This window comes from Gigantopelta aegis, chromosome 12, assembly GCF_016097555.1.
Source record: "Gigantopelta aegis isolate Gae_Host chromosome 12, Gae_host_genome, whole genome shotgun sequence".
NCBI classification, from domain to species: Eukaryota; Metazoa; Mollusca; class Gastropoda; order Neomphalida; family Peltospiridae; genus Gigantopelta; species Gigantopelta aegis.
Genome location: NC_054710.1, coordinates 32,881,111 through 33,025,289, shown reverse-complemented (window position 1 = coordinate 33,025,289; position 144,179 = coordinate 32,881,111). Strand labels below are relative to the sequence as shown.

General features: G+C 38.2%; 3 protein-coding genes across 7 annotated transcripts in view; all 3 read right to left on the bottom strand.

Moving 5' to 3' along the window:
- Positions 1-27,144: 27,144 nt before the first annotated feature.
- On the bottom strand, positions 27,145-47,669 carry LOC121386539. Of its 3 annotated transcripts, none has more exons than XM_041517476.1 (2): positions 47,378-47,669; positions 27,145-28,561 (listed from the first exon to the last, which is right to left on the bottom strand). In XM_041517476.1, the coding sequence occupies exon 2, from the start codon at positions 28,511-28,513 to the stop codon at positions 27,632-27,634; it is 882 nt and encodes a 293-aa protein (XP_041373410.1). In that variant the 5' UTR covers positions 28,514-28,561; positions 47,378-47,669; the 3' UTR covers positions 27,145-27,631. The 3 variants fall into 3 exon arrangements, with proteins under 3 accessions (XP_041373410.1, XP_041373411.1, XP_041373409.1); XM_041517477.1 differs by lacking the exon at positions 47,378-47,669 and adding an exon at positions 46,241-46,337; XM_041517475.1 differs by lacking the exon at positions 47,378-47,669 and adding an exon at positions 46,010-46,308.
- Positions 47,670-59,257: 11,588 nt separating this feature from the next.
- LOC121386556 lies at positions 59,258-101,614 on the bottom strand. 3 transcript variants are annotated; one of them, XM_041517496.1, is made up of 3 exons: positions 101,481-101,614; positions 75,986-76,088; positions 59,258-61,066 (listed from the first exon to the last, which is right to left on the bottom strand). In XM_041517496.1, exon 3 carries the CDS (start codon positions 61,016-61,018, stop codon positions 60,167-60,169), a length of 852 nt encoding a protein of 283 aa, XP_041373430.1. In that variant the 5' UTR covers positions 61,019-61,066; positions 75,986-76,088; positions 101,481-101,614; the 3' UTR covers positions 59,258-60,166. The 3 variants fall into 3 exon arrangements, 2 of the variants coding, with proteins under 2 accessions (XP_041373430.1, XP_041373432.1); XR_005959672.1 differs by lacking the exon at positions 59,258-61,066 and adding an exon at positions 73,178-73,796; XM_041517498.1 differs by lacking the exons at positions 59,258-61,066; positions 75,986-76,088 and adding an exon at positions 95,301-97,362.
- A 30,983-nt stretch (positions 101,615-132,597) lies between these two features.
- The window catches only part of LOC121385788 (protein amalgam-like), a 15,727-nt gene continuing 4,145 nt past the window's right edge, over positions 132,598-144,179 (bottom strand). The window contains exons 2-5 of the mRNA XM_041516574.1: positions 143,648-144,001; positions 141,720-141,977; positions 135,689-135,794; positions 132,598-132,968 (exon numbers count right to left, since the gene is read on the bottom strand). Coding sequence (XP_041372508.1) covers positions 132,902-132,968; positions 135,689-135,794; positions 141,720-141,977; positions 143,648-144,001 — 785 coding nt within the window. The 3' untranslated portion in view covers positions 132,598-132,901. The remainder of the gene's footprint in view (positions 132,969-135,688; positions 135,795-141,719; positions 141,978-143,647; positions 144,002-144,179) is intronic.

Sequence of the window (144,179 nt, the reverse complement as noted above, 5' to 3'; positions counted from 1 at the left end):
AAATTAAATGCTACCGACACCTCCTCCCTAGATAGGTCGGAGGGGTCGGAATTACCTGATATCTCCCACATAGCTAGGGCCGACCGTATGACTTGGGACCCTCTGGGAGATACCAATATAAATGACCGAAACCACGCGCCGTCGTCGTCAACACCGTCCAAGCGTGCCAGGCGCGACACCCCACTCCCTGATGGTGGCCTCTCCTTCACGGTTGAAAGATACCTGAGGGGGGTGCCTGCCCGGGGGGAGGGGTTATCTGACACCAATAGTGAGAATCTCGCCCGCGAGCTTTCTTTTGACCGGGAGCTGGAGATGAGCAGGATTTCAGAACCGTCTGAAAATTTTCCGTCTGCTCCCAGCCCGTCCCGGTCCGAATTTTGCTATGTTTCTAATAGCTCGGGGGTGACTGAAGAGAGGTTGGAGAATTCAATTAACAATAAAGAATTAGACAACTCAGTTTTTGTTGTTGATAAGGGCGAGGTAAGTGCCCCAACTTCCGACTCGCCGACGCTGTCAGCCGAGCAGCCCTCCACCCCCAGGTCACCAACTCCTCCCCCGGGGTGGGAAGTTGAGGAGCCGAGAAAAAGAAAAGTGCCTGCTGCTCGGCGGGGAGTGGAAACGAACAATCAAGGTGAGAATTTTAATGATAATATCGGTAAAACAACTTATGCCATTCCAACCAGCAACCCCTTCGCCGCTCTCAGTGGGACCCCCACCCCAACTCCTCAGAACCCAATAGATATTCCAAACAACTCTGTAACTTCTAAAACAAAGGGTATTCAAAATGTACCGGGCCTGAGGAGGGTTATGTTTGGCAACTTAGACCCCACCCCCTACGGGCTCGAATTTCTGCAACAAACAGTAAAGGATATGCAGAATAGGGCCCCGCCGGGGATTTTCAAAAAGACAGTCTTCTTTTATTCAAGACTGTCAAACGGGCAGACTTTTATGCAAACAACTGATAATGCCCCCATTCTTATCTGGGATCTGTTATGAGTTTGAGGCCCCACCCTGATTGCGGCGATGAGGTTGCTGTGGTTTTTAAAGAGTGCACTGCCGCACCCACAGATAATGATAATAACAATATCTCTAATAGACTGTCTAGTGACAGTTATATTGAGGCGTTTGGACCCGGCCCTAGCCAGAACTTGGCTCTGGCTGAGTCCATACATCGCCACATCAATAAATCGTTTAGCCCCCGGGCCGGTGCCGCTGTTAATGTTGACAGTTCAAAAGGCATCGAAACGGGGATTCAGATAGTTGAAAAGCCACTGGTGCGGGGCTACGATTGCGTCCGCGCTCCAAGCAGCGAAGCCGTTTTCGATTCCTTTTTGGAAAGAACCGGCAAAACTGCACGTACGCACCGTGCCGGCGAGCCTGAACCAAACAACAAAGCTCTTCGGAGGGTATCACCTTAGCTGATACGGCTTCGGGAGGTGGCGGCCCGAGCCGCGCCGTTCAGGGCTATGCCTTTTGGAATGGTGCAGTAGTCGAGCTTCAGGCCTTGGGCCCCCGGGATGACGGGTTGAAGGAGGTCATCCACAATAAGAGGAAGCGCCGATTCGCGAATTCCCCAGGGTCAAATATAGTAGAGTCTCCCACCGTGGGGGACTTTCTCTTAACAAAAACAGTTTCCCCACCCCCTGCGGCCAAACGAATTAGGGCCAAAAGGCGGGTGGAATTAACTTCAACTAAAGGCAACACAAGCCTTCCAATTAAACTTAACTCAGTCGAAATGGAGGTGGATCAGTTCCCCCCCCCCCCCCGGTCGGATGCCCCACCCCCCGGGAGGGGAGAGTGGGGGAGTTGCCCCATTTTTATAAAAACATTAAACCAACGAAGGAGGGTGGGGGTACGGCCCAAGTTCGACCACCCCCTATTTCTACATCAAATAAAGCCCCTTTCCAAATTGTCATCAGGGTAGAGCCAACCCCCCCCCCCCCCCCCCATCCTCGCTTAGGAGGATTGTTAAAACTGACATGAGGGGAATACAGGGTAGTACACTGCTTCAATCTGTCAGAACAGCCAATTCCAACCTTTCCATAACCAACATCACGGTTTGGAATAACGGCTATATGGATATACTCTTTGCCCGCCCCCCCCCCCCCCCCGGGACTGGGTCCATTCGAGTCAGGGGAGTGGAACATACGCTCCACCCATATCACAATAAACCGATTAAATGCGCCAGGTGTCAGAGGTGGGGACATGCCCAGCGTAAATGCAGGTCCACAAGGGAGCACCCGGTGTGTTTCAGGTGTGGGGCCGCCCACCCCAGGAGAACCCCCGATAGTCCGTGCGCCAGACCAGTCTCGTGCGCGAACTGTAGGGGACAGCACTGTACTCACGACAAGGAGTGCCCCGACTACAAGAGGGCGATCCGCATGATAACCGATGGGGCTCCCTCAGTAAGACCTGCGGGCAGCCAAGCCGGTGGGTCCCACCGTCCCACCGTGGCGGCTGGCGCAGGTAACACTAATAAGACTGAGTCACATAGTGTTAAAACGGTGACTCAGTCTGCTAATGGGAAAACGTACGCCGGCGCTACCTCAGGGGCTGGGAAGGCAGCTTTTGAACAACCGCTAACCGCTCTCAATTTAGTCAGGGTTATATCTGGTATTTTCCTGACGCGAGAGATACCCAAAGCCCCTTATCAACAATTCTCTCTGGGTGACATTGTGGTCGCGTCCAGAGATGCTTGCAATATTCTTAATGATCACCTGGCTATCAAGGTTAATTCCAATGCCATGGAGACTCGTAGTATCTCCTGGTATAAAGCCAGGGATCTAATATCAGAGGAGGTGCGAATCAGTGCTGAGGTGGATTAATTTATAGTTAATGTCACTAACCAGTACTGTCCCGCCCCCCATCATGCCTATACATGATACTAAGTATTATGTGCATAATAATAATGGTAATAATAACATTAATAATAATTTTAATAATAAGAAAGGTGACACGATGGGCCTGGTAATACTCCAGTGGAATGCCAGGGGCTTGCGAACCAACGGACCGGAGCTCAAAAAATATTTGGATTTAAATAAAAAATATTGATGTTATAGCCATTCAAGAGTCCTGGATTGCAAATACTACAGATAAAATTAAACGTATTAAGTTATTTACTGACTATAAAATCCCGGGTTACACTGGACTCTTTTTTACGAATGCCAATAAAAGTAAGGGAGGAGTAGCTACCTTTGTCAAAAATAGTATCTCACATTCGCAAATTAAGGTCGAAGCTGGCCATACAAGTATCGAGGTGGTGGGAGTCACAATTCATGCTAAATCTGGGGATATTAATATATTTAATTATTATGTTCATCCAACTGCTACCGGTATTAAGCTAAATATAAAAAAAAAATTGACACCAATTGGTAACTATTATAAAATTTAATTATTTAAGGAGATTTTAATAGTAAAAATAAATTATGGGGGTCGAAGGTTACCAATCTTCAGGGTCGAATTATCGATTCGTTTATCGAAAAGTTGGACCTGGTATGTTAAATGATGGTAGCAGTACTTTTTTATCTTATGCATTCCACACCTGGTCTTGTCTGGATATCACTCTGGTATCCAGTAACATGGCGGCGGGTTGTGGGTGGGAGGTCCTTGATGACTTGGGTAGTGATCACCTCTCAATTAAAACTTCTTTTAATATTCCTGATCTTTGGATCAATAATACTAAATATAAACCTAAATGGAATTTTCCCAGAGCCGATTGGTCCCAGTTTGGGCGCATGTGTGCTAGACTGGATCATGAACGGATTAAAAACGATAATATAGATATATTTAATAAAAACTTAACTACAGCTATTATAGATATTGCTAAACGATCCATTCCCTTTCATACTAATAAAAGTAACTATAACTCAGTCCCCTGGTGGAATGATGAACTGTCTAATCTTAAGAGACAGAGAAATAAAGCCAGAATTTTTTTTAAAAATAATAATACTGAGGATAATATTAGAAATTTTATAGATATCAAATACAAACTAAAACTCAGTATTAATAAAACTAAAAATACCTCATGGACTCAGTTTTGTGTCTCCCTTAACAAGGACTCAAAGGTTAGAGAGGTGTGGTCAAGGATCAAAAGGGTGAAAGGGAAATCCTCTAACATTAAAGTGTTACTTAAAAACAATACTAAATGTAAAACTAATCAAGATAAAGCAGATATGCTGGGAGCCACTTTTAAAAATAACTCTGCTACAAATAATTATAGTAAAGATTTCCAAACTAGGAAAATTAAAATTGAAATTTTTAGTCCTATCCCTGATGAACCCTGCTCTCCGAAAGATGACCTTCCGTATAATGCACCTTTTAAATTGCAGGAACTGTGTAACGCCTTTGGTGGCCGAAAGGCCACGGCCCCTGGCCCTGATAATTTCAGTTATATGTTTTTTACAAATATGCCCACCAAGACGTTAGAACTCTTCCTGGAATTATTTAATAGTATATGGAGGGAGGGGTACCTCCCATTGGAGTGGAAACACGCAGAGGTGTTTGCGCTCCCTAAAATGGGAAAAGACCTTTCCCTCCCTACTAACTACCGACCAATTTCATTGACATCCAGCGTCTGCAAGATCATGGAATGCATGGTTAACAATCGCCTTATCCACTATCTGGAGGTAAATAGTTTGTTGTCTACCTTCCAGAGTGGTTTTAGAAAACATCACTCCACCACCGACCATATTGTTCGCCTTCAAACCGAGGTTAAGGATGCCATGCGGAATGGGCACAAAGTTGGTGGGGTTTTTGTAGATATTGAAAAGGCGTATGACATGGTCTGGCGACGTGGATTGTTAATGAAAGTATATAAGATGGGGGTTAAAGGTGCAATGTTCACTTTTATATCAATTTTTTTAATGCAGAGAACATTTGCAGTCAACGTTAGCGGTTCGTTCTCCCCCATCTTAACACTTGAAAATGGTATCCCACAAGGCTCAGTAATAGCACCTACCCTTTTTGCAATTTTTATTAATGATTTGGCAGAGGTGTTAATTACTAAAAATGAAAGTATTAAATCTAAAGTAAGTGTTGGTCTTTTTGCAGACGATACAGAATTCTGGAGAATCGCTAACAATTATGAGGACCTTCAAAAAGATCTCCAGGTGGATGTAAATAATCTAGCCCTTTGGTCCAGAGTTTGGGGTGTTACCATTTCAAAGGCAAAAACTAAAAGTATAATTTTTCATAAAAAAGACAGTTTAAATCAATTAGTGAATTAAATTTAAAACTTGATGAACTAATTATTAATCAAGTGCAATCGGTCAAATTCCTGGGAGTAATCTTTGACCACAATCTTAGTTTTGGGGAGCACATTACTGAGGTTGCTGGTAATTGCACAATTTACCTCAATTTATTGAGGGTTTTATCAGGAACTCCATGGGGTGCAGATCGTAAGACTCTGCTCATGATCTTTGAGGCATTCATTGTGTCCAGATTGCAATATGGTGCTCAGGCCTTTGGCTGTGCTAGTCAGACTCAGCTTAGAAAACTTGATGGCATATATGGTAGGGCCCTCAAAATTATTGGGGGGGGGGGGGGCGGCACTATCTGTACGCCATATGACAGTGTCTTAGTTGAGTTGGGGGTTATGCCTTTGGCCCTAAGGAGAATCAGGCAAGGGTTAAAATATATTAATAAAATCCGTAGTCTGGTGCCTGATTCTCCAGTCAACCAGTTAAAACCCATAGCTGTAAATGTTAATAGAGATAGGGACATCTCTGTTGTTTCATATTTGAATAAATTCGCAAATGACTTTGGGATTGTGGGTCTGCCGCTGGCTAGGATGGATATAGATCCTACCCTCCCATGGCTGACCACAACCCCACTTGTCCAATACCACATCAGAGAAGAAATTATTAAAACACTTTAAGAAAATTGTCTTTCAAATAGTGTTGGGGGAATTCTACCCGGGTGTAATACAGATTTACACAGATGGGTCGAAGGACCCTGACACTGGAAAAACAGGAATGGCCTTTATAATCAAAAATAATAACTATAAAAGTCCGACTGCCATTAGGGCTAGGCTTTCGGATAATATCTCAGTTTATACATCCGAACTGATGGCCATACTGTATTCTCTGAAGTGGGTTGAGCGTTATCATAAAGTTAATAGCCCTACCAGATATGTCCTTCTCTCTGATAGCCTTAGTGCTCTGCAGGTTATCGGAGGCGCCCACAGTATCAGGCCAGAGATAATTTCCAAAATTGTTAAAATTTACAATAAAATTGTGAGTGAAGGAGTTGAGCTCGTCATGGAGTGGGTCCCGGCACACATCGGGATAGCTGGCAATGAACTGGCCGATGTGTGCGCTAAAAGGAGCTTGCTGGACCCCGTGGTCGGCGTGCCGGTGGCCCATAATCACAATGAAATTAATTCTATAGCCGAGCCACACTTTGGTAAACTGTGGCAGAACCAGAGTGTGGCATTCGTTTATTAAGCCAAGGGCGGCCCCTCCCGGCCCGGTATCGTTTAATGTTAAAGCCACAAAAATCTTAGCAAGATTGCGGATGGGTGTCTCATCCGCATTAAATGATACTAAATTTAAAATTAAAGCCAAAAAATCACCCAATTGTTTGGTATGCCATACTATAGATAATGTGAACCATTTTTTGATTGAGTGTACCAAACATTCCAAAATTACACTAAAATTAATTAATTATTTAAATAAAAATAAATTACAGTTTACAGCTTATAACTTATTAAATCCGGCTAAAGAACATAAAGCGATGGTGGACAGGTTGGTAGTCGCCTTTGTATACCAGTCAGGTACTAATATTTAAATAAACTAACTAATTGGTCCCCGGGACGAACACCATTAGGCATTGTTAGATAGGTGCGAAGGTGAACGCCCTGGAGGTCACTGTTTACTGGTTCCGGGATGGCCTGGGGGGGGGGGGGGGGGGGGCGCCGGCGTTGGCTGGGAGACCATATGGTCCTCGGAGGGGGCCGGCCCCCCCCCCCCCCGGGATACTGCACTGGGACGTGGGATAAGCCTCTCGGAGGGTTAACTGTATCGTAGGTTAGGGGGGAGATGGGGTTAGGTGGGGGTTGGGACCGCCTCCACAGTTGTGTACTATCCTCTTGATGGTAGGTAGTTCCAGCATATGGGGATTAAGGGGGGGGGGAGATATAGTTAAGAGGGGGGGGTAATCCGAGACGGCTGTTGTTCCCCCTCCAGCGGTGTGGTGTTGGCCTCTCGGGATCACTTTAATCTTCGGTGGGTGCGGCAATATTACTATATGTAATGCCTCTTCTCCCTATGGAGTTGGAAGGACATTGCTCGCCCCACTCTCCACCTCTCTTAACACTTGCCGTGATCAAGTCGCGCCTGGCGTGCTGCGGTGTTGCCTTGGCAATTTTAAAATTGTACCGGACTTTTTAATTTATATATGTATAATATGTTATATGTATTAAATATATTTTTAACTGTATTTTGTGGTATGAATGGTGTGTGAATGTATATTTACTCCCGGCTGATGATGGGGGGTATGCTATCTGGCAGTAACGCCCCTCCCTTCACGCCGACCAAATGTATTGTATAAACTTTCTTAATTCTTAATTTGGTATTTTTTAAAAATTGTTAGGTTACTGGCATGCTCTTTTTATATTGTTTTAATTTATTTTATACTTGTTTTTAAATTTCTTTGTTAATAAAAAGAAGTAGGAACTTAATAGGGCGGGAGACTGCTCCTATACTAGTAGTTGGAGCCTGGTAATATACCAGATGTCCTTCCGCTAGTCTTCTAGAGCAAAGGGTCACAGCGTCTGGTGAATGATATAACCTTTTGTTTCTCCTGATTACAGAGAGGCGCCTCTGGACTTCGGGATCATCCGAATACGTTTTGCTCTGCCAGGCTAACCGGACGCAACCCTTGTGCTACCCTTTAGGGGGTCACTCTCCTAGTGACCCTCTTCTTTCAACCATGGAACACCGAAAATGGAGGGCACGACGGCTGGGTCGGCTGAGGGCGGGATGCCGGGGGGGGGGGGGGGGGGGGCATACCACCAGAAATAAGTTAAGCGGTAGGCGTAGGCGGTTTTGGCCGTAGGGGGAGTTAGGTGTGTCTGGGGGCCTGTCCACCACCCCCGGGTGGCCTTCCCCCGGCTTCGGCCACGCTGAAGTTCCCGATATGATCGGTGTATCTTCCAAACTTCCCTGCCAATGGGCAAATTTCCTGTGGCCTAGGCCCAACCTCCTAGACACCTACATCAAATTAAGGGTTAATGAGCACTGTAATCGTTTATTTTTTGGAAAACCCGTTCTAAAATGGCGTCCAAAAGTTTATTATATGATCTTATAAGCACATTTATATGTTCGAAAAGACGCAATCAAAATTAATTATATTAAGTCCCCCCTTTGATTGGCTGTAAAATCAAAATTGTCCCAAATAACTTATCACCCCGGACTGGGTCACTGGCATCCAGTGATCGAGCCCGGGGGGGTCATGCTTGAAACCTTCGTGGTATAGGAGCATGTAAAAAATTTAATGAATGAATGTTAACCGTAGGGGCGGAAGTCGTTAATCAGATGGCAAGATGGGTTTAATCGTGTTGACGTGTGTGTCAACCAGATGTGAGTCAACGGGGAGTGGGAAATTCCAAGGCGTTTGAAACGTGCCCATATATGGTCATGGTGTGGGAACACCATGAGTCATCCCAGAACGTGTCCAGACACGTCTTGACCTCGAGATAGCGTGGGGACGCTACCGTGGGGCCTATAAAAAAAACAGATTCAGGGCGTTTGCCATTCGTTCAGCGACACTGCTAGAGAGAAGACGTATACCGTTGACGAATGATACTTACGACATATAATATAATATATAAAATGGCATCGAGATATAACAAAAACACTACAGAGGGCCTTGTCAAAAACGAAGAAAACGAAACGACATGCAAACTAGACCTTGGCGGTAACGTCTACGTCGTGTCTAAACTGTGGAAAGGGGACATTGCCATTGACGTTCGTCAGTTCCACGAGGACCATGGAAAACATTTTCCTACCAAGAAAGGCGTTTCTCTAACGACGAAACAGTGGTTGGAACTGGCCACCTTCAAACGGGAAACATCACAACATCTCGTTAATCATTCAGGTTAGGTCCGAAAGGATCCTACCGTTTTCGATTATTAGTTTTGTAAAATAATATTCCCTGCCATTTTAACCAATATTTTCATTAAAAAGATCAAATAGAAGTTCATTTAGCAGTCACGTAATTTTTTTAAAAATTAATAACGTATTAAGTAGGAGAATACACAGTTAACTGTCAATTCTTGAAAAATAACCCTACGGAGCTCGTGGGTTATTTTTAAAGAATCGACAGTTAACCATGTATTCTCCACTAATGAGGTTTTCTTGACCGAATCATTCAGGTTATGTCCCAAAGAGTCCTACCGTTTTGGGTTATACTTTTTAAAAAAATTTTGTGCTATTTTAAACAATATTTTCATTAAAAAAGATCAAATATAAGTTAATTTAGGACTGATGAAATCTTTTTTTAATGAATAATGGATTATGTTGGATTGTTTTGGCATCTATTTATAGTACGACATTAGGACAGTGACACGAGTAATTAACAATATTATCTTAGGTGGTACATGCATTGTGAGCTTGGGATGTGAGTAGTTTTGATGAATAAAAGCAGTGTACTCTGATGGGTTAATCACTGTGACAATAATTTTTGGAAGTGTGTTTCAAGCTGGTACAAGAGCGTGAGTAGATGAATTTATTTTATTTGGAATGTTAAATAATTTAATATAATTGTGTTGTATGAAGATATGTTACAATTAATTTGGATTTGTTTAATTTTATATGTGTACCCTCTGTAAATAAAGAAATTAACCCAAGTAGAAACTGAATTGGAGAAAGTTTTACATATAGATGAAAGGAATGTATTAGTTGGACACGTAAGCATTTTAAATGTATGAATGTAGAATATATGTGCATATGGAAGGTTCATATACAGATGATATGAATGTGTGATGTTTAAATCTTTATTGTAGTTTTAATCCACATGGGATAGGAGATGTAGTCGGGTTTCTCCTCGGATGTTTCAACTGAGAAGTATTCTTAGTGCCGTAAGAGGAACTGATGTGGATTGCTGGTTGGAACGGGACAAGTGGTGTCTCAACAAAGCGATTACTAGATGGCGGTAGTAAACTCCATGGTTGAAGAAATTCATCCAAGATGGTGATGGTTCGTGGTATGTGTATCCAATAGATGAGTGGTGACTGGTAACAAGGAACATTGGCAACATTGGCTTAGTCTATGTGGTTGTTCAAACTACTATGTGGATAAATCTGAACGTTTAGTTTAACTCTGTGTTCTTTCTTGAACTGTAGAAACGAGGTGTAATATTACGTGGACGATGAAAACTTGGAGGTTTTAAGAATGAATAAACGAACTATATTGTAGGGTATAACAGTACATTGTTTATTGTTATTTGATATATATATATATATATATATATATATATATATATATATATATATGTGTGTGTGTGTGTGTGTGTGTGTGTGTGTGTGTGTATGTATGTGTAAATGGTGTGTTGAAATAACTGGAATGCATTGAATGGTGTGATGAAAGATGGCGTGGAAGGGTATGGTATGGAAATGGGCATATATATTTAATACTGTTTACTTTTACTTTTATTAAATTTATTGTTTCAATATTGTGCCTTTTTGTACATCCTAGTTACTATATATATATATATATACATATATGTGTGTGTGTGTGTGTGTATAAAATGAGTGTATATATATATATATATATGTGTGTGTGTGTGTGTGTGTGTGTGTGTGTGTGTGTGTTTATATATAAATGTGTGTGTGTGTGTGTGTGTGTGTATATATATTTATATATATCAATCATAGGTGAGTAAATTAACCCACTGTGCTGAACAGAGAGTACACATAGCCGAGGCCAGCGTGATTTGATTTTAATTGTACACAAACACGAAAATAACTGTGGATGAAATGAAACGGCTGTTTTCTATCATCTCGATTCATATGTACTGTTGGTGATAACCAGAGAAATTATTTCCGAGCACCCCGTCGCGTCAAAAAAACAACAAAAAACAAACAAACAAAAAACTACGAACATGTCAAAGATCACAAAGTTCGAAATTCAACTTGGTGTTCATTTGCATGTGCGTGCGAGCGCATGCGTGTGTATTCATTAGCTTTGTAATGAGATACGTAGTATAGCTATAACGACATACTTGATTTGTATCCGGCGAGGAGATACGATCCGAGAGCTGAACAGACTTCAAGCCGGCGATCACATTTATAGAGTGATGTATAGTGTGCGTGATGTATTGTCATGAAGGTCGCGGGAGTTGTCGCCCTGGAATTTCCGGTAGAAAAATAGTTTCCCTTGTTATTGTAAGAAAGAAATGTTTTATTTAACGACGCACTCAACACATTGTATGTACGGTTATATGGCGTCAGACATGGTTAAGGACCACACAGATATTGAGAGAGGAAACCCGCTGTCGCCACTTCATGGGCTACTCTTTTTTATTAGCAGCAAGGAATCTTTTATATGCACCATCCGAAGGACACGGTAATACGTACCACGGCCTTTGATATACCGGTCGTGCACTGGCGGCTCAATGGGTAGGTGTAAACCACTTGCACCGACCAGTGGTCCATAACTGGTTCAACAAAGGCCATGGTTTGTGCTATCCTGCCTGTGGGAAGCGCAAACAAAAGATCCCTTGCTGCTAATCGGAAGAGTAGCCCATGTAGTGGCGACAGCGGGTTTCCTATCAAAATCTGTGTGGTCCTTAACCATATGTCTGACGCCATATAACCGTAAAATAATGTGTTGAGTGCGTCGTTAAATAAAACATTTCTTTCTTTTATTTCTTTGGTGCACTGGCTGTATCAACAGTCGTCAAACAAATATAAAATAAGACAGAGAAAGAAAGAAATGTTATTTAAAGCATCAGTGTAATATGTTTTGTTGAAACTCGTTCTGTTACACCCTTTTTGAAAAAAGTAATTTATCTTTGATTTATTTCCACTGCATTCTGATAGCTATTAAATTAATACACAACACGCAAAAGGTTGCAGGTTGGAAATCATTATACATTAACAAAAGGGTCAGTTTGCCAATGTGTAATGGCTGAACAAACATGGTTTTATTTCATTAGCTTCATAGAAGTATCATTTACTTGATTTGCCAACACATATGCCTTTCCTTTTTTAAAAAGAAATAAAATATATTGTTGCCATATACTTGTTAAATGAGTCCTGGTACAAACTTCTGGAATAAACGATAAACACTTACTCAAACATGAACATTTGGATGTGTATGTTATTAAAATATCTTTATCATTGTATTAACAGCTTCTTTTCCTAGGAGGTCGAGTTCCAGAGTTGGATTCTGAAAATATTGATGTCAACAGTGTTGACGCACAACTAGAACCTTTGGGTAAACTGAAATGTTTTTTGTTGTTTTTTAAAACATTGCTTATCCAATATAAGTTAATTTGGATTGTTCTGTCTTTTGAATGAAACAAACTTAAATATATACAAATGTAGCTTTTCTAAATATGTATGGTCATTGTATTCATATTAAATGGGTATTAGTACATATGGGTGTATAAACATTAAAGCACTTATATAAAGGAGAGCTTTTGGCTATGCAAATTCATTCTGCATAAGCTTGTTATTGAGATATTGTCATCATATCTAGTGTGCTATGACTTTTACATCAATGCCTGTAGTGTTTACTGTTCTGATTGTGGGAAAGTGGTAGAAATATCCTATCTTTGTGGTGGACGAGTGTTTGACTGTGGTAGATACCTAAAGAAAAAGATGCCGATGAGTCTTTTAGCAATTGTTTTTCTTTCCTTTCATTTCCGTTTGTTGATTATTATTTATCTGTTTCTAGGAGTTCAAGTCATCACAAAGATTGTAGAGCAGACACCCAATGACAGTAAGAGTTGTTTCTTTATACTACTTTCACTGTTGTGCAAATAAGTAAATAATTCCCATTGCTGTACTAACCATATTTAATATGTAACACATTTGTATGGACTCACTTTCACTACTCTTCAGGTTCTAGTATATACTGTACCATAACATGATCTTATTTCTTTAAATACGGTACTTAAATTAAAATTATATTGATTTGCAATACCAACCTCACTCTTTTATCAGCCAACTCCATTCAACTGAACCACAAAGGCGGGAATTCCATGTTAACTCTAGCAGAAATTTTCATGTGCATAAGAAGATCCATTAAATAGGCCAATGATCTGGTATGGTACATATATGCATTAACATTTATGTTATACATTTCAGTGTCACCAAAATCCGTGCCTAGACACAAACGAGTAGCTTGGTCTTCTGCTGAAACAGAAGCTGTGCTCAGACAGTTCGCTACTAATATAGCAATGAAGGTATTACCAGGAAAGAGACAAATCGAAGAAGTATTGTTTTCAGAACCAGTTTTAGCACATCGTTCTTGGAAAAATGTAAAGGGTTTTATTCGAAACCGCATGGTCAGCAAAAATAAACTGTAGTTTACAAGGGGACATTTATAGTTACTAAATATTGGATTAGGTTTTCACTTCACCGTATTACTTAGCTTTTTTTCAAATCCAGTTTTAATACAGTTTTCATGGACGGATATAAAAGTATTAAAAAATCGCATAGTGAACAAACAATTTACAATTGTAACTATTAGTATTATGTCAAATAAATGCAATGTGTTGACTGCGTCGTTAAATAAAACATTTTCTTCCTTCTTTTTTAATTTTATTAATGACTTTTGAAACATTAAAACTTGTTTTTGTCAAAACCCATACTTTTTTCATAGCCAGCGTGATTGTTGTGCCTCGAACTGAAAAGCAGACATATCAAATATGGTTGGTTATACTTATTCTCGTGCTTACATCCAATTAAGGTTCAAGCACGCTGTCGTGGGCACATCACGCAGCTTCCTGAGCCGTCTGTCCAGGACAGATGTTAATATTAGTAGAAGAGACGAAACCCGCTATCACCATACTAGTGTAGCTACTATTTCCTATAAGCAGCAAGGGATCTTTTATATGCACTTTCCCGTAGACAGGCCTTTGTTAATCCAGTTATGGAACCACTGGTAAGTGGTTACACTTTCCCATTGAGCCTTGCGGAGCACTCTCATTGGGTTGGACTCAATATCAATATTAAAAATCCAATGCCTCGACTGAGTTTCGATCTCAATAGCTACCAGCCTCATGTTCGATCGCTTAACCACTGTGCCACCGAGGCCGGTGTATCAGATATGAAAGCCATCCATTAACGAATGCAGAACTAAATGTAGTGGCGACAGCGGGTTTCCTCTCAAAATCTGTGTGGTCCTTAACCATATGACTGACGCCATATAACCGTAAATAAAATGAAAGAAAGAACGAAATGTTTTATTTAACGACGGACTCGACACATTTTATTTACGGTTTTATGGCGTCAGACATATGGTTAAGGACCACACAGATTTTGAGAGGAAACCCGCTGTCGCCACTACATGGGCTACTCTTTCCGATTAGCAGCAAGGGATCTTTTATTTGCGCTTCCCACAGGCAGGATAGCACAAACCATGGTCTTTGTTGAACCAGTTATAGATCACTGGTCGGTGCAAGTGGTTTACACCTACTCATAGAGCCTTGCGGAGCACTCACTTAGGGTTTGGAGTAAATAAAATGTGTTGAGTGCGTCGTTAAATAAAACATTTCTTTCTTCTTTTTTTATTGTTAATATATTGCCTTACAGTGTAATAAAATGCATGTTTGTCTGTTCATAATTAAAACAAAAATGTTACAGCATTTGGACGATTTACATGTGTAGGTACTCACATTTTAAGCCTGTCGTTACTGCATTTAGACTTATCTGAAATGATGATGAGCTGTCGTTTGAAGAAGAATCCTTTGTTATCTTTAATGAGACATACACATATACGCACACATTAGGCCCGTAGGAACCGGGAACCCCCCTTGACGAAAATTTACGTGTGTTCCCTACTCGTTATAAATACAGATACAAATGTGGATTCTGACCCCCCTCCACCCCATCGCCTCAATAGAGACCGTGTCTCCTTCGCTAGAGATTGTGCTCCCCCACTCCAGATATCATTCCTACAGGTCTGCGCACGAACGCACATACACATACATAGGCTACATACATACATACGTACTTACATACATACATACATACATACATACATACATACGTAAGTACGTGCGTATATACATGCATACGTACATACATACATACATACATACACACATATATACACACACATACACAACACACACACACATACACACACACATGCACACATACACATATACACACACGCACGCACACGTGTGGCCAGAAAGGATTTAATTATTCCTTGCGCCAGTGCGTTAATATATAATAGTCAAACCCGACATACATAAAAAATATATATATTGATACATACAATATATAGATATTCAAACATACAATGTATAGATATTCATTCATACAATGTATATACAGTCATGCATACAATATATAGACAGTCATACATACAATATATAGTTTTCATACATACAATATGTAGACAGTCATACATACAATATATAGACAGTCATACATACAATATATAGACAGTCATACATACAATATATAGACAGTCACATGTACAATATATAGATATTCATACATACAATATATAGACAGTCATACATAAAATATATATATATATATTCATACTTACAATATATAGATATTCATACATACAATATATAGATATTCATACATACAATGTATAAATATTCATACATACAATGTATAGATATTCATACATACAATGTATAGACATTCATACATACAATATATATACATTCATGCATACAATATATAGACATTCATAGTATAGATATTCATACATACAATATATAGACATTCATGCATACAATATATAGACATTCATACATACAATATATAGACAGTCATACATACAATATATAGTGTTCATACATACAATATATAGACAGTCATACATACAATATATACAATATATAGACAGTCATACATACAATATATAGACAGTCATACGTACAATATATAGACAGTCATACATACAATATATAGATATTCATACATACAATATATAGATATTCATACATACAATATATATATATTCATACATGCAATATATAGACAGTCACACGTACAATATATAGATATTCATACATACAATATATAGATATTCATACATACAATATATAGATATTCATACATCAACTAAATGTCCTGAAGCGCAATTTCCTGCATTTTATAAGTAAAATAATTCATCTCTGCCTTAAGATTTATTCCTCTCTATGTTAAAACCAATATTAAGGTTCTAATAGACCAAATCAATTCCTATTGCCGATAATGTTAACGTTTACTAATAAGACTGATATAAGCAGCGTATCAACACGCCCAGGAAATACAGCAACAAAAAGTGTGGCACCTCACATCTAATCTACCTGCAAGAAAATGGGGGTGTCACATACCATTTAAAGGGACATACCCTAGTTTTTAAACACTACGTTATATTTTTTACTATTATAACCGTTTTTCATAACTGAAATCATACTCTACTTAAGATTTTATGGTCTAGATTATCAATGTCCGTACATTCGAAGTGTCTTTGGTCATCCTGTTTTTTTAATATCATAAAATGCATATCTCATATTTTTAAAAACGCATGTGCGTCTGAGAAGTAACAGTTATGGAGTCGAGTGTTAGTCCGTTTTCAGAGGGTATTTAACCATTTCCAAGTCACAGACTCATGTTTCACTCAGTTGTAATTTGTTTCAGGTTTGTAGATTAACTAAACTTAGTGTTAATTTTCACGGGTTGAAACTAGGGCGTTTAAGAGATTTAATTAATGCTTTAAATGGCAACCGCCATGCAGTTCCATTTTGGGGGGTACCCTGCATTAGTTTAGTTTCAACCTCTGGTGTATACTGCATAACAACTGTATAACAAATAAAAATGTATTTATTTATTGTCAATGGATAATAGTATTTGCACCAATAAACAATGTCACATACCACTACCAATCACACCCACAGCTGCTTTTACTCCGTAAACTTTGACACGGAACTCTCTTCTTTGGTACTATACAACCTATAAGCTGGCTGCTATCTCAGTTGTTTGTTTTACAAGGTAATAGAAACATAGCGACAAACGTCGATGTGGTATGATGGCGGTTGGCGGTAACATACACAACCGACGATGTGTTTATAATTTGTAGTAATGCCAGTATCAGGACACAGAGCCAAATCATAACACAGCACTAACAGTGCCAACTTCCAATAAATATGCATTGATTAACACAAAACGCCAACACTATGGCGAACTGGAACTACGCGGTACCGGAAACGGAAATACATCACTATGGAGTAACAACTGATATACTATGGTGAGGCGAGCGTGTATCTTTAATGTATATTCAATTAGTATTTGTTGGTTGACAGAATGTATATGTTCCGCAACACATACCAGTGTATTATGAAATTAAGCGAATGTGTTTTTTTCATATTTGTTTTGTTTGATTTAAGTGGGGTTTTTTGTTGTTGTTTTTTTTTTTTTGGGGGGGGGGGGGGGGGGGGGGGGTGGGGGTAGTGGAGCCTTACTGTTGCCCCATATGTTCATTGACATGAACGGTAGAAGTGAAGAATAGACAATAAAGAAACAAAGCGGATGAGATTGTTTTTGTTAAATGTGTTCGTTGACAACATGACGCCAGACAAAATGAATGTAGGCGCACGTATAATACTAATATATATCAGCGATGAGAATTACTAGGTACAAACCTATTCCTCTTTGGATAATCCATACTGCTGTGTAGTAACTACGGTATGGCTTGTCCAGGGAATACATTAGCTTGTGTAGAAAATACATGAACTTTTATAGAAAATACCTTGACTTGCCTAGATACATTATCTTTTATAGAAAATACGTTAGCTTTTATAGAAAATACCTTGACTTGCCTAGAGGATACATTAGCTTGTATAAAAAATACATTAGCTTTTATAGAAAATACCTTGACTTGCCTAGAGGATACATTAGTTTTTATAGAAAATACGTTAGCTTTTATAGAAAATACCTCGACTTGCCTAGAAGATACATTATCTTTTATAGAAAATACGTTAGCTTTTACAGAAAATACCTTGACTTGCCTAGAGGATACATTAGCTTGTATAGAAAATACCTTGACTTGCCTAGAGGATACATTAGCTTGTATAGAGAATACCTTGACTTGCCTAGAGGATACATTAGCTTGTATAGAAAATACATTAGCTTTTATAGAAAATACCTTGACTTGTCTAGAGGATACATTAGCTTGTATAGAAAATACCTTGACTTGCCTCGAGGATACATTAGCTTGTATGGAAAATACCTTGACTTGTCTAGAGGATACGATAGCTTGTATAGAAAATACCTTGACTTGTCTAGAGGATACATTATCTTGTATAGAAAATACCTTGACTTGCCTCGAGGATACATTAGCTTGTATAGAGAATAATTTGACTTGCCTAGAGGATACATTAGCTTGTATAGAAAATACATTAGCTTTTATTGAAAATACCTTGACTTGTCTAGAGGATACATTAGCTTGTATAGAAAATACCTTGACTTGCCTAGAGGATACATTAGCTTGTATAGAGAATACCTTGACTTGCCTAGAGGATACATTAGCTTGTATAGAAAATACATTAGCTTTTATAGAAAATACCTTGACTTGTCTAGAGGATACATTAGCTTGTATAGAAAATACCTTGACTTGCCTCGAGGATACATTAGCTTGTATAGAAAATACCTTGACTTGTTTAGAGGATACGTTACCTTGTACAGAGAATACCTTGACTTGTCTAGAGGATATATTAGCGTGTATAGAAAATACCTTGACTTGTTTAGAGGATACGATAGCTTGTATAGAAAATACCTTGACTTGTCTAGAGGATACATTAGCTTGTATAGAAAATACCTTGACTTGCCTCGAGGATACATTAGCTTGTATAGAGAATACTTTGACTTGCCTAGATACATTATCTTTTATAGAAAATACGTTAGCTTTTATAGAAAATACCTTGACTTGCCTAGAGGATACATTAGCTTGTATAAAAAATACATTAGCTTTTATAGAAAATACCTTGACTTGCCTAGAGGATACATTAGCTTTTATAGAAAATACGTTAGCTTTTATAGAAAATACCTTGACTTGCCTAGAAGATACATTATCTTTTATAGAAAATACGTTAGCTTTTACAGAAAATACCTTGACTTGCCTAGAGGATACATTAGCTTTTATAGAAAATACCTTGACTTTCCTAGAGGATACATTAGCTTGTATAGAGAATACCTTGACTTGCCTAGAGGATACATTAGCTTGTATAGAAAATACATTAGCTTTTATAGAAAATACCTTGACTTGTCTAGAGGATACATTAGCTTGTATAGAAAATACCTTGACTTGCCTCGAGGATATATTAGCTTGTATAGAAAATACCTTGACTTGTCTAGAGAATACGATAGCTTGTATAGAAAATACCTTGACTTGTCTAGAGGATACATTAGCTTATATAGAAAATACCTTGTCTTGCCTCGAGGATACATTAGCTTGTATAGAGAATACTTTGACTTGCCTAGAGGATACATTAGCTTGTATAGAAAATACATTAGCTTTTATTGAAAATACCTTGACTTGTCTAGAGGATACATTAGCTTGTATAGAAAATACCTTGACTTGCCTCGAGGATACATTAGCTTGTATAGAAAATACCTTGACTTGCCTCGAGGATACATTAGCTTGTATAGAAAATAACTTGACTTGTATAGAGGATACATTAACTTGTATAGAAAATAACTTGACTTGTCTAGAGGATATATTAGCGTGTATAGAAAATACATTGACTTGCCTAGAGGATACATTAGCTTGTATAGAAAATACCTTGACTTGTATAGAGGATACATTAGCTTGTCTAGCTAATAGTACTTTGATCTGCCACGTTATAGCTATAATTTGTAAATTTGAATGACACAACTTTGAAAATAAACTAATAAAGTCCAACAAACTGTAGGAACCATCTAAGTAAATTAAACATACAAATTCATCTATGTTCGAAAGACATAAGCATTTGACCGCCTCCGGTGGTTCGTGGTTAGGCCACCGGGCATAAGGCTGGTAGGTACTAAGTTCGCAGCCCTGTACCGACTCCCACCCAGAGCGAGCTGTAACGACCCAATTGGTAGGCGTAAGACCACTACATCAACTTCTCTCTCACTAATCACTAACCATCTCTCCTGACAGAAAGTCCAGATAGGTGAGGCGAGTGCCCAGTACAGCGTGCTGGAACCGTATATGAATATAAGCAAGGAAACAATTAAAAATGAAATTTAAAAAAATAAGCATTTTAAAATAATACAATAATTACTCCTATTAAACTACACCCAATAGCCGATGTGTATTTTTGTGCTGGGCTGTCGTTAAACATTCATTCCTATTAAACTTATTTGCTTCTCATTGCTACTAGTTAAGTGTTCATACCCTGACATTAATCTTAATGTCATCTTAAACTATTGTCACAGTGCTATATTTACAAATATATTCAAATGAAATTTATATAGTTAGCTGTTCGTGTACGATTCAATTAATTGTTATTCTGTCACCTGCCGTTTATATAATAACCTGATCTTTAGTTAATTAGTGTAAAACTAAAGTACAGCACGCAATGACACTATGGATTTTAATTGTTACCCTGACTTAACAGCTAAGGATTATATTATAAACCATGACAAATACATGTATCTTATAAATATTCGTTTTTCTTTACATGAAAGAGACCTACGAATGACAGCTGTGCTGTTCGTACCCTTGAGGTTCTCAGTCGCAACGTCCACTATATCGGGAGACCTGTGTGTCATTCACCCAAGAGCTGAGATTTATATATATACACTTCAAAAAAGGTAGGGGAACCTGAACTATTAATGTTAATATCAACTATTAGACCGAGCATACGTTTTAACCATAGATGTCCTAGTAAAGAACGTTCAGGGGCCTTATTCACAAAGGTCTCTTAGGCTCTGCTAGACAACAAAACATCCTCTGTGTAAGTCTTTTAGCATTGCACTGCGAGGTCACAAAGTTGCGAGAGTTTAGTGAATTGGGCCCCAGGTCTGCTTATCAACACACCGAAACTGATTCCATAGTTTGCACATACATCACGCAGTTGTCCCGTACACGTGCGTGGGGTGTAATTCTCGAGTTTGACAATTTCCAGAAAGGTCCATTAATCACTGTGGAACATTATTTCTGTCAATTCTTTTTATTCTGTTGATCATACAGTTGTTATTGTTTTGGTTTTAGTCATTTTTATTGTTTGAATTTGCGATGTACTGATAAAAAACATCAACTTTCAAGTTTCACTTCTGACCCCAATCGCCCTTCAGGATCTTTGGTGGTCATAAAACCTACTGTAATACTGAACTACCGGTTGTAATGTTTGTCCAATTGATTCACTATTATCATATAACCATTCCCCACAGCTAATATACCTTACAATTGTTGCAATTGTAAATTCTTATTAGAGTTCCCCTACTTTTTTGAAGAGTATAGTATGTGTATTAGAGGGACATACCCTAGTTTTTTAACATTAAGGCATATCTTTTACTATTAGAGCCGTTTTTGATAAATGAAATCATACTTTACTTATATTTTATTTTTTAGATTATCAATTTCCGTACATTTGAAGTGTTTTTGGTCATCCTGGTATTTTTAATATCGCAAAATGCATTTCTCATATTTTTAAAAACGCACGTGCGTCTAAGAAGTAATAGTCATGCAGTCGAGTTTTGGTCTAGTTTTAGAGGCTAATTCACCATTTCAAAGTCACAGACTCATGTTTCACTCAACTGTAACTTTATCCAAATGTGTTACAGGTTTGTAGATGAACTAAAGTTTGTGTTAATTTTCACGGGTTAAAACTAGGGTATGTCCCTTTAACACGTTGTTAATAAGGTTTAATGCTGGAAAGGAAATTAAGCACCTTCAACCCAAATCTGTGACTTCTGTGATTCTTCTATTATTCCAGTAAAATAACACGCGGAAAACTACACTGTGTTACAATTAACTATATTACCCAATTACATTGCTTTTAAAGGCATACTATCACGGATTTAAGGACCTTATTTCTCTAAAAATGGATAATAAATAAAATTTACATTAATTGTTGGAAACTAAATCTAGCTATCGCATCACCTTAACTGAACCATGATGGAGTGAAATCCATGTCATCCCTCTCGGCAATTTTAGTTTTTGAATTATGGACCATTGCCATAATTCAATTATTTTTTACAAAATGTCATTAATAAATGGAATATGGTGGTTAAGAAGATGGTTGAATAAAGTATATTTAGGAACAAATCAAATTATTTTTGTTCAGGTAATACTTTGTTAGACCTTTAAATAGGTCAGTGGTCTGTGACAATATGTCTTTAATCCAATCAGGTACACCAGAAAGCCTTGTTCCTTCAAAATATTCCTGCAAGAGTTGTTCCCCTTTATTGCACTTTTACTACCGTTGTCCTCAATACTTCACTATGCTTCACTATTGTCAAATTATTACCACCATCTGTCTATGAGTCGTTAACAGTTTATAGTTCGTTTTGTTTAACTTCATCACTAGAGTACATTGTTAATTAATAATCGGCTATCGGATGTCAATCATTTGGTAATTCTAACTCGTAGTTAGTGGAAACCAGTTACATTTTTCCTAATGCAGCAGACAGGAAAGCACATACCACGGCCTTTGACCAGCTGTTGAATTGATCCTCTGCGGTGGTTCGATCATGCGACGCAAGCATCTCAAGCAAGCGCTCAACCGACTAAGCTAAATCTCATCCCGATAAAGTCCCAAATTCAGGTTTTTACTTTTAAAAATAAAAAAGTCACTATTTTTGTTTCAATTATTGGATGACATGATAGAATGAACACCAGGGGATTATAAGTCAGTATTAGCAGCGCACTTTTAATTTTTTTTTTTTTTTTATAAAAATGACCCAGTCGAAACTAGATCACCCGCACATTTTGCCAGTACCGTAACATGATTGTAAATTAATCACACCTAAATAACAAAAGATACATAATCAAAATGTTTCATTCCCAGCTAAATTTCCCACCAGTTAACTTCTTTTTTGTGTTTCTAAAGTCTTTAGACAATAAATAATGAATGGAAAGTGACACTTGCAAATTGAATACTTTTAAAAGAGAAATCGTGAGATATTTTTAAAGGGACATACCCTGGTTTTTAAACACTAACGCATATTTTTGACTATTATAACTTAAATCATACTTTACTTAGATTTTATTGTTTAGATTATCAATTTCCGTACATTCGAAGTGTTTTTGGTCATCCTGGTGTTTTTAATATCACAAAATGCATTTCTCATATTTTTAAAAACGCACGTGCGTCTGAGAAGTAACAGTTATGGAGTTTTAATCTATTTTTAAAGGGTATTTAACCATTTCAAAGTCACAGACTCATGTTTCACTCAGTTGTAACTTTATCCAAATGTGTTACATGTTCGTAGATTAACTAAACTTAGTGTTAATTTTCACAGGTTGAAACTGGGGTATGTCCCTTTAATGCAGTCGAAAATTTGTTACAGTTGATAAAAGTATTTGTTTTGAAACATGATGTTGTATCTATACTTTATGAAATAAACTAAACTTTGGAGCACACACGAATGATGCTATTCCCTGTTACGGTACGGACTTACACGTTACGGTACTGACCTCCGTTCCGGTACTGACAAGAAGAAAAGAAAAAATGAAGTACAATACTACACAAATTAATTCCTGAATCAAACAACTAAATAAGTAACCTAAAATTTTGATTAAGCATTTTCTATTTGTGTTAAAGTTTATTTTTAACACTCTACAACTCGCAAACATGCCTACCCGTACAATGCGGGTCTCGTATAGGGCGATCCGTGAAATTATTTACCTCAGATATGCATTGAAAGTTACTAGGTGGCGGGACGTAGCCCAGTGGTAAAGAACTGGCGTCATACGCGGTCGGCCTATGATCGCTACTCGTCAGTGGGCCCATTTGGTTATTTCTTGTTCCAGTGCTGGTATAACAAAGGCCGTAGTATGTACAGTACTATGCCTGTGAGATGCTACATATAAAGGATCACTAGTCAATCTTTAGTTTGTGTTGTGCTGACATGCCGTTAAACATCCATCCATCCATCCATGCATGCATTCATTCATTCATTCATTCATTCATTCATTCATTCATGCCTCTTTAAATAAAACATTCCTTCCTTCAAATTTAACTAAGTCATAAACGTATGAGACAGGGGGCTGGGGGGGGGGGGGGGGGGGTTCCCCCCCACACACACACACCCTCCACACCCTCCAGCCCCCCCCCCCCCACCACCACCCAACCCCCACTACCACCGCCGCCCCCCTAGTGCTGGAGCAAAACTTCAAATGCGGGCAAAAATAACAGATATTCGGGCGAAATGTGTTAACCGTAAACCTGTTCACCATGTATTTCCATCATTCTACTATCACAATTAGTTGTATTCCATGTAAAAATACGTAGAGATTCGTTTTCAACTCTATATAGCTGTTGGTAGTAATGCTAATATCGATAAATGTTGTTATCCAGATTCGGGCATTCTCGTTACAAAATTGAGAGCCGTGCGCCTATGAACTAAGTTAATGTAATTTACTTGTAGACAACTTTTGTGCTTCATAGATACCAAAAGGAGAGGTTTAACTCCACAGTGTACAGGCCAACGTGAATAGTCCATACTTACTGATGCCCTATTTTGCCATCCAGTCTATATCCGGTGACCCAGTGGCACATGCCTGTGTGAGGCTGGGTGCCTCGTGGCGTGAGGTTAATGGAGGACGAGCCTCGTCACGGTCATCAGAAGACCGTCTAATTTGCCGAACATACTGTTCGGATTCGTTCGGAAAACGCCCTGCTCGTTGCTTGTCACTATGGGAGTCCACGCAATGTTGTTAGATCTACTGGTAGACTAGTGGAGCTAATGTTAATCTCGTTGCTTATCACTATCGGCCAGTTTTTGCTCAAACAGAGCTAGCTTCGCATTGACCGTTTCCACAATCTCTGAAAATTGTTCATCCATTATCTGGATGCACGTCCTCGCTCGCGCCCCTGCGCGTGCTGTAACCTCACCGTGGTGCAGTGGTGTAACATTATCTTTGAGAATGGCCAATACAGCACAATTTGACATTTTGAGTAAAAGTCAGTATCTGTCTGTGATATTTTATTTTTGCACAGTTCTTTACACTGTTTTTATTTAAATCTTGAATTTTTATATTGATGTTGATCATCACCTTATTTGTTTTGCATTTACCATAGTTTGACACCCACTAGCCGATGTATTTTTCGTGCTGGGGTGTCGTTAAACATCCATTCATTCATTCACTCATTCATTCAGTCATTCAGTCCTCGCTCGCGGGGTGAACAAGCCGAGAACGAAATAAAGCGATACGTCATAAGTACGTCAGTTGTTCACGTAACGTCTATCGATCTAAGAGGTAATGCACTTAAATTGATGGAGTTCTTGCGTGTTAGTCTCGACTGTCCCATTTCCATTCTATCTACTATCTTCCATTTATTACTGTATATTAATAAATATTAATTACGTTAAATACTTTATGCCATTGGACATTATGTTATTATGTTTTATATACGATTATGAATATTGATTATTGTAAAATACCTGTAAGAAACCAAACATTTTGATTGGCCATTGAGTGGTTCATTTTACGATATACCACCTCCGAAAGTCAATGTACCTGCTGTAACGTTGTTTACGTGTATTCATACGCGGTGAAGTGGCATTGTTTGTAAATATGGATGACGTACACATAGAAGACGCCGAGACGTTTAATTTGGGTGTGTTGGAAGACATACTCGGACCAGAAAATGACGCTGAAGAATACTCGCCAGACGATATAGCAACGTTTGCTGCATCGGCCTCTTCAAGCAGAATTTCAACTAACAATCGTCCTGTTGAGCGAAATCAGCTGATCGAGAATGTACAGTCACTGACAGCAGACAACACTGATAACTCACGCTTTGCCAACAAAAACGCAAATATTCAAAACTTCTACAACAAATTGATGAAAATATTGATCCCTTAAGTGCACCTAGCAGTGAAAAATGATCGTGTAAAACCCAAATTAAAAACGCGACAAGTGACCCCGTTTATCCGATCATGGCCACTCAAAGTTTTCAAACAAACTTGCAAAACACGCACTCCTACTCGAGCTGTGCTACAAAGTATCGCGTTGAACACAATGGGAGCACGGCTGTTGTCTCCCTTTATTATGGTGACAATAGACAGAAGAGATCGGGAAGTAGGAGGAGACGGCGGTTCGGGGGGGGGGGGGGGGGGGGGGGGGGACAAAATCGGGTGGCTCAACCACCAGGGGCGGTCCCTCCGGCTTCACAGAAGAAGATGAGACAGGCAGGGGCCGTTCAGGGGGGATCAAACCCGGCAGCCCAACTGCCGGCGGCGGTCCCTTCTGCGTCACCGCCCCCCACTGCTCGGAAAGTCATAATCAGCGAACCTGAAAAACAATATCTTGGGTAGAATGATGACTATATATTGTAAGTTACTATTTAGGTATAAATACTTTTCTAACAATAAAACTAAAAAATATTTTATTTTGAATTATATTTGGGTTGTCAAACAATAACGCTCAATAAGAGAAAATATCAATATAAAGTGACGTCATCAGATATGACAATGTGTCACAATAACCATTAACCATATAACCATCATTCAACCATTTCGGGGTCGCCAAGAAGCATTATCCTTTACTCAGTTCTTTGGAAACATCCTGATCTGGAAGTTATTTGGTTTAGTACTACCTATTTAGCCACATATGTTACTATTATCGTCTGTGGGACTTGATTTGTTAGTATACACCCTGTAGCATTAATTGCACTAAAACGGAACTATGTACACCCAGCCAGCACAGGGGTGGATCCAGAATTGTGTTGTAAGAGAACTAACTGGCAAAGAACACATCGATCAACTCGTCAAAGGGCGTGCTCATGAAACACAAAAGGGGAACTTGGATATTTTTATTTTTTATTTTTTTTTTATTCCCATTTTTACAGATGCATACAGTACATATGATAAAAAGATCCACATGAAAAAAACAACGAAGTAGTCAAGGAGATATTTAGCTAAGATCAAATATATGTGACTAATAATCAGACATACATTTATGAAAAATTCAAAAGGAGATTAAGGACATAATAAGTATCAAAAATGAAGAGAAGAAACACAGTCTAGGTTTTAAATATATTGTGACAAATTGACCAACATTTGGTGAATTTATCATAGTTGCACGCGGAAAAAGCCGCTGCTTTTGTAACATAATAGTACTCAGTCAACTCTTTTTGGATCCATTTCAAACTGGGTACATATGCATTAAAATGACTTAAATATTACGTGTTTTGTAACGAGTACAATGGCATTAATGGGATCATTATTTCTGGTTTATTTTAGAGGCAGCGCTGATTATCACATCTCACACTAATTCCTAACATCTAACCCCGTTCATCATTCGGCCACTTTAAGATCGCCAACAGGCCTTATTTTTGCTTTGATCTTTAAAAAAAAACCTGATCCAGAGGAACTGCATGGTAAAGGGTTTGTGTGCACCAGTTGTAGACATACATTGACCCCGCACTGCACGATAATTGTCAAAGATGTTACAATACCAATTGCATGTCCCGATAGTCCAGGAAACATGTAATCAGCTACTATGACTGTTGCATATATCGGGTATGTAACGAAAGACACCATGGCTATGGAAATGAGATATGTGGTGAATTGTCTGTCAGCTTTAAAGTCATTGTCCAGGACGCTCTGAGTGATGAGATAGCCTGAAGTCGCCTGCACCATCTTCTTTAGAAACCGACGAATGCTGATAACCAAGTACGCCATCCCAGCTAAGGGTACGACGAGCAGTAGCAGGATTTCAAGAATCTTTAGCAGCAGTCGCCATTCGCTGCCTAGCTCCAGACTCTGTGAGACGTACACAAGAAGGACGACTGGGGAAAGTGCACACACTGTGATAAACAATGGCATCCATTTGCCAGGAATCTTTCCAACACGTGGCTCACTGACTGTCCTGTCAACTGATGACTGGAGCAGCAACCTTTCCATGATCAAAGCGGCCATTTTGCACACGCTGGACTGGTCTGACGATATCACCATCAGTGTGCACAGCTCGCGTGTTGGTGGAAACTGGTTCTGCAGTCGTAAAAACAGCTTTACGAGGATCACGCAATCCAGTATTGAAAGAAGTATGATACATGCAGCTGATGGAAGTTGTCTCTTACGTAGCAACAGAGAAACCGCCAAGCAGTTGCCAAAGACGCCAACCCAGACGACGATCTTAAGAAGAGGAACACATTCTTGTTGCAGATTCGGATGCATTCTGAGAATCTCTGACTCAAAGCTGTCCACAGCTTGCCTTAGTTTTATCTACAAAATAAAATTGTATAAGAAACGCCTTTGTTAAAAAGACCCGTTCACATTGAACTTCACACACACACACACACACACACACACACACGCACACGCACACGCACACACACACACACACACACACACACACACACACACACATTGTATATGCAATGGAGTCTGTCTAAACCGGATTTTTGTGTAAACCAGCACGGGTTCAAAGTTTTAAATAATTAAAACCATTAACCACTTGGATTATATTGTTATTGTAAGTCCACATGTCGTTAGTAGTAATTTCCCACTGTTTTTATATAACAGTTATATTTTTATATTTACATTAATATTCCAGTATTGTTTTATGTGCACTATCTCATAGATAGGATAGCAAATGCCACGGTATATACCAGCCTTGATGCACTGGCTGCAACGAGAAATAGTCCAAAGGGCCCACCGACGAGGGTCGATCCCAAACCGACCGCACATTAGGCTACGTGCCTACCCGGGAAAGATCTGAAATTCTTTGATTGGATTTACACCCGTTTCAACCAGTGTACCATGACTGATACATCAAAGGCCGTGGTATGTGCTGTCCAGTTTGTGGAATAGAGTATATATAAGACCTCTTGGTGCTAATGGAAAAATATAGCGGGTTTCTACTGGAGGCCACATGTCAGAATGACCAAATATTTGACATGCTAAAGTCGATGATTAATTAATGATTATTATCTACATGGTTCAACCTAACATAGTTAATAAAAGCCACACGTGAAATAACAAGTGTAAACACGTAATTTTAGGAAGCTCTCGCTCGGTCAATACAAAAAACCTGACAATCGTTCCGTAAAATCAGTACGACACACACGCTCGTGTAATAATATCTATATAATAATGTCGTTAAAGAAAACAAACTTTAACTTTATAAACGATATCTTGCTGCTTACGAAGGCTACGTGTCACAATTTGCAAATGTTTGACGTGTCCCCCACTTTTCAGATATGTTGCTTTATATTTGCTTTATAATAGTGTAAAAGTGTAAATATAAAAATGCATTCAGGGTGTATATACCGGCCTCGGTGGCGTCGTGGTTAGGCCATCGGTCTACAGGCTGGTAGGTAGTGGGTTCGGATCCCAGTCGAGGCATTGTATTTTAATCAAGATATCGACTCCAAACCCTGAGTGAGTGCTCCGCAAGGCTCAATGGGTAGGTGTAAACCACTTCCACCGACCAGTGATCCATAACTGGTCCAACAAAGGCCATGGTTTGTGCTATCCTGCCTGTGGAAAACGCAAATAAAAGATAACTTACTGCTAATCGGAAAGAGTAGCCCATGAAGTGGCGACAGCGGGTTTTCTCTCAAAATCTGTGTGGTCCTTAACCATATGTCTGACGCCATATAACAGTAAATAAAATGTTGAGTGTGTCGTTAAATAAAACATTTCTTTCTTTCTTTCGGGGTGTATATCACCAAATCTAATCCCATACACGGCAATTGTTATACATGTGGCTAAAACGCCTAACACCCCTGACCCATAAAGCGAATCAGAAAAAAAATGGGGGTGAAGCTGCTCATTTCAGGAATAAAAGGAAGCGTCTATGACTACCCTAGTCCCATTCAAAATTTTAGTACTTTTTGTTTTTACACAGGTACCCCATTTCAAGCTCAATGCTACTGGACACAATGGTACTAGATGAAATATAATAGCATACATTGTTTGCCCAGATGAAACTATTCTTTTACAACCAATACACTCGCATTTATAACCAATCATAGGGCTTGTGGTATTAACTGCTCTATCAAAAGTTGGGTGTACCTCGAACTTTGACCCAGCCGGAAGATATTTGGTTCAGTACTACTGATAACATATTTTTTCAAAAAGTGTCCAGTCATGTGTTTTTAGGATCTAGTGTATTGCGACATGTCATATTTAAAATAATAATAATAATAATAATAATAATAACCCTGAAGATATTTACTGTCAGTTGTGTGTGTGCTCAGGTATATATGTAGAGACAACTCGGATATTCAGAGTACCTCAATTCTTTTAAATAATTCCGTTGAAACACACATACTTGACTGATCCCTAGATTATGAAGACCTTAACAGGCACATCAAATAAATATCACTATTAAAAAAAATACAATGTCTGAGGAAGGAAAAATCAACATGGCGGCACCTATATGAAATAATGACTTAATATTCTGGGCCCGTATTTTCGAAGCCATCTTAGCTACGACATATCGTAGCTAGTTACGAGCAAAATACGAGCAAGAGATGAAAATTAGCAGAATTTTGAAAATAGCTATTAGTGAAAAAGTTAATAGAATTAAAAAGAAAAATAATAATAATTGACTGCTCGGCCGAATATTTATATAATTTGGAGCATTTTGGAAGGACAGTCCAAAAATAAATAAGAGAAAGAAGAGAGGATCGGACTATTTAATAACATTTAAAAAAAACAAAAAACAAGATGGTAATTTTCACATAAAATTTTGAACGGAATTTAAAGTCCGATCTATATGGTCCAGGCCGACGGGCGGTGAGCTTAAGGTGGGCGGAATTTGGAATACGAATTTAGTAGTTATGTTAAAGACGTAAAGCCAAATTGTGCCCAAAATTTAAGTCCAAAGAATAAAATTAGAGTGCTCGACGAAAGGGTTTTAAATTGATTTGAGCAATTTGGATGGGCTGCTAAAATAAAGTGCGTTGGACTGTTTACAAAAAAAAAAAAAAAAAAAAAAAAAAAAAAAAAAAAAAAAAGCCCTTGGAACGATTGGCGACTACGGGGACGAGAAGAAGTGCTTGGCGTTGAACTGTGGCACCAGTTTCCTCCAACGGTGGGCTAGCAAGGTCTTGGCTAGATCGACGTAATGGGCGCCGGCGATGATCTTCAGTACTCTGTGGACGGTGTAGTTGTTCATGTCTTCGAAGAGTATTCCCTGTCTGTAGAGATCATCCCGGCGCGACGTCACCACAAGTCCAAACCTCCCGTCTCGTAGTTCCATGGCGTGGATGGCACACTCAACTCCGTGAGGAAACTTCTTAAAGTTGCCCTCAAGAATGCTTCCCGCTAGTAAGCTGGTATCCAAGGTGTCCCCGACCAAGTATCGAGCGTACTGGCCCTTGATCTTGGACATGGCGAGGCTCCAGGCGGCGTCCCTGCCCCGGGCGGTCGCGGAAGGCCGGGACTTGGCTGGCTGGTCACTACTCGGTGGGGTGACGGCCTTCCGCTTCGCAGCAGCACCATCCATAGGGGTCTTGGCGGAGCCCCCCGGGGGTGGGGGACTCGACTTCCCATAGGCAGGATTGCACAAACCATGGCCTTTATTGAACCAGTTATGGATCACTGGTCGGTGCAAGTGGTTTACACCTACCCATTGAGCCTTGCGAATTCCTCATCGAAGGCATAGCTCGGAGTGGATATTATGCAAGCGTCCGAACTACCGACAAAGAGGCCCGTTAAGGGAAACTTGGGTTCCACAAAATTGGAAATTTTAATTTCGGATGTGGGGAAGACGTCCAGCGTTATTTTCTCTTCTTTTGGCTGGTTAACAGTGATTAGGCTACATCAGACCCAGAACAGAAAGTACTATACATATAATTCAACTTTTAAAATTATTTCATCATGAATATTTTAGACGAGTAGTAAAGCCCTCGCTTTATGCGCGGTCGGTCTGGGATCGATCCCCGTCGATGGGTCCATTGGGCTATTTCTCGTCCCAGCCAGTGCACCACGACTGGCCGTGGTATGTGTTATCCTGTCTATGGGTGGTGCATATAAAATATCCCTTGCTACTAATGGGAAAATGTAACGGGTTTTCTCATTAAGACTATGTCGAAATTACCAAATGTTTGACATCCAATTGCCGATGATTAATACATCAATGTGCTCTAGTTGTGTCGTTAAAAACAACAAACTTTAATTTTATACTTTGGTAACAAAAAATCACAATCCAAGAAGGAAAATGGATACAGCCTAAGGGTCCGTTCAAATATTTGTGTCAAAATTAGACACCCTCCCTCTCCCTGTGACGGTAAACCATACACCCCGCAATGTTTAAAAATCATTGAAAGCTTGGAGAGATCCCCCCCCCCCCCCCCCCATTTCCAAACATGCTATGGGTGTAATATAATTTCAAGGTGCTGTTTATGTACTTATGAATAAACAGATTGTATTTTATTTGGTTTGTTTTGCGATTTGGGAAAGCGCTGATCAGTGGTCATGCCCCCCCCCCCCCCCCCCCCCCCCACCAATCAAACTTTTTAACTATTACATTTTATAAAATCATACATACATTAATTACTGTTACGTTATTTTGGCAAACTCATGAAAATTCGATACACCGGCAAATTCGATATAACGACAAAGTGACCCAGATACTAACATGGTCGATTTATCGAAGTCTGACTATATACAACTCTTTATTTAGTGCAACGTTACATCTGAAAAGCGGACGATCAGTTTTTATTGTCACTTCGCCGTCTTCGGATTGATTTCCCGACACCGAATACAGCTTAGTCAATATTCACTTGTTCCCGCTAGTTATTGAATGCGTAATCACCGTCACACGTGACTTCGTACGTTTGGCAAATAACAATTACAGGAACATTCCTGAGTTTGCTGTAACTTTTAAGGTATTATTGACTAACAGAGCCTTTTTAACGATTGCAATTACATATCAAATATATTTTTTCTGCATAAAATATTAGTGACTGTATATTAAACGTGTTTCTCATCCTTCTAATATTTTTTGTAGGTTAAATTTCATTTTATTTCCTAAAATATTATTTTTTCGTACGTACGAAATTATTTGTAAACCGAATCCTGTTTGGGCTCCTTACAAATGTTAAGACGTCCAGAAACACAATGAATGGACAGAATTCTAAACAAGAAAACATAGTTAATATATAAGTTTAATCGTAGAAATATTTTATTAGTCGGAAATATCTTACAATGCAGAACACTCAGGAATGTCTCTTTAAGTAAAAGATCTGTTTCACATTCCACTGCGCATCTGCCCCCCCCCCCCTTTTTTTTAAAAGTCTAAGTAGGCCTTAATTGTAAGAAATAATATAATAGTATATTTTATTTTTTAGATCGCCCGATCATTTCTGCGACAAAAATTTAAAATTAAATTTAAAAGAGGTCTGTATTATATTTTTATATTTTTTGGAATGCGCATTAAAAAATTTAAATTCACCAATTTTAGATTAAAATTAAAAATTGTCCGATACATTTATCTGTCCCGAATCAGGCCCCTGGCTATCCAGAGACGGGACTCGGGATAGACATGCTCGAAACCTTTGTGGTATATGAGCATGTTAAAATTGTCAAGTCAAGCATCTGCGCGTAGCGGGGCAACTGGTGGACGCTAGTCGTGAACTGACGAGAGATCTCGTACAAATAGCCCTTTCTACAAATTGGGGGGCACTGACAATGGGAGGCCACATACTAGGAACATGAATTAGCTCTATTATTAATTATTGTATTAATAGAAACCCAAAACTTCTGTAGACATCCAACAAATACTTAATGGAGACATTTGCGTATTATTGCTTATCACGAAAACAAATTATTTTGTTGATAACGCCATCGGTGCTGATTCGTATACAATAACTATTGGATATGAGCTGAAATGATAATGTGTGTGTGCTCGCGCGTGTGTATATGTATGCAGATATTTATGGTATTTAACGTGATTTAAATATTTATAAAGCATCATACGGATAACTACATTCTGGATTTTTGTTGGGATTTCCTTTTAGCCAGTTATTTAAAATTTTGTTCAGTATTTTGAAGAAAAATGAAATGATACGTATGGAATTTGAGCTACTATAAAACATTAGAATCAGGCCCGTAGGAACGATACTGGGGGTGGGTGGGGCACAATCTGTAGTGCAAGGACACAGTCGTGTGTGTGTGTGTGTGTGTGTGTGTGTGTGTGTGTGTGTGTGTGTTTTAAACCAGATTTATATAAAGTAGTTAAAAGTTGGGGTACAGTCCCCAGCCTCGGCCTCTCGGTTGCTTCCGACCCGAGAATGGCCAGAAATGTAACTGCATTGCATATACAGATATTTATATTTAAAACAAGAATATGTAGCCTAAGAAACATGTAAGGGGTATTTATAAGAGATTAAACTAGCGGACAACTTGATAATATGGCTACAAACGCAGGATGGTTCCTTCATTATAAACTCAAGAAGGTTTATTATGCACAGTCAAAAGGTACTTCGTTTGAATGTTAGAAGCAAACATATGAAGTATAATGCCTCGGACGACGGACAAGCCTGAATTTAAACCGAAATAATAAAAATGGTGAAAGAAAAAGAAGAGTTACTTTCAGAATTTGATTTCTGTAAATTAGGGTATTGGTGCTACGTTTATTGACGTACGTACGAAATTATTTGAAGGCAAAATCCAGTTTGGGCTTCTTAAAGATAAAGATAATATTTTAGGAAATAAAATAAATTTAACCTAGTATAAATATTAAAACAATCAAAATCACGTTTAATATACAGCTACTGATATTTTATGCAGAAAAATATCTTTGATATGTAATTACAATCGTTAAAAAGGCTCTGTTAGTCGATAACATATTAAAAGTTGCAGCAACCTCAGGAATGTCCCTTTAATACAACGTATATATATATATATATATATGTGCATGTGTGTGTGTATGTATGTATGTATGTATGTATACATATATACATATACATATATATATGTATGTATACATATATACATATATACATATACATATATACATATAAACATATATATATATATACATATATATATATATACAGATATATATACATATACATATACACATACACATACACATACACATACACATATATACATATACATATACATATACATATACATATACATATACATATACATATACATATACATATACATATACATATACATATACATATACATACACATACACACATATACATATTCGCACAAACATTGCGACCTGTACGAAACAGTATTGTATGTAAATAAACCATGGAAGTCAAAGTATAATATTATTATATGTGTAACCGCTCTACTGTAACAGTATAGAGCACTCTAGCGGCACACCGATAACAAGCTTCATTTGAATTTACGTTTGCTCCTATACTGTCGAGCACTCTATGATATCTATGTGTCAATATGGATCGTATATCCTTTGAGTATTCAACAAAGAACATACCAACGGCACCAAGATCGGCATATCTGAAGAGGTTCATTGAGAAAACTGAACTCTTTATGAAACGAATGAGATGGAAGGCCTTATTTTTCCTCAAATCCAAGGCGTCAGCTCCTAACCAAGAAACATACGGACTTAATACTCCAAAATCTCCACCCGTGATCGAGGAACTAAGGGAATTTGAGGACTGCATGGTATCCCTTATTCAAAACATCGAGTTTGAGAACAAAACCAATGTCTTTCAGGCCAAATTACATCAGGACCTGGAGACTGTGAAACATAACAGTAAGATAACAATTAAGGCCGATAAAACAACAAACTACTACAAGATCGAACAAGAAAAGTACAGCGATCTCGTAAAAATAAACGTCAACAAAACCTACAAAAAGGCGAGTGAGACTCAAGTCCTAGCTATTAACAGGGAGGCAAAGCACATCGCTGAAAAGTTTAAAATCGACGACCGTGTAGATAAACTCGCAGAAAAAGAGGCTTTCATCACTCTGAAAGATCACAAGCCTAATTTCGAGAATAAACCAACATGTAGACTAATCAGCCCAACCAAGTCCGAACTAGGACACGTCAGCAAAGTAATCCTTAGTAGACTGGTGAAATGTGTTGCGGATTCAACTCAAATAAACCTCTGGAAGAGTATACGCGAAGCACTCGAGTGGTACCGCGAGATCCCGAACAAGTGTGAAGGCAGTTTCGTCAATTTTGATATTATTGAATTCTATCCATCCATCACAGAGAAGCTCCTAATCAAAGCAATAGACTTTGCAAAACAACACACCATTGTAACCGAACACGAGAAAGATGTCATCATCCACGCGAAACGCACCATTGTGTTCAGCAATAGAAAACCATGGGAGAAAAAAGAGACCAGTACCGGTTTTCACGTAACAATGGGCAGCTATGATGGGGCTGAATCTTGCGAGCTAGTGGTTTGCTACATGTTATCCCTCTTCAAAACCAAGTACGGCGCGTCTATCGGCCTTTACAGGGATGATGGGCTGGGTTTTTTTAAGGAACCACCGAGAAAAATGGAAAGAATAAAAAAAGATATCTGTAAGATCTTCAAGAAAAACGAGTTGAGCATCACTATCGAAGCCAACAAAAAAGTAATCAACATTTTAGACGTAACACTTGATTTGAACTCGGGACAATACAGGCCATACATGAAACCTAATAACACCTTGCAGTATGTAAACACTGATTCCAACCACCCACCCACCGTTCTAAAAAACATCCCGGAGGGTATCAATAAACGCCTATCGGAAATATCTTCGAATGAGATCGAATTCAATAAGGCCGACCCCGTATACCAGAAAGCATTGGATGAAAGCGGACACAGTTATAAGCTACACTACGTACAAGACCAACCTAGAGCAGTGAAGAGGAACCGAAAGCGAAACATTATATGGTACAATCCACCCTATGACCGAAATGTGAAGACCAATGTTGGCAAAGAGTTCCTAAAAATTATCGACAAGTGTTTCCCCCCATCCAATAAGATGCATAAGATCTTTAGCAGAAATACAGTCAAGCTGGCATATAGCTGCATGCCTAATGTGGCGCGAATTATTGACAGCGACAACAAAAGGAAACTGGGAAACCACAGAAAGACCGAAACAGAAAAAAAGTGCAGCTGCCCTAAAAACACAGTGTGCCCACTTGGGGGCGAATGCCTCACTAAGAGCATTGTGTACCAAGCCATAGTCACCTGTGGGGATAAAATAGAGACCTATGTAGGGTTAACGGCGACCGATTTCAAGGCGAGGTATTCTAACCACAAGGCCTCTTTTAATCACAGCACGAAGCGCAACGACACAGAACTCAGTAAACATATCTGGCACTTGAAAGAGAACAACCTTGAGTACGTAATCAGTTGGAAAATTCTATGCCGTGCCCCATACTATTCGAACGCGTCGAAGCGTTGCGGCCTTTGTATTTGCGAGAAGTACTTTATTATTTGCAATCCTACAACGGCGTCCCTGAATAAGCGAAACGAAGAGTGCAGGTTCGCACAAACATCGCGACCTGTACGAAACAGTATTGTATGTAAATAATCCATGGAAATATAATATATCCAAGTTATTATTATATGTGTAACCGCTCTACTGTAACAGTACAGAGCACTCTAGCGGCACACCGATAACAAGCTTCATTTGAATTTATATATATATATATATATATATATATATATATATATATATATATATATATATATATCATCCATAAAAGGCTTTTGTAGGAGGTATCGCTGGCACTATAATTTGCGATATCTCCTTATAATCTTGATTGGTCAAATTTTAATCACAGGACAATGTTTTGTTACGTCACTGTGTTTGTTTCAGCGCTAAACCTACCATTAGTGACGTCACGCCACTGCCGTTCTGCTAGTTAACGAGTCTACCGCTGACATTCATCCCACGTTAATGACATTGTTTACAACTGTCGTAAATGAAAATAATGATAATGGATGATAAGAATACCCCCTCGTGTCTTGTGATATCATAATTTATCAGGACTCGTTGATAAAAGTATAAAATCCTCGGCAAGCCTCGGATCTCATACTTTTATCAACTCGTGCTGATAAATTATGATATCACAATACACTCGGGGAGTATCCCCCCCTCCCCTCTCTCTCTCTCTCTCTCTCTCTCTCTCTCTCTCTCTCTCTCTCTCTCTCTCTCTCTCTCTCTCTCTCTCTCTCTCTCTCTCTAAATATATCTATCTATCTATCTAATAAAATAAATAAATAAATATATTTAAAACTTCGCAAATACAAAATATTTCAAATAAAGTTGTGTGTCCGATATAAATTATAGTGAAGAGTAAATAAAAGAAAGAAAGAAAGAAAGAAAAAACATAAAAATAAAATAAATAAATAATAATAATAATAATAAAAAAAAATTAAAAAAATAAAATAAAATAAAATAAAAAATAATTTCTAGATAAGACATGTAGTATTGACTGTCGTTTTTTTAATGAAACGATAAGGAGAAAATATAGCTGTGATAAAGGTCTATGTGAGGTACCGGGTAGGGATTTTGTTGGGTTTTTTAGACGGAAGAGGGGGGAATATTTTTTATTAAATTTTAAATACTGATATATGTGGAGAATTAAACATCACTAGGAATCCGCGTGAATATAACTATAATTCTAATTGTTAAAAGTAGCAAATACATTCCAATTAAGTTCATTTTATTGTATAAATATTTTAATTTTGCTTTGTTAAAACCCTTGATAGGCGGCTCCAGAGTCTTCGTCTAAGTTAATGTTTCTCTGCGTTAGGTCTTAAACCATTCCAATGTAAACTTTAGTAGACCGTTTTTCGCTGCAATTATACTATTAGGTACGAAATATGTACGTTAGTCGCTAGAGATTCATAGACCTACGAACCTACTCACAACGTTCATGACAACTGTCGTTCATGCCCCCCCCCCCCCCCCACCTCACCCCCAATTTGTTTTCAGCCTGGATTCCGTCAAATTAGGCAAGGGACGTCACTCTTCGCGCGCATGCGCAATAGCATTGCGAAAGAGGTCTATTAAAGATGGATTCAAGGATTGACAAAACAACATGGAACTTAATCCGCTGTCTTCACATTGTTTAAATGCGACTTTATTTTAAAACCGTTTATTTCGCAAAATAAAGAGTAGGCGAAAGTAATGTTGGCTTTGTGGTGTCCCTATCGATAGGACGTGCAACTAAACGTCGAAGTATTGAACAATCACTCGATGATAAACCTAAAAATCATTAAAGGTTTTAAAAATAATTAAGCACACGTTAAAATATTTTAAAGGTTCTATAGTTCTATATTGGATTATTATCTGTTTGATACAGCTTCAATTCACACACACACACAAACCCCCCTCCCCCCCACGCACACCCCCCCCCACCCCCCACCCCACACACACATAAACATATGTACATACGTATGTACGTATGCATGTATGTACGTATATATGTATGCATGTATGTATGTATCTGATACAACTTCAACACACACACACGTAGGTACACACGCACGCACGTACGTACGTATGGATGGTGTATGTATATAGATATTGCGTTTGAATGATATATTATGTTGGTGCGTAGATCTACAGTCTTCTATATGTATTCTGTTTATATTGGGTTGAAATGATAGATTATGTTGGCACGTAGGTCTACAGTCTTCTATATATATTCTGTTTATATTGGGTTGGAATGATAGATTATGTTGGTACGTAGGTCTACAGTCTTCTATATGTATTCTGTTTATATTGGGTTGGAATGATAGATTATGTTGGTACGTAGATCTACAGTCTTCTATATGTATTCTGTTTATATTGAGTTGGAATGATAGATTATGTTGGTACGTAGATCTACAGTGTTCTATATCTATTCTGTTTATATTGGGTTGGAATGATAGATTATGTTGGTACGTAGATCTAGAGTGTTCTATATCTATTCTGTTTATATTGAGTTGGAATGATAAATTATGTAGGTACGTAGATCTACAGTCTTCTATATGTAGTCTGTTTTTATTGGCTTGGAATGACAGATTATGTTGGTACGTAGATCTACAGTGTTCTATATCTATTCTGTTTATATTGGGTTGGAATGATAGATTATGTTGGTACGTAGATCTACAGTCTTCTAGACGTATTCTGTGTATATTGGGTGGACTGATAGATTATGTTGATACGTAGATCTACAGTTTTCTATATGTTTTCTGTTTATATTGGGTTGGAACGATAAATTATGTTGGTACGTAGCTCTACAGTCTTCTATATCTATTCTGTTTATATTGGGTTGGAATGATAGATTATGTTGGTACGTAGATCTACAGTATTCTATATGTGTTCTGTTTATATTGTGTTGGAATGAGAGATTATGTTGGTACGTAGATCTACAGTCTTCTATATGTATTCTGTTTATATTGGGTTGGAATGATAGATTATGTTGGTACGTAGATCTACAGTCTTCTATATGTAGTCTGTTTATATTGGGTTGGATTGAGAGATTATGTTGGTACGTAGCTCTACAGTCTTCTATATGTAGTCTGTTTATATTGGGTTGGAACGTTAGATTATGTTGGTAGGTAGGTCTATAGTCTTCTAGATGTATTCTGTTTATATTATTTGAGAATACAGCTTGACTGCATCTAATAATAAAAACTGTCAATTTTAAAATTTACAAAAACCAAACGGTTGCTTTGTACTGTGACTAAGATAAACATATATATATTTTTTTTTAATCTGATGCCACAGGAATTCCCGTCATTATTTAAAAGTTCACATTGGCAATAAACTCCATTTCTCTCGCTCTCTCTCGCTCTCTCTCTCTCTCCCTCTCTCCCTCTCCCTCTCCTCTCCCCCCTCCCTCCCTCACCCCTCCCTCCCCCCCACCTCCCTCCCTCTCTCTCTCCCCCCTCTCTCTCTCTCTCTCTCCTCCTCCTCTCTCTCTCTCTCTCTCTCTCTCTCTCTCTCTCCCTTAGTGTGTGTGTTACCATACATAGTAGGGATGTTGTTTTTGTGGGAGCCACTTAGATTTTAGGGCCACTTAGCTTTTTTTTAATATCCAAATTATGAATCAGAAGGTGGCAAATATCCACAAAGTAATGGGTGTTTAATAATACAATTACAGTTGTCAAATATTTACACAATTTAATTAGATTTTTCGAATTATCACTAAACAGTAGTTGCATTAATTTGAATGTTGATGACTTATTACAATAATAAGGTTTAATATATTTATCTGTTATTGTACCGTAGAAAGGACACACTAGAACAAAGTGATATTCGTCTTCTACTACATTCATATTGCAGATAATGCAAATTATATTATTCCTGTCAATATTGTGGTGCCTACCCGTTTCAACAGAGAGTCTCTATTTATATTTCAGGGCAATATGTTTCTGGCAATAATTATTAACAACGAATTTGTATAAGAGACACTTTGATGAATTATTGAACAGAGCAAACATTGGTTATTTAAAAAGATCTGTCATTCTCTGTTTGAATAGTGACATACAAGTTCTGCAATTTTCTATAGAGAGAGGTCTCGTATTTGACTAGCCATCAGAGAGAGCGAGAGAGAGAGAGAGAGAGAGAGAGAGAGAGAGAGAGAGAAGAGAGAGAGAGAGAGAGAGAGCTTTTCTTAGGCATTCGTCATACAGTGCTGTGCTCGCATGCTTGGGTTCGCCGTTACGTGTGACTGGGTTCGGTTGGTAATTCATAATTAAGCCATTAATGATCACCTGACCGTTGTAATATTTAATAACTATTGTACACGTATGCATTGCGTTTATTTGGACCTCTGCTGTTGTACATGTAGTTCAAATATAGGTTTTGGTTATAATAGGTGTTTAATTAAGATATGAATGCGACTAAAGATCCTTCACAAATTGGTTCTTTGCTTCAAATATCAACAAACAACCACGAACCTAATTTACCGTCTTCTTATTCTTGGACCTTATAATCTAGGGGTCAGTCAAGTGCATGTGTTTTAATGGAATTCTTTAATTAGTATTTAATTAGTATTTAATTATCCCCTGCGCCAGTGCGTTAATATCTATGTATGTAACAGTCAACCTCGACATACATACAATATATAGATATTCATACATCAATACATACTAGGCAGTGGCAGGTCTGCCCACTGTTTCATGCATACATACAATATATAGATATTCATACATACAAAATATAGATATTCATACATCAATACATACATACATATACATATATATATATACATTGTTTTTCGGTATCGTCAATATCATATAGTAGGAATAAAAATTATGTTTATTCCTAATATATGATATTGACGATACCAAAATACACGAGGGTAATAATCTCTTTATCATATAAGCTCAAGCTTAATACAACGTGTTTTTGTAAACTGTACACACAACTTTAATTCCAGTCCGCCATTACTAGATATTCAAATGACGTAAGAATATGTAGCGCGGTGTATTTTTGAATGGAAATGACGTCAAACTCGAATGACGTCATTTTGGATGTCCTTACATCAAAATAAAGTTATGCCTAACGTTTTTTTTGTTTTCTGAACGCTGGACAGCTTTCAGTGTCAAATTGCCATTGAAACGTTTTCATTTGATGACTATGAATGCATACATCAATCATGGAGTGTCACCCAAGTACGTTTGCTTAAATGTCAATAAACCTAGTACCGAGACCTCGACTAATTTACATCTAAAGTTATCAAATTCTTAAAGTATGTGATCTGAAAAATATCACATACTTGATTGTACTGAAAATGTAAGATATTAAATATACGTGATCTGAAAAATATCACAAGATATATATACTTTGATTGTACTGAAATGTAAGATATTAATATACGCACACACACACACACACACACACACACACACACACACATATATATATATATATATATATATATATATATATATATATATATATATATATAGACATATAGATATACAAATACATATACAAATACATATACATACATATACATATACATATATATACATATATATATATATATATATATATATATATATATATATATATATACATAGACAATTCAATATTCAGTAGGGATGTTGTTTTTGTGGGAGCCACTTAGATTTTAGGGTCACTTAGCGGTTTTTTTAATATACAAATTATGCATCTGAAGGTGAGAGAGAGAGAGAGAGAGAGAGAGAGAGAGAGAGAGAGAGAGAGAGAGAGAGAGAGAGAGAGAGAACCTAATTTACCGTCTTCTTATTCTTGGAACTTATAATCTAGGGGTTAGTCAAGTGCATGTGTTTTAATGGAATTCTTTAACGGGGTAGAGGCACTCTGACTATCTTTGTTGTCTCTACATATATACCTGTGTAAACACACCCAACTGACAGTAAATATCTTCAGGAGTTTTACTTTAAAACATTTTGTTGTTTAATATGACATATTTCATTTAATTATTTTCGTGCTTATATCCAATTAAGGTTCAAGCACGCTGTCCTGGGCACACACCTCAGCTATCTGGGCTGTCTGTCCAGGACAGTGGGTTAGTTGTTAGTTGGTTAGTCATTAGTGAGAGAGAAGAGGGTGTAGTGGCCTTACACCTACCCATTGAGCCCTTAAGAACTCGCTCTGGGTTGGAGCCGGTACTGGGCTGCGAACCCTGTACGTACCAGCTTGTAGTCCGATGGCTTAACCACTGCGCCACCGAGGCCGGTATATGACATATTGAATTTGTTCAAAACTGTATGCAATATATATGCCTTATGAGGGGTACATTATATTAGATTGCACTGTACAAAGAAAAGTTTCAGTGAGGTTGTCAGTTTATGTCAGAATACACCAGATCCTGGTTGTCATAAAAACACATAGCTGGACACTTTTTGAAAAATGTATGTAATGAGTATAGATAGTACTAAACCAAATAACGTCCGGCTGGGTAAAAGTTCGAGGTGCACCCAACTTTTGATAGAGAAATGAACACCACAAGTTCTGTGATTTGTGATAAATGTTAGTGTGTTGGGTGTAAAAGAATATAGTTTCATCTGGGTAAAAAAAAAAAATGCAGTTTTATTTCATCTAGTACTACCGAGTCAAGTAGCCTTGTGCTTGAAACATGTATGGGGTACCTGTAAAAAAGTACTCGAATTTTTTGTGGAACTAGAGTAGTCATAGACGCTACCCGTTATCTCAGAATTGAGCAGCTTGACCCCCAATGTTTTCTGATTCACTTTAAGGGTGAGGGGTGGTAGTATTTTTATCCGTGGCGTTTATGTCGATTGATACGCTACATGTAAGAGTTTTAGCCACATAAAATTATGTTACTATTGTCGTCTATGGGATTTGATTTGGTAGTATACACCCTTTAGCATTGTCTGCCTTAATGAATGGCAAGTCCAGTGCCTTTTTGACAAAAACAGTGGCAATGATGTCCACATTACCATACCTTTCTTCAAATTCATACAACAGCGATATAAATAAGCACAATGTTTCATTTGTCCACCGGACAAGTACATCGAGAAATCTACTTGTCCAGGAATATTTTCACTTTTTTTTATTATTCAAGTACAAGGACCGTGTTTTTGATTGCTCAAAATTTGAACATTTTTACATGTTCAGTGGACAACCATTGAGGTACGTTTTTCTTGTCAGAGCAAATGTTCCCTTGTCAGTACTATTTCAAACACTGTACAGTATAGCTTGATACACTCTATCGCCCTCCAAGTAATAGTACCCAGATACTATTTGATTTGCCTCACCGGTTGTAAAGTGATGTAAATAGCTCACAAGCTCATCACTGTCATCACAATTTGCAACACTCTGGTTGTTGAACTGCCTTATGAAGTGTTTGTATTCTAGAAGATTTCCACTGAATTTTATCATTTCTACCACAAGTATGAATCTGTCTCAGAAGAGAAAACGGTCTTGTCATGGGATCTAGTGGTACATATATGTTTTTTGTCATCAACTGGTTCTACTCTTAACTGCCAATTATTCCCAGAATGTACACAAGCCCTTCAGGAGTACAATTACGTGTGGTTTTGGTTACAGACCTAACGTTTTAGTATTGCTTTCCGGATACTGTAAATGTAGGAGGCCCTTACGACTGCTTAGAGTTAGAAGCCTCAGATTGCAACACTTGTGTTGTAGGAAAACAAACACACTTTATGAACAACCCGTTGCTGTGTGTGTGTGTGTGTGTGTGTGTGTGTGTGTATGTGTGTGTGTGTGTATGTGTGTGTGTCTGTGTGTGTCTGTGTATTTGTGTGTGTGTGTGTGTCTCTCTGTGTGTGTGTGTGTGTGTGTGTGTCTGTGTCTTTATGTGTGTGTGTCTGTGTCTTTATGTGTGTGTGTCTGTGTATATGTGTGAGTGTGTATGTGTGTGTCTGTGTATGTGTTTGTGTCTGTGTGTGTGTCTGTGTATTTGTGTGTGTCTCTGTGTGTGTGTGCGTCTGTGTGTGTGTGTGTGTGTCTGTCTTTATGTGTGTGTGTCTGTGTATGTGTGTGTGTGTGTGTATGTGTATGTGTATGTGTATATGTGTGTGTGTGTCCGTGTCTGTGTGTGTGTGTCTGTGTGTGTGTGTGTCTGTGTGTGTGTGTCTGTGTGTGTGAGAATATGTTTGTCTGTGTGTGTGTGTGTGTGTGTGTGTGTGTGTGTGTGTGTGTGTGTGTTCTTCATGTTAGTAATACAAAAGGTTTGACATCCAACAGCCGATGATTAGTTAATTACTAAATGCTTTTTAGTGGTGTCGTTAAACTAAATAAACTTCTACTTACTTTATTAACGATGTAGCGGGCTTCCTTTGAAGTCTACGTTGCAATTACCAAAGGTTTGATATCCAATGGTCGATGACGAGTTAATTACTAAATGGTTTCAAGTGATTCGTTAAACAAAATAAACGTTTCCTTTATAAACAATGTAGCGGGTTTCCTTTGAAGCCTACGTCACAATTACGAAAAGGTTTGACATCCAATAGACGATGATTAATATACAATACAAACATTTACCTGGAAATATTTTCATGTACCACTAATTCTTTCTGCCTTACTACAGCTGCAATTAATGCTAGTAAATAAGCTCTGTTTGTCACCGTGTGGTGACCCGAGATTAAATGTCTCTGTTTATCCTAGCTGCCGAATCTTACCCGTTGTTCGCTGTCCACGTGACGTCACAGATTGATTGTGGTTTCGGAACTCGAGGTGTATAGTATCTCTCATTTTATCTAATGTCACAGAGACCTACCCGTCTCTCTAGCCACGTTTGCAAATGTGTAAATACCGAAACATAACGTCCAACACTGTCGGAGATTGGCTGGGTACCGAGCCGCTGTTCTCCAATACGGTCCATTGGGTTGTAGACAAATAAACTAAACGGTCTCTTGGTACACATATTATATATTTCAAACAGCAGTAGAGACTTTTTTTCTTTGTTTTATAGTACAGAGTAATCATTATTTTGTATTTTAATTGTACAAACTTATTTAACTAAACTACACACACAGGCACACACACACACACACACACGCACACACACACACACACACACACACACACACACACACTGTAGAATACACAGTAGAATCTCGTTAGGCCAAACTTGCAAGGGTCGAATACACCATAACGCTCGAACCAAAAACCAAAAAAAAAAGAAGAAACAAATGTTTTATTTAACGACGCACTCATCAGATTTTATTTACGGTTATATGGCGTCAGACATATGGTTAAGGACCACACAGATATTGGGAGAGGACCCCGCAATCGCCACTTCATGGGCTACTCTTTTCGATTAGCAGCAAGGGGTCTTTTATATGCACCACCCCACATACAGGGTAGTACATACCACGGCCTTTGATATACCAGTCGTAGTGCACTGTTTGGAACGAGAAATAGTCCAATGGACCCACTGACGTGTGTGTGTGTGTCTGTGTGCGTGTGTGTCTGTGTGCGTGTGTGTATGTGTGTGTCTATGTGTGTGTTTGTGTGTGTGTGTGTGTGTGTGTCTGTCTGTCTCTGTGTGTGTGTGTGTGTGTGTGTGTGTGTTCTTCATGTTAGTAATACAAAAGGTTTGACATCCAACAGCCGATGATTAGTTAATTACTAAATGCTTTTTAGTGGTGTCGTTAAACTAAATAAACTTCTACTTACTTTATTAACGATGTAGCGGGCTTCCTTTGAAGTCTACGTTGCAATTACCAAAGGTTTGATATCCAATGGTCGATGACGAGTTAATTACTAAATGGTTTCAAGTGATTCGTTAAACAAAATAAACGTTTCCTTTATAAACAATGTAGCGGGTTTCCTTTGAAGCCTACGTCACAATTACGAAAAGGTTTGACATCCAATAGACGATGATTAATATACAATACAAACATTTACCTGGAAATATTTTCATGTACCACTAATTCTTTCTGCCTTACTACAGCTGCAATTAATGCTAGTAAATAAGCTCTGTTTGTCACCGTGTGGTGACCCGAGATTAAATGTCTCTGTTTATCCTAGCTGCCGAATCTTACCCGTTGTTCGCTGTCCACGTGACGTCACAGATTGATTGTGTTTTCGGAACTCGAGGTGTATAGTATCTCTCATTTTATCTAATGTCACAGAGACCTACCCGTCTCTCTAGCCACGTTTGCAAATGTGTAAATACCGAAACATAACGTCCAACACTGTCGGAGATTGGCTGGGTACCGAGCCGCTGTTCTCCAATACGGTCCATTGGGTTGTAGACACATAAACTAAACGGTCTCTTGGTACACATATTATATATTTCAAACAGCAGTAGAGACTTTTTTTCTTTGTTTTATAGTACAGAGTAATCATTATTTTGTATTTTAATTGTACAAACTTATTTAACTAAACTACACACACAGGCACACACACACACACACACACGCACACACACACACACACACACACACACACACACACACACACTGTAGAATACACAGTAGAATCTCGTTAGGCCAAACTTGCAAGGGTCGAATACACCATAACGCTCGAAACAAAAACCAAAAAAAAAAAGAAGAAACAAATGTTTTATTTAACGACGCACTCATCAGATTTTATTTACGGTTATATGGCGTCAGACATATGGTTAAGGACCACACAGATATTGGGAGAGGACCCCGCAATCGCCACTTCATGGGCTACTCTTTTCGATTAGCAGCAAGGGGTCTTTTATATGCACCACCCCACATACAGGGTAGTACATACCACGGCCTTTGATATACCAGTCGTAGTGCACTGTTTGGAACGAGAAATAGTCCAATGGACCCACTGACGTGTGTGTGTGTGTCTGTGTGCGTGTGTGTCTGTGTGCGTGTGTGTATGTGTGTGTCTATGTGTGTGTTTGTGTGTGTGTGTGTGTCTGTCTGTCTCTGTGTGTGTGTGTCTGTCTGTCTGTCTGTCTGTGTGTGTGTGTGTGTGTGTGTGTGTGTGTGTGTGTGTGTATACCATACACGGCCAAGTGGGGGGGGGGGGGGAGGCGGCAAAGTGGCGGCCCCTTCTGCTCAAGTTCCGACGTTGATGAACACCGTAAGTGGGATCATCACAGACTCGCCAGCTAGTCCACCAGCGCCTCCGAGGGTTCTTGTTGCCCCAGCGGCGGTCCAGCGAGAGACCCAGAGGAGGAAAGTGTCAACGGCCACTGTACTGAAGATGTCCAATCGATTGGAGTATCGTCTGCTAGAAGCTGCCAGCAAAGTACCGGGGAGTGATCCAGGTGGACTTCACCAGCAGCTCGCAAATCAACGGTCCTTGGAGTGACGAACATTGGCGCCAGCTTCCAGCCAGCCGAGGGAAGTTCCAGATTCATGGAGCCCTCCATTCGGACAGACGTTATGTGACAGCACAGCGGGACGGGCTGTTCAAACAGGGACTCATGATGCCATCCATGGGTAATACAACCGTCCACCGTATTCTCAAGATAGTATTACAAGGCTACTACCTTGGAGTCACAGACAAGTGCAACGTCTTCCTGACTAAAGGACTCTCCAACTTTAGACGTGAACAGCCCATCAACTCGCCATGAGTCTCGCGACGCAACCTTACCTAGGACAGGCAACCTCCTTTTGGGGACTCGTTGGACTTTAAAATGTGTTTGGCTCGTCATTCAAGATTTTATGTTTATTTTTTTGTAAACAGTCCAACACACTTTAATTTGATAGCCCGTCAAACTTGCTCAAATCACCCTAAAACCTTTTCGGCCGGGCACTCTAATATATGTTTGTGGTTAACTTTTTTGTTCCAGACAAGAGCAGGTTATGTCAGCTACTTTTGGCTTAGGTCTCAGTACCTACTTCTAAATTTTTATTGCAAATTCCGCCCACCTCAATCTCCCCCCCCCCCCCCCCCCTCCCGCCCTGGCCCGGACTTAGTCACTGGCGAAAGTCAGAGATTAAGCCCTTTACAAGCGTGCGTGAAGCTTTCGTGGCATATAGCGCGTAAAAACTTTACCCGACCAGACCCGTTGAGCGAGCCAAAAACAAACGTGTTCAGTTTGCAATATATATCCGTTTAGGTAAGGTTATGTAAAGACAGTCTTTTATACAACATTTATATTGAAGTAAATTATATTTTTCATACAATGTTAGAAAAAAGAAATGATGAATTGGCATGCAAATCTATACTGAATAATAATATTGCACTAAATATTAGTATGTTCGTGAGAGTTTTTTTTTTATATATACACCTTTGCCAGCCTGGAATAAAAACAATCCTAACAATGAGTACCTCACTGGGGTGCGTGCGTATGGCTTTCACATGCTCATGTACCACTTAGGTTTCGAGCACATGTGCCCCAAGGTTCGGTCCCCGCTGGGTCTGGTTTTTCTCTCATGTTACCAGTTTAAACAAATACCCGTAATCTTCCCGACCGAAGTACATCCTGGTTACATTAAAGTGTTGCATGTACAAGGACACGATTTACCACAAAGACGTATCCTGTTACTGCTTGTATGCACCTTATGATCTAGCCGATCAACATCACACTAACAATTCGCACTGCCACTACAAATCAGTCCAGCTTCTGTAAACGTATACACGGAAAACTTTAAAATAATATATAAATGTTTAAAGAGTATTATTTTCAGAGACGTATTTTGAGGTCACTAATATCTTTGCACCATTTCCTTCCCAAACCATAATCATAACACCACAAAGACTGAGGCGGGATTTAACTCTGTCGGTTGAGTGCTCGCTTGAGGTGCTTGCGTCGAAGGATCGAACCACCTCGGTGGATCCATTCAGCTGATTGTTTTGTTTTCTCGTTCCAACCACTGAACCAAAACTAGTCAAAGCCGGCGGTATGTGTTTTCCTGTCTATGGGAAGGTGCATATAACAGATCCTTTGCTGCATTAGGACAAATATAGCGGGTTTCCTCTGATGACTACGAGTCAGATTTACGAAATGTTTGACATCCAACAGCCGATGATTTGACATCCAATAGCCGATGATTAATGAATCAATGTGCTCAAGTGGTGTCGTTAAACAAAACAAACTTTTACAGCCCGGCTCTCTTTCTATAAAATAGAATAGAATAGAATAGAACAGAATAGATGTGTAACGACACCCCAGCACGAACAATCGGCTATTTGGTGTCAAACTATAGCCCCCGTCCAAAGAAAGTTCTCCCCTTCTGTGAAGATCTAATGTTGTGGTGCTAGATTGATTTTACATGTAAATGAACTCCTCAATATTAACTTCCTCTGAGATATTAATTCATTAAAAATAGTTTGGATACATAAATTCTACTACTCTCGTGCAGCATGCCCACCCACACTAAAAAAGAAAAGAAGAAGAAGAAAAAAAGAAAGAAAAAGAAAAAAAAAAAAAAGAATGAAAAGAAACGTAAAATCCCCATCTAACCGGTGAACTTTCTGTTGTAAAGACATCCGACATGAGCAATGAAATATTTTGCTTTCTTCAGTTAATACTTTGGGTGATGGGTTGGAATATACATAATATGGGATTGCATTTGGATATAGCATAACCTACAAGTACCTTAGTTTTTGGTAAGGAAGATCAAGGTTGTTGTGGGGTTTTTTGGGTTTTTTTTAACAACACCACTATAGCACATTAATCATCGGCTGTTGGATGTCATACATTTGGTAATTTTAACATACAGTCTTAGAGAGGAAACCAGCTACATTTTACTATTAGTAGCAAGGGATATTTTATATGCACCATCCCACAGACAGGATACCACATACCACGGCCTTTGATATACCAGTCGTGGTGCACTGGCTAGAACGAGAAATAACCCAATGGACCGCCCACGACGGGGATCGATCTCAAACCGACGGTGCATCAAGTGAGCGATTTAAACGTCCCGCCCCTTTTTTGGTAAGGATGCATCGTAAACACGTGGGCTGGCTGGTTGGTAAATATCACTATTAATAATCAACATATGAAATCTCGTTTGTGTTATCAAACGAAGTGCTTTTAAATAAAACACCCGTTCATCACTCTAGTGTTACTCGGTTACTGCGGGGGTAGACTTTTACCGATTTTTGTACATTCTCCAATTGATATCCAGGGAATATTTATTGTATATATAAAGTAATTTGCATATTTCATTATTTTTCATTTCATTTCAACTTATTTTCGTCTTTATATCCAATTAAAATTTAAGCACGCTGTCCTGGGTACACATCTCAGCTATCTGTTCAGGACAGTGGGTTAGCTGAGTAGGTTAGTTATTAGTGGTTAATGAGAGACAAGAGGGTGTAGTGGTCTTACACCTATCCAATGAGTGGTTAAAACCCGCTCTGAGTGGGAACCGGTACCAGTTTGCGAACCCAGTACCTACCAGCATGTAGTCCGATGGCTTAACCACGACACCACCCGTAGGAACCGGGAACCCTCCTTGAAGAAAATGTACGTTTGTTTCCTACTCTGTATAAATAAAGATACAAATGTGGATTCTGCCTCCACCACCCCACCCCACCCCACCCCACCCTCTCAATAGAGACTGTGCCTCCTTCGCTAGAGATTGTGCTCCCCCACTCCAGATACCGTTCCTACGGGTCTGTGCACGAACGCACATATATATACATAGGCTACATACATATACACATACACACATATATACATACATACATACATACGTACGAACATACATACATACATACATATATACATACATACGTACATACATACACACATACACACACATATACACACACAAACACAACACAAACACACACATACACAACACAAACACACACAAACACACATGCATATATACACACACACGCACACACACGTGTGGCCAGAAAGGATTTAATTATTCCTTGCGCCAGTGTGTTAATATATAGGCTAACAGTCAAACCCGACATACATACAATATATAGATATTCATACATCAACTAAATGTCCTGAAGCGCAATTTCCTGCATTCTACAAGTAAAATAATTCATATCTGCCTTAAGATTTATTCCTCTCTGTGTTAAAACCAATATTAAGGTTCTAATAGACCAAATCAATTCATATTGCCGATAATGTTAACGTTTACTAATAAGACTGATATAAGCTGCGTATGAACACACCCAGGAAATACAGCAACAAAAAGTGTGGCACCTCACATCTAATCTACCTGCAAGAAAATGGGGGCGTCACATACCATTTAAGAAATTTAATTAATGCTTTAAATAGCAACTGCCTTTTTGTTTCTTAAAAAAATTGCAGTTCCATTTTTGGGGGTACCCCGCATTAGTTTCAACCTCTGTTATATACTGCATAACAACTTTATAACAAATAAAAGTGTATCTATTTATTGTCAATGGATAATAGTATTTGCACAAATAATCAATGTCACGTATTACTACCAATCACACCTACAGCTGCTTTTACTCCGTAAATATTTGTGCACCTCGAACTTTGACACGGAACTCTATTCTTTGGTGCTATACAACTTATAAGCTGGCTGCTATTTCAGTTGTTTGTTTTACAAGGTAATAGAAACATGGCGAAATACGTCTATGTGGTATGATAGCGGTTGGCGGTAACATATACAACTGACGATGTGTTTATAATTTGTAGTAATGCCAGTATCAGCACACAGAACCAAATCGTCACACAGCACTAAAAGTTCCAACTTCCAACAGCCTATGTATTGACTAACACAAAACACCAACACTATGGCGAACTGGAACTACGCGGTACCGGAAACGGAAATACATCATTATGGAGTAACAACTGTTATACTATGGTGAGGCGAGCGTGTATCTTTAATTTATCTTCAATTTGTAATTGTTTGTTCACAGAATTTATACGGGTTTTTTTTAATATTTGCTTTGTTTGATTTGGGTTGGGATTTTTTTTTTTCGGGGGGGGGGGGGGGGGGGGGGGTGGGGGTAGCTGTTGCCCCAAATGTTCGGCAGAAGTGAAGAATAGACAATAAAGAAACACTGCGAATGAGATTGTTGTTGTTAAATTTGTTCTTTGACAACATGACGCTAGACAAGATGAATGTAGGCGCATGTATAATACTGATGTACATGTGTATACTCTTCAAAAAAAAAAAAAAAACAAGTAGGGGAACTCTATTAAGAATTTACAATTGCAAAAAAAAATTAAATGTCCAGGAAGGTCCATTAATCACTGTGGAACATTATTTCTGTGAATCTGTTTCATTCTGTTGATCATACAGTTGTTATTGTTTTGTTTTTAGTCATTTTTATTATTTGAATTTGCGATTTACTGATTAAAAAAACATCAACTTTCACATTTCACTTCTCACCCCAATCGTCTTTCAAGAAAACCTACTGTAATACTGAACTACCGGTTCTAATGTTTGCCCAATTAATTCACTATTGTGATATAACCATTCCCCACAGCCAATTTTGGCAACTGTAAATACTTATTAGAGTTCCCTTACTTTATTTTAAGAGTATAGTATGTGTATTAACACGTTGTTAATAATGTTTAATGCTGGCTCACACATTCATTCATCTTTCTCATCTATCACCCTCTGCCTATCTTTCCAATTTCTCCCACGATTTCAATGTTTCGACCCTTTGTGTCAGTTTTCTCCGATTCTGCCTTCTGAGCTATCCACACCATCGCCTACCTATCTCAACTTCCTCCACGGGTGCAGTCTCTCTGTATTTCCCTGCACCCTCCTGGCATCCTCGTCCTCTGCCGCTAATAAAGTTGGTCTGACCCACGGCACTAACTAACGACCGCTGGTAATAGGGGTGTATAGTAGGTGGTTACAAGTGCCTCTTAACAATGCCAGAAGTAACTACTGAACACTCCCCGAAGTGGTCAGACTAAGCACACAGATAAAAGCTGATGGGGAATGGCAGGTGTGTGGCACAGATAGCCACAAGAGGCGAGCACATGTCGCGGTTGGAGAGACAAGGACTGGGATGTAGAGGTGGACAGCGAAAGAAGTTGAAAGATAGAAGGAATTGCCAGATCGGGAAGAAATGAAATGGAATTCAAAGAAGAGAAAGAAAAGGGGACAGAAGAAAAAAGAAAAAAAATGCTGGAAAGGAAATTAAGTCCCTACAACCCAAACCTGTGACTTCTGTTATTCTTCTGTCATTCCGGTAAAATAACACGCAGAAAAATACACTGTGTTACAATTAACTACATTTCCCAATTACTTTGCTTTTAATCCAGTCAGGTATACCAGAAAGCCTTCAAAATATTCCGGCAAGAGTTATTCCCCTTTATTGCACTTTTACTACCGTGGTCCTTAATATTTCACTATGCTTCACTATTGTCAAATTATTACCACAATCTGTCTATGAGTCGTTAACAGTTGATAGTTTGTTTTGTTTAACATCATCACTAGAGTACATTGTTAATTAATGATCGGCTATCGGATGTCGATCATTTGCAATTCTAACACGTAGTTATCAGAGGAAACCCGTTACATTTTTCCTAATGCAGCAGACAGGAAAGCACATACCACGGTCTTTGACCAGCTGTTGAATGGATCCACTGCGATGGTTCGATCCTACGACGCAAGCATCTCAAGCGAGCGCTCAGCCGACTAAACTAAATCTCATCCCGATAAAATCCCAAATTCAGGTTTTTACTTTTAAAAATAAAAAAGTCACTATTTTTGTTTCAATTATTAGATGACACGATAGAATGAACACCAGAGGATTATAAGTCAGTATTAGCAGCGCACTTTTAATTAAAAAATAAATTAATAAATAAATAAATAATGACCAAGTCGAAACTAGGTCACCCGCACATTTTGTCAGTACCGTAACATGATTGTAAATTAATCACACCTAAATAACAAAAGATACATAATCAAAATGTTTCATTCCCAGCTAAATTTCCCACCAGTTTAACTTGTTTTTTGTGTTTCTAAAGTCTTTAAACAATAAATAATGAATGGAAAGTGACACTTGCAAATTGAATACTTTTAAAAGAGATGTCATGAGATATTTTTAAAGGGACATACCCTAGTTTTTAAATACTAACGGATATTTTTGACTATTATAATTTAAATCATACTTTACTTAGATTTTATTGTTTAGATTATCAATTTCCGTACATTCGAAGTGTTTTTGGTCATCCTGGTGTTTTTAATATCACAAAATGCATTTCTCATATTTTTCAAAACGCACGTGCGTCTGAGAAGTAACAGTTATGGAGTTTTAATATATTTTTAAAGGGTATTTAACCATTTTCAAGTCACAGACTCATGTTTCACTCAGTTGTAACTTTATCCAAATGTGTTACATGTTCGTAGATTAACTAAACTTAGTGTTAATTTTCACAGGTTGAAACTAGGGTATGTCCCTTTAATGCAGTCGAAACATTTTACAGTTGATAAAAGTATTTGTTTTGAAACATGATGTTGCATCTATACTTTATGAAATAAACTAAACTTTGGAGCACACACGAATGATGCTATTCCCTTTTGATTAAGCATTTTCTATTTAAAGTTTATTTTTAACACTCTACAACTCGCAAACATGCCTACCCGTACATTGCGGGTCTCGTATAGGGCGATCCGTGAAATTATTTACCTCAGATATGCATTGAAAGTTACTAGGTGGCGGGACGTAGCCCAGTGGTAAAGAACTGGCGTCATACGCGGTCGGCCTATGATCGCTACTCGTCAGTGGGCCCATTTGGTTATTTCTTGTTCCAGTCCTGGAATAACAAAGGCCGTAGTATGTACAGTACTATGCCTGTGAGATGCTACATATAAAGGATCACTAGCCAATCTTTATTTTGTGTTGTGCTGAGATGCCGTTAAACATCCATCCATCCATCCATGCATTCATTCATTCATTCATTCATTCATTCATTCATGCCTCTTTAAATAAAACATTCCTTCCATCAAATTTAACTAAGTCATAAACGTATGAGACAGGGGACTGGGGGGGATCCCCCCCCCCCCACACACACACCCTCCACACACACTCCACACCCTCCAGCCCCCCCCCCCCCACCACCACCACCACCTCACCCCCACTTCCACCCCCGCCCCCCTAGTGCTGGAGCAAAACTTCAAATGCGGGCAAAAATAACAGATATTCGGGCGAAATGTGTTAACCGTAAACCTGTTCACCATGTATTTCCATCATTCTACTATCACAATTAGTTGTATTCCATGTAACAATACGTAGAGATTCGTTTTCAACTCTATATAGCTGTTGGTAGTAATGCTAATATCGATAAATGTTGTTTTCCAGATTCGGGCATTCTCGTTACAAAAATGAGAGCCGTGCGCCTATGAACTAAGTTAATGTAATTTACTTGTAGACCACTTTTGTGCTTCATAGATACTAAAAGGAGAGGTTTAACTCCACAGTGTACAGGCCAACGTGAATAGCCCATACTTACTGATGCCCTATTTTGCCATCCAGTCTATATCCGGTGACCCAGTGGCACATGCCTGTGTGAGGCTGGGTGCCTCGTGGCGTGAGGTTAATGGAGGACGAGCCTCGTCACGGTCATCAGAAGACCGTCTAATTTGCCGAACATACTGTTCGGATTCGTTCGGAAAACGCCCTGCTCGTTGCTTGTCACTATGGGAGTCCACGCAATGTTGTTAGATCTACTGGTAGACTAGTGGAGCTAATGTTAATCTCGTTGCTTATCACTATCGGCCAGTTTTTGCTCAAACAGAGCTAGCTTCGCATTGACCGTTTCCACAATCTCTGAAAATTGTTCATCCATTATCTGGATGCACGTCCTCGCTCGCGCCCCTGCGCGTGCTGTAACCTCACCGTGGTGCAGTGGTGTAACATTATCTTTGAGAATGGCCAATACAGCACAATTTGACATTTTGAGTAAAAGTCAGTATCTATCTGTGATATTTGTATTTTTGCACAGTTCTTTACACTGTTTTTATTTAAATCTTGAATTTTTATATTGATGTTAATCATCACCTTATTTGTTTTGCATTTACCATAGTTAGACACCCACTAGCCGATGTATTTTTCGTGCTGGGGTGTCGTTAAACATCCATTCATTCATTCACTCAGTCATTCAGTCCTCTCTCGCGGGGTGAACACGCCGAGAACGAAATAAAGCGATACGTCATAAGTACGTCAGTTGTTCACGTAACGTCTATCGATCTAAGAGGTAATGCACTTAAATTGATGGAGTTCTTGCGTGTTAGTCTCGACTGTCCCATTTCCATTCTATCTACTATCTTCCATTTATTACTGTATATTAATAAATATTAATTACGTTAAATACTTTATGCCATTGGACATTATGTTATTATGTTTTATATATGATTATGAATATTGATTATTGTAAAATACCTGTAAGAAATCAAACATTTTGATTGGCCATTGAGTGGTTCATTCTACGATATACCACCTCCGAAAGTCAATGTACGTGCTGTAACGTTGTTTACGTGCATTCATACGATGTGAAGTGTCCGTGTTTGTAAATATGGATGACGTACACATAGAAGACGCCGAATCGTTTAATTTGGGTATGTTGGAAGACATACTCGGACCAGAAAATGACCCTGAAGAATACTCTCCAGACGACATTGCAACGCTTGCTGCATCGGCCTCTTCAAGCAGAATTTCAACTTACAATCGTCCTGTTGAGTGAAATCAGCTGATCGAGAATGTACAGTCACTGACAGCAGACGACACCGATAACTCACGACGCTTTGCCAACAAAAACGCAACTATTAAAAAATTCTACAACAAATTGATGAAAATATTGATCCCTTAAGTGCACCTAGCAGTGAAAAATCATCAGGTAAACCCCAAATTAAAAACGCGACAAGTGACCCCGTTTACCCGATCATGGCCACTCAAAGTTTTCAAACAAATTTGCAAAACACGTACTCCTACTCGAGCTGTGCTACAAAGTATCGCGTTGAACACAATGGGAGCACGGCTGTTGTCACCCTTTATTATGGTGACAATAGACAGAAGCGATCGCGAAGTAGGAGGAGACGGCGTCCCACGGCGTTTCGGGGGGGGGGGGGGGACAAAATCGGGTGGCTCAACCGCCAGGGGAGGTCCCTCCGGCTTCACAGAAGAAGACGAGACCGGCAGGGGCGGTTCAGGGGGATCAAACCCGGCAAAACACTCACTCCTACTCGAGCTGTGCTACAATGCAGTTGTGTTTAGCAAACGTCGAAGTTTCTCTACCCCCCCCCCCCACCCCACCCCACCCCACCCTAGGGGCTGTGTTGCGCGAGCTTGGCCGTTTGGCCAAGTATCACATTGAACACAATGGGAGCACGGCTGTTGTCACCCTTTATTATGGTGACAATAGACAGAAGAGATCGGGAAGTAGGAGGAGACGGCGTCCCACGGCAGTTCGGGGGGGGGGGGGGGGGGGGGGGGGGGGGGGGGGGGGGGGCAAAGCGGGCAGCTCAGCTGCCGGCGGCGGTCCCTTCTGCGTCACAGCCCCCCACTACTCGGAAAGTCATAATCAGCGAACCTGAAAAACAATATCTTGGGTAGAAAATGACTATATATTGTAAGTTACCATTTAGGTACAAATACTTTTCTAACAATAAAATTAAAAGTTTATATTTTATTTTGAATTATATTTGGGTTGTTAAACAATAACGCTCAATAAGACAAAATATCAATATAAATGACGTCATCAGATATGACAATGTGTCACAATAACCATTAACCATATAACCATCATTCAACCATTTCGGGATCGCCAAGAAGCATTATCCTTTATTCAGTTCTTTCGAAACATCCTGATCTGGAAGTTATTTGGTTTAGTACTACCTATTTAGCCACATATGTTACTATTGTCGTCTATGGGACTTGATTTGTTATTATACACCCTGTAGCATTAATTGCACTAAAACGGAACTATGTACACCCAGCCAGCACAGGGGTGGATCCAGAATTGTGTTGTAAGAGAACTAACTGGCAAAGAACACATCGATCAACTCGTCAAAGGGCGTGCTCATGAAACACAAAAGGGGAACTTGGATATTTATTTTTTCTTTTATTTTTTTTATTCCCATTTTCACAGATGCATACAGTACATATGATAAAAAGATCCACATGAAAAAAACCTCGAAGTAGTCAAGGAGATATTTTGCTAAGATCAAATATATGTGACTAATAATCAGATATACATGTATGAAAACTTCGAAAGACGATTAAGGACATAATAAGTATCAAAAATGAAGAGAAGAAATACAGTCTAGGTTTTAAATATATTGTGACAAATTGACCAACATTTGGTGAATTATCATAGTTGCACGCGGAAAAAGCATTTGCTTTTGTAACATAATAGTACTCAGTCAACTCTTTTTGGATCCATTTCAAACTGGGTACATATGCATTAAAATGACTTAAATATTACGTGTTTTGTAACGAGTACAACGGTATTAATGGAATCATTATTTCTGGTTTATTTTAGGGGCAGCGCTGATGATCACATCTCACACTAATTCCTAACATCTAACCCCGTTCATCATTCGGTCACTTTAAGATCACCAACAGGCCTTATCTTTTGCTTTGATCTTTACAAAAAACCCTGATCCAGAGGAACTTGCATGGTAAAGGGTTTGTGTGCATCAGTTGCAGACATACATTGACCCCGCACTGCGCGATAATTGCCAAAGATGTTACAATACCAATTGCATGTCCCGTTAGTTCAGGAAACATGTAATCAGCTACTAAGACTGTGGCATATATTGGGTATGTCACAAAAGAGACCATGGCTATGGAAATGAGATAAGTGGTGAATTGTCTGTCAGCTTTAAAGTCATTGTCCAGGACGCTATGATTCATGGGATAGCCTGAAGTCGCCTGCACCGTCTTCTTCAGAAACCGACGAATGCTGAGAACCAAGTACGCCATCCCAGCTAAGGGTACGACGAGCAGTAACAGGATTTGAAGAATCTTTAGCAGCAGACGCCATTCGCCGCCTAGTTCCAGACTCTGTGAGACGTACACAAGAAGGACGACTGGGGAAAGTGCACACACTGTGATAAACAGTGGCATCCATTTACCAGGAATCTTTCCAACACGTGGCTCACTGACTGTCCTGTGAACCGATGACTGGAGCAGCAACCTTTCCATGATCAAAGCGGCCATTTTGCACACGCTGGACTGGTCTGACGATATCACCATCAGTGTGCACAGCTCGCGTGTTGGTGGAAGCTGGTTCTGCAGTCGTAAAAACAGCTTTACGAGGATCACGCAATCCAATATTGAAAGAAGTATGATGCATGCAGCTGATGGAAGTTGTCTCTTTCGTAGCAACAGAGAAACCGCCAAGCAGTTGCCAAAGACGCCAACCCAGACGAGGATCGTAAGAAGAGGAACACATTCTTGTTGCAGATCAGGATGCATTCTGAGAATCTTAGACTCAAAGCTGTCCACAACTTGTCTTAGTTTTATCTACAAAATAAAATTGTATGGGAAACGCCTTTGTTAAAAAGACCTGTTCACACACACACACGCACACACACACACACACCACACACACACACACATATATATACATGTATGTCTGATTACAGGTACCCACCCCACCCACCCCACCCCCACCACCCACACCCACACTTTTCCGATATTTTGCTTTATAATAGTGTAAAAGTGTGCAAATATAAAAGTGTGCCCCCCCCCCCCCCCCACACACACACACTTTTTGGCACCTTCCTACGCCACTGTTGTAGGGGTGTCGTGTGTAATTCGGACGGGTCACATATAATTTGCACTCCCCTGAATTTGCACTCCACGATTATACGTATACTAAGCACTCCCCAGTTCGTATTACACATGTAATATACAATCACCCAGTCTATGGTATATGTATAATATGCACTCCCTGTGACTAATATGCACTACCCCATTAGACGTAGTGTATAATAATGTTTAAGCACTGACATAATTATACTTTTTGACTGTTTAACCAATAATGAATGTGCAGAGTGTAGGTTATGTGTATAATAAAGAAAAGTGTGTAAGTCATGCGCAGTATAGATTTTATGTATTGTTATGAATAAGAAGTGTACGAATATGGTATGTACATTATAATTATGTACATGTATACTAATGCATGTGGAGTGCATATTATAATAATGAATAGTAATGATTGTGGAGTAGCAAGGGATCGTTTATATTCACCATCCCATTGACAGGATAGCACATACCACGACCCCTGATGTACCAGTCGCGGTGCACTGTCTGGAGCACAAAATAGCCCAACGGGCCCACAGACGAGGATCGATCCCAGATCGACCGCGTCTGAAGCGAGCGCTTTGCCACTGGGCTGCTTCCCTCTCCAAATCGTCATGAAAGTCAAACTTGATCTTTAATGGTATATGATAAAGCTCTTTCTTACACACCCATTGGTGAGAACACCATGCGTTATTTTTGATAATACATAGTTGTTTACTCACGTACGTGTGTTAACAATTTCAACACATACGACTAGCTGCTCCTAAATGATGACCAGATCACCACTGATATACATCCAATGAAAAACTACACGTGCGAAATCGAGTACATTGTGACGTATAGTTAACCTGACAATCATGGGTCTGTAACACGCAAGTGCGAAATCGAGTACATTGTGACGTATAGTTAACCTGACAATCATGGGTATGTGACACGCAAGTGCGAAATCGAGTACATTGTGACGTATAGTTAACCTGACAATCATGGGTCTGTGACACGCAAGTGCGAAATCGAGTACATTGTGACGTATAGTTAACCTGACAATCATGGGTCTGTGACACGCAAGTGCGAAATCGAGTACATTGTGACGTATACTTAACCTGACAATCATGGGTCTGTGACGTATAGTTAACCTGACAATCATGGGTCTGTGACGTATAGTTAACCTGACAATCATGGGTCTGTGACGTATAGTTAACCTGACAATCTTGGGACTGTGACGTATAGTTAACCTGACAATCATGGGTCTGTGACACGCAAGTGCAACGGCTGGAAATAACGTGTAGTCGAAAAAGATGTAAGAAATAGAATAATACATTCGTGTCCGTTAGATACCATTTATCTCATAACTTTTTGTTTAAAAACATATCAAACTCGCTTTTGCTCGTTAGATACATTTTAAAACAACTCGTTGTGAGATATATGGTATCTAACGGCCACTCATATATTATTATCTATATACAACATTGCAGCTCAATATCTTCATACATTACAAAACCAAAGTCTGGAAAATTAATTGTCGTATCTCCTAAATTCCTAAATTCAAGGGCCATATGTCTGTCAAAAATAGGTAAACTGGCATGAAAATCAAACTTGATCTGTAATGGTACACTATAAGCTATACGCAAAATTTCATCTCAATATCATGAGGCATTTCCGTATTCCCTAAATTCAAGGGTCATAATTCGGTCAAAATGGTAAATCTTCATGAAAGTCAAAACTTGATATGTAATGGTATATGAAAAGTTATAGTAAAACATTTCAGACAATAGATCAAAAACATCCGGAAGACTATACGTGGGACAGACGGGCAGACAGAAGGACGGAAATGAAACCTATAGTCCAGTCCGGTTCGACCGCTATGGGACTAATGATGAACGTGGATTGTGTTCATTGAATAGCACTTAAATTATTATCAACCCAAAGTTTTTATAAGAGACGATTAATGTATTCAGTATCCAAGCATAGTAGTGAAGAGTGCATATTTTATGTATAATTATAACTAGGAGAGTGCAAATAATTCAAGGGGAGTGCGTATTATACGTATAATAGTAACTGGGGGAGTGCAAATTATACGTATAATAATGACTGGGGAGTGCATGTTCTTGGTGAGTGCAAATTAAATGCTACACTGGATTTCAATAAATAGACCGGTCTCGGTGGCGTCGTGGTTAGGCCATCGATCTACAGGCTTACGATGTTTTGTGAATATGGGTCCAGGACGCAATTTCACTAAACGTCGTAAGCTACGTTTTGCACGTAAACGTAAATCTACGACTGAAGAGCTATTCACGAAACCATGAAAACGTAAGTTACGTGTAAAGTTGGACGTAAATATAAGAGCGCCTCCAGTTACAACTGACGCTGCACGTAAGTCGTGTACATATAATAAATCAAGCACGATCGCCGTTATTTACTACCATTTACGAAAACTCGCAGCATTTCCAATAACTGAAGCAGTTTGCGATGGTGAATGCCCACGGATTTAACATATTTTTGTTGGTGATCGAACGGATGTTTTCGACTCAGCCAATTTCTCCTGAGTTATCTTTTCCTTTTTAAGAAATATCCTCAAGTTCGTACCAAAACGCGGATCCTCACCAATACTAAAATGCCATGGTTCGCCGTTCGCGATGTTATTGTTAGCAGACGACAAACGAAATTGAGGTTTGCGCATTTGTTATTTACCCGGTAGCCATCGTAGCAAACGGGCAATGTTCACTTTTATTGCAAAATGTTTGGAAGATAGAACATTTGCCGTAAATGTAAATGTTTTTTTCTCCCCCATTTTGAATTTGGAAAATAGTATTCCCCAAGACTCAGTGATAGCGCCTACACTTTTCAGTATTTTTATCAATGATTTGGCTTAGTGTCGGCTTATTTGCCGATAACACTGCATTCTGGAGAATTGGTAAAAAACATTATGATGTTAAAGTGATCTCCAGTGTGATTTAAATAATCTGCATAGATGGTCAGCAGCCTGGGGCGTTACCATTTCCAAAGCAAAAACTAACTGTATAGTATTTAAAAAACGTAGACATTTTAAATCAGCAGGTAATCTAGAATTAAAATTTAAAGATGTTGCGATTAAACAGGTGCAATCAGTCAAGTGTCTAGGTGCTATCTTTGACCATGCCTTTAGTTTTGGTGAACACATAACCGAAGTGTCCGGTAATTGTGTTTTTTATTTAAATTTGTTACGGGTATTGTCGGGCACGTCATGGGGCGCAGATAGGAAAACGCTGCTCATGATCTTCGAGGCATTGATTGTGTCCAGACTTCAATATGGACCGACGGCAATTTTGAGTGTGACATATAAACTGCCGTCGGTTGGTGGCGTCACCGATGGCACTTTTGTGCCGTCGGATAAAAATTACTGCCGTCGGCAAAATGTATAAACGTGTATGACAGAGCTGTCAACCTCTGGCAATTCTTAGGCGTGAGAAAATTAAAAAATCAGTGGCCAGGGACTGCAGGCTCTTGGACAGGTCCAGGTCCCAAGCCCTGATCAAGGGATCCAAGGGGCAAATCACCCTGGGTAAAACGGGACTTTTGTTTGTTTGTTGAAGTCCAAAATGAAGATATCTAAAAATCGAGAGAGAGCAGGTTAAACCATATAAGTCGGTCATCGGTAGTTATTGTTGTTACAGAACGGAGGGCAGGCTTCATATGCTGTGGTAGGTAACTAATACAGAGACCCTGCACATAATTCCATTCAGCTCCAAAATACAAACCACTATTATAAAATAGTTATAATTTTTAAAAACGTGAGATTGTAGTAGCGTTGCGTGAGAGCGTGATCTTTCTTATAAATGTGTGAGACTCGCCAAATGCGTGACAGTTGACAGGTATGATATGAATATTATCTGCCAGTATTTAACAGGGATGTTTGGGTGCTGGTTGGAGTTAATGGGCGATGGAACTATATTTAGTCATGCGCATACCATGTGTTGTTGTATAATATACGTTCTCACTGCATTTTGCCTCGTCGCTTTCGTGTTATGCCGCCCCTTTTTTCACGTTTGGCAGCCCAATTTGTTGTTTCTGCGCCACTCTTTATTTTTCGGCATTCTGTTATAAGTTACAGCACCCAGCTCCGATGCACATTTTTTTTTTATCAGACTGAAAAACATCGATCAGTCTGCACACTGGACATCAAAGGAAACAAGCCGCATTGTGTACGTAAGCGCAACTGACGAAAAACGTCAGTAGCTTACGGCAGTTACCGTAACGTAATTTAACACTATTTTTTTTAACAGCCTTGTCTGTTTTGTTCCATACCAGTATCCATTTGTATGTTTGATACCCACAATAAAAGTTATATTTTATTTTAGCAATGAAAACATTTTATTTTTACTGTTTCGGCAATCTCCAACTGACTAAAAATCCACTTATGTGGGAGCTAAATTTTTCACGTGAGCAGAACGGCCATTATGTCTTTTGTGTCGACTAATTCGTGTCTGATATTTTAACCTCAGTTGCATATTTAATTGGTCGTAACTGATGATTTTTACTTACTGCCATTTGTTTACTCAGCAATTCCTTATAAAATATTAGAAACGTTTATTATTATTATTATTATTATTATTATTATTATTATTACTATTATATTTATTTATTTATTTATTATTATTATTTTTTTTTTTTTTTTTTTTTTTTGGGGGGGGGGGGTATCACCGCTTATGAAAACGGAAGTGGTAGTGTTCATTATTAAAACCATTTATCTTGGGTGCCAAATAATATATACACTGCCTTTACAAAAACGAAACTATTTTTTATCCGCTGGCAATATCAATGCGATCGATTCACTCGATGAAGATGGAAATAAAAAGAACAGAAAAATGTTATCCCAAGGTAGGGGATCGCTTAAAAAACTAAATCTTTATTATTTTTCAGATATCTTAAAATCTTTATTAAAATAATAATATTAAAACTTTGATCGGTTTAGCAAAACGAATACCCGTGATGTCAGACCGACACTCCGTTTTAACTGAAAAGATAAGGCAGCTTGTACATCGTAACAACTTTTCAGTAAAAAAAATTGTAAATGGTGGGATGGGGTGGGGGCTGCGCGACCATCCTTTAATTTTCACCCAGCCAGAACACTATATAAAATTTAATGGCATCCATAAAACAATTTCCATGTTATATTCACCGAAAACATGAGCAACTTCGTCTCAGAAACATCAGATTCCGTTAAATGTTAGCTTATACTAATAGTCCATGATTCCATTTATAATAAATTCTTGTTTATTGAAGTTTATTAACATACACTGAACAAATTTGATTACATGTACATACAGAAAAATAACCTTCCAGATAAGTCTATTTGCTGCAAAAGTCAATTAAAAACAATTGCCGTCGGCATACTCAAAATTGCCGTCGGTTTTTTGAATTGCCGTGGGTGATAAATTCTTAAGTTCGAGCCCAGTATTTTAGGAAAGAAAATGAAATTTAACCTAGTACAAATATTAGAACTATCAGAAACACATTTAATATACAGCCACTAATATTTTATGCAGAAAAATATATCTGATATGTAATTATATTCGTTAAAAAGTCTCTGTTAGTCGATAACATCTTGAAGGGACATTCCTGAGTTTGCTGCATTGTAAGATGTTTCCGACCAATAAAATACTTCTACGATTAAACTTATATATTAAATATATTGTTTTGTTTAGAATACCAGTGTCTGTATATATTTTTAGGAAACAAAATGAAAATTAACCTAGTACAAATATTAGAACGTTCAGAAATACGTTTAATATACAACCATTAATATTCTAAACAAGACAATACATTTTATATGTAAATTTATTCGTAGAAACATTTTATTAGTCGATAACATCTTTAACAATTGCAGCAAACTCAGGAATGTCTCTTTAAAGGGACATTCCTGAGTTTGCTTCAAGTTTAAAGATGTTATCGACTAACAGAGACCTTTTAACGATTGTAATTGCATATCAAATATATTTTTCTGCATAAAATAATAGTGGCTGTATATTAAACGTGTTTCTGATCGTTCTAATGTTTGTACTAAGTTAAATTTCATTTTATTTCCTAAAATATATTTTTCGTACGTATGAAATTATTTGAAGATAAAGTCCAGTTTGGGCTTCTTACAAATATTAAAACGACCAGAAACACATTGAATATATAAACATTGATATTTAATCGTAGAACTAATTTATTAGTCGGAAACGTTTTACATTGCAGCAAACTCAGGAATGTCCCTTTAAAAATTGCAGCAAACTCAGGAATGTCCCTTTAACTTAGTGGGAATAGATAATAGTAAAAATAATTATCAGTGTCGCATGTTACTACCAATTAGACCTGTATTTTTATAACAGGAGAATGTCTTTGTCTCTGTGTTACATGTTTGTGGCGGGTTTTCATTTGTCACAAATATAGGAATCTACACAATAGAAATAAACAGAGCTAGGCCTAACACATGTAAAAGGACACACATATTTTGGTAACATAAAATAATGTTTTACTGCCACCACAGGTCCGTAGGCAGGGATAGGTAACCCACCGTATCGTAAATATTACTTTAAAAACACAATAGTTTGCCTCCTGAAATAAGACTAATTCTTGCTATAAAAGGTCTTTTTATTCTTTGTTACTAAAGTGAACAAGGCAAACATTATTGTTAGTAAGAAGTTGGTGAGCATGCACATCATTTATTTGAACTCATTTCATGTTATTATAGCACCGGTAGGCTTACGGGTTTTTTTTCATTATTAAACGAGGATAAAGGGTGTTAACATGATGCAGGAGGGAGATATGGGGCCCCGGATTCGCTTTAACAGGGCCGTAGCTGGCGGGGAGGGGGGCAAGGGAGGTAGTTTCCCCTCCCCCCCCCCTCCGAAAAAAATCCGGATAGCATTATAGAAACTAAAGAACATTCTCTTCTGAACTACTCACCCCCCCCCCCCCCCCGTCCACCCCACACCCACAACTATCCGATCAAAATTCAAGGTAAAGGTTGACTTTCCACTTTGTAATTACAATTTAATAAATAAATTAATTAATAATTTAACATATTAGTTTGTGGAGACTTACCCAGAGGATCCATATACCAAGGTTCAGAATAACCCAATCAAAACTATAGGGAATGTTTTTTGACATCTGGACATACTTTTGTTTAATTCAATAAAAAATCATAAGTTCAAAATTACGAAAATATATCTCACTGGTTTGTGAAAACTTCCCCTGGGAATCGTTGTTCTGGGACAGAAATAGAAATTCAAAACACTAGAGAAAGGTAGTTTGAACGTTTTCAGTGTTAAATGTCTATTTAGTGTGTGTGGTTTTTTTATTTGTTGTTTTTTTCTCTTTTTTTGTAAGTTCAAATCATGAACATTTAGAAAATCTCACTCTCACAATGTGTAACAACAATAATCGTAAACAATTTTAATCTAATCTAGTCTTGTTTATTACATGTCTACATAAAAGGTACAAACACTATTTAGTTAAAAAAACAATGAAAGGTAAAATACTGGACTTAGTCTGGGAGTCAAATGCTGATTTTTATTATTATTATTTTAAATGTGTGTGTGTCTGTGTGTGTGTGTGTGTGTGTGTGTGTGTGTGTAGACCTGGATTTGCCGGATATTTTTGTCTTTTTTGCTTCTTATTGTCTACGGGTAGCTCTTCATGATATCTGGCGTTTGCATCCCTTCGGCAATTCAATATATAACAATGTTTTCCTCTTTTCGTTAAGCAAGGTTACACCAAAATATTTTTAAATGTAAATTGTTCACCATTTCTTCTAGTGCAGTACTGATACTAAAAGCATTAGTTATTTGCATGAGTCAATGTTTGTTCACGGAGTAGGCAATGTTCAGTCCATTTCGATACCAATTTACGATTAATCTCTTCCTGGTAACACTAACATAGCACGTTTGTTAAATTTCTGCACTTGATGGGATATGCAAAAAATTCATAAAACCATTTACGTCAAGTAGGAAGAAATGACAAAACATATAATAAAATGAACCTTTGGCACCTGGACTAAGCCCACACATTGTAACAATAAAAAACGCAAATCATCTAAATTCTGTCTAATGAACACATGTAACCATGAAACATCTAACTATATACATTAAGAAACAGTTGATAAGCCATCAACGTGTAACAATAGACATGTAAACCATTTAAATTCCTGTCTAAAGAATATGTAACCATGAACAATCAAGATATATACATTAGGAGAACTAATATACGTAATGATATTGTTCATTTGTTTGTGCTCATGCAGAATATATATCAAACAGTGGAATGTAACCATTGTTATATATAATTTTTAAAACTGTTTCAAATATCTATATAAAATATACCAACACTAGTGAGTTAAAGAAACAATGAAAGGTAAAATACTCCATTTTCTACATTTCGTATAAATTACTGTAAAGCCCCGGTCACACTATTAGGGATCGTCTGGCCGGATCCACGACGGATAAAAATCTCACGGATGGTCCCGGATAGTGTCTATTCGCGGTCCCCTACGGATGCACCACGGTTTAACTACGTTTGTGACAAATAAACCAAGGATTATTAAGGATAGGCGTTAGTTGACAACGAGGAGCGCTACGGATCTGTACATTTTAGTACGGACCACAACGGATTGTCACGAATGATGCTGAATCGTATCCGTGGCTAACCCGGCGTCCTGATCCTTGACAGTGTGACAGGGGCTTTACTTAAAGCTTTAGTTGTGCTTGTTGCAATGTTTATCCATGAGGTAGATACCGTACAGTCCATTCCTCCGATACCATGTCTTGAACAGTATCCCCTTTCTGGTCACACTAATATAGCAATTTTGTTAACTTTGTTTGCACTTAATTTACGTCAAGTAGGATGGATTGAGAAAAATTAGAAAAAAAACAAACAACGAAATGAACCCTTTGTAAGCCCACAAATTGAAACAATAAGACACGTACACCATATACATAATACAAAACCAAGAAAAATGTAGTCTAATCTTGTTTATTAAAATATCTACACAGACTATACCAACAGTGTTTAGTTAAAGGGACATTCCCGAGTTTGCTGCATTGTAAGATGTTTCCGACTAATAAAATAGTTCTACGATTAAAAATTATCTGTTAGTCGATAACACCTTAAAAGGTGCAGCAAACTCAGGAATGTCCCTTGAAAGGACTGATTAAAGAAACAATGGATGGTAAAATATTGGAGCTAGTCGGGGAGTCAAAGACTGATATTTGGAAGAACATGGATTTGCCTGATAATTACATTTATAATGAACGCTATTAAAACATACAGTTAAGTTTTAGACCCATACCAACTCACACAATTTAATTTATTTTTTGTATATTGTTTTTTTCAAAACAAATTGTAAGTGTAAATAAATAAAGCAACTCTTAACCTACTACAATTAGAGGAACTGTCCTCAGTTTACTGTCTTTATAAGATGTTTCTGACTAACAGAATCGTTTTGGTAACTAAAATTACACGTTCTTGTTTATAATATCAGTGTATGTTTCCTAATGCCAGTACCATCTATATTTTTCATTTTGCTTTGTAATATATATGTCTTTGTACGTACGAACGTATTGTACGGCAAAATCCGGTTTGGGCTATTACAGCCATTAGGACATCTAGCGCCTTGTGTATACAGAAACTAATAATATGCTCTGTCAGTAGAAAACATGTTATAATGGAACCAAAATAAGGATGGTCCCTTTAAAGTCCACCAAGGTAAACGCTTTTGCTTTTAAATATACGGACGAAAACAATTCATGGAACAGCCAAGTTAAAGCATTTACACGTGCAAATCTACCATATTGTTACAATTCAGGTAAACCGCCTACCTTCGCTGTTTGAGCATTTTGCCTTCACCCCGTATTAAAAATGAGATTTAATCTAAATAGGTGATAATTTTTAAGCAACTTTTAAAATATAATTTAGACAGGTTTTTGTTGTTTTGTTTTATTATTATTATTTTTTTTTTAATTATTATTATTATTTTTTTTTTTTTTTTTTGTTGCTTTTTTGTTAAAATGTTATGAGTTTAGAACTAGTGTTTTATATGAGTTTTAACATTATTAATTATACAGTTTAATGCTAATTCATAAGTGAACTATATAAATGAACTATAGTTTGTTTTCACAACTAAATGTAAAATTTGTGAAATACTTTGGTACGGGAATTTTAGTCTAATGTGAGCCACAATTTTATTTCAAGAAAGGAATTAAAAAATAATAATGACAAAAAATTATATGGGTGAAAAAAATAATTAAAAAATGGCTCATTTCACATTGTTGACTAAATAATACTGATCAATTTCGGTTTCTAATGGGGTTTTTGTTTAATGTCTCATCTGTAGATTTAAATTGTGTAACAAAATACTATGATGCAATGCATACATTACAAAAACAGTGAAACATTATTTTGCTAAAAATGGTCAGGGATGACAGCAACTGAAAATGTATTTTCTGATGATTGTTGTGTCGAAATAAGGCACAACACAATTATTTATTTGAGTACTGGTGTTTTTGTGACAACTTCTGTCTGTTCACACCTGTTACAAGATAAATGGATATATTGAAATTGGAAGATTGACAATCAGGTTGTAAAAAAGTTGCCTCCTTCTCTCACGGAACGCGGTACAAAAATCTATCTTGAGAGTTTATGTCATTTAAAGAAAAAAAACCCTGCGTGTGCTGTAACCTCACCGTGGTGCAGGGGTGTAATATTCTCTTTGAGAATGGCCAATACAGCACAAAATTGAAGTTTTGAGTAATATACAGTATCCGTAAAATTCTGTGATATTTGTGTTTTTGCACAGTTCTTTACACTGTTTTTGAATTTTTATATTGATGTTGATCATCACTTTATTTATTTGCATTACCATAGTTTGACACTCAATAGCCGATGTATTTTTCGTGCTGGGGTGTCGTTAAACATTCATTCATTCATTCATTAAAGAAAAAAATGATTGTTTTGATAATACCTTCAAAGCAATGTGCTTATAATGTTTGTGTATACATTGCTGCATATTCATCCTTTGTTTGGGTATTCTTGCCTATTGTGATGTCTGCTTTTTCAAGTGTTTCTCTATTTTACTGAAGTCCGATAGCTTGATATGAAGGGACATCATCCAAGAAACATATTTCTCTTTCATGATTTCATAAATAACGTACATTGTCATGTCATGAGTGTAACATACTCAACATCATTATAGTACACATTTATAAAAGTTTTTAAAATTGCATTATGATATTTTCATGCAAATAATAGCAAATGTAATTAATATTAGCACACTATATTATGTATAATATTAACAAAATTGCACATCAGGATGTTATTACAAATTAAAACAAACTACCGGAAGTCTTATTTAATATTACTGAAGTATAAACTCATAATATTTGGAGCTGAATGTTACTCATGGCATTAACTATCCACAACATAATTACTCGTACATGTAATGAACAAATGGTTTCTTGAATATTTTCATCTTACTGATAAGTGCATTTTGTAGAGATAACAGCTCAGAAGTGAGGTACGTTCTGGTTTCATTGTCTGTTAACGTGCAAAGCGCATGTGTTACTGCAAGTTTGTTAATATTTTAACAAATATTTAATTAAAGAGACATTCCTGAGTTTGCTGCAACTTTTAAGGTGTTATCGACTAACAGAACATTTTTAACGATTATAATTCCATATCAAACATATTTTTCTGCATACAATATTAGTGGCTGTATAATAAACGTGTTTCTGATCGTTCTAATATTTTTACTAGGTAAAATTTCATTCCCCATGATATTCAATATAGTGTTAATGTCCTGTGGCATAGATATGTGTTTGTTTGCGGAAGGTCAGGCTTGTAGCACCACATACGTAATGTTGGTCCGTGTTATAATATGCCTGACAGGAGACATTGAATGCTATTGTTGTTAATTTCTTTGATGTGTGAATGGGAGATCTGTATGAGATGTAATTAAGCAGAACTGCACGGATGTTGTTTGTTTTTAATTTTGATCCATATGTTGTTTACTTTAAAGGCATAAACATAGCTTTTGTATTGAAACAAACAGTACCTTTCTAACAGAAATGAAATACAAACATTCTGGAGTTCATGGATGATGGATGTTTTATCCTTTTTGTATTTTCTTAAATTTGTATATCTCCATAATTGCTGTGGTTTTTCATCATATATAATGTTATGGCATGCCCGATGTGCTATTTGAACCTGTATGAACTTTCAACCTTTTTGTTACACAAAAGATCTATTTTTTATATTCACCCATATAGTTTTAAACAAAACGATAAACACTGTGCACTTCTGGAGATGGTGCCATTTTGTACTCCATAGTCGGTCACTAGTTAAGGACAAAGCCAGCGTTGTCGGCTACATTTTTTTATTTTTTTATGTTGTTTCTGTGTTCTGCCCATCTTCAGTTTCTTTCTTTTTTATTTTTCTGTAAAAAACATATGTATATATCATCTATGCTTCATCCCTAATGCAACATGACATAGCATAACACAATTCGCAAAGATTACTATTGAACAAACCAAAACAAATAGAGGGTAATAAACTATTTATCAGTTATCAAGTGTATGACTTTAACGAACGTCGAATGAACATTATTTCATAAGTGACATATATTTCGCAAGAATTAATATGCAAAAGCATCCCACATATTCTCATTATTGATAAGAGATCCTTTTTAACTGACTTTCAGACATCATTTTAAGAAAACAATGATATTTACTGCGTTGCAGTACTTTCTTCGATACTGGTAGTATAGATTATTCTTGGAGATATTCTGAGTTTCAAAACATTCCCCCAAAAGCTTGATATAAATGCCAGAATAGAAAAAAATAGCAGGAAGCAAAACACAATACCACTAAAAGACCACAAAGACTACTTCAGCACAAAACCGACATGTTGGCTAATTAACCCTGGAAAATGCCAGATAAGAAAAGGTAAGAAAAGTTATGCTAGACTGAATAAACAAAGTTTTAGGACTCCAAATAAAGCAATGGGTTCCTATCGCGCTATACAAGCAGACTCATTGATCACACAATACATTAAGCATTCAGACAGGTTTTTACAGAGATGACGGCATAGTAGTCCTCATAATTTAGAAAGAAAGCAATGCAGACCATGTGATGAAATGTCTTTTAAAAATCCTTGCAGAATTTGGACCCCACCTTTAAGCATCATTCACTAACGATATAATTTCACCTTTATCCCCAAACTGAATGAATGAATGAATGAATGTTTAAGGACACCCCAGCACGAAAAATACATCAGCCATTGGGTGTCAAACTATGGTAATGCAAACAAAGTGATGATCAACATCAATATAAAAATTCAAGAGTTAAACAAAAACACAGTGTAAAGAACTGTGCAAAAATACAAATATCACAGATAGATATTGACTTTTACTCAAAATTTCAATTGTGTGCTGTATTGGCCATTCTCAAAGAGAATGTTACACCCCTGCACCACGGTGAGGCTACAGCACGCGCAGGGGCCCCAAACTGCGTCCACTGACAACAAATCTCTGAAAGCAAGTAACTATGTGGAAACTATTCAATTTATCCAAGCTGTGTACTGCGGAATTTCATCCGAAAATAACAAAAGTAAGAACACAAGAACAGATATCATCTGGTTCAACCCTTCATATAGGAAGGCAGTGAAAACACATTTTTTAAAGGTATTCCTCAAATTACTACCCAAGCGTTTCCAACATTACCATAAATATCACAAACTATTCAACATCAACAACATCAAGATAAGTTACCATTGCATAACACAAAACTCCACTCGATAATAGCAAAGCTAATAACAGTGTTCTACAAAGCGAGTAAAATACTCGCCATGGCGACTAAAAACATTCTCCGGCGTCTAAAAAATAAAATTACATTCGCCAGTTGGCGACTGTCCAATAATTTTACTTTGATCTGTAAACAAAACTGGACATCGGAAAACACTGTGGACCAGTAGCAATTTATCTTCCATAAAACGTGTTTTCTATCGGTAATTTGTTTGAAAAAATTAAGACATATTAATCGGACTATGAATAACGAGTAAACACGGTGACGTTAAGTGGGAGGTAATACTTCGTTATGATGTTATCTCCCTTAAACCCCGTTCTCACTTGAACGATTTTCTACGCGAATTCCGTGCGACCACCAAATCGTACAGGGCGTGCGGGAGTCGCACGGCAGTATGTTGATGATTCGCACACGTTGTAGGGGTGTCGTGTGTATTTCGGACATGTCGCATGCCGGTGCGACATTTTTCAAATGTTTAAAATTTTCGTACGGCTGTCTCTAGGTTCGCACAGTTCGCACTGCCTTCTCCCCTACCCCCTCGAGTTATATATTATTTTTTTACCACCACCTTTTACATTTGTCACAATGCGATAAATAGATATCGCCACTAATATAAAATCATGGTTACACTATTGCCTTTTTTAGAATTTGAGAAACCCACCTCCTCTTTAAAACCGTTCCTGAATCAATTTATGAGATGTTTATTGATGATTATATTTTCACTTTGATACGAAGCTTGTATGTACATTCGGAAATCAGAGAGAGAAAGAAAAAACAAACAAGAAAAACAGTCAAAAAAGCAACATACATATAATTCAATTACCTCTTGTAAATTATCCAAGCCACGGGTATAAGAATAGCCAGTAAGATAGCGGTCGCAATTCCTAATATAGCACCTGCACTTAACACAGTCGTACGCTCTGAAACTAAAAATTATAACATTATAAATTAACACAGCGAAGATATTCACTGCTATATAGTGTAGTAGAGTTAGGGTATAATAGTGCAAAATGTGATACTAACATGCCACTTTGCATGTAGCTAGGCCTTCGTGTGTAGAGTAAAACTATTTTCCTACTATATGCCAAAACTCTACTAAACTAATAACACCTCCTCCTCCTAACCAACCAGACATGAACTGCCAGCTTCAAAAACAACACACACATACAAACACACACACACATTCCAAAAACAATGCGAGTCACTGGTAACTGCCACTCTTCCAGGACTGGCTTGACAGAAAGAAGCTTGTTAGGAACCACACAATTCCAATGATTTTACCAAGATCAAAACACAAATCAAATGTAGACTTCCAAGAATCAGTCTTTCCATTACTCCTAATGACAACATGCCTGGGCACCCAACAAAATACAAAGGTTTTTTGTTTTTATTGGCAATGCATAAAAAGACAGTTTTGTACGATTAGTCCCTTTAATACTACAAGCTTGAAGCTGAAGAAGAACGAAAGTTGTAAGTCTGTTGTGCCTTTTTATGCATGTTAAATAGCTACCGGGGCTATTTTTAACCGTTCTAACCACGTGCTATAACTGGGTCTCAGTATTGCCAGATATTTGGATCCATGTCTCACACGTGTGTTTATTGTCGTATATATAACCGTTGACGCGGCCTTTTTCATGATGTCACGTAACCTTGAAAGTATCGCCAGCGAGATAGCTAATGAAATGTTAAGCCGGTCGTTGTCCATTTCTAATGACATGTCGGAGCTACCGAATGTAAGGCCGGAACAACTCGCTTGGGATTCGTCTGCGGACTTACGCGTGGCCCCGAGGTCGTCAACACCTTCTAAACGTGCCAGGCGCAAAGCTCCACTCCCTGAGGGCGGTCTGTCTCTTTACATTGATAAGTATGTAACAGAGCGATCGTCCCGGGGGAAGGGGCAGTTGTTAGCGACGGACGAGGAGAGTTTAGTTAGGGAGCTCACCTTTAACCTGAGTAACATTTCAAATGCTACCTCCGAAGGTAACTCTAAAACTACTCCCCCCCCCCCCCCCCACACACACACCACCCAGAAGAAGTTTTAGTTGTCAACTGCCCCGGGGGTGAAGAAGATGAGATAGGTAAGCTAGACGAAATAAATAAAATTAATAACCAATCAGTGTCTTCTGTTATTGTTGCATGCGAGGTCAGCGCCCCATCTTCTGACACACGGACCCTCTCGGTCGATCTGGCATCCCCTAGGTCGCCAACACCACCCCCGGAACCACCATTGGGAGAGACGAGAAAGAGGAAAACACCCCCAGCTCGGCCTGAGAGTACAGTACAAGACAAGAGTCAAGCTGAGTTTTCTGACGATAGTTTAGATACTAGAGTTACTTGTCCCATTCCAACCACCAACTCATTTGCTGCTCTCAGTGATTTACCTGCTTCTCCCACCCCTACCCATATCCTCAACCGTACTAAATTAACTAAAAGAAAACCTAAACAAGAAATTCCACAAATTGCAGGGTTGAGGAGGGTTTATTTTGGAAATTTGGATTCCACCCCCTATGGGCTTCAATTTTTGCAACACACTATAGCGGAGTTACAGACAGTTTCTACTTCCAGGGCGTTTAAAAACACTGTTTTCTTTTATTCCCGTCTGCCCAGCGGTCCGACTTTTATTCGGACTCAGAGTGATACCCCCTTTGCCGCCCTGGGACCGGTAATGAAAATCAGGCCCTTCTCTGACAGTGCAGATGAGGTGGTGGTAGTCTTTAAAGGGTGCTGCAAGGAACCCATGGAGGGGGACAACCAAAACATATGTAATAACTTTTGGGTCCGGCCCTAGCCAGTCATTGGCCTTGGCTGGATCAATACATGCAGTTTTGAACAACAACATTAGCCCTCGGCTCAAGGCCACCGTCTCAAAAGGAGTCGAGTCGAGGATCGAAACGGCAAAAACCGATGTAACAGCGGATAGCAATGTCTGCTTCTGTTAGCACGGACGTTTTCGATTCCTTTTGCCAAAACAGTGGTGCAAACACACGTAGGCAATTGATAGAGACTGTAAACAACTCGGAGGATCGGAATGCCACGAAGCAGCCTTCGGTGGTTTCCGGTAGTGTGTCGGACGGAGTTGATAGTGCTCCGGTAGCCAATAAGCTGGGTACCAAACGTAATGGGCCCCCTCCCCCCCCCCCCCCCCCCCCCCCCCCCCCCCATCGGAGGGGATAGGTTTCTGGCAGGACGAAGTGGTAACCTTCCACCGCCTGGACCAGCTCGATGACGGTTTCACTGACGTGATACCTAAAAAGAGGAAACGCCGGTTTGCGAACTCTCCAGACTCTACTATGCAGACTAAGAAAAATCAGGACCCACCCCCGGGACTAAAAGAACTAAGACCAATAGGGGACGGGTTGTTTACCTTCTACTAAAGCCAACACTAGTTTACCGTCTAGACTGAATACATCAGGTATGGAGGTGGACCAGTTTCCACCCCTGGATATTTTATTAGTCGAAAACATCTTACAATGCAGCAAACTCGGTAATTCCCTTTAAGACACATCCGGGAATTCAGGTGTTGGGGGTGGCCATTCATACTAAAACAGATGATATTAATATTTTATAATTATTATGTTCATACAACATACCGGGTAAAACATTAAGCATGGGTACAAATTTAATTGTAGTTGGGTATTTTAATTGTAAGAATATTCTCCGGTTACCAATTTACAAGGCCATATTATTGAAAATTTTATGGATAGTTTAAATATGGCTTGTCTTAATGATGGCAGCCATACTTATTTATCGGACACCCACCACACCTGGTCTTGTTTAGATGTGTCTTTTGTATCTAACAATATGGCAGCCAGATGTGAGTGGGACGTTCTTGAGGAGCTGGGTAGCGACCACCTTCCCATTAAATTTACTTATAACATTTTGGAAAACTGGAATAATATTAATATTAATAAGAAAAAATGGAGTATGAATACAGCTGACTGGCCCAAGTTTAGACACATGTGTGGTTTGTTGGATCATGAGCAGATTAAGAATAAAGTTTAATGATAATTTAGTTAAAGCTATAATAGAAATAGCAGATAAAGTAATACCAGTTTTTAGTAATAATATTAAACGCTCATCGGTACCATGGTGGAACGAAGAGCTTACTAAACTTAAAATTAATAGGAATAAATGTAGAAAAACTTTGAAAAAGAATAGGACAGTAGAAAATATTCAAAAATTTAAAGATAGCAAATATAAACTTAAGTTGAATATTATAAAAATAAGAAACGCCTCATGGCATCAGTTCTGTAGTTCGCTGAACCAGGATTAAAAAATTAAAGAGGTATGGTCTAAGATTAAAAGGATTCAGGGGAGGTCATTCAAAAATAATAATATCCTTAAAAATAGTAAAATTTACCTTAATGACCAACAGAAGGCAAATGCCTTAGGAGAAGTGTTCAAACAAAATTCGGCAACTACTAATTATTCTTTAAATTTTCAAACAAGGAAAATTAAAATGGAAAAAGATAGTCCGGTCCTCCAGGAAGATGATAGCCCGGATCATGATAAACCGTATAATGCACCTTTTAAACTCCAGGAACTGCTCGGGGCGTTTCGTAACCGTAAAGGCTCAGCTCCAGGGCTGGATAGGTTCAGTTATTTATTTATTTTCCGCACAAAATTCGAGTACTTTTTTTTACAGGTACCCCATACATGTTTCAAGCACAAGGCTACTTGACACATTGGTACTAGATGAAATAAAATTGTTTTTGTTTTTTTACCCAGATGAAACTATTATTTTTTACAACCAACACACTAACATTTATAACCAATCACAGGACTTGTGGTGTTCACTTCTCTATCAAAAGTTGGGTGCACCTCGAACTTTTACCCAACCGGAAGTTATTTGGTTTAGTACTACCTATAGGTTAAATCAAAACGTTGTTGACCAACCACTGACCCATAGTACATGTAAAGTAGTACTTCAAATTCTTTTGTAGGGCTAGCATCTCGTCAGTTACGTATTTTTAGTTTCATCAGTTACATTAGAGAATTAAACAGTATTACAAGTAAAAGAGATATTGCTTTCAAAACTGATCTTAATACAGACTCTGTCAAAAGACGTGCCACCGTGGTCCGTAAACGTCGTGTTCTAGCTAGGATGCTGATGGGGCAGGGCGCTAATTTAATTGTAGGGCATTTTTAACGCGAACATTTTATTTTTGAGGCAAGTGCTGGATATGATCCAATTTTTGTACATTCATAAACATCATATATGTAGGAATATCTATGCTGGTTTTAATTTACGAAACGTTTTTGGAGGAAGGAGGACAATCAATTTCTAAACCCAAATTTATTATTCTTAAATTTGGATGTTTGATGACCCAGTACATTCATCGCCGTATGCAATATTATTGTACTAATGTACTAAATATAGACACTATTAAAAACGTCTCGTTCCAGTCAGTGCAACACGACTGGTATGTGCCGTGGTATGTGCTAGCCTGTCTGTGGGATGGTGTATATGAACGATCCCTTGCTACTAATGGCAAAACGTTTTTCTCTAAGACTAAATTTACAAAATTACCAAATGTTTGACATCCAATAGCCGATTATTAATAAATCAATATGGTCTAGTGGTGTTGTTAAACAAAATCAAACTTTAACTATTAAAATGTTTTACAAAAGGTTGGATCACCTAAAAAAAAATCCTATTCTTTTTTTCTATTATATATAGTATTTATACTATTTAATATCATGCCCAAATGTAATTTAAAATAAATAAATGAAATAATTAAAAGAAATCAAGAAATAAAAAAGAAAGAATGATTAGAAATAAATAAAAAGAAATAAAGAAATAAAAGAACAAACAAATTAAAAAATTGGCATAAGGATATATTTGTAAGACGTTGCTCACTGCATTTAAAAACGGCTATTATTGTATGTCAAGGTCTAGATAGATTTCATTAAATAGCTTTTGCAGACATGCTTTTGACAATGGTAGGCCATCGGTCTACAGGCTGGTAGGTACTGGGTTCGGATCCCAGTCGAGGCATGGGATTTTTAATCCAGATACCGACTCCAAACCCTGAGCAAGGCTCAATAGGTAGGTGTAAACCACTTGCACCGACCAGTGATCCATAACTGGTTCCACAAAGGCCATGGTTTGTGCTATCCTGCCTGTGGGAAGCGCAAATAAAAGATCCCTTGCTGCTAATCGGAAGAGTAGCCCATGTAGTGGTGACGGCGGGTTTCCTCTCAAAATCTGTTTGGTCCTTAACCATATGTCTGACGCCATATAACCGTAAAATAATATGTTGAGTGCGTCGTTAAATAAAACATTTCTTTTTTAGCTTTTGACAAAACAGTTATGCCTACATAGACCAAATAATCAGTGTTGCTAGTTTACTCTGTGCTATATATATAAAGATGCAATCAATATGTCATTGATAAGGACTACTAACATTAGTTAAAACTATATGCATCTTGGTCTGGGTATTTTCAAAGGCAAAAATTACTTTAAAAAATTTACTTATCAAAATATATTTCGCATTTGACGTTCTGTCGAAGTTTATCATGCTGGTTTATTTTCAACTAGGTGTTTGCTAGGTGGTGTGTGGTTATGTGCGTGACGGTGTGAGGATTACTTCGCATTCAAGCTTCGTAAGACTGCCTGTCTGCTCGTTTGCAGTCATATCGACTAACAATAGAAAGAAAAAAAACCCACCACGATACTGCTATCGGCTTTCACAACTGTGGCCAAACAATGTTTTTTAGTTGGGAATTCAAACTCGAAACAACACTATACACACTTTGAGTGGAAAGCAAGATTTTGTATTTTTGTTTGACAATGAATTAGGGTAGGCCGGCGATAATCAGGGGTGGTGCGGTAACAAACACGGCAGGGCGGCACCAAACTGGGGAAGGGCGCAGCGCCCCTCTATTTATTGCTAGCTAGAACACTGGTCCGACCGTCCCATAAGTCACAATAGGATTCTAGATGTCTTCGTGACGAGACGAATCAAGTTCCCATAAGCTTTTATTATTTTAGAAAGATAACTACTTCCCCATTAATATGTGATAGACCACACCATTATTTGTTATTTATTTTTTTCAAATTTTCGCGAAAAAACCCGACGCCCCTATGCAAAACGGGGATCGATCCTAGACCGACGGATCATCAGGCGAGCACTTTATCACCGAGCTCCGTCCCGCCCCCAGCCCTTATAAGGACTCGTATATAGCGGCAGTAAAGGGCTTTCATGTCCGGACGGTAAGGTCTGTTCCAAGTGTTGGTCCTTGTTCTGGTCTTTCCTTTGCTTGATAATATCCGTCCTCTTCCATCTTGGGGTGGGAAGTAGCCAGTGGTAAAGCGCTCGCCTGATGCGCGGTCGGCCTAGGATCGATCCCCGACAGTGGACCCATTGGGCTATTTCTCGTTCCAGCCAGTGCACCACGACTGGTATATCAAAGGCCGTGGTATGTCCTGTTCTGTTTGTGAGAAGTGCATATAAAAGATCCCGTGTTGCATTATGACAAAAATGTAGCGGGTTCACTCTGATGACTACGTGTCAGAATTACCAAATGTTTGACATCAATGTGTTCCAGTGGTGTCGTTAAATAAAATAAACTTTCATTTCTTTCAAACTGTCTTTGTTCCATCTTTTCCACCTGTAATACCATGCAAAATAAATTGTCCTGTAGGCAGTTTGAGCCATTAAGAGCGTCGTACCCATAGTACCTTGTGTCAATTAACTATCGAATACACTGAACACGAGACCATGCCGCACCGTGTTACCCCCCCCCCCTCTCTCTCTCTCTCTCTCTCTCTCTCTCTCTCTCTCTCTCTCTCTCTCTCTCTCCATTACAAAACATTTCTTTATTTGCCATCATCCTTGTTCGGCAAGACAAGACTTTATTTACTCTCTGGCCGTTGCACAACGGCGTAGGAGGAATATATACATAATATTTCTATAAACACGTGGCAAGATGAAAGAGAAATACAAAAGTTAAATTAATTCCTATGAACATTTGCATACAACATAAAGCTGTGAATATTCATAAAAAATACAAATATATAAACTGTTTAGCCGTTAGAACTAGTTAAAATTGTTATTGGTAAATTAATGTTCAATATATATATATATATAAAATGTACTTCTGGGGGTTGGGGATGTGAAATATGAAGGATGTTTAAATGCATTCATAATTACTTTTATAAACTTTGCTAAATTCTTTAGTGTACTGATTTCCTGATAAAATCCTTGCCCAGTAACATACCATTCTTCTATAAATTATTAATTCAATAGGAAGTCTCCCTAGCTCTCCAAAGAGCATAAAAAATGGTGTTGCTATCTTAATAGGTAAAATATGTCTATAAAAATGTATTTGTACGGAAATAAATATATCAATTTTCTCATATCCCCAGACTTCACATCCGTATAACAAGATTGGAAGAACTATTGAATCAAACAGTTTTAATTTACATTCGGTTGATAAATGATTATCTTTGGCTTTTGATAATACAAAATACATGGCCTTAGTAGTCTGTTGCCTGAGCTTAGTTTTAGTAATACGGAAGTTATTTAATTTAGTAAAGATAATTCCAAGATATTTATATTCTTTTACATTCTCTAGGACAGTGTTTCCGATCTTGAAAGTATGTTTATAATCTCTAGTGGTTCCATTAAAATTTAATATTTTCGTTTTACTACAGTTTATTTTAAATTTCCATTTTAAAGAATATTGATAAAATATATTTAAGGTGTGTTGTAAGTCGTTTGCGGAGGTTGATAAAAGTGCGGTATCGTCTTCATATAACAAACAAAACATATGTAGTACAATATCTAACGGTGAAGTTTGATTATCGGACATAGGGGCAACTCCTTGGCATCCATGGTTAGTTAAGTAATCTTCTATATCGTTTAAATACATGGAAAATAAAATTGGGGATAAATTTTCACCTTGACGGATACCGATATTGCATGGGAATAAAAAAAAAAAAAAAATGTTTTATTTAACGACGCACTCAACACATTTTATTTACGGTTATATGGCGTCAGACATATGGTTAAGGACCACACAGATTCTAAGAGGAAACCCGCTGTCGCCACTACATGGGCTACTCTTCCGATTAGCAGCAAGGGATCTTTTATTTGCGCTTCCCACAGGCAGGATAGCACAAACCATGGCCTTTGTTGAACCAGTTATGGATCACTGGTCGGTGCAAGTGGTTTACACCTACCCATTGAGCCTTGCGGAGCACTCACTCAGGGTTTGGAGTCGGTATCTGGATTAAAAATCCCATGCCTCGATTGGGATCCGAACCCAGTACCTACCAGCCTGTAGACCGATGGCCTGCCACGACGCCACCGAGGCCGGTTGCATGGGAATAAAGCCGATTGTTTATTATTTATAAGAATAAGTGATTTTAGGCCTTGGTATATGTCGTAGATAATTCGAAAGAATTTACCGTTGATATTATTTTGCAGAAGTTTATGCCAAAGTAGCGTTCTGGGTACCATATCAAATGCCTTCTCAAAATCAACAAAAGCGCAATATAGCATTTTCTTTCGTTTTTTTAAGGATATCTATTAAGTGATGTAATGTAAAAATATCATCCGCAGTTGAATAGCCTTTCCGAAATGCGGTTTGGGCCTCACTAATTATATTGTTTTCTTATATTACCAACACCGCTACAGCACGTCGGTTGATGTGCGTGAAACTGTTGGCAATGTTCACCCCAGCTCGTCCTTGTCGAGCGCTTTACCAACTCGGCTAATGGGTAATCAATGAATGAACAAATCTTTAATGACACCCCAGCACGAAAAATACATCGGCAATCAACTGAGTTCAATTCCACTTCCTCAACCTGAGAATGGTTCCACCGAGAGGATTCGATCCTACGACCCAAGCCCTTCAGGAGAGCGATCTAACAACCGACTTAGATCCACTCTCCTCAACCTGAGAATTGGTCCATCGAGGGGATTCGATCCTACGACCCAATTTCCTTAGGCAAGCCTCTACCGACTGAGCTAGATTACGCCCCTGGGATGACTTAGGAAATTTTTCATATAATATTATTATGATTGTAGCTCATTGCCTGAAAAACAGGAGCAGATCCAATGGGATGCTATCGCTCTCTCAAACTTTGAAATGGCTCGAAAATCCAACATCAAGCCCGTCGGAGCGTTTTGTTTTAAGTGGGGGAGTGGGGGGGGGGGGGGGGGCAAAGGTCAAAGTCTAGAGTGGTCCGACGGTATGCTCCGCCGGAAAATATTTTGAACTGGATGACTTTAAACGCCTTTTCTTGGCACCTGAATAGCAAAATTTGCCATTTTTAAACAACAGTTTTAATACTATTCTTTATTTTTAAATTACTGTCTGAAATTTGACAACATTGAATATATGATATTCAATATCATATCCAATCACAAGAACTTCAACTTATTTTGTTACTGTATTTTCATACATTTTCAGACTACCAACCTGAGTCCCTGTGTCAACCAACCCCGTAATTTTAATATTTTCATCAGCCAAAATCCTATTATTAAATGGAGCTGGGCGAATTTTAACTTTACACTATGACGTTGTGCATGTGTAGTGCCCCGAATTGTAATAAATTACCTGAATTGTAATAGCTGCCTTGAATTGTAATAAAAACTGCCCTGAATTGTAATACTGACTTGAATTGTAATAAACTAGCTGACTTGATTTGTAAGAAAGAATTGCCCTGATTTGTAATAACCAGAGCTACCTTGAATTGTAATAAGATACCGACTTGAATTGTAATAACACAAAAATGGAAAGGAACGTGTGCTTAAACGACACCGCACAGCATTTCTTCAATTTGAGGTTGTTGAGTTTAGTGTATTTAAGACAATCATTACTGCCACATAGGCTTCTCATTTCGACTATCAGCAAATAGGTTTGTTACTCACACTAACAAATAGCGTATACCACAAAGTTTGATACACCAGCTGTGGAACACACAATAGCGGAATGGACCATTTGAGAATAACCGCAGCTGTTTGTTACGTTATATCTAGCTTAGTTGTAGAGCGATCAATCGAGGTGCTTTTGAGTCATGTGATCGATCCTCCTCATTGGGGTTTTCTCGTCCCAACCAGTAACAATGTTTGTTATATATTAAATACCGTGCTAGTTGATATTATGTCTGTGCATATGAAGATTATTTCCTGTTTTCCAGTAGACATATCTAATGTAGTGGGAGCAGATTTCTTCCCTCACTATCTAGACCAAGTGTCACAACCATAATGTTAAGACACCAAACAGCCGTAATTTAGAATGTGCTCAGGTGTTGTTAAACAAACAATTCCAGAATGACAGTTTCTTGTAATTTTAAGAAATCGAAATACATCTCGTTTTGCCATATCTAGACGTCGTCATGATGCTGAAGTCTACTGACCTTGCAGAAAGTCTGGAATATTTGCAATGCCTTTTCCTCTTTTGTAATGGGGTTGGAGAGGGACAATATCAGGGGTTTTAACACAGGATACTGAAGGTAACAAACATTACGTGCGCGTTAAATCTTACCAATTAATATATGTATAGCATGTGTGACATTGTAATTTTGTATAAATCGTGGTAAGGAAACTGCTGTTCAAAATGCATCAAATTCGAAAAATGCAGTGTCTAATTTCAAAATATGTCCAAACCCAATCCCTCTAGTAAGGCAACTTACGGTCTGTATTGTTTTTAGTATGTATCCTCAATTTAGTTTCTTCAAAAAGCCTGAATATCAATGTCGCAGTTGACAAAAACGTAAATATATATGGGGAAAAAAACGTGTAATAAGGAAAATAATAGTGTATTAATGAACAGTTTGACAAAAATCGGATTATTAAAATATATTCATGCGAGGGATTTAAGCTCAGTCGGTAGAGCTCTCACTCTCACCTGAGGTGTTTGGGTCGCAGGATCGAACCTACTCGATGGAGCTGGTTACCACTGGACATTTTGCGTTCCAACCTGTGCCAAATGACTGGTATATACCAAAGACCGTGGTATGTAGTGCCCCGTCTGCGAGTAAGTGCATACAAAATACCACTTATTGCTTATTCAGTAGCAGTAGCCCATAAAATGGCGGCATCAGATTTCTCCTTTCATTATCTTTGTGGTTCTTAACTATATGTAACTATAATAAAATGAGGTGGGTGCATCTTTAAATAAAGCATTTCTTCTTCTTAAAGAATTAACTGATTGAATTTTTGGCATATGTGTATGTATGTATGTGTGTGTGTATGTGTGTATGTGTGATTGTGTGTATGTATATGTGTATGTATGTATGTAATGTATGTATGTATGTATGTATGTATGTATGTATGTATGTATGTATTAATTGATTGTATTTTATTCATGCGTGTGTATGTGTGAGTGTGTGTATGTTTGTGTGAATGTATATATGCATGTATGTACGTATGTATGTATGTATGTATGTATGCATTTTTATATTTTGAATATCTCTATTGTATGTATGTCGGGTTTTGACTTAAACATACATATATTCAATGACGCACTGGCACAGGGGATATTAAAATCCTTTATTGCCTTCACAAATTTCCTCATGCCGTTACCGAGACCCGAACCTGTGGCACCCAATCACCCGCAATTGTTGGGCCGGAACGCTACCAATCAGACCAACTACGTTCCATGTATGTATGTATGTATGTATGTATGTATGTATGTATGTGTGTGTGCATGCTTGTATGTATGCATGTATGTATGTATGTATTGTTGCATGAATATCTATATAGTTTATGTATGTCGAGGTTGACGATTACATACATAGATATTAACGCACTGGTGCAGGGGATAATTAAATCATTTCTGGCTTCACAAATTGTCTCATCCCGTCGCTGGGACTCGAACCTATGGCACCGAATTGCCCGGAAATTGCAGAGCTATTGAGGCATCCATAAAGAGGATGCTATTTAACCCAGCTATATGCATGGGGTCTACAATTTACGCGGTCGATCCCGCTTACGAGCATGAAAGAGTGGCCAGACCTGGCACTGGCTAGTATGTATTGATGTATGAATATCTATATATAGTGTATGTATGTCGAGGTTGACGATTACATACATAGATATCAACGCACTGGTGCAGGGGATAATTAAATCCTTTCTGGCCTCACAAATTGTCCCATGCCGTTGCTGGGACTCGAACCTATGGCACCGAATCGCCCGCAAATTGCAGACTTGCCACGATACCTTCTGAGCTATTGAGGCATCCATAAAAAATTAATGTATGTATATATGTATGTATATATGTATGTAAGTATGCATGTATGTATATGTGGGTCAACAGGCTGGTAGGTATTGGGTTCGGATCCCAGTCGAGGCATGGGATTTTTAATCCAGATACCGACTCCAAACCCTGAGTGAGTGCTCCGCAAGGCTCAATGGGTAGGTGTAAACCACTTGCACCGACCAGTGTTCCATAACTGGTTCAACAAAGGCCATGGTTTGTGCTATCCTGCCTGTGGGAAGCGCAAATAAAAGATCCCTTGCTGCTAAACGGAAAGAGTAGCCCATGTAGTGGCTACAGCGGGTTTCCTCTCAACATTTGTGTGGTCCTTAACCATATAACCGTAAATAAAATGTGTTGAGTGCGTCGTTAAATAAAACAAAACAAAACAAAAGAAGGAAAAAAGTATGTATATGTGTGTGTATGTATGTATGTATTTAAGAATGAATGAACGCACTGGCTCAGGAATTTTTTAAAACTAAAAAATTGGTATTTACTGGTACCTGTGTGGTACATTTGTCTTTATGCACATTTAGTAAATTTTCATACTCCGATTTTTACTTATCTAGAACTACTAGTAGCGATTTAGAAATGGAGCCATTGATTTCCTACCCCAATTTTTCCTATTGTTTAAAAAAAAAAAAAAACCTGATAAAAACACAGGTAAATTGGCTGCCCCATTAAAAGGGGTGGAGGACATTTGTATATCATCCATGGCCACTTGGGGTTCATATCTCATTTGTTGTGGGGGTTTTATGGGTTAGGCAAATCTCATGCTTTTAATCAAACGTGTAAAACATTGTTAGCCGCCCCACTATAAGGGGTGGGACGTGTAGATAACTCCTGGCCTCCAGGATGCGCTGTCGACTCGGGTCCACACATCGTATCTGGTATATAGCCAGTCCTATTTTGACAGCCATCTTGGATCCTCGATGCCATCTTGAATATTTCAATATTTCAAAATATTCAAGGGTACCAAGTTTGTATTCTTGAGATCCTCAGCACCTTTAAAAAACCCACAAAAAACACCACCATTTGTTTGAGGGTTTGACAATCAAAGTACTAGTTTAATTATTCAAAATTTAGTGGGCTTTTTTTCAGAATTTCTTAAACACCATCTTAGTTTGACCTTTGACCTTGACCTGATCTTGACATCTAAATTAGGGTAGTCGCCTCTTAAACATTATGTACATGTTAAGGGTAAATATATGCTCAATGTAGTATTTTGAAACAGATTTTCTGTTTGTTCATCTTCTAATTTCAATATATCCATTTATCTTGTAACAGGTGTGAACAGAAGTTGTCACAAAAACACCAGTACCCAAATTAATCATTGTGTTGTGCCTTATTTCGACACAACAATAATCAGAAAATACACTTTCAGTTGCTATGTCACGTGAAAGTGTTACAGCCCTTGGCCATTTTTAGCAAAAAAATGTTTCACTGTTTTTATAATGTATGCATTGCATCATAGTATTTTGTTACACAAGACCGGCCTCGGTGGCGTCGTGGCAGGCCATCGGTCTACAGGCTGGTAGGTACTGGGTTCGGATCCCAGTCGAGGCATTTTTAATCCAGATACCGACTCCAAACCCTGAGTGAGTGTTCCGCAAGGCTCAATGGGTAGGTGAAAACCACTTGCACCGACCAGTGATCCATAACTGGTTCAACAAAGGCCATGGTTTGTGCTATCCTGCCTGTGGGAAGCGCAAATAAAAGATCCCTTGCTGCTAAACGGAAAGAGTAGCCCATGTAGTGGCTACAGCGGGTTTCCTCTCAACATTTGTGTGGTCCTTAACCATATAACCGTAAATAAAATGTGTTGAGTGCGTCGTTAAATAAAACAAAACAAAAGAAGGAAAAAAGTATGTATATGTGTGTGTATGTATGTATTTAAGAATGAATGAACGCACTGGCTCAGGAATTTTTTAAAACTAAAAAATTGTTATTTTCTAATTTTGCCCCAGGGATTTGAAATTGATTTTAAATTGACCGTTGTGATATACAAAATATAACTGTTTTTCGATCTTGTTTTAAATTTATTTGGCTAGTACTATGTTTTGTTTACAGCCGGATACGATGTATTTGTTTTTAAAAAATTGTTAGGAAAGGGATAACAACAAACCAACCACTGAAAAATGGATTGGCTTAGAGGCTTCAGCGGCGTGTAGTCGGGTGGAGACTAAGATATCCTTGAGATGGATTTTTTCTATATGCAATAACCGGACGTGCTGTAATAGGGTTTTTCGTAACAGTTTGCAGATTTAAAAACTCCTCCTTCATAAGTTTACCAATATCAACGCTACGTCGACTGTAAATTATTGGAAAAATTATTTTATCTCTTTTTACAGCTTTACCAGATTCAACGTATATGTGTGTGTATGTATGTATGTATGTATGTATGTATGTATGTATGTATGTGTGTATGTATGTATGTATGTATGTATGTATGTATGTATGTATGTGTGTATGTATGTATGTATGTATGCATGCATGTATATATGTATGTGTGTATGTGTGTGTATGTGTGTGTATGTATGTATGCATGCATGCGTGCGTGTGTGTGTGTGTGTGTGTGTGTGTACGCATGTATGTAATGCAGAATGTAATATTTTCTGGCACCATTTATCGTGACTAGAATGAATGAATGAATGAATGAATGTTTAACGACACCCCAGCACGAAAAATACATCGGCTATTGGGTGTCAAACTATGGTAATGCAAATAAATAAAGTGATGATCAACATCAATATAAAAATTCAAGGTTTAAACAAAAACAGTGTAAAGAACTGTGCAAAAATACAAATACAAATATCACAGAATTTTACGGACACCGAATTTTACTCTAAACTTCAATTTGTGCTGTATTGGCCATTCTCAAAGAGAATGTTACACCCCTGCACCACGGTGAGGTTACAGCACGCGCAGGGGTTATCGTGACTAGTGTCCTGATTCTGTAAAATCTGTAATATCGGTTGATATTGTCGTAATTAAATCAATAAAACACAAATATAAAATGAGAAAATATTGGTATTGCACTCCTTTTTTTTATATTTATTCGTTTAGACTATATTTTGTAAGGTGTACGATTTAAATAAAGATAGTATTGACCATAGTTTTATTAACTCTCGGTTCCTTCTAAACATTATAATTTTTTTGTAACAAAATAGACAAAATGGCAATTATTACATTAGAATGGGGATAACTATGTTGTATTTGATCGTTTGACGGTCGAAAATATCTACGTTTTACCGTTTCTGCTTCGCGTCGCCGATAAAACAATTTGCGACATTAAAACCAGCAATAGCGTCCGCAGATGGTCAAATACAACATAGTTATTCCCTAATTATTACAATAAGAAAATAAGGTATTGCATTCGACAATATTTTATAAAATTGTGTTTGGACATCATTTACTATTTCTTAAGTATTATATAACTCAAAATGTTGTGAAACTGTTTAAAATTTCAGAAGGGAGTCTAAGTCAAAGTTTGTCTTAGTAAAAAAAGACCCCAAACCAGTGTCTGCAAACAGTAATTCATTTAGTTTATGTTTTATTAAGACAAACTTTTATATGTTTGTGTGTTTGACAGCTGACATTCATAACTCCGGTTAATTGGGCTTCCATTTTTGTAGAAGACCCGGTGGCCGAGTAGTTGTGGTCGCGGGCTGTCAAATGTCATGCGAATCGGCGCAGTAGATTTGAATCCTACCAATTGACACTTTGTGTTTTTCTGTTCTATAATTATAATACTCGAAAGGAACTAGTAGTATTATTATAACCTTAAAACTACCGAAAACTACGTTACTGGGCCCTTCAATATAGAAGTAAGAAGTATCAGACGTTTTAACCACATTCCTCTCTTTTACTTATGTACAGAAACCAATCAATAAACAATAATTGGTTGCTTTCGTATTTAAAGGGACTGTTAACGTAGATTTTGTTTGTTTTAGGTTGTCATGATTCCTTTTGAGGATTATAATTATAGAAAGTATATATAAAGTCAGGAACTTTCTGCTAATTACACAGTCGCAAAGTATAGATAAATCAAAGTTTGTCTTAGTAAAACAATTAAAAAATAAACATTGTCTGCATACAGTAATTCATTTAGTTTATTTTTTAATTGTTTTAGTAAGATAAACTTTTATTTATCTGTACTTTGAAAGTGCGTAATTAGCAGACAGTTCCTAACTTTATATAAACTTTCTACAATTATAAAGTTCGAAAGGAACTATAACACCTATAATCGACCGAAATCCCTTTAACACATTGTTTTCAGCATATACAGAACGTTGTATTTATATCAAATTGTTACCACTGTTGATAGTACTTCTGTCATGCCTTTCTGTAACAGCCAGAAACATACATAAAGTAAACACAATGCATTAAAAAATATTTACTGAAAGAAATTTTATAAAATAATAATAAAAAATAAAACGTATAACCATAAATTATGGAAATGTAGTAACAAAATGGTGGTAAATGGCAATTCTTTTAGTGTGTACATAAAGTTATACAGTAATTTTATACACAACCTACCACTCTCAATACGCACACACTTATGGACATATTGCCCCTTCCCATGTACGTGCATAATTATACGTTGACATAATTGCTCGAATTCAGTGATGTGATAGAAAAGAGCTCAATACGTGGAATGCATCCAATGAAACATACACGTACCACTGTTGTGAACTAAACATTGCTTCAGTTCACTACTGAAGTGATCATTTCAGGGACGCGATATAATCCAATTATTTTATTCAACATGAAATAAGCATATGCATGACCAAGTAAGCAATGGGTTAGGTTTACGTTTACGTGTAAAACTAGTTTTACGATGTTTTGTGAATATGGGTCCAGGATATCACCGCTTATAAAAAGGGAAGTGGTAGTGTTCATTATTAAAATCATTTATCTTGGGTGCCAAATAATATACACACTGCCTTTACAAAAACGAAACTACTTTTTATCAGCTGGCAATATCAATGCGATCGATTCACTTGATGAAGATGGAAATAAAAAGAACAGAAAAATGTTATCCCAAGGTAGGGGATCGCTTAAATTTTTATTTTTATTTTTCAGATATCTTAAAATCTTTATTAAAATAATAACATTAAACTTTGATCGTGTTAGCATGATGTCAGACCGACTCTCCGTTTTAACTGAACTACGTTTAAAATAACAGTGCACAAAAAATAAGGTACATCGTACCAACCAGTACCAGATACCACGGCGAAAAGTAAGGGATAGACATTTCCTCAGCCGACCAACACACAACGATATACAGTAAAGAAACGTTCCTTTTTTGTGGGGGTTTTGTGGGGGGTTTTGTGTGTGTGTGTGTGTGTGTGTGTGTGTTGTTGTTTTTTAAAAAAAAATATTTATTTATTTATATTTTTGTAAATGATGGGGTGGGGCTGCGCGACCATCCTTTAATTTTCTCCCAGCCAGAACATTATATAAAATTTAATGTCATCCATAGAACAATTTTCATGTCATATTCACCGAAAACGTGAGCAACTTCGTCTCAGAAACACCAGATTCCGTTAAATGTTAGCTTATACTAGTAGTCCATGATTCTATTTATAATAAATTATTGTTTATTGAAGTTTATTGACATACATTGATGAAATTTGACTATGTTCATGTACATACACAAAAATAACCTTTCAGATAAGTTTATTTGCTGCAACATTCAATTAAAAAAAAAAATGCCGTCGGCACACTCAAAATTGCCGTCGGTTTTTTTAATTGCCGTGGGTGATAAATTATTACGTTCGAGCCCTGTATTTTAGGAAAGAAAATGAAATTTAACCTAACACAACTATTAGAACTATCAGAAACACATTTAATATAGAGCCACTAATATTTTATGCAGAAAATATATCTGATATGTAATTATAATCGTTAAAAAGTCTCTGTTAGTCGATACCATCTTAAAGGGACATTCCTGAGTTTGCTGCATTGTAAGATGTTTTCGACTAATAAAATACATCTACGATTAAACTTATATATTAAATATATTTTATTTTGTTTAGAATATCAGTGTCTGTATATACGATGTCTTTCTGGTCGTCTTAACATTTGTAAGAAGCTCAGACTGAATTTTGTCTTCAAATAATTTCGTATGTACGAAAATATATTTTTAGGAAACAAAATGAAATTTAACCTAGTACAAATATTAGAACGATCAGAAATACGTTTAATATACAGCCACTAATATTCTAAACAAGACAATATATTTTATATGTAAGTTTATTCGTAGAAACATTTTATTAGTCGATAACATCTTTAAAAATTGCAGCAAACTCGGGAATGTCTCTTTAAAGGGACATTCCTGAGTTTGCTGCAATTTGTAGGAAGCTATTGACTAACAGAGTCCTTTTATCGATTGTAATTACATATCAAATATATTTTTCTGCATAAAATATTAGTGGCTGTATATTAAACGTGTTTCTGATCTAATAAGTTAAATTTCATTTTGTTTCCTAAAATATATTTTTCATACGTATGAAATTATTTGAAGATAAAGTCCAGTTTGGGCTTCTTGCAAATATTAAAACGACCAGAAACACACTGAATATATAAACATTGATATTCTAAACAAGAAATAATATTTAATATGTAAGTTTAATCGTAGAAGTATTTTATTAGTCGGAAACATCTTACAATGCAGTAAACTCAGGAATATCCCTTTGAAAATTGCAGCAAACTCAGGAATGTCCCTTTAACTTAGTGGGAATAGATAATAGTACAAATAATTATCAGTGTCGCATGTTACTACCAATTAGAACTGTATTTTTATAACAGGACAATGTCTTTGTTTCTGTGTTAAATGTTTGTGGCAGGTTTTCTTTTGTCACAAATATAGGAATCTACACAATAGAAATAAACAAACAAACACAAAACAAAACAAAATAGAACACAATACAACCGCAGTTTAGTGTAAAGTGTTTTTTGATTCAATGAAACAGTAAATATTTCATATCATCAAATTCAGTTACATGTTTGTTTTTACTCCAAAGATGTATATTAAATATATTTAGTTGGATAATAAACTAAATTTAATGTCAATGTGTGTGTGTGTGTGTGTGTGTGTGTGTGTTCGTGCGTTTTTGTATAATAGGTATACATCAATGAAGCGTGAATACTATGTAATTTATAACTTCTCTTAAAGATATGCCACTTATAATAAGCATAATATTTGGCTTGATTGGTTTGTTTTTGAAGTGATATTGGCCAATTCGTTTACACCTTTGGAATATTATAACAGCATACAATTACATACAATGTTTTTAAAGCGCTACACGAAGCAACTAACGGGTTATTCGTTATATAAAATGTGCAAACCAATATAACTATCAACAATAAAGTTAAAATACTGTGTGCCTTATTATTACTCAAAATTACAGACCGCAACAAAATATACAGGTCTTGTCATCCACGTAAAATAGGGATGCTTTCAGCGACAACGAACAGCACCAACGTTCGAGAACTATTTGACTGCTTCTCGATACTGTTTAAAATCAAGCTCAATAACTCGTCTGTGATGTTTGTGATTAATTAAGAGATCATGTAAATTGAATAAACTTATTGTTATTAACAACCGGCCTCAGTGGCGCGGCGGTTAAGCCATCGGAATACAGGCTAGTAGGTACAGGATTAGTCGAGGAAGAACATTAATTGGATATAAGCACGAAAATATGTTGAAATGAAATAAATGAATATTATTATGATGTTTATTGCGGTATCGTTTATCCATTATATTGCATTTTCCATATGCACTCAGAATTTAATAAAATCAGCCATATGTGATTTATTTAAAAGCCTCAACACGTACAACAACATATTTTAATAAATTTAAGAATAAAATATTAACTACAATACCTTTGGTAACCTTTTCAGGATTAAATGTTTGAAACCCGCTACATTTTTTCCATTAGTAGCAATAGATCTTTCATATGCACCATCCCACAGGCAGAATAAAACATACCACCACCTTTGATATGCCACTAGATAGAACGAGAATTAGTAATCAAAAGGGAATCCCAATAATCATTATCCATTATTTTGTCCTTTTACAAAATCTTGAACTGGAGGAACTGTACGGCAAAATAGTTTTGTGTGCACCAGTTGTAGACATACATTGACCCCGCACTGCACGATAATTGTCAAATATGTTACAATACCAATTCCATGTCCCGATAGTTCAGGAAACATGTAATCAGCTACTAAGACTGTGGCATATATCGGGTATGTCACGAAAGAAACCATGGCTATGAAAAAGAGATATGTGGTGAATTGTCTGTCAGCTTTAAAGTCATTGTCCAAGACGCCGTGTTTCATGGGATAGTCTGAAGTCGCCTGCACCATCTTCTTCCGAAACCGACGAATGCTGATGACCAAGTACGCCATCCCAGCTAAGGGTAAGACAAGGAGCAGCAGGATTTGAAGAATCTTTAGCAGCAAACGCCATTCGCCGCCTAGTTCCAGACTTTGTGAGACGTACACAAGAAGGACGACTGGGGAAATTGCACACACTGTGATAAACAATGGCATCCATTTGCCAGAAATCTCTCCAACACGTGGCCCACTGACTGTTCTGTCTGATTGGAGCAGCAACCTTTCCGTGATCAAAGCGGCCATTTTGCACATGCTGGACTGGACTGAAGACATCACTATGAGGATGTACAAGTCACGGAGTGGTGGAAGCTCGTTCTGGAGACTTAAGTACAGCTGTACGAGGATCAAGCAATCCAGTGTTGACAGAAGGACGATGTACGCAGATGATGGGATATTTCTCTTCTGTAGCATCAGAGAAACCGCCAAGCAGTTCCCGAAGATGCTAACCCAGATGAGGATCTTGAAAATAGGAATACATTCTTGTTGCAGATCAGGAGACATATTCACAATCTTCTACTTGCTTTCAGCACAGGCTTTGTTTCCCAGGTTAAAAACCGTGTCCACAGATTGTCTTAGTTTTATCTTTAAAATAAATGTTTGAAAAACATCTTTAGTTAAAGGACCCATTCATACTGAAATTCATATATAATATATATTATATTATATTATATTATATTATATTATATTATATTATATTATAGATTATATTAGATTATATTATATATAGATGTGATACATGTAAGGGAATCTTTCTGAGTTTGTGAGTATCGGTATTTGATTTTAGCTAAATTTTATAACTTCCTACTTTATTTTCGGAATATATTTTTATATGTACTTTATGCCATCTCTACTGAAGTGTAATTTGGCAAAAGGAAATTAGTTGGTAGGCTAGTTGTACATAAGTTGTGCTAATTAGTTAATCGGGTACATTATTGCTTGTTGTCCTTTAAATGCATGTTTACCTTTAGTGTATTTGTTTTTGTGGTGGTTCACCGTAACAGGTAGAAAGTATAAATAAATGTTTATGTATACTACTCAAAAGAATTTAAGGGTCAGACGATATTTTCGACATTATTTTCTGAATGTCAATTATATTAGCTAAACCATAATGTCACGCATGGTATTGTTCCATTTTGACGAAAGTGGGTCTAAGCAACCCATAAATGAATTAAAATCCACTGTCATTGACAATGTCGACTAGTTCTAATGGCGAAAACATGCTTACATTTGCACGTAAATTAGGGTGAAAGCGAAAGGTCTACTAAGTGCCCATAACTTGCTTTTTCACAAAGCGCTTCATTTGCACGCTTTGCACGTGTATTCCATGTTCCCAATGCTGAATTTCCGTATAATTGGAGCTTGCGTTTGTGTACGGTGCACACTCCAAATTCGACAATGGTACGACTTCAACTGACTATCGAAGATCGAGGAAGGGCTATTGCTTGGCTTCAGGGTGGCAATACGCAAAGAAATGTTGCTCTGAGACTTGGTGTCGTTGGCCGACTGTGGCAACGGTACCAAGCAACGAATTCTGTTCGAAATCGTCCACGTTCGGGAAGAACCCGAAGCACTACAAATAGAGAGGACCGCTACATCACCAATATGGCTCTACGTCAACGCACAACCACTGCACGCCGATTACGTGACAATCTGCGGACTGCGACTGGAACTCGAGTGTCTGATCAAACCATACGCAATCGTCTGAGAGTCAATAATCTACGCTGCCGTCGCCAGGCTGTTCGACCACCACTCCTACCACGTCACAGAACGGCCAGACGTCACTGGTGCACGCTTCATCTGCGGTGGCAACGTGTTCAGTGGGGTCGAGTGATGTTCACTGATGAGTCCAGGTTTAGTCTTCAGTTCAACGACGGTCGGGTTCGTGTCTACAGATGTCCTGGGGAGCGCTTCGCTGACGTTAACGTTCGACAACGTCACCGGTTCGGTGGTGGCAGCGTCATGGTGTGGGGCGGCATCTCTATCCACCACAGGACCCCCTCTATGTGGTGGATGGCAATCTGAATGGAATCCGCTATCTGAATGAGATTATCCGGCCGTTGGTTCTCCCAGGCCTTCAGCAGATTGGCGGCGGGGCAGTTCTACAGGATGACAATGCCAGACCCCATCGCGTCAGGGTGGTAACGGACTTTCTCAGACAACAAGGTATCGCCAGGATGGATTGGCCAGCATATTCGCCTGACTTGGCCCCAATAGAGAACGCCTGGGACGAATTAGGCAGGAGAGTTTGGGATAACCATGCCCCTCCGGCCAACCTTCATGATCTGGGTCAACTTCTTATGGCAGAGTGGCAGGCCATTCCGCAAGAGTTCTTCAGACGTCTGATCAACAGCATGAGGCAGCGATGTGTCGAGTGTATTCGCGCCAGGGGTGTATTCACACACTATTAAACGAATGTTCTAATGTGTAAAATCCATGTTTGACAACCTTCAACTTTGACAGCATGTCATGTGACTTTCTTGTATACAGTGACGTTTATTTGTGGTTTTTTGTAAATATGGAACAATAAATCATCAATCTAATACACTCTGAAACTTATTTGGTTATACATTTTTGACCCTTAAATTCTTTTGAGTAGTATATGTACGAATGCACGTTATCTTAACACCAGTGTAAAGTTTTAGTGTACTTAGAATTCCTGTAGAGGTGTACTGCGATTTCTAGATACAACATTTATAAAGTGTACAGAGATTTCCTGTTATAAACGTTTTCCAAAGCACAGTGACGTATTTGATTTATATTTATCACGTCTCCAACAACATGGCGCCAGCCTCGGTGGCGTCGTGGTTAGGCCATTGGTCTACAGGCTGTTAGGTACTGGGTTCGGATCCCAGTCCAGGCATGGCATTTTTAAACCAGATACCGACTCCAAACCCTGAGTGAGTGTTCCGCAAGGCTCAGTGGGCAGGTGTAAACTACTTGCACCGACCAATGATCCATAACTGGTTCAACAAAGGCCATAGTTTGTGTTATCCTGCTTGTGGGAAGCGCAAATAAAAGATCCCTTGCTGCCTTTGGTAAAATAGTATCATATGTGGCGACAGCGGGTTACCTTTTAAAAAACTGTCAGAATGACCATATGTTTGACGTCCAATAACCGATGATAAGATAAAAAAAAAAGCAATGCGCTCTAGTGGCGTCGTTAAATAAAACAAACTTCATTTTACTTTTCCAACAACATGAAACAGGAAAAGGAAAGAGTATATCAATGTTACTATTGAGACCTTTACAAGGACAAATTAAAAGATACAAGGACGTATAAATGAAACTTTACAAGGTTTCAAACTGTATTATAGAAAATCAACAAACGGTATGGTGGGATATGAAAGTATCACGAAATTCAACATCACAATGCACTTTGTGATACATGAAAAACGTTTTGTAAGGTGGATTCTAAATTGATTATTTTCAATTAGCAACAATATTTATCAATTTATTCAAATTTTATGCATATAAAGTTTCTTGTGGACGTTTATTTTCCTAATTGTTTCTGTGTTTCTCTTACATGTCCTCCCTTATAAGAAAGAAAGAAAGAAATCTTTTATTTAACGACGCCCTCAACACATTTTAATTACGGTTATATGGCATCAGACATATGGTTAAGGACCACACAGATATTGAGAGAGGAAACCCGCTGGGCTACTTTGTTCGATTAGTAGCACGGGATCTTTTATATGCACCATCCCACAGATAGGATAGCACATACCACAGCCTTTGTTACACCAGTTGTGGAGGACTGGCTGGAACGAGAAATAGCCCAATGGATCAACCAAATTCAGGGCGTTTGCCTTTCGGCGTTTTTCATGGGGCCCTGTAAAAATAGGGAAAGATAATTAGGGTAAGCCCCTTTTTTTCCAAGTAGGGTCAGTTTCAAGAAAAAAATGTTTACGCCTTAATGGGCACACCGCATCTACATTATTCTATGTCTGTATGTATGCTATTTGCATGTCTCGAACAAGTTTTCTTCTTCAAATTGTGTATTAGGGGCTGCGGAAGAGGTGAGTGCCGATAGGGCCATGGTGTCCTCCTTTTTTTCTGTTGCTGTGCTCAAAACGATGGAGATGCCATAGGCCCTATGCTAACTTCTGATATTTAAACTTATTCTGGGTGAGCGTGCATCCGAACATCCACAAATAGGTTCGGGCCCTCAAATACATGTACACTCTCTCCCTCTCTCTCTCTCTCTCTCTCTCTCTCTCTCTCTCTCTCTCTCTCTCTCTCTCTCTCTCTCTCTCTCTCACACATTGACATCCAATAGCCGGTGATTAATTAATGTAAATATATTTTGTTTAACGACACCACTAGTGTACATAGATTTATTAATTGTAGGCTATTGGATATCACATTTGATAGTTTTGATATATAGTGTTAGAGATGAAACCCTCTACATGGCATATAAAACGGCTTTTGATATACCAGTCGTGGTGCACTGGTTGGAACGAGAAATAACCCAATGTGCTTACCGATGTTGATCGATCCCAGACCGATCGCACATCAGACGTGCGCTTTACCACTGAGCTACGTCCTGCCCCAATTCGCTCTAGCGGTGTGGTTAAATAAAACCAATTTTTACCCCAAAAGTACCCGTTATTCTCTCTGCGTACCCCTCTACATGTAATAACTATTGCCTCTTCTTGAACATTCTAATTAACGAAATATACAACTATAATACCGAACAATACCTGGTTACTCCGTCCAAATGACGTCACTGTCTTTGTTTTCGAAACGCGGGCAGATTGTCTAGGTTCAGGTATATCGCAGGTATTGTCCCAGATCACTTACATCTGCTGTCACACACGCCGTCTCTCTAGCCGTGTAGGCAAATTATTCAATATCGAAACGTGACGCCCAACGCTGTCGGAATTTCGTTGACTTTCCAACCACAGTTATGAGACACGGTTCACTGAATTATTGACAACTAAACGGGGCGGGACGTAGCCCAATGAAAAAGCGCTCGCTTGCTGCGCGATTGGTCGTTCCAGCTAAAGTAGTGTCGGAAATAGAATAAAAATGATTTTTATCAATTATTTCTTTCATATTAAACTGACAAGTAAATATTTTGTAAATACCTATTTAATGATACTCTACCTAATTTAGGATTTACTTGTTTGGGCTCTCATTGATGTACAAGGTGGTGTTTACTCTTGAAATTAAAATAAAGATGTCAGTAAACAGGAGATTTGTGACCTTTATTGGAACAGACTATAACACATTTTGATGAATATGTGTCAATTTCATTTACCCATAAACAAACTTTCAATTTAATACTGATTATTTTGAATTGCAGCATAAATTATTAATTTTGACCAGCATATTTAGTGAATATAAATTCAATATAAGTATAGTAGAAATTTACACAGTCTTGCAACCACTTAAAGGTGCTATATCAGAAGTTATATGTGAGCATCTGTTTGTGATAAAGATTCTCCAATAAAAATGTATTTTCTACTAGTAGATAAAATCATTTTCTATAATCATTTAATTTATGGGCATATAGTTAAAGGTGTAGTCTTTAAATGTTAAAACAAAATTTAATAAAACATGATTTGCAATAGCTGTCATTATGCAACTTTCAGATAGCACCTTTAATACCGGAAAATAAATCACAAACTCGAAATGGTTCTTGCCAGTTTTGCTAAAACATTACTTATAAATGTCTACAAATATTTTGTTTTGGAGAGGAATAGGGGTAAACCATCATCAGAAACGGTCCCTCACATATTGTAACAGCAATGAAATTAACATAATATTTATGTTGACCAAACTTTGTTATAGTCTGTTCCAATAAAGTGTACAAATCACCTGTTTACTGACATATTTCTTTTAATTTCAAGAGTAAACACCATCTTGTACATCAATGAGAGCCAAAACAAGTAAATGCTAAATTAGGTAGACTATAATTAAATAGATATTTACAAAATATTTACTTGTCTGTTTAATATGTAAGAAATAATCGACGAAAATCATTTTTATTCTATTTCTGACAGTACTTTAGTGCATTACGACTGGTACATCAAAGGCTGTTGTATCTGCTATGCTGTCTGTGGGATTAAGAATACAAAAAATCTGGCTTGTTTAATGATGCTAACTAGTTTAACGTGCCCATATACCACTAGGGTTTCGAACACGCCCATCCTGAGTCCGACCTCCGATAAGGGGGGTTGAAAATGGGCAGAATTTTGAAAATAGCAATTAGTAAAGAAGTTAATAGATTAAATAAAAAAAAAATAGAAAGGTTACAAGCCAAAAATAAAAAAGAATTGACTGCTCGGGCTAATATTTATATAATTTGGAGCATTTTATAAGGACAGTCCAAAATTAAATAAGAGAAAGAAGAGAGGATCGGACTATTTAATTATATTAAAAAAAGAAGTAATTTCGACATAAAATTTTGAACGCAGATCTAAAACTTTAAAGTCCGATCGATATGTCCACGCGAGTGGCCTCGTTAAGGCCGTTTGAGTGCACAGCTTAAAGGGACGAGATGGGTTGCATCCCGTCAAGAAAACCCCTAGATTGACAGTCGATAGACGTTGAAGGTGTAGTTCTGTGCTGAAATACAGATCTTGATAATCCGGATCCGTCTGAACGAGAGAGAGTATCAGACTAGGGTATAGTCCAGTCGTCATGGGTTGGTATAGAGGTGCGGACGGGCCCGACTCCGGAGGATACGAGATGGTATCACTATAAAACAAGGTAAAGTCTAGAAAAAGAGTAGTAGGGGCCGACCCCGCTTCCTATTTCTTCTTAAGTGGGGCGGTCAATCTTCCAGTGCTGCTAGGACAGGCTCGGACATGTAGAGACTAAACGCGAACAACCGTGGCGTTCTGCAGAATGGCCGTCATACGAGTCACGAAAAAACCCAAGTCGACCTGGTGGTGCAGGCTGTCGAAACGAGAAGCGTTCCAGCGTTCAATTTCCAATGGCCGCATACATCCCAGTAGACAACTTCATTTCGCTGACAAAAACAACGAAATGAAGGACCCCCAAGTCGAGCACACGAAAGCACGTGCAGTTTAAGCACTCTTCTGTAGCCGAGGGGTGGGACGTAGCCCAGTGGTAAAAGGGTCGCTCGATGCGCGGTCGGTCTGGGATCGATCCCCGTCGGTGGGCCCATTGGACTAGTTATCGTTCCAGCCATTGCATCACGGCTGGTATATAAAAGGCCGTGGTATATACTACCGTGTCTGTAGGATGGTGCATTTAAAAGACCCCTTTCTGCTAATATAACAAAAAAAAAGAGTAGCCAATGAAGTGTGGTCCTTAACCATATGCCTGATGCCATATAACCGTAACTAAAATTTCTCTCTCTCTCTCTCTCTCTCTCTCTCTCTCTCTCTCTCTCTCTCTCTCTCTCTCTCTCTCTCTCTGTGTACATAAATATATATATATATATATATATATATATATATATATATATATATATATATATATATATATATATATACAGGCGCGGATCCAGGATTTTTAAATAGGGGGGGGGCCGAGGGAGCGAAGCGCCCGAGATTCCTAGGGGGTCCGGGGGCATGCTCCCCCGCGAAATTTTGAAATTTAAGTGGCCCGAAACGCGATTTCCTCGCATCTGAGTAACAAAATAGCTATATTAACGTATGTTTTTGGTATTGTCATACTGTTTTTGTTATCTTCAAAATTTCATAAACTCTGGTATCTTCTTTTTTTTAAAGTTAAAGTGGTCATCTCTCCTTCCCATATTAGGCTGGTTTTCCGTTGACTGCGGCTGCCGGTAAATGGGAAGAAATATCGAAACAGTTGTTTCAGTAATATACATTGCTTTGAACAACTGGGCCAATGTGTATCAGCAGCCATGGTATGTAATATCTTGCTGCTAATCTGAAAGAGTAGCCCCTGGAGTCGCGGCAGCGAGTTTCCTTTCTCATTGTTTTGTGGTCCTTAACCATATTTCTGACGCTATATAAAGGTAAATAAAATGATAGTTATCCTAGTACAAATATTAAAGCAATCAGAAACATGTTTACTGTACAGTCAGTAACATTTTATGCAGAAACATATATTTGTTATGTAATTACAATCATTAAAAAGTCTCTGTTGGTCAATACCATCTTAAAAATTGCAGCAAACTCAGGAATGTCCCTTTAAGACGATTTTCATGAACAAAATATAATTTAAAGACTTGGGAAATAAGTGCATTTTTGTGTAATTCCACTCTAGTGTATGCTATAGTTAAAAAAAAAATAACTTGACCCCAAAAATAGGGGGGGGGGGTCCGGGCCCCTTTGGCACCCCACTAAATCCGCGCCTGATATATATATATATATATATATATATATATATATATATATATATATATATATATATATACACACACACACATAGTCGAGCACCGTTGTGTCGATATTGTGGGGACCATATAAAAATACTGTGTTGACCAAATATTGACTCAAACGTTTAGTCATATATGTAAAACAAAATTTACTAAATAGGTCATATATTTAAAAAAAACCTGTATAAAAAATATTTTTATAGAATCACAATTTTTTTTTAATTTAAGCGTATGAAAATTATTATTCTATTGTACCGCTGTGCACGTTCTGAACAAAGATCATAATTGTTTTTAAATTTCAATAAATTTCTATAACTCGTTGTGAGATGAATGGTAAACTCATGTATTATTCTCTATATAAGTAGGAGAGGGCCTCGTAAGTTGGATAGCGTGTGCCCAATCCTCTCTCGCTCTCTCTCTCTCTCTCTCTCTCTCTCTCTCTCTCTCTCTCTCTCTCTCTCGCCATCTCTCTCTCTCTCTCTCTCTCTCTCTCTCTCTCACACACACACACACACACACACACACACACACACACACACACACACACACACACACACACACACACACACACACACCAGAACACAACCTTTGAACCGAAAGCACACTACCCGTACCCCCAACCCCATCCCCTCTTTCAAATACACTCCGCTGGCCCTGTACATAATAAAAACGTGTTGTTTCTAAAACACATTTTCTTTTTGTTTTGTGAAATCATTGATTAAAAAAAAAAAAAAAAAATAATAATAATAATCGACAACAAACATGATCAATGTCATGGGGGGAGGGGTAGGACGAACCCACCAAAACCCTTCCCCTCACCAAAACAGCAGTGGACAAAACACACAAATAAACAAATGTGTACATAGCATACATAAAAGGAAGAAAATATAATATTTCAACTAGATTTTATTCAAATATTAATATATAAATAATTAAATTTTTGAAATTCACACATCGAGAATGGATAGATTTTTAGCAATGACATACAAACGTCTTGTTTTCCGGCGATTCCCTGTTTGTGCTTTGCTGTATTTTGTCATAATAATAGATCCGTTATACAGTCTAGACAACTTTTATACGACCAGTGGCTTCAAATTACACAACCGAACAGCTGTTTAAAGCGAGACTATAGTGTGTATAGTAACGACGTGACTCTATGGGAGAGATAATGTCTGGGGCTTCGCCTTCTACACAGAACCCACCTGCTACATTACAACTCTCCCAACATCCTACACGCTACCTAGCTATCGCGGTCATTGGCGCTCGTACAGTGTATAAGTTTGCTCCTAATCTGTTACCAAGACCATTGAACGCACGAGTTGACTTCATCCACACTACTAGGATACAAGAAATGTAGAGACCTCAGCTCAATTCCAACAGAACGGGGAAAATAACTCAATCGACCAGCGGTAGATATGATACCAGCTGTTACAAAAACTACTCCATCTATAGTCGTGTGTGGCGCAAGGAAACCAATGACTTGGCATTTAACTTTGAAACGAATCAACTTAAAATTCATGTAAGAACATATTACCCATACCAACTCAAGTAAAAAAAAAAAAAAATGAAGAAGAAAGTCAATGTAAATAAGAATGTTTCTTTACAAATTACCATCAAATTGCATAGATTAAATATTGTACAGATATGAAGGCAACTGATGGAACAGCCACGCTATAATATAAATATTCAATAATATTTCATTGTTTTTAAATATAGTCTTCTCTAGCTGGATAAAGACGGCGATCTTTAAACTAAAAATAGGTAGGTAAGAAGGTAGGTAGGTAACTAATAAGAGTAAATAAAGTCTTGCCTTGTCTTGTTGACTTTCCAATCAGTTATGAGACACGGTTCACTGAACTATTGACAGCTAAACACGACGGGACATATCCCAATGAGAAAGCGCTCGCTTGCTGCGCGATCGATCGTTCCAGCTAGTGCATCACGACTGGTACATCAAAGGCCGTTGTATGTGCTATGCTGTCTGTGGGATGAAGAATACAAACGATCCCTTGCTACTTACTACACATGATAAATAAATCAATATGATCTAGCGATGTCGTTAAAAAAAGAAGACATTATTTAACTATTTACTATGTACAACGAATAAAAGGTTTTGTATGGCTTGTTTAAGCTACTCTCGATTCACTAATATCAAAACCTATATTAGCTCTGCCATTACCTTTCGACCGACCGTTCAAAATTGCGCCAAATTTCCTCAAACAAAATTGCGCACCCTTTTCTCTTTGGCATTAATTGCTCCTATCAAAACTCCATAGCACCACCACCACCCCCACCCGCCTGCTACCGACTTAATCGGGCTGCTGGTGCTCCCTTGCACCTGCCAGTGCAGGCGGTCCCTCCTCTCCCCTCCCCCCACCTTTCCTGTCATGGGCGGAGGAGCCGGCCAAGGCCGGCTCTTGTGCCCACGACAGGCGTGCGCTACAACAGCTTGTTCTGAAGGTGCACGTAAAACCCTATGACCTGACCTGACCTGACCTTCTTTAAGCACTCTTTTGTAGGCGAGCGGTGGGACGTAGCCCAGTGGTAAAGCGCTCGCTCGATGTGCGGTCGGTCTAGGATCGATCCCTGTCGGTGGGCCCATTGGACTATTTATCGTTCCAACCAGTGCACCACGACTGGTATATATAAGGCCGTGGTATATACTACCCTGTCTGTAGGATGCTGCATTTAAAAGATCCTTTACTGCTAATCAAAAAAAAAGAGTAGCCAATGAAGTGTGGACCTTAACCATATGCCTGATGCCATATAACCGTAACTAAAATGTGGTTCTCTCTCTCTCTCTCTCTCTCTCTCTCTCTCTCTCTCTCTCTCTCTCTCTCTCTCTATATATATATATATATATATATATATATATATATAACAAAAAAAGAAACTTCCGATTTGTACATATAGTATTTGTTCTGTTAAAGAATTCATTGTGTAATGAAATTATATAAGTAGTATTAGCCTTGAGCTGTATTATCAGGATTCATGAATTTTATCGATTATTTTTGCACTGTTAATAGTCGACAACGTGAAATTCAATTTGCACGTGCATGCATGGTTCGACATGTCCCGTGTAGTTTTCGGTCAATTTGTTTTACTTGTCTTACTGACATTGTTGTCAAGTGAACGAAAATGCTTCAAAATTTGTAAAACAAAATAACGTTTTTTACATTGTAGCATTTTTAGTATGCCAAGAATACCCAATAATTTACGCGAACGGGGGATTGGCATGCTTGATGCTGGTATGTCGACAGAAGACGTTGCAAGGCATGTTGGGAGTTCTGGTCGAGCGATACGAAATCTTTGCGTAAGATTTCGAACGACAGGAAGCACCAACGACTTGCCACGTCGTGGACGTCCGCGTGTTACAACGCGTGGTCAAGACTGCTATATCATGAACACGCATTTGCGCAATCGATTCCAAACTGCCACTGCTACTGCTGCTAACACACCTGGGCTTCATATTAACCGAATCAGTAGGCAAACTGTTCGTAATCGTCTGCGGGAGAACGGTTTACATGCACGACGTCCTTACGTCGGATGCGTTTTAACGCAACGTCATCGTCTAAATCGTCTTAATTGGGCGCGTGTACACACTCGATGGATACGGCGACGCTGGAATACCGTACTTTTTTGGGATGAATCCAGATTTTCTTTACAACGTGGTGATGGCAAGGTGCGCGTCTACCGTAGGAGAAATGAACGCTATGCTGACTGTTGTGTTCTTGAACGATATCGTTTCGGGGGTGGGGGTTGTGTCATGGTCTGGGCAGCCATTGCCCATGGTTATCGTTCACCACTAGTCGTCATTGATGGCAATTTAAATGCTCAACGTTACCGCGATGACATTCTCGCTCCTCACGTCATTCCTCTGTTCCATAACAACGCCAACATCTCGATTTTTCAGCATAATAATGCCACCTCTCATACAGCTAGAGACACTGTAAATTTTCTTAGGACAAATAACATTGATTTCATTGATGACTGGCCCGCTAAAAGTCCTGATCACAACCCCATCAAGCTTGTCTGGGATAGTCTGGACAGACGATTGGGGCGTCGTCCCAACCCACCCGCTAACGTCAACGAACTTCGTCAAGCGCCCATTCAGGAATGGAACAATACTCCACAGGCAGAAATCAACACTTTAGTCAATTCTATGCGCCTGCGATGCACTGCAGTGGTCAATTCAAGAGGTGGTCATACCCGTTATTAAGTGGGTGGGTTTTTTTTTAACCCCTACCCCTACATACATACATACATACATACATACATACTTGCATACATATATACATTAATGCGTTAATATCTATGTATGTAACAGTCAACCTCGACATACATACAATATATAGATATTCATAAATCAATACATACTAGCCAGTGGCAGGTCTGCCCACTGTTTCCTGCACGTAAGCGGGATAGACCGCGTAGATTGTAGGCCCCATGCATGTGGTTGAGTTAAAGAGCATCCTTTTCATGGATGCCTCGATAGCTCAGAGCGCATCGTGGTTAGTCTCGCAATTTGCGGGCGATTCGGTACCACAGGTTCGAGTCCCAGCAACGGCATGGGACAATTTGTGAGGCCAGAAAGGATTTAATTATCTCCTGCGCCAGTGCGTTAATATCTATGTATGTAACAGTCAACCTCGACATACACACAATATATAGATATTCATACATCAATACATACATACATACATTAATGCGTAAATATCTATGTATGTAACAGTCAACCTCGACATACATACAATATATATATATTCATACATACATACATACATACATACACACACACACACACACACACACACACACACACACACACACACACACATATAGTCGAGCACCGTTGTGTCGATATTGTGGGGACCATATAAAAATATTAAGTTGACTAAATATAGACTGAAACGTTTAGTAATATATGTAAAACAAAATTTACTAAATGAACTAAAAAGGTCATATATAAAAACAATATTTTTTTATAGAATCATACATTTTTTTATTTAAGCCTATGAAAATTATTATTCTTTTGTACCGCTGTGCACGTTCTAAACAAAAATCATAATTGTTTTTAAATTTCAATAAAATGTCTATAACTCGTGAGATGAATGGTAAACTCATGTATTATTCTTTATGTAAGTAGGAGAGGGCCTCATAAGTTGAATAACGTGTACCCAATCCTCTCTCTCTCTCTCTCTCTCTCTCTCTCTCTCTCTCTCTCTCTCTCTCTCTCTCTCTCTCTCTCTCTCTCTCTCACACACACACACACACACACACACACGCGCGCGAAACGTCGTTCGCCCCATCCTATACCCACACCATCCCTGCTACAATGTTTATGCATACGAGCCTGATATGGTGATATTTTAATGCTATTTAGAACGTTGTTTCATCAAAAACGTACAACAAAATAGACGATGATGAACCTTTTATTATTATGTTATCGATGTCCGTATTACCCGTGTGCACTGAAGCACAACGAAACGACTGCCGTGCAGCAGACTGCTACGGTGTACAGGTTTCGGTGGCGGATCCAGAAAATCCATTGGGGGAGGGGGAGGGGGGCAATAACATGAGGTGGAATGCCAATGGAACTTTCGGGGAGGTTTGGAGGGGATCGTGAAAAAAATTAAAAAATTAATATATAATAAAATTATAACTGACGCAAAATTTAGGGGGCCCGGCCCCTAACCCCCTTCCCTAGATATGCCTCTGGGTTTTGAAAGGAGAATATTTCCTGTTCATAGTCTACAATGAAGTACAGTACATTCGTTCATTTAGTTTAGTTTGACGAAGGAAAAACGTGTGTGTGTGTGTATGTTTGTGTTCTGACAGTTATAGTGTCGGTCATCTTGGATTTAAATGATGTTACAGTGTGTTGATTAGCTGGAAGGTAGTTGAAAATGAATTGCTTGACAGCTTTCTCTGTATGTGATAAAGCCATCTGGAATATTTCAAAACCCTCATGGGAGCCAAGTTTGAACCCCTCAGATCATCAGTCGGTATCTTCCAAATGCGCAAACAGACTATTAAGTACTTTTGTTTTTCGGCTGACAGGTACCGGCCTCGGTGGTGTCGTGGTTAAGCCATTGAACTAACAGGCTGATAGGTACTGGGTTCGCAGCCCGGTACCGGCACCAACCCATAGCAGGTTTTAACGTCTAAATGGGTAGACAGATGTAAGACCACTACACCCTCTTTTTGCACAAACCAGTAACACACTATCCTGGACAGATATCTCAAATAGCTGAGGTGTGTGACCAGGATAGCGTACTTGAACTGTAATTTGGTATAAGCACGAACACAAGTTGAAATGAAATCTGACAGCGGGTGTACCCTCTGTATCCGCGTCAGAATACTGTTAACTAGCTTGTTTGTGGTTTTGGCATCTACCCTTGGGCACTTTTGTGCATTAGCCAGCCTTACATGGAAGAAGAAGGGGAGAAGATGGAAGAAAAAGAAGGTAATTAGTATGAAATCTTTCAAGAAGGAGTGTACAGTGGAGGTTGTGTTGGAAAAATAAATTAAAGCAGGTGAATCGATTGACTATATTAATGGAGTTTACAGTGAAGGAAACATTTTAGCGTGTGTCCCAAGGGGAAGCGAGATGTACGAGATTACATTTGCGGATGAGAGACAGGCAAAGAGTGTTTGCTGAAGAATGAGAGGTGGTGTGTAATGGTTTTAATATGATAGCGTTGTTGTATCATTTACGCATTTGACTGCTTATGTCAGTGATGATGAAATCATTTCTAAACTGGAGAAAATTAACATTGACATTCTTTCACCTGTGAAAAGACGGATGCATGAAAAAACTAACATTGCTGATGGGACCAGGTATGAGGGTTAGATTTCCACATAATGTGAAAAGCTTACCTTACTCTATGAAATTTCAAACCGTTGAAGGGATGCAGTTCTTTAGAGTTCTACATAACAATCAATTAACAGTTTGTTATCAGTGTTTGGAAGACAATCATATCATTAAAAACTGTCCCTATACCAAGTGTTACAAATGCAACAAATTTGGACACATTGCTCGTGCGTGTACAATGTCATCGTTGTATGAGAAATGTGGTGGTTCGGGCGTGGATTGTTCATGTGATGGTAACGATGATTCGGACAGTGAACGTGAGAGTGACAGAGAATGTGAAATGGATGAAACTGTCAAGAGAAATGGAACAACCCAAGCCGAGCAATGACAACTGTGATCAGCATCCGTGAAGAAGGGCAAGACGTCATCAAGCGTGGGCGATCAAGACAAGCTCGTGTCTACCCAAGCTGAAATAGAGGAGAAGGTTTTATATACAGATGAGGATGATTCAAAAGGGACTGACTGTAAAGACTGTGAAAATTAACACAGTGAAACAAAGAGAGTGACGCGGAGATCAAGACGAGAAAAGATCAGCTGATGAGACGATGCGGAGCATTGTTGAGGGAGGACAGGAAAAGCGAGAGGAGAGTGTCGGATAAAAAAAAAGAAGAATGAGTGTAATGAGAATGACAGAAGAGTGAATGATGGAAAGAAGAATGAGGTGAAAAGTAAAAAGAAAAACTAAATATGGACATGTACTTTAAAATATTTTTCATCTTAATGTTGCTATTACTATCTTTAAATGTGAATGGACTGAGGGATATTGACAAAATTAATGCAGGTTTTGCAGCTATCAAAAGTAAGCTTAGTTATATTACTTTTCTATAAGAAACCTTTTGGGATGATAATTTTATTGAGAGTTATAAACATTTATGGGATGGTAAAATATTTTATAATAATAGTTCTAATAATAATAGAAAGGGTCTGGCAATATTAATATCAAAAGATTGTCAGTATACATTTACTTTTGATAGCTGTGATAATGAAGGTAGGGTTTTGAATATTAATGCTAATATTGAAGACGTTGATTACAGTTTTATTAATGTGTATGCACCAAACAAAACGGATGAAAGAATTTTTTTCTTTGAACAATTGGCTAGTTTTATAAAGGGTAAAAATAATATTCTTGCAGGTGACTTTAATGAGATTTTTGACCCTTCTTTGGATATGGGTGTACATAATAACATTTTGTTTGAAATCTAGCAATGCTTTACATTCTGTTATTAACAAGTATGATCTTGTTGATACTTGGCGTTACAGAAACCCAGGCAAGAGATAATATAGTCTTTATCTTCAAATTCGGATTGGCTATTAAAATAAGAAAAGTGTTTACTTCGTTCACAAATACTGACATCGCCACTTGAAGTGGCACTTCCTGGTATGAAATTAGAATACGCAAAAACACCGAACGCAACAAATATACCGAACATTCTTAATATTTAATAAAAGGAAAGGAAGGGAATGTTTTATTTAACAACGCACTCAACACATTTTATTTACGGTTATATGACATATGGTTAAGGACCACACAGATTTTGAGAGGAAATCCGCTGTCGCCACTGCATGGGCTACTCTTCCGATTAGCAGCAAGGGATCTTTTATTTGCGCTTCCGATAGGCAGGATAGCACAAACCATGGCCTTTGTTGAACCAGTTATGGATCACTGGTCGGTGCAAGTGGTTTACACCTACCCATAGAGCCTTGCGGAGCACTCACTCAGGGTTTGGAGTCGGTATCTGGATTAAAAACCCCATGCCTCGACTGGGATCCGAACCCAGTACCTACCAGCCTGTAGACCGATGGCCTGCCACGACGCCACCGAGGCCGGTAAAATAATAATATTAATAAATACATTATTTGGCTTATGTCGATTATTATTTGGATTTACACCCCTTTTCAGACAGGTAACTCCCTTCAAGGCAAAGAAAGAAAAAGAAAGACATGTTTTATTTAACGACGCACTCAACACATTTTATTTACGGTTATATGGCGTCAGACACATGGTTAAGGACCACACACATTTTGAGAGGAAACCCGCTGTCGTCACTACATGGACTACTCTTTCAGATTAGCAGCAAGGGATCTTTTATTTGCTCATCCCACAGGCAGGATAGCACAAACCATAGCCTTTGTTGAACCAGTTATGGATCACTGGTCGGTGCAAGTGGTTTACACCTACCCATTGAACCTTGCAGAGCACTCACTGAGGGTTTGGAGTCCGTATCTAGATTAAAAATCCCATGCCTCGACTGGGATCCGAACCCAGTGCCTACCAGCCTGTAGACCGATGGCCTAACCACGACGCCACCGAGGCCGGTACCCCTTCAAGACAACCCTGGGAAGGATCCGCTCATTGCAGTCGCTACACTGCCTGTGTCTAGTGATGATGATGATGATGATGACTAGTTTAACGTGCCCATATACCACTAGGGTTTCGAACACGTCCATCCCGAGTCCGACTTCCGTTAAGATCGGAGGCCCGACTCGGGATGTGTGTGTGTTTGGCGGGGGTAGTGTTGAAAATTGGCAGAATTTTGAAAATAGCAATTAGCAAAAAAGATAATAGAATAAATAAAATTTAAAAAAAAGTTACGAGCCCAAAAAAAAAGAATTGACTGCTCGGCCGAATATTCATATAATTTGGAGCATTTTAGAAGAGAGGATCGGACTATTTAATAATATTTAAAAAAAGAAGTAATTTCGACATAAAATTTTGAAAGAAGGTCTAAATATTTAAAGTCTGATCTATATGTCCACGTGAGTGGCCTCGTTAAGGCCGTTAGGGTGAGGAGGATGAGCCTACGGCGAGCTGAGGAGCGGTGTCATACTCAGGGACGGGAGGATGACGTTTCGTGGCCAAGTCTTGGAGGACGACTTCGTAGCCGGCGCCGCAGATCGTCTTGACGATTCGATGGATGGTGGTGTTGTCCATTTTTGTCAGTAGAATCGCTTAGCGGTAGATCTTCTGGCGCCGGTTAGTCACGATGAGTTCCGCCCTGTTCTCTAGCAGCCCGAGTGTGTGGAGCTCATAGTGGCATCTGTCTGGTAGTGGTGTCCAAGTCTGTTTGGAAAACCGGCCCTTCAGCTTCGCTGTATCCGTGGTGTCACCCTGCACGTAGTCATGGAACCGAGTCTTGAGTTTCCCCAAGGCCAAGTGCCAATCATCCTTGCGTGCAGGGGCGTGAGGCTGTCGCGCTGGCTGGTCTGAAGGAGATGTTGCCTTCCTCTTTCCAGCCGCCGTCGCACCAACAACATCCACATGCGGCACAACAGGAGCGGTCTGTAGTCGACCGCTGCACCGGAGCAGGCATGGGCGTAGAAGTCGACACAGGAGGCGGCGGCGGCGACTGGGTCATGGCGGTTTCCAGCAGGCCTGCCGTAGCGTCGAAGGAAGTCCCTACTGGTGGCGTCGTCTTCCTCTTCGGCGAAGTAGTGGGGGGCGGCGACGCAGAAGGGACCGCCGCTGGCGGTTGAGCCCCCACTTTGATCCCCCCTGTGCCGTCCCTGGCGCACGTTCCTTCTTCCTTCCTCCTCTTCTCGTCTTCTTCTTAGAGTCCGCGTCGTCGTAAACCAAAGTCTCGGTCGCCCGTGACCCGGTATACGCGACGCGGAACTCCAGCAAAGTCCCGAACGAAGCTATCATACCTCCCAGGTGGAGGGGGGGGGGGGGGGGGGGGGGGGATAAATCCAGAGCACAAGGTACAGCGTCTTGTCTCATCGCGAGTTCGAGTCGAAGTCGTGTGTATAGTGAAACAAGTTGTTGCTCTATTATACTTACTTGGCAGGTTTATACCGTTTGATTCATTGAAAGCAACGTGTATTGATAAGAATGCTGCTGTCCTGACGTTCCTATCTTTATACAAATGATTGAACACATCCCACAAAGAGTTGTGCCCCTGATACAACTCTATGAGCTGTTGGGTTTTGTGCAGACGACACATGAACACAGTTTTCCGCCATTACACTCAGAGGGTCGAGGTTATCGGTGCTATGATCTGAATGGTCAACTTCGCCAGACGTCCGATTCAATCGTATGAAAATAGAACATATTCTAAACTTCGACTGGTACGAGTGACTCGGGCCGATTCAATCGTATGACACGCCACATGTTACGATTTGCTTGTTGGCGTACAGTCCGAGTAGCTCGTACGAGTCACTCGTATCGTGTAGCAGGCCCTTAAGACTATATGTCAAAATTACGACATATTTGGCATTCAATAGTCCATGATAAATAAATCAATGTGCTTTAGCGATGTCGTTAAACAAAATAATTATTTGAACTCTTCACCGTGTACAACGATTACAATCGTTTTTGTGGGGTTTTTTAATAAAAGGTTTTGTCTGGCTGGTTACAGCGCTCTTCTGTGACCGAGGGACGGGATGTAGCCCAGTGGTAAAGCACTCGCTCGATGCGCGGTCGGTCTGGGATCAAACAATCGGTGGGCCCATTGGGCTATTTATCGTTTCAGCCAGTGCACCACGACTGGTATGTCAAAGACCGTGGTATATACTAACCTGTATGTGGAATGGTGCATATAAACGATACCTTGCTGCTAATCAAGTCTGACGCCATATAACAGTAAATAAATTGTGTTGAGTGCGTCGTTAAATGAAACGTTTCCTCTTTCAATATCTGCATGGTCCTTAACTGTATGTCTGACGCCATATAACCGTAAATAAATTGTGTTGAGTGCGTCGTTAAATGAAACAATCCCTTCCTTCGTTCTGTAGCCGACTTCAGCTTCTCGTCATCCTCGTATTGCGTCCCGCGGAGACGGCCTTCAAATGGGTAAACAAGGTAGATGGAACCAAGTCTGGGCAATAGGACGACTGATGTATCAAAGGCCGTGGTATGTGCTATCCTCTCTGTGGAATGAAGCATATAAAATATGTCTTGCTACTAATGGAAAAAGACACACAAAAAAACACACGTTATCTCGTGGTGTGGAATCATTTATTTATTTGTTGTTACTTTTACTATTGTTAGTACTTAACAGTTGGGCTGTCCGAGAAGATAAAATGTTAATAATGAATACTGTTAAACCATCGATTACTTCTATTTTCTTTTTCTGTCCGTTCAGGTTATTGAGTCGTTTTTCACAAGTGTTTACTTTAATTGATTGATTGATTAATTTATTGAAAATTGCAGTCGCCATTATTGTACAATTTAATGTGTTTCTTACACACCCGTTGGTGAGAACACCATGTGTTATTTTGGGTTACACATGGTTGTTAACACACGTGTGTTAACAATTTAAAGACATACGACTGGCTGCTCCTAGGTGATGACCAGGTCACCAGTGCCATACATCCAATCAAGACTTTATAAAGTTTTAAATAATTATACAAGTGTGCTTGGTGTGAGTCAGTGAGTGGTTGTGTGTGTGTGTGTGTGTGTGTGTGTGTGTGTGTGTGTTTATTTATTTTTGTATTATATACATGTTGTATTTATTTATGAGTTATCTTGATATTGTAAATAAAAAGATAAAAAGGCCATTGAACTAAAAGGCTGATAGGTACTGGGTTCGCAGCCCGGTACCGGCTCCCTATCAGAGCGATATTTAACGTCTCAACTACACCGTCTTTTCTTCCTAACCACTAACCCACTCTCCTGGACAGACAGCCCAGATAGCTGAGATGTGTGGCCAGGACAGCGTACTTGAACCGTAATTGGTTATAAGCACGAACATAAGTTGAAACGAAATCGGACAGGGGTGTACCATCTGTATCCGTGTCTGAATACTGTTTAATAGCTTGACAAAAGTTCCTTCGTCAACCTAACCTACATAGACGAATATGCTGTAGTTCAGTCGTTTCGTTTTGCTTCAGTGCACTCGTGAATTGAGGACAGCGATAAAATAATAATAATACGTTGCAACATGATGCCCGCTGTTAAAATGTAATTAATACGTCATGATATTATTGCGTCCGTACATGAGTGAATAAAAATGCGTATTTTTATTAATGCGTCGGGCAAAAGTCCACATCACATAAAAAACACAGTTGTGTTGTTATTATATTGTTTGGGCTTCATCTTTCATGTTAAAAGAAGTCAGTAGTTGTTTTCACAGCTACTACATAACCTGAAGCTAATCGCATGGTGGGTCGACCAGGAAGCCCTAATTACTTAAAGTAGTGTAATACGTTATAACGTGATGCCCGCTGTTAAACTGCCCTGGAAAAAACATTAAAGAAAAGAAAATGTCCGCATACCTTTCCAAATCTCGCGCCTGTCAGCGATATGCATCGAGCCCAAAAGATTCCATAATTTCATAACAACCGATATACTCAACCCTGATTATTTAACACTAGGGTTAGGGGTAGGTCAATTTCACGTGGATTCACACATACACACACGCACGCACGCACGGATATCGTGAAAAAAACGTGAACCAGGCTACCCCATACACAAGTCTATTGAACCCTGGAATCAAAATATGTTTGTTGTATTGAGAAACCCTTCCCGAAAACAAGGTGCAAAAATTGGGAAAAGACCAAGTAGACATCAAAATATTTTTATACACGACCGCCATTTTGCACTGTGCGTACAGTAATAAATGGCGTGTAATATTAAACAAACCTAAATAAACAACAGTTTTACACGCTGTCATTGTCAAAGTCTCGTCTGCTTCGTAGATTCATTGCATGCATATGAGTTTTTGATGGCGTCAACATTAGACTATGACATGCATTTAATTTCTTTGCAACAAAAAAATGGCATGGATATTAAAATTTGTTGGTTGATTTTGACAATAAAGTGAACAAATTAAAACATTATTTTATCAAATCGATCATACATTACAATGCGTGTGTGCAGAAACCATTTCCCGTTAATAGTCTGATTCACGTTTACTCAAGGATATATATATATATATATATATATATATATATATATAATATATATATATATATATATATATATATATATATACACACACAAAGAAACAAGTTAAGCACCCCCTGTATTTTTCACAATGACTTGTCTTACGAGGTTTGGCGTTGAAAGCCTGATAACATAACCTCGGAAAAACAAATGTGTTTTGCAAGAATACGTCTTTGACAGTAAGAAAACATAAGAAGTGTATTTCTTTTAAGCAACATTGAATGTGTTATTGTAATGAAATATCATACATAAATAAGTAAAATTAGAAACAATATCTAAATATTCTCTATCATACAACCATTTTTTTTTTCATTTTCTTTAAAAACACCTCTATTTCTAAAGAGCACAATTTTAGTTGGTTTTTTTGTGTATGTTTGTGTGGGTTTTTTATAAAAAAAATTGGGGGGGGGGGGTTGGCGTTAACGATCATTGCAGTAATATTTATATGAATAAATTATCCAGTGAATGTTGTAGGCTATCAACTGACTCCCTAATAAAACTATATTCGTCTGCGTACATTAACAGGAACATACTGAAATAGTATGGCTCAACTTTATTCTGTACAAAGTTCATCTCGCAATCATTAACATATAAATAAAATAAACCTGTCGAAAATACATCCCCTTATGTTAGGCCAAGATAGCTGATGAAGTATTCTGTTAATAATTTAATGTTACGAACGACTTAACATTTTTGCATAAAAATCTTATTATATTTACCCGACGTTTTATAATTTGAACCACGAATAGTTTACCGAATGAAAGGCTTTAGAAAAATCGACAAATGGACAATGAAGCTCCCTTTTATGACCAGTGTTATAGCTGGAGTCAGAATCAGAGCAGATCTTTATTTCACTCAAGACCACCAATCAGTAGCATCAGAGGACTGTATACATATAACACATACATATGAAGAGTTTAGGCGCAGAACGCGATATATCCATTTTTCCTTTTCAGTAAAAGTGATTTTGTTTAATTGGCGTATATCGCGTTTTGATAAAAAAAAAAAAAAAAAAAAAAAAAAAAAAAACCCCGGGATTTACCCAATACAATTTCATAAGGATCAATCACGTTTTGCAGCATATCAGCGGGCCTACGATTAGCCCTTCCTGACATACAATAATGGCTTTATCTAAAAAGTAGAAAGAAAATGGTTTATATCGCGTTTTGTGCCTGAACTCTTCATATATACTCAGACGCCAAGCTTGCAAGAGTCAAATATATCTAGTATATACACACATAACTAAATACACATTTTAAAATCAGTAACAGAAATCGGAGAAACGTGACATGTTTGCCATATAAGATGTCGAAAGAGCTTTCAAGCTCTATATTCTCTTAAAGAAAGAGTATGTATTTGGACAATTTTCCTGATTCAGTAATTCTATAAGTCAGTTTTTAGTATTAACTGGTCTTCTAGTCGTAATTGTACAGTTCAGGGCCGTACCCTGATCAAAATCCTACACTATGAAACACTATACAAATTAAACCCTGAGATGTGTATGCTATTTTCTGGAGTGAAAAAAAGAAGAAAAATAAGTGAGATTCTCAGCGTGGCAACTGCCCCCCTTCCCGCCTCTGCCCCCCGGAGGGTACGGCCCTGCAGTCCTTTGTAAATATGACATAGACACAAATCATTGTGCATCCCATATACTGTTCTAACCCAGTCTGTAAAATACGTCTCTTATATTAACAATCCATTTATATTTTGTGCCACTTTTACCTATTAGAAAGAAAGTTTGTTTTGTTTAACGATACCACTGGAGCACATTAATTAATTAATCATCGGCTATTGAATGTCAAACATTTGGTAATTCTGACTCGTAGTCATCAGAGGAAATCCGCTACATTTGGGTCTTTTATATGCACACCCCCACAGACAGGAAAGAACATACCACGGCCTTTGTCCAGTTGTGGTGCACTTGTTGAAATTTACCTATTAGAAGTCGACCCCAAAATCAAATCATTCTGCAGTATATAATCAAAGAAAGAGGTTTCCTTCCAAAACATATAGCATAAAAGCAGGCGATCCGGAACCGATTGCACAGAGTTCATCTCCACGCACGTATATCCTGTGTCACGCCAATGCGTACCGTCAGCAGACCCCCCCCCCCCCCCCCCCCCTAATCGAGACACCACCATGGCCAACTTTGCGCCCATACCGTTCACCCACTGCACACGCATGGACTATCATCGGATAACGTCTCCGAAATGGTCAACGTTATTCGACCAATTAGGCAAAGTTAGGTACCGCGCTCCAGGAAAAATGAGACCAGATCCCCCAATAAAAATGCTGTTGGATGTGTGATCAGGAGCATGCCTCATCGGCTAAAAGGAATCGGCAACACCGATGGGAGAGATCCGGCTTCCTGTTGAGAGATTCGGCATTGACGTGCGAGAATGGTCATACAGTACTTTTGGTCACTGGAATGCCAGATGCAGGATTCTTCGTCGACGGACAGATGTGCTTTACACTGCATGACATTTGTGACGTACACAAGGAGGAATTTAATGCGGCTTGTTCTATGTGAATCCACATGATCAGCCACACGTGCAGACACATAATGGAGACAAAGCTTGTTTTGTTTAACGATACCACAAGAGCACATTGATTCATTAATCATCGGCTATTGGATGTCAAACATTTTGTAATTTTGACATACATAGCCTTAGGGAGGAAACCCGCTACATTTTTCCATTAGTAGCATGGGATGTTTTATATGCACCATCCCTCAGACAGAATAGAACATACCACAGCCTTTTGATATACCAGTCATGGTGCACTGGTTTGAACGAGTAATAACCCAATGTGCCCACCGACAAGGATCGATCCTTGACCGACCACGCTTTATACGAGCGCTTTACCACTGGGTCCCTTAATTATGGAGACACTGGAGGACAGACATTAGAGGACTCTTTCGGGATGTGATGGGCCACGTTGATTGTAACAATAAGTAATCATCTATTTACTATATTAATGCCAGTTGCTATTTAAAATGGAACCCTCATCCCGCCCACACCCCGCCAAAAGAAAAGAAGTTAACAGATTTTGTTTAACGACACCACTAGAGCACATTGATTAATTAATCCTACCTGGCTACTAGGGGCGCTCATCACTTGGGTTCACAGCAGAACATGTTTGTAATGGGTCAAGGTATATATGTGCCAGGTTTCGTACTTTATCGTGGACGGTGTGTAGAGGGGTAGTGGGTTTTGGCGACATGTGCCAAGAGAGTAACATAATAGTTGTGTTGGTGCCAGTAGCGAATCGAGACACTGACACTCTCAATTATAAAAACACATCAAACCAAAATCGGCAATCATCTCAGACTGTTGGGCAGCGTACAGTAGGATATGTATACTGTATTGATTTTGATGACTGCAACACTGATCTTAGACGTGTACTTTCTTTAACACAGAATGGATGAAATAATGAATGAATGTTTAACGACACCCCAGCACCAAATATATATAAATAAAAATACGTGTTTATTTGTCGAAAGAAAGAAAGAAATGTTTTATTTAACGACGCACTCAACACATTTTATTTACGGTTATATGACGTCAGACATATGGTTAAGGACCACACAGATTCTAAGAGGAAACCCGCTGTCGCCACTACATGGGCTACTCTTCCGATTTGCAGCAAGGGATCTTTTATTTGCACTTCCCACAGGCAGGATAGCACAAACCATGGCCTTTGTTGAACCAGTTATGGATCACTGGTCAGTGCAAGTGGTTTGCACCTACCCATTGAGCCTTGCGGATCACTCACTCGGGGTTTGGAGTCGGTATCTGGATTAAAAATCCCATGCCTCGACTGGGATCCGAACCCAGTACTTACAAGCCTGTAGACCGATGGTCTGCCACGACGCCACCGAGGCCGGTTTATTTGACGAGTTCAGGCGCAAAACGCGATATAAACCATTTTCTTTCTTTTTTTAGTTAAAGCCATTACTGAATGTCAGTTAGGGCTAATCGTAGGCCCGCTGATTTGCCGCAAAACGCGATTGATCCTTATCAAATTGTATTGGGTAAATCCCGGTTTGTAAAAATCAAAACGCGATATACGCCAATTAAAAAAAAAAAATCACTTTTACTGAAAATGAAAAAAATGGATATATCGCGTTTTGCGCCTAAACTCTTCATTTGTTTATTTGTTATACTCGTACACAATCATACACAAAGACAAACACTATTGATGTTTAAGTCTTATTTGAAGAAACATGAGGTAACAAACACACTAGAGCATACAAAGATAAAACAACGTATAACACTTGTAAACCATCATAATTAAAAGCTAGTCTTGGCTTGTTTATTGGAATATCTCTATAAAACAGAAGCACCATTAAGTTGAGCTACTTATTTAAATAAACAACCTGTATGCCAGTGTAGAGAGCTCAGCTATATAATTTTCGTTTTTACTTGCTAGATAATAATATCATCAAGGCATTACAGTGTTAGAATTCGAAACGTCCAAATATATATGCCTATCAGTTTGTGGATACTGAAAGATAATATTAGTATTAAGTTTAACAACTATCTGATCAAAATACAAGGTGAAGGTTGACTTTCCAATTTCTAATTACAATTATTTAATAAATAAATAAATAAATAAATAAATATTTCAACATATTAGTTTGTGGAGACTTACCCAGAAGATCCTTGTACTAAGGTTCAGAATCACCCAATCAAAACTAGAGGGAAAAAATAATTTTTGAAATCTGGACCGACTTTTGTTTAATTCAATAAAAATTCATAAGTTCAAAATTTCGAAAAAATATCTCACTAGTTTGTGAAAACTTCTCCTGGAAATCATTGTCAGAAATAGAAATTAAAGAAACTAACCTACTGCAATTAGAGGAACTGTCCTTAGTTTACTGTCTTTATAAGATGTTTCCGACTAACAGAATCGTTTTGGTGACTAAAATTACACGTTCTTGTTTATAATATCAATGTGTTTCCTAATGCCAGTACCATCAATGTTTTCATTTTGCTTTGTAATATACATGTGTACATGTCTTCGTACGTACGAATGTATTGTATGGCAAAATCCGGTTTGGGCTGTTACAGCCATTAAGGCATCAAGCGCCTTGTTAGTCGAAAACATGTTATAATAGAACCAAAATAAGGATAGTCCTTTTAAAGTCCACCAAGGTAAACGCTTTTTTTTTTACATATACGGACGAAAACAATTAATGGAACAGCCAAGGTAAAGCAATTACACGTGCAATTCTACCTTGAAATAACTTAAACTTGACCTTAGATGTCGAGTACTGCTTTAGTGTTACAATTCAGGTAAACCGACTACCTTCGTTGTTTGAGCATTTTGCCTTCACCCCGTATTAAAAATGAGATTTAATCTAAATAGGTGATAATTTTAAAGCAACGTTTTAAATATAATTTAGGCAGGTTTTTTTTGTTTTGTTTCATTTATTGTTATTATTAAAAAAAAAAACTTTTTTTGTTAAAATGTTATGAGAGTTTAGAACTACTGTTTTATAGGAGTTTTAACATTATTAATTATACAGTTTAATGCTAATTCATAAGTGAACTATGTAAATGAACTATAGTTGGTTTTCACAAATAAATTTAAAATTTGTGAAATACTATGGTACGGGAATTATAGTCTAATGTGAGCCACACTTTTATTTCAAGAAAGTAATTAAAAAATAACAATAACAATAAAAAATGATATGGGTGAACAAAAAAATATTAAAAAGATGGCTTATTTCACATTTTTGGCTCTAAATAATATTGATAAATTTCAGTTCCTAATGTGGGTTTTTTAATGTTTCATCTGTAGATTTAAATTGTGTAACAAAATACTATGATGCAATGCATACATTATAAAAACAGTGAAACATTTTTTTGCTAAAAATGGCCAGGGCTTAACACTTTCACGTGACATAGCAACTGAAAGTGTATTTTCTGATTATTGTTGTGTCGAAATAAGGCACAACACAATGATTTATTTGGGTACTGGTGTTTTTGTGACAACTTCTGTTCACACCTGTTACAAGATAAATGGATATATTGAAATTAGAAGATGGACAAACAGAAAAGCTGTTTCAAAATACTACATTGAGCATATATTTACCCTTAACATGTACAGAATGTTTAAGAGGCGACTACCCTAATTTAGATGTTAAGATCAGGTCAAGGTCAAAGGTCAAACTAAGATGGTGTTTAAGAAATTCTGAAAAAAAAGCCCACTAAATTTTGAATAATTAAACTAGTACTTTGATTGTCAAACCCTCAAACAAATGGTGGTGTTTTTTGTGGGTTTTTTAAAGGTGCTGAGGATCTCAAGAATACAAACTTGGTACCCTTGAATATTTTGAAATATTGAAATATTCAAGATGGCATCGAGGATCCAAGATGGCTGTCAAAATAGGACTGGTCATATACCAGATACGATGTGTGGACCCGAGTCGACAGCGCGTCCTGAAGGCCATGAGTTATCTACACGTCCCACCCCCTTATAGTGGGGCGGCTAACAATGTTTTACACGTTTGATTAAAAGCATGAGATTTGCCTAACCCATAAAACCCCCACAACAAATGAGATATGAACCCCAAGTCAGAAGCGCCCCATGGTGGCCATGGATGATATACAAATGTCCTCCACCCCTTTTAATGGGGCGGCCAATTTACCTGTGTTTTTATCAGGGTTTTTGTTTTTTTAAAAACAATAGGAAAAATTGGGGTAGGAAATCAACGGCGAAAAGTGATCCCCATGGATGTCGTGAATTCCGATGGCTCCATTTCTAAATCGCTACTAGTAGTTCTAGATAAGTAAAAATCGGAGTATGAAAATTTACTAAATGTGCATAAAGACAAATGTACCACACAGGTACCAGTAAATAACAATACACAAGGGAATGGACAGAGCTATTGTTATTTTAATAGTCCTTTGACGGATATATATACTAGCCGGCATTAATAACGCAATTTCCTTTTGTCAAAATAATATACGTTCCGGTTGGACTTCGTTGACGCTATTCGTCAATGTACATGGTACAGTGGTACACATTATTTCAGCAGCATGTAAAGGTCGACTTCCGGCCTGTTCCCAACATAAGGGGAACAACGCTAAAAACGCATTATCCGGTAAATCGCGCACACGCAACCACTTGGCGAAATAACACTTTGCACGTGCATTTCCTGATACCCGGGCACACTCAGAACACGCGGGTGGCAATGAGTATCTCACTCCTACACGATGCCTCGGTTGAACAACGCCGATCGGAATCAAGCCATTGGCTTGTTGAATGCCGGAAACTCGCAATTGCGGGTAGCACAACGGTTCCACGTGCACCCGTCAACCATTAATCGGCTCTTCAACCGATATCAGACGACAGGGACCGTCAATGACCGCCGTCGTTCGGGCACACCACGCGTAACGACCAATAGACAGGACCGGAACATACGGTTGCGGCACCTGCGCAATCGGTTTTTGACAGCCGCAAGCACTGCCAGGACTGAAGTGGGAACCAGGGGACGACTCATCAGCGCCCGAACTGTCCGGAGACGTCTTGCCGCAGCACGACTGCATTGCCACCGACCCTACCGTGGCCTTATCCTCCTGCACAGACATCGTCAAGCAAGACTCTTATGGGCCAGGAATGGTGGGCATTTGCGACCCAGGAGATGGCGAGATGTCATCTTCTCGGATGAATCGAGATTTAACGTGAGTGTCACGGACAGACGTCGTTGCATTTACCGCCGTCGTGGAGAACGTGTCGCGCAGGCCTGTGTTCTGGAGAGGGACCGCTACGGGGGCGGCGGAGTCATGGTTTGGGGCGCCATCAATGCTGACTTCCGGTCCGAACTCGTGGTGGTACAGGGAAACCTTAATGCGCAACACTACGTCGACAACATCCTGCGGCCGGTCCTCCTCCCATTGATGAGACGGCATGGCGGAAACAGGCTCGTCTTCCAGCAAGACAACGCTCGGCCGCACACTGCCAGGCGTACACAGGCGTTTTTTCGTGCCCACCATGTCACTGTGTTGGACTGGCCAGCAGTTTCCCCGGACATGAACCCAATAGAGCACATGTGGGACGAGCTGGGACGTCGTGTTCAAAACCAACCGAATCCACCACAGAACTTCGCTTAGCTGCAGCAGGCATTGCAGCATCACTGGGCAGCCATCCCACGACGTGTGGTGAGGCGCCTGTGCATGCCCATGCCTAGGAGGCTGCAGGCGTGCATCGCAGCACATGGAGGTCACACGAAATACTGACCCCCATGACGTTGACATCGCCAGAGACGTTATGTGCGATTCACTCTTGGCGGCTGACAGTGCCAGTCAGATGGGCCAGTGGTTGGTCTCACTGGTGGTATCAGTTTCATTTTTGTGGGATCTCGCATAATAAAATAAACCATGATCATTTCCGAGATTGCGTTTTTATTGCCACCTAGTATATGACACAGAACATTATGTTAATGTAAATATGTCAAATAACTTTTGCAAAATTTAGATGCAGGGTTACCCCGATACGTATCGAACGCGTCATGAGAACCTTCCTGTTGAGGAACGAATCTGCCCAACGTGCAATAATAAATGTGTTGAAGATGAAGTCCATGTTTTAATCGAGTGTGCAATGTACACTGACTTGCGTTTTAATTTAACATGTTTATCAGGGTTTGGTGTTTTAAATAATGTCTAGAAAAAACTAGGTTTTAATACTGCCAAAACCCTATTTTTAATGTTAACACGTCGCCGAACACTTTTATATTCATAACTTACATGTGGTTATGTGTTCTATAATTGTTTTGTAATTTATTAATATTGTTTATAATACAAATTTGATAATGACAATTGCAAACGTTTATGTATATGTATCTTTTACCCTGTGTTATGTATGTATGTATATACATGTGTGTGTGTGTGTGTGTGTGTGTGTGTGTGTGTGTGTGTGTACGTTCATTTTTATCTATTGATAGTTTCTCATAGTTCCTGTAAGGAATGGCTTATGCACGTTTATACTGTATTTTAAATTGCATTTTACTATCGTGTACATAAGGTGAGACTTTAATAAAATAACAGTCTGTCTGTCTGCCTGTCTGTATTCCACTATTTAACTTAAGTATATGTGTACCATTTACGAAATATGGATATGTAATGAAATTACGGTAAGACATGTTGTATTTATTTTGTAAAGCCACTATCTAATGTAGCCTGTGTTTCATATCGCCATACATTGACAGCCACTATTAAAGGGACATTCCTCAGTCTGCTGCATTTTAAAATATGTTTTTGACGAACAGAGACTTTTTAACGAGTGTAATTATATTTTTCTGCATAAAATATTAGTGACTGTATATTAAACATGTTTCTGATTGTTCTAATATTTGTATTAGGTTAGGGGTTTATTTTTCGTACGTACGAAATTATTTGAAGACGAAATCCAGTCTGTGCTTACAAATATTAAGACGACCAGAAACACATTGAATATACAGACACTGATATTCTAAACAAAAAAATATATTTAAAATGCAAGTTTAATCGTAAAAATACTTTATTAGTCGGAAACATCTTACAATGTAGCAAACTCAGGAATGTCCCTTTAAAATTTAAGCTTTATTTAAAGAAACTAAATGTAACAAACTGGAACACACAAAGATAATAGCACGTGTACCGATTGTAGACAGTTTTAATTTAATACTAATCACAACGTGTTTGTTGGAACAGCTACATAAAATACAAACACTATGTTGATTTTTTTTTTATTTAAAGAAACAAAAATAAGACTATCAGCCTAAAGAGCTCTGTTGCGTCCCATATCATAGCTCCACTATATAATGTTTAACTTTTCATTAGTAGGAGATAATTAATAGGCTTTCAAATTATTAATTTAAATTATTTAATACAAAATTCTAATAAAAAAAATCAACAAATACTACTACTACTACTACTACTAGTTTATTTTATTTAACCTCATTAGAGCAGATTAATTTATTAATTGCTATTGGAAGGAATGAATGACATGTTTTATTTAACGACGCACTCATCATATTTTATTTATTGTTGTATGGCGTCGGACATACGGTTAAGGATCACACAGATATTGAGGGAGGAAATCCGCAGTCACCACTTCATGGGCTACTATTTTGGATTAGCAGCAAGGGATCTTTTATATGCACTATCCTATAGACAGGATACCAAGGCCTTTGATGTACCAGTCGTAATGCACTGGCAGGAGCGAGGAATAGTGATCGATCCAAAACCGACCGTGCATCAAGTGAGCGCTTTACCACTGGGCTACGTCTCGCCTGGGCTATTGGACGTCAAACATTTGGTAATTTTGACTTGTCTTCAGAAGAAATCTGCTGCATTTTTCCACTAGAAGCAAGATTTTTTCTTTATGTCAATTTTCCCAGACAGGATAGCACATACCACGGCATGTGATACATCAGTCGTAGAACACAGTTGGGATGGGGGAAATCAGAGAATGGGTCCATCGAGATTGTTCAATCGTAAGACGGAACCACCTCATACCGAGTGTTCTACATACTGAGCTAGATTCCCCCCTACGTAGTAAGTATTGTCACCCGAACCACTACATGATCCATTAGGGAATAAACGAAGATGTAAACTGGCGATGGGCACAGTCATGTGAGAACCATTGCCACCAGCTTTTGTCGAAATCTACACAGGAAACTTAAAACAAGTCAAAAATATGTCAGCCAATCAGAGGCTAGGGAAGCGATATTCGATTTCGAAAAATAACAAAACTTAGCAGTCAGGATTATGAGGGGATCATTAGGACCAAATTTGTTGAAACCTGCCTGATAGAAGTTCGTACAGAAAACTGACGACAGGTCACCACATAAGTTCAAGTGACCAAGTGACATATCAATAATAATAATAATAATAATAATAATATTAACAATAACATTCTGAAATATTTCTCAATTAGTATGTAGACCAGACCAATCCAGTAAAAAAACAAACCCAGAAAAAACTACTTTTAATTTTCAGCAAAAATCTTAAAAACAATTAATAAAAAATTATAAATTTAAATTTCCGATATATCTTCTCTTTAGTTCGTGCAGTCTTCCTTTGGGAATCATTGTTCTGAATATCAGAAATAGCAATTCAAAGCTAGAAGATAGACATTAACGTTTTAGTGTTAAATGTCTATTTCCAAAATGTTTTCATTACGTTGTACAGACTGACACATATGGTCATTGTACCAGGTTTCAGAACAACCCATGCTAAATTTAAGGAGAAGACAAACGTCAAAAGAAACGTGGACGAATGGACAAATCAGTATTAGATAAGTTCCACTGATGAGCATCTTAGCGAAGCCAACAACTGGCCAAATTCTGGAAAACACAAAGTGCAGCAATAAAACTATCGTAAATTAATCTGTTTACTGAAATGTCTACATACAAAACTCACAAACACATTAAGAGTCTCTCCTGAGTTTGTTGCCATTGTTAGAATATTTCCGACTAACAGACGTTTTGTGACGACTGAAATAAGATCAAATATGTTTCCCTATTTTTAATATTATGTATATATTATATTATGTTTCCATGGCAAGTGGCAAATCTAGAACCCCATGTACATGGAACGCTTGTAACAGTTGGATATCGCTTATTCCTGCACTGACCAATCACATTCAAGGACAGAAATGTGAGTCATACTTTTCACCAACTATATGCATTACTAGTGGACTACAGTGCAAACTTCTGGGGTAACCGACTCCGGCCCATACAGCCCCCTCCGTGTCCCCATTACTGAGTGTTTGTAGCTCTCGATACCCCCCCCCCCCCCCCATAACTCCCAACTTCTAGTACTTCATTTTGCAACCGCTGGTTAACTGGGGCTTCCATTTGTGTGGTTGTGCTTGATAGGCGAGCGGTTAACGTTGTGGACTGTCAAATGCTTCTCGGTGCAAACGATCAAATCCTGCCAATTGACACTTTGTGTTTTTTAAATAATATATTTGTCTTGTAAATAATATATTTGTCTTGTACGTCCATTATTGATAGAACAAATCCAGTTTGAGATGCTACAAAGATTAGAATGACCAGAAACACACTGGATATACAGCACCTGACATTCAAAACAAGAAAATGTATTTAATATGCAATTGTCATCCCTGGAGATGTTTCGCTATTTCAAAACGCTATGCTATCCTGACAACAGACTCTAGACTGTAACTTTAAGATGAACATTAATAAACAACTAACGGTAAACAAACCGAGAACACACGATATGTAACAGTAATTATCGTAAAACATCTTAATTTAATCTAACATTATTTATTAACATATCTAAACAAAAGCTAAAATCGTCATTTAGTTAAGGAGTGTATTCCAGAAACAACAAAATGTGGCATACTGAAATCCATGCTATATTGTGGGTCGTGTTTCACACCACCCATGCCTGGTTACTGATGTCACTCAAAGTCCTGTGGGTTTATTGCTGTTGTGTGATTTGCCACAATATTGCTCGTAAGTGAGTACTCTTAAAAAAGTGTTGTGGTGAATTCCCCCATTGTTGATAGCAGGTCAAAGTTTTGGTTCAGATGTATATCCTTGTGATTGTGTTTACCCTGGAATATGCCAGGCCCCTTTGGATGAAAGCAGGTCAAAGTTTTGGTTCCGATGTATACCCTTGTGGTTGTGTTTACCCTGGGCTACGCTCCGCCCCTTTGGATGAAAGCAGGTCAAAGTTTTGGTTCCGATGTATATCCTTGTGATTGTGTTTACCCTGAGCTACGCCCCGCCCCTTTGGATGAAAGCAGGTTAGAGTTTTGGTTCCGGTGTATATCCTTGTGATTCTGTTTACCCTGAGCTACGCCCCGCCCCTTTGGATGAAAGCAGGTCATTAGTAACACATCACTGGCACCAACTACCACTGTGGACGGTAATAAACTCGCTCTAGATTAGATCCTGGAAAATTAATGATAAAGTCAATGGTCTCTGCTACATTATTATGTTGTGCTTGTTACAGTGCAGGCTACTCACGAGGACAGTACAGTCGAATTACAGTTGCCATCCTAGACGAATGAGCTGGACAGTGTCCGGAGGTACGAGTTGCTAAAAACCATGTTACCATTCTATTTATGCTTCATTTTGACAATTCATCCTAATTTGTATATACATCTTTTGATGTGTTTAAGAACATATATTTAACAAAAGCGCTATGTTAGTGTGACTAGGAACGTGTTAGTTCTTTTAAACTGGTATCCAAATAACCTGTACTCTGCCTGCCTCATGACTAAATATTAACAAATAAAAGTTTATACTTTGGTATGAGTAATAAAGAAATCGAGACAAATCTGTGTTGTTCGAGTATTTGGGCATAACGGGTAAAAAGGGTTAACATCTGCGAACGGTCAAACGCACACGAACACACCCCTAAATCATAAAAAGCTGCCCCATAGACTATAAAATACCCCCCCCCCCCCCCCACGAAAGAAAAAAACAAAAAAAAACAAACACACAAACCCCCTCCCCCAAAAAACCCCCCCCCCCCCCCCCCCAACAATGAAAAAAAAAATGAATGAATGAATGTTTAACGACACCCCAGCACAAAAAATACATCGGCTAATAATAAAATGAAAATCAATAAAAAATTCAAGGTTTAAACAAAAAACAGTCAAAAATCAAACAAAACAACGGAACCAATAAACAAACATTGTTGTATCGCACAGAATCCATGAATATTCGACCCCAACAAAAATTGGCTCCCATCAAACAAAACAACAACCAATACGAAAACAGACTAGTTATTTTTCACAAATACATGTAAAAGAGTAAAATTCGGCACTTCTAAGTGGAACTTCTGTCTAATTCGAGCTACGATTTTATTTAAAGAAACGACACAATATAAAGTAGTACACGCACAATTGTAACAGAATATGTAACAATAAAAAAGAAACGCAAACCAATTTAAAATAATCTGAGCCTGTTAAGGATATAGTTGCATACGAAACAAAAAAACACTTTGGGGTTCTAGGGTTAGCATCATTTTGGCTTCCATATCCGGACACTAATTAAAGACGAAGCCAGGCTTGTCAGCTAGATTGGGGTTTCTGTAGTTGTACGTTCGTTCTTCCCTTCTCCATTTTGTTTCTTTTGAATGTTTCTGTAAAAAATTATAATCTATGCTTTATTATAATGTAAAATTGCTGTATTTTTAATATTATAATAAACAACTTCCAATGACTTAATTGCTAAAGATTAGCATTGAACAAACCAAAATAGAGAGGATGATAAATTACGTACCAGTTATCAGGTGTATAGCTTTGGCAAATGAAAATTAGTTAACGAGTCATATAAACTTATCAAGAACTTGTATGCTACAACGTCTTACACACTATGCTAATACATCTTCTTTAACTCATCTCCATGTAAAATTGTAAAATTTCAGTTATAATTATTGTTCTAGAGCCCTTGCTTCAATACTGGCAGCAACTTATACAGCCATTAACTACATCCGCCTAGATTAATGGAACAGGGAGATTCACAATGAATATACTAAGTATCTTTTGAAGAAAGTAGAACGTCTTATAACGTGTATGAGATGGAAAGCTTTCTACTTGGATACAGATACAATGCGAGTGGCAGTACAGAGGGCAGACACACACACGGTAAATGGTGTTTGAAATATTGAAATTCACCACACCGATCGCTTAATACAGTTTGGAAAATATATATATGGGGGGGGGGGGGGGGGGGATTAAATCGGGGGAGTAAATGAGTACTTTCAAAATACATAAGAGTCTATTTCATGGGTTTTTTTCGAATTCGACTTTTAAGTTTTCACACATTACGAGTTAACATAAAACTTGTATTTATTATATAGATATTTGTAAATTTTTGACAATACTTATGGAAAACACGTAACACCATTATATATTTCTTCCGATTGCACTTTTCCAGAAAATGTACTTCAAATTTCAATAAAAATTATCTTTATTTAATTATTAAATTAATATTTATTTAATAATACTGATAAAGCGATCCTCAAGAAAAAAAAATAATAATAAAAAAATAAAAAAATAAAAAAATAAACAGCCGTAAAACATAACAAATACAAAACGAATTGACGCCGTTAAATTTTAACTTATACTCAATGACAGGACATCATTATTTAGCTTCATATTCAATTCCTTTTAGATATTTTATCGTAATTGCACTTCATATCACTTTTTATAGGTACAATTGTTTAAATTCCTTCTTTCTTTTTTTTCAAATACGATCAGACGCATTGGTGATCATGAAACTTAAATACGAAGAAAGGGACACAGGGGGATAATTTAATCAGGAACTATCACATCACTTTAGCTAAAATACAGTGAAAATATACTGGCTATCACTTTTATGGTTTCTGTAGAGCTATATATTTCATTCCTATGTACATAACACATAGATATTATTATACGAGCTGGTGTGTCGTACTGATTTTACGAAACAAGTGTCAGGATTATTGTATTATCCGAGCGAGAGTAATACATGAATCCTGACACGAGTTTCATAAAATCAGTACGATTCACATGCGAGTGTAATAATTTCCATATTATCCAAAACATTATTTTCATGAATAACAAGCTAGGATGATGTCAAAACGTTTCAAATGTGACTAAAAAGAGACGACGAAACACGTCATTTTCCGAAATGACGTCATTGTGATAAGCGTTTACACTGGGGAAGCCGCACTAAGTTATGACGTCGCTTCCCAAAATGACGTCATTCGATTTGCACGTGAAATCATTATTACACATATGGGTCATACTGGTTATATTTCCCTGAATATCTTGAACCAAGTGGATAATAAAATGAAGTACGACATGAGAAAAATTACCACCTCAAATAAGCTAAGTGTTTATGCAGATAAAACAATACATATCTGTAGGTAGAAGAGCAAACCTATGATAGGTTGATCACCGAAATGCCAGCTTGCAGATACCACAATAATATTATGAAGGAAATATATATGTGTGTGCGTATGTATGTATATACAGTCAACTGTCTTTAAACGATCACATAAGTGAGTAGAGAAAAGTAACCGCTTAGGACAGATGGCCGCGCTATTATAGGTTGCCACATATACAGTCTTTAAAATGTATATTGTTTCTTTCTTTTACCGTATACTATACTGCTAATTAATTGTTGTGAGGTCCATAGTTGACTATACATCAACTTCATGTGATGTATTGTCGTAGTAAGTGAATCTACAAATGTCAAACTTAGCCTACCCGGAGGCAGTTGGATGCATTCCAGAGATTTTTTTTATTTATTGATAGACGGTAGAGATGTCGGGATTGAATGGATACTAGTATTACTGAAGGTACAATGATCGCTTATTTGCTTCACCTTATCACTGTTGGTAAAGCTATCCCTTTTATATAATAGTAAACATTTACTTGGTCGCTTAATACAGAAATTTGGGATCCGATTTAGGTGGCCGCGTTAGACAGATGCCCGCTTATTATAAGTGCATTTACATTAACATCGTCTGGGAGGAAAACCAGTGGCCGCTTACCGTTGATTACAGGTGCCCGCTATAAATCAGGGTTTCTGCCAGAGAGTAAAACGGGTATGGCTTTTGACAAACATCATTACTTTTATCATTACTAACCCTAAACGTGACCCATTTTCTTTCTGGGGGAGGCCCCTATACCCGTTCACTGTGGTTGCATTCAATTACATAGCACATTACCCAAAAATGTATTTCTGTGTGTTTTGTGGGGTGGTATACGAATTTTAAGATTCGAACTCCGTGAAATTCGAACTATTTTCCCGTCCCCATTCAAGTTCGAGTTATTGAAGCTTGGCTGTGTATTTTATAAATGATTTAATTACCTCTTGTAAATTATCCAAACAGTAGGAACAGCAAGAGCCAGTACAACAGCGATCACAATTCCCGATATAGCACCTGCACCTAAGGCAGACATGCGCTTTGGATCATCTAGAAATATACACTTTCATGTAACATAACAATAACATTCACTGCTATAACGCTTTGGCCTAAACGTAAACACCAACATCTGCACAAATCTAAGAAACATTTCTGCAGTATATATATATATATATATATATATATATATATATACATATACATATACATATACATATACATATACACATACATACACACACGTACACACACATACACTATGGAATGCTTAATAGTTATGAATAATATTAATAATTGCAGGTAGATAGTCGATCGTAACTATTAAATTAAATATGAAATTGTGTGCGGCACATCTTGTCTGACAATGACACTGGACTCGCTATTTCGATTTGTTTGCGCATTTTCATCAATAATGCATTTATTTGCATCGTCAGTATTCAATTAAATTTATTATACGTCATGATGTACGATTTGTTACCTGTGTTTATTCCACTGAAAAATATGTGCATATTTGCTCCTGAAATTGTCTTTATTACCGAGTCAGACAGTAAAAACCTGATCATTAGGCGAGGGAGTGAATTTCTGTATCGTTAGTTTCGTTATTAACTTCTGCATAGGTCAAAGGTACTGGGTTCGGATCCCAGTCGAGGCATGGGAATTTAATCCAGATACCGACTCCAAACCCTGAGAGTGTGCTCCGCAAGGCTCATTGAGTAGGTGTAAACCACTTGCACCGACCAGTGATCCATAACTGATTCAACAAAGGCCATGCCTTCTGCTATCCTGCCTGTGGGAAGCGCAAATAAAACATCCCTTGCTGCCTGTCGTAAAAGAGTAGCCTATGTGGCGACAGCGGGTTTCTTCTAAAAAAAACTATGTCGGAATGGCCATATGTTTGACGTTCAATAGCTGATGATAAGATAAAAAATCGATGTGCCCTAGTGACGTCGATAAACAAAACAAACATTACTTTTGTATTCCAAATTTTATGCTGCAAAATGAAAAAAGATATGATGATATTGTAGTTTAGCGACTAGTTTAGTTTAACAACAAACAAACAAACAAAAAAACTAACACCCGCCCCCCAAAAAAAACACAACAACAAAAAAAAACAAAAAAAACACAAACAAACAACCGTAGCATATATATTATAATAATGAGTCATATCATCATCATGAATTATCAAACGTAGCCTAAAAAGGTTTTCAGAAATGCCCTACTATTTATACATTGGTACAATGCACATCCACTAAGATAACGTGTGTGCTTTCAAAACCTGGTATTTGTAATTGCTATACCTGTGACTGAATGCGTATTTTCCATAAATTATGATAATGAGTGGGCGTAATATAAATCTGATTTTAGCATGTAATTTTCATGTACATAAAAATAAATTAAGTTCAATTTTAATAAAAAATTCTAAAACATACATATCCAAAATTAATGTTTCCAATATTCAGATTTTGGTATACTTTTAGTATGTTATACAGAATTGGTTCATTTGTGCAATTTTCCCTGTGCATACTGTAACCTCACAGTGATGCAGGGGTGAAATATTCTTTGAGAATGGCTAATACAGTACAATTCCTCTTTTTACGCACCTTGTTTGCCGTCAGGTTGCAACCCATGAAGATGGTTGATGGGATCCTGGTGATTGAGTTTGGCCATATCTACGGGTAAGATTTCTAACAAAACATCACTTTGGCACGGAGTTGATATAGACGGGTGGTCAGGAAGGCCCAACCTGATTAATCGGCTGGTCACGTCAAGCTTGAGAGCATACAACCCTTTGTTTTGTTACATTAGCCAAGAACAAACATTGTTTGAATCACTATTTGTATTTGTTGCTCTTGGGGCGGTGGCTAGGGTCAATCAAACCAAAACACTAACTTTTGATGGGACCCTGAAACAGGTCCACACCGAATTTTCAGACTCTTTGCCGTCAGATGAAGAGTCTACAACACTGCACGTCAAAAAATCTAAGGTTATTTCTTTGAACTCTTGGCAAAGGGGTCTTGTCATCAGATCTTCTGATTATAGGGCCTTGATGAAAGTCTTGCCTTTTTGCAATACAAAAAGAGCTTGAAGGCTTGGCTGGAGAGCCGAAAACTTAAGAAAATGAGGAATGGCTCATTGTTGGTTCAGTGTTCAACAGAGTCATTCCAAAAATCTTCTTAAATCAGTGTTAGTCCTCACGCTACTCGTAATGCATCTAAAGGAGTAGTGTGGTCTAGACACTTGGTAGAAGTTAGTGAGGATGATGGTTGCATTGACAGTCAATCGGATACATGTTCGCCGGAATAACGAACTTGTTCTGACAAATACTTTGATCCCAGTATTTAACACGCCTAGCCTTCCAGACTCTATTAAGGCAGAGTATTTGAATATGCATATTGTGCCATACATTCCTAAACCTTTACGGTGTTTTAAATGTGAAACGTTTGGACACGGGCAGAATTAATGTCATACCACACTGACATGTGCTCGTTATGGTCAGTTTGACCATGACGCCAAGGAATGTCAGAATGAATACTCGCGAGAATGCCAAAAGTGAAAGTGGCAAAACAGGTACAGCAGGTTAAAGTAGAAAAGCACCTGTCTTTTACTGATACTAGAACATTGTAGATCCTCCCACACACGTGTCACAGGCAAGTCGTATGCCACAGCTGTAAAGGTTTCTACAGCCAGTGTAGCTATTCAAACTGACAGGACTTTACCAAATCAGTGAGGATAAATTTATGAAGATTTCTGATCTTGAAAAGGTGCAAAAGCTGCTAATGACAAAGTTTCAAAATCTGCCCAGGTGTCTTTGGATTCTGGAAATCCACCAAGAGGCTCATCTTCTGGGGTGCTAGGTCCCAGTAAGCCATCACCATCAAAAACCACAAAAAACCCACAATAAGGATTCTTCTTCGGGACGACTGAAGAAATATAAAAAACCCAGTTCGTTCTGACCAACAACCCTGATGTAGATGATCAAATGGATACAGTGCCATATGATCATCCACAACCACAAAGATCTCATAAGCCAAAGATAACTTCCGTACTTACCCCTAATAACTAATTCAGTAATTCAGTGGAACTGAGGTGGGCTTCGGCCCAATTTTGATGAATTAAGTATTTTAATTAAACAACATACCGGTAATCCTCTTGCAGTGTGTCTTCAGGAAACATTCCTGAAGGCCACTGATCATATTACCATGAGAGGATTTAACCTCCATCATAAATTTCAAGAAACTGAAAACAGAGCATCTGGGGGGGGGGGGGGGGGGGGGGGGGTTCCATATTTGTTAATGAAAACATTCCTCAGAGTATAGCAACATTAACTACTATTTTACAAGGTGTGGCAAACGTTACAGCTCATAAAACTATTACTTTATGTTCAGTTTACTTGCCACCTCGTAATAATTTTAATTTTAATCCTAGTTATATCCAAGATCTTATTGACCAGCTCCATACTCCCTTTATTGTTATAGGAGACTTAAATAGTCACCACACTTTGTGGGGAGGTAAGGATATTAATATTACAGGTAAACAATTGAAACATTTAATTATCAAAAATAACTTAAATTATGTAATGATAAAATGATATTTTCAATCTGCCAGCGGTTGTTTTACTTCTATAGACTTATTCCTTTATAGTCTTTCACTGTTTCTTGATTTAACCTGGACAGTTGGTCCAGACACTTGTGGTAGTGACCAATTTTCCATTATTTTAGAGAATGATGGACCTCCATCACTTTAAATGGTTCAAAGGAGGAAGCTGGCGAAGGCAAATTGGGGTCAGTTTTGGCACCTGTGCAGCACTCGTCTGCATTACTTTGCCATTACTGATGCTGATGATCCCATGTCTTTGTTACCTTCCATCTTCAAGGACATTGCAGATGAAACTATTCCTATAACTTCAGCAGTACCAAAGCGTTTAAATAAACTATGGTTTAATGATACGTGCAAGGATGCATTCAAAGAGCGAAACCGTTTGCTTGAGAGTTTCAAACGTGAACCTACGGGGGATAACCTGGCTGCAGATCAGACAGAGTAAGAAAACACCTTGGAGACATTTTGTTCCCAAGTTGAATTCACAAACATCAGTGAAATCTGTCTGGAATAGGATCCGTAAAATCAAACGTAAGAAATTCAGTAATACAGTTCATCATTTGTCTGTCAATGATACGAATATCACGTCTCATCGTGACATTGCCAATGCATTGGCAGACAACTTTTCTCATAACACTTCTTCAGCTTTAAGTGCAGATGCTTTTACATCTATCACAACTAAAGCTGAAATGCAGTCCATTAATTTTTCATCTGAAAATGCTGAAGTATACAATAGGCACTTCTCTGTGGAGGAATTGCAGGATGCACTTTGTCGAGCCCATGATACTTCAGTAGGACCGGATGCAATTATTATTCCTATTCCCAAGCCTGGTAAAGATCCAACTAATCCTACTAGCTATCGCCCTATCGTTTTGACAAGCTGCATTTGTAAAACCATGGAACGAATGATCAATCATAGACTTATATGATATCCTGAATCTCACAAATTGCTCACTAACGTGCAATGTGGGTTCAGATCTAGACGTACGGCAGTTGATCATCTTGTTATATTTGAAATGTTTTGCAGGGAAGCTTTCATCCATAATCAACACTTAGTGTTATTTATTTGGAAAAATCTTACGATATCACGTGGAAGTATGACATTTTAAAAGACCTCCATAGCATGGGCCTTAGAGGTCGACTTCCGGTTTTTATAACAATGCATATAAAAGATCCCTTGCTGCTAATCGAAAAAGAGTAGCCCATGAAGTTGCGACAGCGGGTTTCCTCTCTCAATATCTGTGTGGTCCTTAACCATGGTGCCATATAACCATAAATTAAATGTGATGAATGTGTCGTTAAATAAAACATTTATTTTGTTCCTGTTTTTGTTTCTCAATGTTTAAAAGATAGATTTGTTAAAGTGTGAAAAATTAACATCATCACCCAGTGCTATAGATCGTCCAATATTAGTATCATTGGACATAAGTTGCAGCTTTGTTTGAATAAACTTCATCAATGGACAACTGACAATGGCTTTAGATTCTCAAAGGCAAAAACGGTTTGTATGCATTTCTGCCAGAACAGAGGTCTCCACTTAAGATCCACCGTTGTATTTGGACAAAAATCCAATTCCAGTTGTGGAGGAGACTACATTTCTGGGGGTTATGTTTGGCATAGTAGATATGGTGGCAGGGGCAGACGTGTGTGTGTGTGTGTGTGTGTGTGTGTGTGTGTGTGTGTGTGTGCACACGTGTACGCGCATGTGTGTGCGTGCCTGTGCGAGTATGTGTGTGTGTGCGAACGTGTGTGTGTGTGCGCGTGCGTGTATGTGTGTACGCGCGGTGTAGTTGTGTGTGTGTGTGTGTCTGTTTGTTTCTAAGTTTGTAATTAGTGGGTTTTGTTAATGTAGCCGAAGTAACAAACAAGTTGTAGAAAGTAAAATGTCTCATTACCAAACAAATTGTTTCAAATTATTCTATACAATGAATAGATTCAATACAATTTAATAGACAATAATTTGTTTAACGTAAGGTCATGTATATTATTAATATATTTATATTATTATGCATATAGGACTTTGCAAGAAAATAATAACATAGATTTCTTGATTCCGCAAATGCAATAACTGATATCTTTATACAGTGCTCCATTTGACACAAGGGAAATAATTTTCACTTCCACCAAATTTGTTTCAGTAATTTGTTTTGTATTTTTTATTCTTCTTGCCCCATAAAGACCTTGATAATTTGCCGTTGTTCTCCAGTGTGTCCACAAAATTGCTGTGTTGCCCTACTGATTCCATGACTCTGATTCCAAGACAAGTGGATTATCCCTCTGTAATTCAAACTAAGCTTTTGTCAGCCCTTGCAATGTAACGTGACCTGTTTGTGTTCCTTCCAGAATTAAATATGCCACACTAGTTTGCTTAATACTTACCTTTTACTATCAATGTGAAGTTACTAGATTTAACGTATGATGACACAATGTTTTTAGCTGTACATGTGTACGCCCCTTCGTGGTTCTTAGCAATATTTGTCAGTTGTAACTTAGAGCTTGCTGACAGGTTCTGACTTCCACGTGTCCATGAAAAGGAGCATGATGGTGTACAGTTTGCATTGCAGGTCACAGTCAGACTGTTCCCTCCTCCGACAGTGGCAGGTGAGCGAGGACTGAATGTAACAGAGTTTCGACCACCTGCAAATAATGTTGTTTTTAAATTAAAGCTACAAGCAACAATTGCATAACTTCAGAACATTATCTGACATGCTTAAAATCGTACATGTGTTTTAGTCTTGATAACAATTATCGTATACATTAGCCTTGATAAGAATGATTGTAAGCATTGTAAATTAGTCTCGGTAATTACTAACGTTAACAATAACCCTGTGAAAAATGGGTAAATCGCCATGAAAGTTAAACTTGATCTGTAACAGTACATGTACATAATAGAGCTGTATATAAATGTTGTATGAATGAATGAATGAATGTTTAACGACACCCCAGCACGAAAAATACATCGGCCATTGGGTGTCAAACTATGGTAATGGAAACAAATAAGGTGATGATCAACATCAACAGAAAAATTCAAGATATAAATAAAAACAGTGTAAAGAACTGTGCAAAATACAAATATCACAGAGAGATACTGACTTTTACTCTAAACTTCAAAGTGTGCTGTATAGTCCATTCTCAAAGAGAATGTTACACCCCTGCACCACGGTGAGGTTACAGCACGCGCAGGGGAAATGTATGAATATGCAGTCATCGTTCTGAATCGTTTGTGAGAATCGTTTGGAATTCTTGCATGGCTGCTGTGTAGTCGATATAACAAAATTAAAAATAGAGAAAAAGAGAGATAGACCGTCACGCTGGTTGTTGCAGTTTTCAACTGGTCTGTGTAATAATAGCAATGACATGTTCGTTTTTTAATAAATATTTGTGTACCATATTTTTTGTGTAAAACTTGATCTGTAACAGTACACAAATGCCAAAATATTTAATGTTATATCTCATTCAGAAACCAAAATCCACAAAAAATTACAATTTTGTAAGCATAACTAAAAACTGACCACATGCTACCTACCTGTGTGTATAATATTAAGATAACATATTTTATTATTATTATTGTTATTATTTTATTTATTTTTCACTTGTAAGAATATCTGTACGAATACAGCTTTTGGTGGTCAGCATGTGGTACGATTGATGCTGTACTGTTTTGTTATGTGAAATATGACACACGTCCACCATAAACTGTTGGTATAACTTTTTTTTTGTTGAACGTTTCATTGACACTTTTGAAGAAAATGTCCTTGACCATGGACTTTTAACAAAAAATGTGAATACAAATAACCTTTAATTACTCATTATTTCATGACACTACTGCGAAAACATACCTGACGAAGCGATCCTCCAAAAATACTGCAAAACAAAAGCCTAAATCGAACTTGGTAAACTTTAAATTAAACTCAACAACAGGACATTATGTTACCATTATTTGGTTTAGTAGTCAATCAGTTTTATATATTTTACTGTCATTGCACTTCATATCAATTTGTTTTTTTTTGTTTTTTAAATAGGTATAATTATTTAAATTTCTTCTAATAAATGAATGAATGTTTAATGACACCCCAGCACGAAAAATACATCGGCTATTGGGTGTCAAACTATGGTAATGCAAATAAATAAAGTGATGTGCAAATCGATTACATCCGGTGATTGATGATCAAATTCCAACACCAGTCTGTTATTGGTGTATAAATGATGTTCTCACTAATGGACATTTAAGAAAAGAAAATATTTTCATAAACATATACAGCCCAAAGGCTAGAGTATATAAATGCATAAATAAATCAGTTACTCACTGTAAACTGGTAGACTAAACTTCTCACTGAGTGTTGTAGCTGTATTCAGTCCACACCACCAGTCTGTGGCATCACGTTCTGTAGCTCTGTTAATCTTATAAATATACTTCTTAGTGGTGGACGAGCTGCTGTTTGTTCCACTCCCACAGAATGCAGAGTAACCTGACTGGATTCTAAACACTGAACATGAACCGCCATCCTGTGTAATAATACCAACTGGACTAACTGATGGTGTGTAAAAGAATTGCACTGCATCCACAAGACTAGCTGCCTGTGTGATTGTACAAGTGAATGTAAACGACTCGTTCATCACTGCATAAGAGGAAGAAGACCCAGAAAGAACCACTGATGCGTCTGAAAAAACCCCCAAAACCCCCAAGAAACACTGTATTAAAGGGACATTCCTGAGTGTGCTGCATTGTAAGATGTTTCCAACTAATAAAATATTTCTACGATTAAACATACATATTAAATATATTTTCTTGTTTAGAATATCAGTCTGTATATTTAATGTGTTTCTGGTCGTCTTAAT

Coding starts and splice junctions, on each gene's coding strand:
- LOC121386539 (XM_041517476.1), bottom strand. CDS start 28,513: ATGCATCCGAATCTGCAACAAGAATGTGTTCCTCTTCTTAAGATCGTC.
- LOC121386556 (XM_041517496.1), bottom strand. CDS start 61,018: ATGCATCCTGATCTGCAACAAGAATGTGTTCCTCTTCTTACGATCCTC.